The sequence below is a fragment of the Caloenas nicobarica genome, chromosome 1 (genome assembly GCF_036013445.1).
Source record: "Caloenas nicobarica isolate bCalNic1 chromosome 1, bCalNic1.hap1, whole genome shotgun sequence".
Lineage (NCBI taxonomy): Eukaryota > Metazoa > Chordata > Aves > Columbiformes > Columbidae > Caloenas > Caloenas nicobarica.
Genome location: NC_088245.1, coordinates 68,210,604 through 68,352,942, shown reverse-complemented (window position 1 = coordinate 68,352,942; position 142,339 = coordinate 68,210,604). Strand labels below are relative to the sequence as shown.

Below are 142,339 nucleotides of genomic sequence, written 5' to 3'. Positions count from 1 at the left end.
CAGAACTCAGCACTACACCTCCTGCTGTCTCCCGCTTCACGGGCCTTGTCCTTGGGGTCAGATACCCATCCCAAAACCAAAACAAAGAGTAGAGTCCCTGAGGAGCAGTGTGGTGGTAGCAAGGTTACCGCAAACCTGAAGCTGCCATGTCACCGTCCCTGATGGGGGACAGCAAGGGGGCAGTGCCTGCGATGTCACTGTTGTGTGCGCGATGTGATGGACCCCTTTCCGCCTCAACTGGGGGACTCTGGAAAGATTGTGTTGGTGCCTCGAGGGTGCCTGGGGCACAGCTGATCACAGAAATGGGCACTGTCCCCTACAGGTTCAGGTTTCCCGTCATCACCAGCTGCTGGGGCAGAGGTGTCCCTCTGCAAGACACTGCCCAGACCCTGAGTCTGGCAACCCAGAGTTGTGCACATAGTGCACCTAAGAAAGGTGGCTGGAAATAAGCAGGTGTCACAAGGATGAGGATGATGGGTGAGCAGGGCAGTGGGATTTAACCAGCTTAGGAGCTCTGTCACACCTGGCCAGTCTTGGAGCATCTTTTCTGCAGCTGATGAGTGCAACTGAGGTTAAAAGCCTGGCTGAGGAGCTGTGTTTTCTGCCTTGATCCGTACAATCCATGAGCTAGGATTGTTCTCAAGCACATAGCGTAGGATCTTATTTTATGCAACACCCATGCTCCTGCCTTGTGGTCTGATAGTGCGACACAGTCATTAGTGACTTCTTGAAAACGAGAGTCCTGTCTTCCTAAGCCTTCCTCCTCATGAAGAGTAGGGTCTCCCAAACAGCATCAAGTTCATTTTTTAAAAAAAAAGCAGGGAGTGGAAGGAGAGAGGGAATGATCTTCCTCCATAGGGCTGTAGGGTCCATGCTGTAGCACCAAAAGACACTGTAAGTGAAATGTGCCCATCCTGATATTCCATGTACACCTTCCTATTGCCTCCTGTTATGGAGGGCAAAAACATTTCAGTTATTCATCTCAGATGTGCAGAAGCCTCATGCTGAGTACTCATAGAACCATAGAATAGTTTGGGTTGGAAGGGACCTTCAAAGCTCATCTAGTCCAACCCCCTGCCATGAGCAGGGACATCTTCAACTAGATCAGGTTGCTCAGAGCCCCGTCCAGCCCGGCCTTGAATGTCTCCAGGGATGGGGCATCTACTACCTCTCTGGGCAACCTGGGCCAGCGTTTCACCACCCTCATTGTAAAAAATTTCTTCCACGTATCTAGCCTGAATCTCCCCTCCTTTAGTTTAAAACTATTACCCCTTGTCCTATCGCAACAGGCCTTGCTGAAAAATCTGTCCCCATCAAGACCTCATAGACTTGTTGATCAAATGGGTCTCACACAGTGCCAGCAACAGGAGCAACTGCCCTTCTCCTCCCCTCACCCAGCTGCACACTCAGGACTTCCCTGCGCTGTCAGCACCTCTTCGCTATCCTCATTAATTTCCCATTGCTAAATGAGAGAGAACAGGGCAGCCTACTCCCAGACACTGCTGCAAGCTGGTGTCTACCCACGGGGCACTAAAGCCATCCATGTCCTTCCATGGCCACCCCATGCCGTTTTCACAGCTGGCTGGGAAAGACCTGCGTCAGTCCAGAGTGATGTGTGCTGAAAGGCGACGGCTTTGCAGGGCTCTGCACCTGCAGCAGCCCGGGGAGCCCTGACGCTCCTCTGCATGATGTGCAGCCCCACGGTACGAGGATGCTCACTCCTACAGGGATGCTCACTCCTGTCATGGCCACCACTCGCTGCCAGTACCCTCCCCTGCCACAGCTGCCTCTGCACCCTCCTGCATCCCACCACCACCTGTGACAGGGGGAGCACTTCCCCCATCCTCCCTTTTTGAAAAGAGCTATTCATTGTATTTTGTAAAAAAACTTGGAGCGAAGTATTTGGGCGGCACAGGAGAAGGAGGACAAATTGTTCCCTGTAGGAAAACACAAATCCATATATTCTCAGTAGATATCTCTGTGCTAGCTCTGGATAAGCCTGAAACAGCTGAGCCCCATGCAGGCAGACCATGCCAACAAGAGGGTGTAGTGCAGGGGGCTGCCAGCCGGGCTCTGACAGCAGCTAGTTGGACGCCGGCCCTCCTGTGATGCTTCGAGCAGGGCTTTTCCACTGCCAGGACAAGCAACCCTGGCAGGAATAGGAGTGACCTGGGACAGCTGATGTTACAACTGTTGTAACTATCCAAGCAAAAGGCAAGAAAAGCCGCCAAAACCCTCTTCAGCTTCCTAGGCAGGGGGAAATAAAGATGTGGGAAAACAAAACAGCGAGCGGTGCTACAGCCCTGCCATGCAGGGAGCCCAGGCCCACACGAACCCTCTTGCTGAGGCAGGCATTGCCAAACAGATCAGTGCTAATGCTACCGAGTCCCCAGGACACTTGGCTTTGAAAACTCTTTAAGAATACCAAGTACAGAGAAAGCCTGCTAAAAACAGGGAAAATAGTCACTGAAGGGAGCCTGGCCATATCAGGTGCTTGGTGCTGGTGTCTCCACTGAGGCATTGCCATAAAGCAACTGGTGTCCAAAGCCTCCTTTCATTTCCCTGGTCTTTGCTATCATGCAAACAGAAGCTTTCTCCTTGCTTCTGGAGCAGGTCCAGAAGGGTTTGGATTCTTGTACATCCCCATCAGGGCCCAGGAGTCAGCAACAGTGTGGGGGAAATCCCAGACTGAGCTTTCTAAATCTGAGCTTTCCTCCCCACTTACTGGCTGGTCGATCCCTGCCACCTTAGTTCTCCCTCATCTTCCCAGTCACAGCCTGTGACCCTCCACCTGCAGAAGGAATTACCTCCTTTGCACCCAGTGGAACACAGCAAAGCTATGCAGCTGATGGCAACGCGAGCCAGAAAGTGGGCAGCATGCTGGTTTCAGCACTTAGATCGGCTTTCTGTGCACTTAGGATCCGCTCCGTAGGAGCCAGCATTGGACTCAGCCCTTCTCACCTCCTCGTGGGGACCAGTTCTCCGTCACGTCTTTTTGAAGGGAAGGAGAGCGTTGCTCAGTTAGGGACATATGAACCTGGGCAGAATTATTTTCCCTTTCTACGGGGAAAGAAAAATACCCATCCTCTGGGATGTGACCACGGCCTTCAGCCTCAGCTCACATCTTCTGGGATCTCCGGTGAAAAGGACAACCCATCCAGCAGCTCAGAACAAGCGGCCAGGAAAAAAATGTGCAAGGGAAAAACAGGAGCCTTTATTAAATAGCTTGTTCAAAGATAAAACCCAGCCATCTGTCGACTTGCCCTAGAAGAGGCACTGCTATAATAATTAGCAGAGGGAAAGGTGCCAGAGATGCCAGTGAAAAAAAAACCCAGCAGTTTGCTAACATTTCACACAGGTCTGCCATGAATGCAGTGGGAGGAAGGAGCAGGGGGAAAAGGTTCAAACTAAGAAACATCACGTTGCCTCACCAGGGCAGATGCTCCTGGCAGTGAGGGGCAGAAGCTTCCCAGGGGCTACAGGACACTTTGAGCTGGTGCAATTTGGCACTTGGCATCCCAGGAGCAGATGCTGCATGGGGGACCAGCAGCTGATGTCTCTCAGATCCCGGGGCTCTGCGGAGGAGTCCCCAGAGCTAGGGGGTTGTCCTGGGGGCTGTGGTGCTGCCAGGGATGGGGGCAGCCCCTGTGGGGCTGGATGCCTGTGATATCCCACCAGGCAGTGACTGGGACACTGCCGAGGGACCGTGCTGCTGCACACTTCTCGCTGTGGCTATGACACTCACCCAGCTCACTCCCATTTAAACAGTGACGGCTAATACAGACTCACCTTCCATTCCCAAAGAAAGAGACCCCCCTCTTCCTTCTCAAAGCACTCAGAAACCCAAAAAAATCCATCGGCTCAGCCCAACAGCGGCACCTGCCCAGCACTCAAGACACACACCGTGGTGCCAAGGCAGGTGTCCAGCCATGGGACATGACGCTGGGCTGCAGAGTCCCCCGCCACCTCCCACCCTCCTCCCTGCCAAAGTGTCACCTCACGCAACCGCTGCTGGAGCCCGGAGGGTATTGCTGAGCCTTGGCTGCTGCTGCCCGAGTGCCTACTGTGGTTGGGGCTGTGAGTGCCGCTCTGTCACTCAGCTCCCCTCGGAGCATCACGCTGAGGTTCCCCTCGCAGAGCTGAAAAGCTGCTTTAAAATAAGAATCTTAGATTATAATGCCTAATCCCTTGTCCTGCAGTAAGTGCAGAAAGGGGACAGATATGCCAGTGCTCTTAGTCTCCTTCCTGCAGGACCAAATTTGCTTCAGAAACAGATCAAGGCATTCATGCCATGGACTGGGCAGGCGGCGACCCAGAGCTGCTGCTGGCCGGGACATCAGGAGGGCAGGGAGAGGCGGAGAGGGATGTTGCCCCCTCCCTCCAAGATTGCTGGTCCCTCTCTGTGTCTTCTCTCCGTCCCCACCAAGGAGTTATTTTTAGAGGTGTGTCAGTCGGCTCTGGTGTGAGAGGGATGAGCAGACAAGGGGGTAGCAGGCAGCCGGGTTCAGCCCGCAGACAAGGGTGAGCTGTGGCCAAAAGGCACACGGGCTTTTTGGGGATGGGCAGGGAGCACGGCAGGGTCCAGCGCTGCCTGAGTGCTGAGACACAAGGCATGCGTGCTCCTGCGTCCTGCTGCTTGTCCCCCAGGGCCAGTCCAGGGGCTGACGTGCCTCCAAGACAGCACACACAGCCTTGGAGCTACTGAGCAGACGGGAGGCAGCACGCTCCAGGCTGATGGCAAGGGCTGAGTTTACACTGAAGAACCTCGTATCTGGACTTTTGAGGTTTTATCTGAAGCCAGGTCAGCAGCGCCAGCCCAAAACTCGCGGGTGCTTTTCTTTATGGGGTCATTGAGGGGTTATTTGTGTTTTCCTGGACAGCACAATTCAACACAAACCAGCCAAAAGCCTTCTCTGAGCCATGCAGCCTTCAAAGGGAGAAAAACATCCAGTGGGAGAAAAGGGAGAAAAACATCCATCTCTGCTGGCATTCCCTGGGCTCACAAGAGATGTGCTGTCTGGGCAGGAGTGCCCCCAGGCAGATTGCCTGCCCTGCGCTGTGGCTGCGGGACCCTCTGAGGCTGGTCCCCCCTCTGCTGTCATTATAGCAGTGACATGAACATAGCCCTTTTGCTCGGCTGAGTTTCCTCATCTGGAAGCAGAAACACCCAGACCCATGCCAGGGTCCCCTGGAAGAATCTCCTGTGGTGCATGAATGCGGCCAGCATGAACCTCTGCACATCTGCTCCACACAGGGCTGCAGCCGTGGGAGTGAGGGCTGCTGGTCCCCAGGGGCTGCAGTGGGGACAGGTGCCACGCTGCGAGGGGCCATGGCTTTGTCCCCGTGGCCAGGCTGCAGCGAGCTGAGGGGCCGCGGCTGGTCCCTGGGGCACTGATGAAGTTTGGCGCCGCTTTCTTGGCAGCGCAGCAGCATCATGCCAGGCTGTCAGGAGGCATCTCCATCAGCGTCACGGCCGTCAGGTATCAGCACTAACCCCTCTTGAGCGTCTCCAGACATGGACACTTCCTGGCTGACAGCACCCTGGGGATGATGGACGCATGCTTGGCAGGAGCCCCACATTGCCCTTGGCAGTGCTACCTCAACCAGCGCTGCTGTGGTGACACTAGGATGCCACCCCTGTTCCCTGCCGCCCCCTGGGCCTCTGTCCCAGTGGCCATCACCTGGGGTCCCCAGTGGGCACAGCCCTGGAACTCAAAAACTTTTATCCAGTGGTTAACAGCTGCACATGGGTCCCAGCCCCCTTGGGATGTGCCAGGGCAAGTACTAAAGCTGGGGGAAACTCTGCAATGCTCCCCCAGGCACGCCTCCAAATACTTGCCACTGGGGCACAGGAGGGGACACATGTGGACCTACACTGGACAGGGCACATGACATGCTGCAGAGGGGGACACCAAACCTGGGGAGTCCTCCTTATGGGGTGAACAAACCCTGAGGGCCAGAGTAGTAATGTCCCTGCAGCCATGCAGCTCTGAGCAGGTCCAACACCTGTCTGGACCTCTGACCACAAGCACCACTTTAACATACTATTAAAGATACAGAAAGTGGAGGAAAGCTATTAAAATGCATGAGGTGTACAGTGCTGTGACTTTTGCTTTCACAGTGCCCTTGTTCCCCTCCATCGAGGCAGTGGAGGACTGTCAGTGGGGGAGAGGAAAACATCTGACACCTCCCTTAGATGTCAATGATCAGAATGGTCTTTGCACTCATTTTTAAGAGCTAGCTCCCAGGTGTCATCAGTAGGTTTCAGAGTTTCTGGGATTTTTCTTCCAGCCCTTGTGTTGCTCAGGTGGACTCTGACCAATAGCTGGAGTTGTACAGAGAGAGGATCAGACATCAGGAGAGGAAAACCGTGCTGTATGGGCACACTGCGTGGCCTCCAATGCCACTATTGGCACCCAAAGCTGAGCACCATGCTTGACATGCTCAGCTCCTGAGGAAAGCTGGCAGTGTGCTCGGTGCCAGCCCCATCACCATGGTATCCCTCAAAACAAGCCAAACCACTGTGGACATGCCCTTTAGTGGCACAGGCCCCCTCCCCGTTTGGCCATCACCACCAAGTGCAACTAGGGCCCCTCGATCCAGAGAGAATCCACCTGGGATAGGAGAGAGATAAGGACAAGTTGCTCACCCAGAATCATGCTGACTTTAAGTCCACCCCCCAACACGCAGCACAAATGCACCCAACACATCATTTAATAGAGTTTTAGAGAGACTACAAGCGGCGGTGGGCTAGCTGAAGCCTTACAGTGCTGCACGGCATTGGAATTGTGTTGTGGACGTTGCACACGTGTTTGTATGACCAGCTGCCAGCTGTTGGAGCACATCTGGGAGAACAGCAGCAGAAAGAGCTCCTCTCTCCCACAGGAGAGGATTGCATCCGCATCTCCAGGGGAAGCAGCACTTGAGCAGCAGTGGCAATTCTGCCTTTCCCATTGCGTCCCTGCTGCAGCAGAGGGTGGGGGCAGTGGCATTTATTTTATTTTTCGCCCTCAGGAAAAAGAGGATTTCAGAGGGATTTGAGCACAGTTCCCTAAATAGCTCCTTAGAATTAAGAGGTTTCATGGAGGATTATTTCAAGCGGCTGCTTGTGGTGGGAGGGAGATGCTGGCCGGTACTGGGGAGGCAAGGGGACAGAAAAAAAGGCAGAAGCCCTGTAGGTGAGCACGGGGGAGTGGGATCTCCTTCTGAACTACAGCATGGGGGAGAGGGGACCATCCCAACCCCTGGCCATGCACGTATCCTCTCTGCTGGGGGAGCCAAAAGGGGTGGGGAAGCAGAGGGGTGGTCACCAGAAGCGACACACCACGGGAGAAGAACAAAAGCAGCTCTTACACAGGAGTCACTGGCACTGAGCACAGCACATGCCTTTCAGCTGGTGGCCAAGGCCCGAAGTCACAAGTCAACACGCAGATATGGCTGCATCACTGGACCTGCCCATTGTGGCATTGCTGAGATGTGGGATGAGCTCAAGGGGCCATCCCCATCCCTCCTTTCTCACTAGATGGGAATCCTGCATGCAATGGAGGTGGGAAAGTTCTTCTAGCACTACGGATAGAATGAGTTTTAAATGCTGGAGAAGGGGATCAGTCAAACAGACAAAGCTTGACTAAAGGCAAATTCTTCCCTGCAAGGCTATGAATGCCAGACTTTGCAGAACCAAACATTCACGGCAGAAATAAAACAGTACAAAACTAGGAAAGGCCATAAAACCTTTCAGAACAGGCACAGCTCTGCAGAGACTGGTAGAATACGGCTTGAAATGCCTCTTCTAGTAATACTAAGAGAGAGCATTGCTTGGCACAGTGCTTTCTGGTGCAAAGGAGAGAAGATAGCTGGAACATCATTATAATTTTGATATTGTGATAGAAATTAGTTTTTAGGGACCAGATCCTGCAAAAATCTGAGCTCCTCCACAGGATCCTGAGCTCCAGCTTTCAGCAGGCAGAGGGCTGAGGGTGCACCAAGCAAGCATCTGAGCTGTCGGCACGCAGGAATAAATAATAAGGCTGGAAGGGGAATGCATGAGAGAAGCAGGGAAGTGAGGCTGGTAATAATATAGAGAGGGAGAAATGAGGAAAGAATAGAAAGGAGAAAAGAAGGTGGGAAGAGCTGTAATTTGACAGTAGTGGAAGCAAAAAAAAGCAGGAAGAAGCAAGCTGAGGTAGATAATTTCCACTGGACAGACGATAACGGGGAAGCAGTGAGGTAAGAGAACAGAAAGAAGCAGGGCAGGAAGGAAAGCAAAGGAGAAGGTCACTGGCAGAAAACTGAGCAAATGGTTAAATCTTATCAAATATTATTATCATGAGCAGCCCATGTGTGAGTAGCCCCTGCTGCAACACCTGGAGTGATGTTCTGCACCTGCCACAGACAAGGCCAAAAGGCAGAGAGATGCTGGGACTAAAAACCCGGCAAAAAAGAATTGGAGATGTAGGGATTTCCTCAGCCACCAGGGAAGGGGCTTTGTTTTCTGGACCCTTCCTTCTACACTCCTCTGGAGGAACAACCTGGATGGCACAACCCTTTGAACAGCTCTCCCAGCAACTGAGCTCTTTGGCCAAGAGTTTAAAAAAATGATTTCTGACACCGATTTGCTCTAACCTGAGCTGCCCCAATAAAGCTGAAAAGATTGGAGTCTCCCATGGTTTTAAGGCCTCGCTCAAGAACTGACTCCTTTGCACATCACCCACGTGCACAACTCTCAGTCTGCGTTTGAGGGGAGAGAGGTTACATGACCTGGGTGCACAGGCAAAAGCAGGTTTTTAGTAAAGTCATTGCTGCAAAGCTCAGAAGTTAACATCTGCTTTCAACACAGATGTCACTCTCAAAGGACATACATGTATATAAGGAGTGGTTTCCTTTATCTCCTGGTTTATAAATATAGGTGAAAGTGGAATAGAAAATTTCAGCTATACTAGTGCTTGCAATTACAGGACAAGGAAAGATGACACGTCTGTGACTGGCTGAGATGAATTGTGATGAACTATGATTGCAGCTTTCAGTGTTTGGCTTTCGGCTTTACAAGATCAAGCCTGTAAATTCAGCGTTTCCTCATGTTGATTTAACAGCTGCGACTTTTTTGATGTAAACACCCTAACGAGTAGTAGTGGGACAGGGCGTGACCTCCGCTGGTGGTGTTGGAGACTGCAAAACATGCACTCGAGTCCTGGCAGGCAGAGCTGCTAAAAGCCAGTACACAGCACATGCCATGTGTACAAACACACATTGGTTACACATCTAAAGCAACGTTAACCAAGGTGCATCGGTGACCTGGTAGGAGACCCAACCCTCGAGGTGGCCAACTTGATCTTTAATCACTATGGAATCATAGAATCAGAGAATAGTTTGGGTTGGAAGGGAACTTCAAAGGTCATCCAGTCCAAGCCTCCTGCCATAAGCAGGGACATCTTCAACTAGATCAGGTTGCTCAGAGCCCCGTCCAGCCCGGCCTTGAATGTCTCCAGGGATGGGGTATCTACCACCCCTCTGGGTGACCTGGGCCAGCGTTTCACCACCCTCACTGTAAAAAATTTCTTCCTCATGTCTGGCCTGAATCTACTCTCCTTTAGTTTAAAACCATCACCCCTTGTCCTATCACAACAGGCCCTGCTAAAAAGTCTGTCCCCATCTTTCTTATAGGCCCTTTTTAAGTACTGAGAGGCTACAATAAGGTCTCCCTGGAGCCTTCTCTTCTCCAGGCTGAAGAGCCCCAACTCTCTCAGCCTGTCCTTCCAAGACAGGTGTTCCAGGTGATCATTTTCATGGCCCTAAGACTTCTTTCCTCTTTATATTACCGATCCTCAGGTTGGGAGACCAGCAGAAGAGCAGGTTGGCTCTGTGCACCGGCTGGTCCTGGGCATGGGCAGCACAGGACTGACCTGCATCATGTCACAGCTCCACAGCATGAGTGGGATGTACCTTTCCTCAGACATTCATTTATGAATTCGTGGACTCTGAGCTGAGCCGGGGAGTGCGAGCCGACGGGAAGACAGGCCAGCAGACCTGGCGATGCTGTCAGGTGCCAAGAGAGGGGACAGACTAATTTGCACTGAGCCATGCTGTGTGTGCACACGTACAATGGGTGCTCATCAAATGCTCTGAGTACATGGGTATCTCTGCGTGGGGTCATTGGGAGGCTGTCACAAACGGGAGCATCACTGTCACACCTACACATGGTGCTATGATGAGCTACCTCCTTTCTCAAGGCTTTATAAACCAGAAATACACCGCTGCTTTAGGACTGCTCTGAAATACTTCCCAGCCTTCTCCAAGGTGTTATACACTCCTCCAGCATCATCTACAACAGCTCATGGCCTCCATGCTGTGTGTGCTTGGAGCTGGGATGTGCCGGTGCCAGCGGCTAGCTGTACAGACACTTCCCAAGGGAAGTCAACACTGGTTCATGGAGGTGGGTTTAAGCATAGTGGCTATGTCCTACCAGCTGCCCCAGCAGCTGCTGCCTCCCACTGGCTGGGATTTAAGTGTTGCCACTTCCCAAAAAAGATAAAAGCTAAACCACCCATGGGCACTATGCTGCATCATATTGCCTCCCACCCAGGGATGCAGCCAGGGAGGGTATTTGTCAGGAACTGCCCTGTTCCAGCTGTGGGGAAGATTTCTACCGTGCTGGAAAGTCTCCCCATCACTTAGCACACCTCTGCACAAAGCTGATTGCAGCAGAACATGGTCAGTGTAGGAGACTGGGACAGCCTCTAGCAAAGAGCCCTCCACTTACTCTCTCAACTGCATTTTAGGGTCAGGGGAAGGCTACTGCACACAGCTGCAGAGGGCAGGATGCTCCAGAAGAAAAAGGCTGCCTGGTCTGCCAAGCTCTGGCTCACAGTGCCAGCCCCGATGGATGCGGTGAAGTTGGCTGGAGACTGCAGAGGGCTGAAACACGGCACCTGTGAGCAGCCCACACTGTCCTAATGCACTTCTCCAGTTTCAGGGTCATGTCCTACAGCTACCAGCACGCTGGAATCCTCACTGGATGCCCTCTTTCTGTCACATGCCCTCCAGTTATGCATTTGCTGGTTCTGGTTTATGGTAGATCAATCCACAACCATCTGGGATTTGAACCTGGTGACATCCGGCTCTCTGGGGTGACAGCACAGCTGTGTGCATCTCTGTGGAGGTGCATGTGAAAAGGCAAGAAGAACAGAGAAGTGGTCAGCAGTCTAAGCTCTCTAGAAACATCACCTCTTGTCAGGAGGAGGAAGACCTGGGCACTGTCCTCTCATCTCTGAGAGTTTGAACCAGGATGTTGCGTGCTGAAGATGGTCAGCACACAATGTCATGGTCGCAGCTCAGGCAGAGCCTTGGGAAGCTGTGCTGGGAGGAAGAGACATGAGAGGGTTCCTCCATCAGGTCCTCTCTTCAACAAGCAAAAGCCACTGCAGAGCTGGGGACAGTGAGCCGTGCTGGAGGAGCTCAAGGGACAATGTGGCATGAGCAGCTACGGGGCAGGGTGAGGAGGTCCAGGCTCTCCTCCTAGACGGCAGCATCTGAACCCCTCCCGTTCAAGGATGTCTTCGGCTGGAGGCCATTGTTCTGAGTGTGCACCTCTGGCTTGGGCTGTGTCATCTGCTGCAAACGCTGCCCAGGAAAGAAGGGAAAGAGGGAGTCAGCTGCGGGACCAGGGGCAACAGCAGTGGCACAGCTGGTGCACGGCAGTGGCTAAGGGTTGGGACCCCTTGTCCCAAGCCTCAGAGATGGCCCTAGTTATAGGGCAAGGGGATGGTGCATGCAGCAGGAGTTACTCCTCCGGCACCATTCAGCAATCTACTGCAAGCCCCTCCAAGTCACTTTTGCTTTGGTGCTGCACACAGCACAGCAGCTCCTCCTTTTATCTGAAATACAGGGATCACCCTTGAAACACGGGCAAACTGTTACCAGGCAATACCAGCTGCAAGTAGGAACGAGGGCTGCAATGTCACAGGCTTCAGAGCAGACCCATTTTCCCAGTTTCTGACATTTTTCAACTAGGATTTATTATGAAGCATTACTAACTAGCTACAGCATGTTGGCAAGGTTATGGTCTGTGCTGCTGATGCAGATCAGACCAGTTCACCTGCATAAACTTTTGCACTGGCAGTGATTCTTGTCACTCTGAGCAGATCAAATGAAAACTGCAGAGCCAAGTAAAATGAAGCAAGAACCCAGGAAGATATGGAGGGGCAAGTCGTTACTGGAGGCGTGTGTACTGAGCATCAGGAGTGATGAAGAAGAATGAATCACTTTTGCCTGTCAGGGAGGGACTGAGGCTGTAACTTGCAGAAGAGAAGGCAGAGGAGGATTGAGCCTGACCTGAATAGACATCACTAAGTCAGGAAAAAGCTCTTTCCAGCAAAGGGAAACCAGCTCCTACTCTCTCATACCACTGAAGTGGGCTGTTGCTAGGTGAAGTCCCTGAAATGTTCTCTGAGCTGCTTCTGCCATTCATGGTCTTTTTTTTTTTCCCCCCCTCACATTCATGCTCAGTAGGATCAAAATGACTTGTAATCTTTCCTGTCTGTCAAAACCATTTTATTCAGCATTGACATCTAATTTCCCTCCAGCTTCAGCTCTATTACAAACTAATCCAGGATCTGTGCACATAAGAGGCCAAAAATTCTCGCTGTCCATCTGATACCAATGCACACACGCACACGGGAGCCTGCTTTTTTCCTGCTGCCATCTCCTGCTCACTCCTGGGCCTGCGCACCATGGGGAGAAGGTCTGGGTCTCCTGATGTGTGTGGGTGCTGTCAGAGGGACAGCGGGACAAGGAGGGTGCACACCAGCCACTCACGCTACTGACTGGCATGGTGGCTGGCACGAGATGCTGAGGGGATGGGTGGAAACATGCTCGTGAGCTGCCCTCAGATGCCAGGATGTGCTTTCACCGTTCCTAGTGGAATCAGGGTTGAGACTAAGCAGGGGGTTGAACCATTGTCTGTATTTGCAGTTTTTCCTTTTCCCCCTTTTCCAGCTCATATTATGAGAGGATAAGGAGGCCTCGAAACATCTGAGGAAGGACATACTATTGGAATTGCCGCTGGCCTTCAACCCAAAATCACCAAAGTGATAAGAAGTGCCAGGTAACCATGCTCATAGCCAAGAACTGCCAGGAACTGGGATTTCTCTGGGTTAAGAAACCTCAAGGGTTTCTTCCCAATCTCTTCCAGGGCTCCAGTCTCCTGTATCAAAGAGATATCCAGTGGAAGAGGGCTCCTTTTTTGTGATGGTGACAACACAAAGTTCAATGAGGGACAGGGGACTGGCCTAAGGAGAGACTACCTGAAGGTCTCTCATGTGCTGCCTGACAGTACTCCCAGACATTTAGACATGTTGGTGCTCAGTTTTGCTGGTAACTCCTCTCCAGTGAGCCCTCCTGGAGGAGAGGGTGGGCAGAGGTTCCGCAGCACCAACCTGAAGCACTCCGATAGCTGTGTCAGAGCAGAGTCTGCTTGGTTGTCCTTAGACTTAGATCAGTGAGGGGCTCAGTCTAAGCAGGGGTCAGAATAAGAGTGGTGAAGCTGTTCATACCTGCCGGAGAGTCCCTGTTGAGGTGAAGAAACAGTACAGCATGTATCCTGGAATCAGAACCATGGAGGACAGAGCCATAAGCCAACCAATGCCTTGTCCCCATGCGGGATAGACATATTTTCCCAGTGTCAGAGGTGTCATTTCCACCACGCTGAAAAAGAACACGCCCTGGGAAAAGAGAACCAGCCATTGCAGGTGAAGCTGTGCAAAATCAGAGTTCATCCATTCTTTCCTTCACTATCCTCTTAGCTCCCAACACTCTTACAGCAAACCAACAGCCTTGCAGAAAACCAACAGCTCCTTAAAACTAGTTAAATGCTCTCAGCCCACCAACTGGTAATTTCATATAACTTCTTACTATCCTGTGTGAAAAGATGGAACTGGAATGCCCCTGATTGCCTTCTTCACTAGATTACTCAGAGAAGCCGTGCCCCCACACCAGCTCCTAAGCAAGCTGGCAGCATCCTCATAGCTGGCCTCAGGAGCCTTCATCATCCTACCATTGGCCTTCTCACACCATTCCCTGTACTACTCCTGCTGGAAGCACAAGAACCAGCAAAGTCAAAATCACTCTGCAGTCAGTAATACTGCATTTGCTGATAGCTTTTGCTCTGACAAGCCTATCAAGGGCCGAGGCTGGAGACGGAGCAGCTGAGAGCCTTCACCAGGATCAATAACAGCTTTTTAAAAGACTAAATTATTTGCTTATCTTCTGGCATCTCAGAAACAAGAATGAAGAACTGATGGCCTCATTTAGATTGAAAACAATCATCTAGAACTTTTCTTACAGGTGATTTGTAGCAGGCAGAGTGACAGAAGCTCCTGTATTGCTTTACCCATCTCAAGTCCACCTAGGACCACCTTGCACCACACCTCTACTGGATCAAGAACATAATGTTTCCCCTACAGCCCATCCAAACTAAGAGGCCCTTCTGTATCCACTCCTGCAGATAGGATGTCCCAGGTCTTACCAGGCAGACAAGAGGAGTGAAGAAAGCCCAGCAGATCTTCCACCAGATGCAAGGTTTGTAGCCAATCATTTCTTCGATGTTCCTGTAAAACCTATTCACACCTACAAGAAGAAAGGAGCGTTGAAAAAATATCCCACCTTGGCACCGTGGTCATCACCTCTTCTCATGACACAGCACAGACCAGCCACCATGAGGGGGTGACAATGCTGTGGCATGACAAGCACTATCTGGAGGGGATGGGCTATGGGGACACAAAAGCAAATTTGTGCTAGCGGCATCCATGTTCCCGGTGTCCTCTTGAAGGGCCAGAGGGCAGGACCCTAGGCATATGCCAGTTTGTGCAGACAACTTTGTGGTGGCCTGAAGAAGTGAGATGACAACCTTTTGCTCCTGATTTCCTGGAGTTATGAGCCCGAGCTATTTTCAGTTGCAAAGTTCTCATTCACTTCACTGTGGGAGGCTTCTGAAATAACTTTCTGTGCCCATGGAGAAAACAAAGGAACAAGGTATTTTGCGCTTACCATAACACCAAGAAATTGAGATGGTCTCAAAGAAGACAAGAAATAGAAGGCACATGCCACTGGCTGAGTAGTAATCAAACAGCTTGAAGACATAAATGCCACCCTGAGGAGACAAAACCAGAGTCAAAGAATTTAGTTATAGATTATGGTCAACAATATCAGTTGGCTGCTTGGATTGTTACTATCTGTATCTGCTGGTTTTAATGCTGATTTCCTCGGACATTGGAGCTGGTGATGCAACTTTTCCACTGGAATTTGGTTCCCAGCAGCAAAACTGATGTGCTCTTGCAGACAATTAGCCAGCCTGTTCAGGTATGGCCGAGAGTGAGGAGAAAAGCAGAGATCCACTAGGATTTCTTACTCTGTTTTAGATGGAGTCGCTTAATTTAGTCTGCTGTGCCCCTGCCAGGAGTTTTGCTGCTTTGCCTCCTCATCAACCTACACTGCTCCCCAAAAGCCTCCAGACCACTGAGACCTAATCTCCACACATGTGAACCTTAGCTTCAGCCCCAGAGATGCAGGTCCCCAACAGATTGGTCTTTATATTATCTCAACCCTTGCACCAAGTGTTTCTTCAGCCTGGGCTGTGTTGGCTTGAGCCCTTATTGCAAATAGCAAAAAAACCCCAAGCCAGACTGACAACAGGATGGTGTTAAAAATATGGAGGCACTCTAAATCACCTGAGACGTAGCAGTGATGAGCAAGACTATTTACCCAGCATTAGGATGGCTCCTAGGGATGCTGTCACTTCTCCAAAGCTCTCAGTGCTGCTGTTCTCTACCAAAGTGACTAGAAAGGTGCCATGAACGGAGGTACCAGCATGGCTATCTGTACCTGGGTGATGTTGGAGAATCCAATGAGATAAGAGATGAAGCAGACTACTGCGATGAAGACCTTCTTCCTGGCTCTCAGGAGATGAGGATACTCATCCATCAAGGCTGTAATAAACCCTTCCACGGTGCAGAACTATGGAAAAAGTTATACATCAAGGACATATATGTAAGTATTTTAGCCTGACATCACCCCCACCTACATTTAACTCCAATGTTGAGAACCTCATTGCTTTAAGTGGTCTGTGCAGACACTACAAAAGAAGGAGGCACCTCTGAACAAAGCTGGCCTGAACCATCTTCTGGAAATGCCTCTCTCCCTCCACTGAATATCGAGGGAGCTAAAAGCACCGGGGTTAAATACCTAAAATTAGCTGAGATAAAACTCTGCCTTTTGCGTCCCATGGAAAGCCTCCTCTTTCTTCCCCCGAACTCTCTAGGGCCACCCCGCCACTGCCCCACTCCCCGATGCTGTCAGGCGCTCTGTCACAGCCGTGTGTCTGTCTGCTGCGGGGACACGTGCAGGACCTTGCTTGCTCTTCCTTTCCCATGTGTGGTCCTCTCAGCCTATTGCAACAGCACTTGTGCTGTTCAGTGATCTAAAACACTCATTAAGGAGCTGCCTCGCCCACTGTCCCTGTCACATGCATGTGTGTAACAACAGCATCTCTGATTATGCAGTCTTCGACTTTATTTCAGTTTTTCAAGCACACTACATTATGTATACGTAGCACATTAGAAGCCCATCCTCACAGCACATGGTCTTTCTAGAGCTGAAAACACCCGCTGGCTTGTGCAGTGCTATACCAGGCACAGTGTATTAACGCCGTCTGCACCATAAAACATTAAGAAATCCCCATGGGTGTTACTTTCAGATCAGTTTTCCTACTAGTTCTGCCCTATGGCATGAGGACAGTTTGACTGTATATATGTGAAGTGCATCCCTTCCTCCTATTTCTTGTTAAATTGTGAAATTCGCTTTTATGTCTCACTCCCAGAAACCACTGGTAACATACAGCTCTCAGAGAGCACATCATGCCTCTAGCAAAAATACTGGGAAGTTTATGAGGGCAGCAAGCTCCTAGTTTCCCTGCTCACCCTCAGTAGATGTAAAAAGTCAGTACAATGAAAATGAAAGAGGTTTCATTGCTCTTGGTTGTCAGGGACCGCCCTGTCTTTGGGGAGCGCTCTACAAAGTGCTGGTGGTTTTAGATTCAGCATTGAATACGGAGACAGAAAAAAAAAATATATCATCGGTGGAGGTAGAGGTACACAGACTAAAATGAGCTATACAGCACTGGAAAGATGTATGGAAGAAAAGTGGGGAGTCTGGACCATGCCTATAGCTGAGCAGGGACAGCAGAAGAGCTGGCACACTGCAGGCTGCTGGGGCTGGCTTCCACCGGGGCATGGAGCAAGTCAACAGGATATGTTATAGGATAGGACAAGGAGTGACAGTTTTAAACTAAAGGAGGGGAGATTCAGGCTAGACATGAGGAAGAAATTCTTTACAGTGAGGGTGGTGATACACTGACACAGACGTGGTAGATGCTCCATCCCTGGAGACATTCAAGGCCAGGCTGGACGGGGCCCTGAGCAACCTGATCTAGTTGAAGATGTCCCTGCTCATGGCAGGGGGTTGGACTAGATGACCTTTGAAGGTCCTTTCCAACCCAAACTATTATATGATTCTGTTTCTGCCCAGGGTTTCACATCTGCATGGTACGGAAAGCCGGTATTCCCAGAGCGTCAAAGCTCAACAGCTTCAACTCCGATTTTTAATGAGCTAAGCCTTTTATGTTTGACACAAGAGCTATAAAAGCATCTTTTGCCACTCAGGCATGGGTTAAGCTGCCTCATTGACAAAGCTCATTGACAAAGAGCTCTTCACCCCATCCCACTTGGCTCATTGTTAAACAAACAAGGAACAAAAACCCAAACCTACACCGTTGAAAGTTATTCCTTTCATGTGGATGCATGGCCAGGCACTGCCAGAGCCATGGGCAGGGTTGAGCAGTCTGGCACAGGGCAAGGCAAAGAGGGATAAGAGTTTGGAGTGGTCCAGGGGTGACTGGGGGCAGAGGGTAGATGTGACAGGTGTCCAGCAGAGAAGAAGTGAAGAAAAAGACACCTCAGATAATGAAAGGGAGTAAAACCAACAGCCCTTTGGTGCAGGAAGAGGGACTGAAGTCAAGGAAAGCACAGAAGGAGAGACAGTGAGATGGGTGATGGGGAACAGGGCTACAAAATGAGCTGAAATCTCTTTGCCTCCTATCAAAATTAAGCTGGTGCATAATGGATGAAGTGGAGAATCAAATGGTGGTGCTCTGCTTTTTCTAGCCATAAAACAGGCAATGGCTTTCACACCATTTACTGAAAATTGCCTTATGTCAGCCTCAGGCTTAAGAGGTGATGCAGCCTGCAGGACGCTCACCTTTCCCACCCTGGGGACTGTGGCTCCTTGGCTGGCCTGGGGTCTGAATTTCCCAGCCCCTATACCCAACCTCAGACACTTGCAAAGGACGAGTAAGCAGCTGAGTGAAAGCATGCTGCTTGCAGGGGTGATGAGAATCTGGTCATTGTCATGTCTCCTGGTCTCGCCCTTGCCCTGTGTGAGCACTTGTGCATGAGGGTAGATACACACACACTCATACACCCTCCACAACACACCCCAACGCCATCGCCCCCCTCCCCCATGCATTCACACTTCAGTCTGCTCTCCAAAAAGTTCCAATTTTCTCACCAGCCATCTCCAGCCACAATTTTTAGCACATATTCTGTTCTTCCTCATGCCTCACCCCGTGATATTGTTTCTCTCCTAAAGATTTTATTTCCATTCGCATTTTCTCTTTTGCTCTTTTTCCCCTTCAGGGGCTTAATCATCACACAAGCTGCCGGGTCTGATAATCTGGGCTTGGTAGTCAACCTCAGTCTGAACGAAAGCCTGTCTGCCACCCTCTCCCAGTGTCAGGGGCTTGCTGTCCTTGACCATGCAGAGCACCCTGACCGGGGCCCATGGGGGGTTCAACCACAGCTGCCAGATGTGCAGCAGAGAGCCGCAAGAGTGGGTCTCACTGCTTGCAGCTGGAATTCCTCATGAATAACCTGTGAGAGGCAGCCTCACATGGGACAGACGCAGGCTTGCAGTCACAAGGCTTGCTAGCTTCCCTGGGGAGAAAACGCCTGACCTGGAAACGGGTAGGTTAAAAGAAAGCATTAGCATATTATGCAAGAGGGTCTAGACGCAAGAGAGCTAAAGCCCCAGTGGATCAGAGGCAGAGTGAACATTCAGGCACACGAGCAGCAAGTGGGGGCACAGGAGGGAGGCGTGTGTCTATCAATATAGGTCACTCATCCCGTTCAAGTAACTGCAGACAAGACGAGCACCCTGGCAGAAAGAGGCAGATGGAGCTGTGCTGCATCCACGCAAGGCTCGCTGCCGAAGCTGATGGACACGGGTGGACCCACTCCCACCATCCTGAAGGGATTTGGGATTGTTCACTACATTGCAGAGGCAGATCTCAGCCCTACCTTCCTTCGCCAGCTGAGCTTCCAAGCATCTCGGCTGTGCCTACAACTCTGTGCCCGGCTGGTGACAAGGGGCCAGTGACAAGTGGCAGCCCCAGCCCAACAGCCCTGAGGCTGTAGGGTGCAGGAAATACCCCTATGGCCCTGCCGTGGCTCCTGGACTGGGCTGCTGACCCAAAGGGAAAATGGCTGCTCCCTGTCTGCAAACACCACAAATAATATTTATCAGCACACAGCAAAACCACCTTTTTTAAAAACCTTACCTGGACACTTCAAAATGTATGTGCAATTGCAGCCATTATTGCAGCCTGTGCTATTTGTTTTATACACATAAGCTGCCATGCTGTTAATGGTGTGTTCGAATCAGAGCTCCAGCATGCAGACAGAAAGCTTCTTTGCATGTGTTTATCTGTGCTTTTTTAAAAGCTTGTTTTCCTGCTGATGCTTCGTTCCCTCTCCCTTCCTCCTCCTCCTCCAGGCAATGATAGCCCCCCACGGACTGCCCGCCCTCCGAGACTAGCTGTCAGAAGGGACTTGGAGAATTTCAAGAAGTGTTTTAGTAGCAAATGCAGGAAATAAATTCTACACAGTGCTTAAAGGGCTTATTGTCATGTCTTGAGCTATTTACCAGTGCTGAGTGAACAATCCATGGAGAGTAATTTTCTTTTCTGTAAATGTGGCCTCTTTTGGAACATTTAGTCAATATTTGAAATTATTTGCCAAACAATGTCTGTGGTAATGCAGACATGAGCTCTATGATGTGTTTATAGGAATGTGTCACAATTGAAAACCAGATTTGGTTGATTAGATTTTCCTGGAAACCATGTGTGACATTTCAAGAACAGGTCTGATTTTGATTATGAACTCGACCTGGGTTTATGAATGCTGCTTGTAATCCAAGAGAGCATCCATTTTGTACCGGTGGTTTGCACTGCAAGTAAAGAGCACACAGGCACAGGGGAGGATGTGACAGACCAAGCACAGGCTTTTGAAGGAACCTTTGATTTTGATGCACTCAAAAGGGAGGCACGCTGCAATTAACTGCTTCACCTGGTAGCAACTTTTATGCTGAACTATCAGAAAAAAAAGTAGCATCATTTGTAAAAATACAGAGAATGATTTTTTTTTTTTTTTTTTGTGGGGGCTCTGAGGGGGAAGGGTAGAGAACATTTGCTACATCCAGCTGCTTCCCCTCAAATATCTTATATGATTTATCTGATGGCAAAGCAGTCAGGGTACTCAGGCACCATCCTTTCCCAAGGCATGGGTCCTTCCTTCTGCCAGGAGCTACCCCTGCCCACCTATGAACCAGGCCAGTGTGCTTCAGCTCTGCTCAGGGCCACTTTTGTTATCAGCAACAGTGCTGAAACACTGCATCAAACCACCATCCCCACAACATGGCAGAGCCCAAATTCAAACACAGCTTCACTGCTTCCCCCGGTGCAACCTGTTGATACTGCGTCACAGCGCTGTGGTCTGGTTGGAGACTGGTACCTGGTGCAGAGATGCTCCTCCCAGCTCCTGAGAGTAGAGAAGATGGAGGCTTTCTACCCTAGCCTACAAAAGTAAACCCAAGGAATGACATTTTCTTGATAGTGCCTCGCAGTAAGGTTGGTTAAGGTGTTCTGTGACACAGTAAAAAAATTCAAAGCATCCAATCTGAGCTTCTTACAAAAAAACAAGAGAGCTGTGATGACCACAAACTATTATCATGCAGACACAAAATGAAACAGTTAATACTGATTTCCCAAATTTCAAGTACCTATTTTGGGAGTAAAAAAAAAAAAATCACATCTTACAAGAATAAAGCAGTTATTACTTGAAAGAAATATTTTTCCTTTCTCCCTTGTCCCAAAGTATTTTGACAGGGATAGCTTCCCACTAGGTCTACTTAGAGCCTGTGAGCTCAGCTACCAGGGTCACCTGGCGAGATGGGGACATGCTGTGCCCACGCAGCAGCACCAGCACTGCACTGGAGCCAGAAATTGATCTGGACAGAGAAAAGCCTTCCAGAGACCCTCTTACAGAGAAGTGGTAATCATCTTGTAAAGCTGACTGGTTCTGAAGGGCTGCTGGAAGTGGGCCATTACTCTTATTTTAACTGGCAGCAGGACTAGGATTGGTTTGCTGGGTAGTGATTAGATACCATCACACTTGCAGTGTATGACAAGGGAAAGGGTTGTCAGGCATTGGAACAGGCTGCCCAGGAAAGTGGTGGAGTCACCATCTCCGAAGGTGTTTAAAAGCTGTGTAGATGGGGTTCTTAGTGACATGGTTAAGTGCCAGTGTTAGGTTAATGGTTGGACTCAATGGTCTTGAAGGTCTCTTCCAACCAAAATGATTCTATGATTTTATATGCCCACCTTAGGGAAGAGCGCAGAGGCAATGGCCACACAAGGGACTTTGTTTCATGCAGCTGCATCTCACCGTTAAGAGTAAGACAAGACCCTGTTCAGCTCTGGCCCAAGGTGCAGAAGGGGACACCACCATTGTATCAGAAGATAACTTCATGTTTTACCCCACTTTGTCCCTGGGTCATCTCACCTGACTATCCAGACCCAACATCATCAGCATGGAGAAGAAGAGGATCGACCAGAGTGGGGACAAGGGCAGCTGTGTGACAACCTGCGGGTAGGCGAGGAAAGCCAGTCCGGGGCCTGCGGTAATGAAAAGAGGGATGCACCCATGTTTATAAAGTGTTTGATGGGAAGTCTGAGCTAAGGGCAACAGCTGAACAGAGAGACAATGATCACAGTCAAGAATTGCAGGTATTTAATATTGGAGCTAGAAAAACACGAGCCTTCACCCATGACGCACCAACCCAGTGGAGCGCATAGGGGTAGGATGAGGAGGCAGGAATGACTGGAAAAACTCTTTGCCTTTTCTCTTCCTGCAAGCAAGGAAGTCATCAAATTACTGCTACCGAATGGAGCTGGGGCACTTTGCTAGAAAAATAAACTTATATTCAGAGCTGGTTATAACTTTCCTGATATCTTTTTTTTTCCATCACAAAAATCTGTTTCTTGAGATAAAAGCATTCTCTGGGAGAACAGCAATTTCAAAATGTGTCTTTGTACAAAAAGACATGGTTCCATCTTAGTTAAAAAATTATTCTGAGATTACAATTTCAAAATTTTGCCTTGAAAAGGGACTCCAAATTTTGATGACATCTACTGAAAACATAGGCAGTATCTGTTCTCAGTAGGAAGGTTTCAGAAAGCAAATGGCTGGAATATTTCACTGCAGCAAAAGCACATAAAACTTCAGCACTAAAAGGTGAACATTAAAAGCAGGTGGAGATGCCACTTGCAGCCAAAGTGTGATGAACATCAGCCACAGGTACCTGAGTCCCATCTCGGTGGGAGAGTGTGCAAGAAGGGTTTCATACTTAGGTCATGGGTCAGGAAAGGCCTGGGAGCAACCCATCCCTGCTGTCAAATTGCCCTCAAAGGTTGCTGTTTCATTTGAACCTGGGTTTCTGCTTACCTGAGGAGGCCAGCTCCGAGATCGACTTCTTCGTGATGTGCGACATGAAGCCAACAATAGAGAAAATGACAAATCCGGCAAATATGCTTGTGGTGGAGTTTATACAGCAGACAATAATGGAGTCTCTGGAAGGGAGAAAGAAAGAGAGAAAAGAAACCACCTGCAGGTCCCTACCAAGAGGCTGGGAGTGAAGGGTGGAGTAAACAAAAGACCAACCCCTGCTGAGTACAACTCCTGCGCCTTGGAGAGGTAGCACAGGTGATGTGTTAAGCGTCCTGCAGGTGAGGGAGCCCCGCTACAATGATTGCAGTGTGCCCCTGGGCTGCATGTTGCCAGTGAGGGTACATTGGAGGCCAGACACCCCAGACTCACCATGACCCCCTCCCTCACCCGTGAGCACTCCCCGCCATGCAGGAGACTGGCAAAAGAACCAACAGACCTGTAGACGTTGTTGTGGAAAGTGTTGTAGCTCCCCAGAGCAATCAAGGACCCCAGCCCCAGGCCGTAAGAGAAGAAGATCTGTGTGGCTGCGTCCATCCAGACCTGCGGAGAAGGAGCCAGGAGAGCAGTGCAGTGGGAGGGACTCTGGGCTGCAGTCACACCAGCAGCACCTCAGTGCAGGGCTGGTGAGAGGGCTGGCTGCAGACCATGGGGCTATGGGCTTGGCCGTACAGCCCACTGGGGTGGTCAGGACCCAAGGGCATCCTGTCACTAGAGCCACAGGCACCTGCAATAGTGGCTGCTGACCCAAGATACAAGGAAATGTTTGGGCCGGCACCTGGAAATGCCGCAGGAGCCAACTCGAAACCTGTAGCTGTGTCATTGCCAACTGGGCTGAATATGTCTGAAGAACAGACCTCTTCCCATGCCTTTCTGGACACCTCTCTCCAGGGTGAGGTAGGGCTCAGAGATGTGGCGCAAGTGCAGCAGAGAAGCTCCACGTCCCACGCTCACCCGCTCCATTCCTCTTCCACTAGCGTGTCTTTGATTATCCAGCATGGATTTTCTTATGCAAACAACTGCAGAGGAGGGCTTGCAAAGCTGGTCCTAGTGCCTTAAGGGCTTAAAGCCTATAAGGCGTATTAAAGGGGGGTAGACTATTTGTTTCTTAATTATACAGTATTTAAACAACTCTTCTGGTCTTGAGAGACCTGTTTGCAGCCTTAGAGCCACTGCAGCTGGCAGTACAGTACTAGTTGCAGTGAGTGTCCTGAAAGAGGGATCATTGGGACCCCTCAGGAAATGTGGGTGTCCAGTTGTCTCCACCTACATGTGAATGGTAACTCTGGAGACACAGAAGCATCTCTGCTGCAAAAGTCAGAGCCTGCGATGCCTGAAAAACTTTGTGAGCCTCTTTGCTCCTCCTGGATCCCCTCTGTGTTTCCACAAAACAAAGCAACATTGCTTGACACTCCTCATTGTTTAAGCACTTCCAAAAATTGCTGCCATATGTACTGTTGTGGTTGTGCGGGTTCAGAGCTCTCCATGCTGGTGCTATCACATCATCCTTTCTTCGGGACCACCAGATCAAGGCCAGATGACCAGCCCTGGGATAGTCAGTGAAATGAGGTGTTCCCAACCTGGAGAGGAGGTTCCTTCACTGACGTAATTTCTGGTCCCCTCCTGCCTTATGGATAGCACTGCTTGAGTACAACAGAGCTGCTGCATGGATTTCCACCCAAGAAGGACCTGCCCTTCAGCTTTGTCTCAGCCTGTGAGGATCATGACTGCTTGGACGGGGAACTATTCCAGTTTATTTTTAACAATTAAAATACTCAAGGGAAGTGCACAAGGAAGAGTAATGTGGAAACAACTGGGAGATAAGAGCTTTCTTCACTAGGCTACGAACCTCAGAGTCTGAGAGCTTTCTGAAGTCAGGCGTGAGGTAGAAGAGGATCCCCTCCTTGGCTCCCGGCAGCGTGACTCCCCGGAAGAAGAGGATGAACAGCATGAAGTAGGGGTAGGTGGCCGAGAAATACACCACCTGAGAAAGACACCACAGGAGAGAAGCCAGCAGCCCACCAGTGCCCAGGAGGTTTCCTGCTCCCAGTGGTATTAGGTCTGGTGTGTGTCCCTGTCGGGGGGGTCAGGCTCCTCACGCACTGTCACTTCTGCCAGCATTTCCATTTTCTCTTTCCCGTTCCCATGCTAGTAATGTTTCTGGCTGTTTGAGGTTTCCCACTGGCAATGACATGCAAGGATGCACTAATCACAAAAGTAGCAGGCTGAAGTCTGGATGAATTGCCCAAAGACATGGGAATTGCACAGGGATAAATTTCGTCCACAGACATAATCCCTTTAAGTCATCACATCCTTATTTTGCAGAGCTAAAGCTGGTGTTTCTCTAGTCCAATGCATCAAGTAACATGAGTTGCCTTGGCTTCACCACTTTCTTTTCAGCATGCTTTCAGGGACTTACCTGTCATCCCTCATCATGGGGCCCATACCAGCAATCACTGGAGCTTTGCTGCAGCTACATAACTAAAACATGTTTGAGAACCACCAGGGAAGTTAACAGCTTAGGTGACCTGTGCCTGAAGTGCTTCTTTTCGATCTCTCCTCTAGATTATTCCTTTCATAATATTGTCCCACTACACCATGCTGTGCTCTAAATAACACATCTCAGTATCTCAGCATCGCTGTTTCACTAAACTAAGCAATTACCTTTCCGCTGTGCTAGCCTGAAATGCTACACAGTGAATAACAACGTGTTTCTGATCTGAAGGTCTCCCACCAATACCTAAAGGGCAGCAAGAAAATTTTCAAAGGAGGTGGTGATTTTTTTTTTCCACCAGCAGCATTTTAAGAGACTGTGATTATCAAAAGGGGGAGCCCAGAAGAGGCCTCTCTTCCCAGGTCCTTCAGAGAGACTGAGGGCTCAGATCCATGACTTTACAGGCAAGAGTTATTCTCTATGCTTAGAATGAAAATTACCATAAACACGGTAGAAATTTTTATAACCATGAAAGGTAAATGTCAGAAATTTAATAGCATCCACTGCAATTCTGCCTTGAAACATCGTAACCTTAGTTATAGGCACTTGAATAAAATTAAGCCTGGAGGACATTTCAACAGCCGAGACCTGAGCGTGGCAATGAGAGGCAGCACCGAAACACCCAGTCCTTGCACCATACCTTGCCTGTCCACTCCACACCCTTCCAGATGGAGAAGTAGACCAGTAACCAGGCCAGGGCCAGCATGCCAGCCAGGGGCCAGCGGACAGTGCCAGGCTCTCCCAGGCCCCCGGACATCTGGTGCATGTTCCTCCTAGGAGTGGGAGAGGTTGTGTTAAGGGGAAATCCGAGTCTTAGGGGCAGAGGGACTGGAAATCCCAGAGGCGGTTGGAGGGTGAAGGACCAGGTGCCAACAAGCACAAGAGCCTGCAAAACCCTAAAGGGACCTGAGGCTCACCATGATTTGATAAAGGAAGGAGAAGAGAGGTGGAGAGGCTGTTATGCCCTCCATCCATCTGACCTGCGGCTGCACAGGTCACCCCATGCCCCTGCCCATGCCATGTTCCTGCCCACCCCAGCTCTGATCCCCTCTTGCCAAGGCTGTCCAAGGAAAGGTGCCGGTGGGCATGGCCACAGCCCCAGCGAGCAGCCACGGTGAGGGGGAGAAACCTGGTGTAGGCAGGCTGTGGACATACTCCCAGAACTCGGTGACGGCGCTGGTGAGGTTGGTGGTGTCATCCAGGGAGTAGTTGGAGAAGCAGCGGTCGGTGTTCCAGGCGTTCCCGCAGCTCTGCCATGGCAGGTCCTGTGCCAGCACAAGGACAGCAGGGTTATCATTAATGTGCCCTCTCTGATGGGCAGTGGTGAGCAAAATTTATCTTCTTTTAAACTGAAACCCACCCCCCCTTTTTTTTTTTTTTTTTGCAAAGAGGATGGGTGGCTCCTCTGGATGGGCAGGAACCTTGCAGCCGAAAGCATGAAACAATTTTCCAACATAACGATAAACTGGGACACGTATTTTCCAGGAAACAATATCACTATGTGATTAGGGCAATACCGTAGCTGTAATAAAATGTTAGCAATTCCCCAGATAGAAAGCCATTTCCAATTAGCTGTTGGTAATTAATAGCTACTAATTAAAATAGCTACCGGGGGATATTGTGTTTATAATTGTTACAGCTTTTGGCTAGCTTCACTCAACAAGTGGTTGGAATTTACTCCATGAAGAATAAACTCTGATTTGTTTCTTATCTCTCATTAATACCAGGCTTCGATGCTTGAAAAGCAATGTGGCATTGAGAATGGGGGTTAGCGATTTGTTGTTATGAATAAACTATTGTAACATAATCGCAGGAGTAAATTTAAAGCATAGTAGTTATTTCATACTGTCCTCTGACCTCTAATATGCAGCACAAATGGATTCCTGGGATACGTTTACACCATGGGTCGCAATGCGGCGGGGGCACACCACTACAGATTTAACGCAATCAGCTCCATCTCTGCAAGTGATGAAACAGCAGCATCAGGGGCTGTGCAAGCATGCCCGGCAACTTGCCTGTGCCATTTAGTGCCATGGCCAAGGTGGCCCAGCGAGAGCAGCTCAGAGACACCTCCACGTGCAGCAGCTTCATTTCCCAAGTGCAGTGCACATAGAGGGATGCAGAACGGCTATTCCGGGTTATTTTCTTCTGCAGATAAGACCTCAGGCTCAAGCTCAACAAAGCTTTACGAAGATGTTTGCATCTATTCCTATTCATCCAGGAACACAGAGCCCTTTAGAAATATTATCTGTGTTTGGGTGCTTTGTGGCATCAGTGCATTTAAGTGCAGCCTTCACCCTCCATCTAAATCAGCTCACTCCAGTAGATGATCCTTCCTAAGGTGCACGCTGGCTTGGCAGAAGAAGAGCTATGGAGAGGCAGGTGAGGGCACCTCAGTGGCCACCCAGGCTGTTTGCACCCACACAGTGATTCCATTGTGGACTTGCTAATTGCACTGAAACAAATGCAATGGCTCAAGTGGCGCTGCACAGCAGCCCTTCAGCCGAGTGGTTTGCACATCATAGATGCTGCACAACTCTTATAAGGAGGGTCAGGCAGGAGCACAGTTTGTTGCTGCTCAATTTCCTCTGAATTTCAGAGGACAGAAACTCCAGAAGACAAGTTGAGTTCCTGTTCAGGTTCAAAATACTCCTAGTCAAATTTAGGGGGAACAGGCATCAGCCTAGCTTTTTGATTTGCACTTTGACTCCTTTGGGGAATCTGGAAGTCTCTCTGGTAAAAGAAAAGGCCTTAAGCCAAATACCTGGAGCTGCTGGTGTAGATACAAGCACTGTCACCAGTCAAGTCTATAACACCTGAATGTACCAAAGCCTCATCCTAAGACTCATCCTGCCCAGGCTGTAACTGGGATAAGATCCTTTGGAGCAGACTTTTGTTCATCTGGGAATCCCCTGGGAGTGCATCTAATCATCCACATCTAACAGTTTTGTTCTGGACCCAGGAACCTACAGCCGGTATTGGTGGTAGAAGCATAGCTGGGAATGCCAAACAGAATATTGTAGCAAAATTCTTGGTAGATACTTGGAATTTTTGATGAAGCAAAAAGTGAAACTGGATGTACAATGTTCATAACAGAATTTCAGGGTTAAATCTAAATAAAAAAAGATCTTATTTGAACCACAGAGTTGATGTCTTTAAGGCTGTGTGTTGCTCAGAGAGTTAAGGGAGCTCTTCACAGCTGCTAGGCTGAAATAAATCATTCAGCTACTAAGAAGTTAATGTGGGATGGGATTCTCACCTTGTATGGTAGAAGACCCTGCTATGGAAGAGAAATCCACTATAAACCACAAGGCCAAAATACATGCTAAGGCACAGTCACAAGCAGGTGACTAAGTGCTTTCTGAATCATTTTTCCAGCAGAAAAAAATCCCTGGGATTTCATTTATCAAGAGAAGCGTAAATGAGGACTAATGAAGGCCAGGACTAAGTCCTGGGTAATAAGAACAAGTTGTGACAAAACCAGCTGTGGAAACGTGCATCTCTTGGATTCACACAGCTCTAGAAATATGGCAGAGACACAAGGGTGGCTTTTAAAGACTGATGTAATTGGCAAGAGTTCACAGAGAGGGGATGGGACCATCCCCTCCAGAGAACCACCCTCTCCAGAGGACAAGCATCAGTGCCCATCAGCACTGCATGACTGCCGCCAGGGCTGATGAACCTCTTTGTGAAGGGTTCAGCAGGGTTATGGCAAAGGTTCTTTGCACCAGCTGTGGGCAATTACTGCATGTTTTGTGGCATAAACAACTCATCCCCATAAAGCAGGGAGTGAGCACCCAGAACACAGCTGATGCCATGCTGTAGACATGTCTGTGACTCACCGCGGTGAAGGAGTTGAAGAGATAGTAGAGAGCCCAGGCGATGATGACAATGTAGTAGATGTTCAACCAGAAGGAGAGAACCACAGCTGCCAGCCCCACTCCTGCGAATGAAGGCAGAGAGCAGCATCAATCCAACTGCACTCATGGACATCACAGCAGGTTTTGTGGCGGAGCCAGAAAAAGCAAACCAGCTCATCAACGCAGCAGCAGATACAGCTATGCTGAACTGGTCAGCAAGGGAGGCTTATTCCCTCACGTCTCTCAGCCATCCTTTTCCACTGGGTGAGCAGTGCTGCCTTTCAGTATGCTACAGGTACTTTAGGGACAGAGCTCCACAAAAACAGGATCTGGTCACTTCCCCAGCAGAATTGCTCTTTCCCACATCCAAGGCATTTCTAAACCACCACTGTTTTCCAGAATGCAGTTACTGCAGACACATTAACATGTTCACATCCTCTGTCTACAGCTTTCCCATGCAGTTAAAGTAAGCCTACGTAGGGAGGCTTGAGGCAGGTCTTCTGCAACCAGAGCCACTCCATCACAGTCCCTGCTGCTCATAAAGTGCCTTGTCACCACACAAGACTGCTTGAACACTGTTACTAGTGGTACTAGTGACTGCAGACATCAGGGTCAAGGACAACTTGATAGAAGGGGGAAAAAACTCCCCTCACCCACCACCTCATCCCTGTCCCCAGGGATTTGCTGATTTGCTTCCCAAAGAATTAAAAGGTGTTGTGGTGTTTGTTTTGGTTTGGTTTGGGTTTTTTTCTGTGCTTATGTGCCATCATCTTCACAAACTTAACAGTACAGTACCTTTAAACATGGGTGCTAATTTCCAGACTCCTAGTCCACCAACAGAGGTATACTGGCCCAGAGCAGTTTCCAGCAGGAAGAGAGGAATCCCAGCAAACACCAGTGTCAAGAAATAGGGGATGAGGAAGGCCCCTGAAAGAAGGAGGAATGTTATCAGATGGCTCCTCCTTTTACCAAGAAGCAAATGCCTCCAGATGCTGTTTCTTGCTTCACAGCACCTGGGTGATGAGGAGCAGACTTGCTCGGAGGCAACAGTTTGCAACTGGATTTGGTGTGTTCAGTAGGTCTCCCATTGAGATCGCCACTGACTTCCCCTTATCTGCTCCCGTCACTATGGATATATATGTATCATATATACATATCTACGGGCATCACTAGCTATGGGCTGCCAGTCTCAGTTCTTAAATATTTAGGCAATGCTAAGCCAAATCTGACAATGAACCCAAAAGCACAGACATGGATGTTTGTAACTTGTTCTTGTTGCTGTTTTCTGTCTTACCTGCAGCAGCTCCCAGTTATTCACTTCGAGGGAAAAGGGCACAGGAATATCTGGAATTGGCCACTACTTACTTTGTTTATAGCAATTTCAGTCTTTTAAGGAAACTCTGGCTAAGACTGTATTTGCTCTTGTAACAGCCCTGTACACCTCCCCACTCTTCCCCTAGGTTTCACCCTTAAAATTCTGAGTGAAAATATTATTCTTCTCCATGGACCATATGGAAATCATGTCATCACCAGAAATGAGGTAGTGCAGCTGTTCACTAGAGATGTTACTTGCACCTCGCTATTAGAAGAGCACATAGATTAGAAGAGTCTCGTCATGTGATTTGAAGGCTGTACATGTTCAGGTCATCCTGACTTCTAGGACTTGGGGCAAAGTTCCTTTTCCTGACTCCTCATGCACACTCCATCATTCCTGAGGAGAGCAAGCTCTTGCAGAAGATGATGGCTGGGTAGAGAGAGGTGACACTGAATTTGCTCAGAAGCCACTGGCCATGTCCAGGAGGGTGCTGGTTTCTGCGCCAGGCAGAGGTCTGAGCAGTCAGTCTGAGTCGTCTTCTCCAGATATTGGTGGAAAAGCAAGCACGGCGCCAGCAAGCAAAGCCACTCTGGAGACGTGCAGCCCAGCTTGCGCCTGGCAGAGCTGGGCTGCAGCAGCTGCTCTCCAAGGGCAGGGAAGCAGCAAGGCACAGCCAGGGATGCTGGCTCAGGGGCACCCAGCTGGGCACTCCGCCCTGCCAAGCAGGGAGCTGAGCCCAGCTGGGAGAGACAGGCGCCAGCACCCAGGGTGGGTGTCCATTGGAGGCAGCATGCAAGAAGAGCTGGCAGCAGGTGACAGGGAGAAAACATGCTGTGGGCCAGCAGCTTGATGACCATCAGCCTGAATCACAAGTTGGCATGGGAAAGCAGGCTCTTGGCTTCACCAGCAGCCTGGTGTGGAGGAGCCAACAGCTTTGAGCATTGCTGCAGGAGGAGCGCTGCCTGCTTGGTGTCCTCCTCTGTGCTCTTGCTGGCCACTGCAGCCTGCAAGGCTGGGAGAGGTCAAGCCCCACAAGGCTTGTTCAGCCTGGAGAAGAGAAGGCTCTAGGGAGACCTTATTGCAGCCTTTCAGTACTCAAAAGGGGCCTGTAAGAAAGATGGAGACAGACTTCTTAGCAGGACCTGTTGCAATGGAACAACGGGTAACGGTTTTAAACTAAAAGAGGGGAGATTCAGGCCAGACATGAGGAAGAAACTTTTTACAATGAGGGTGGTGAAACACTGGCCCAGGTTGCCCAGAGAGGTGGTAGATGCCCCATCCCTGGAGACATTCAAGGCCGAGCTGGACCGGGCTCTGATCTAGTTGAAGACGTCCCTGCTCATGGCTTGGGGTTGGACTGGATGACCTCTGAAGATCCCTTCCAACCCAAACTATTCTATCATTCTATGAGGAACCCTGCGGGAAGCCAGGGTATACTCCAGGGGTATGGATGCTGCCTCACTCCCATTGTGCCTCATTGTAGAGTTTGAAGACTGAGCTTACTAGCAGTCACAGTGCCTGGTTTGCTTCTGTGCAAGCAGCTAATGAAGTGTGGCCACAGCCCCCATGATCCTGCATTTTTCATTTACAGCAGGCCAGGAAGGTTTGTAGGTGAAAGACTTTATCAGATTATTGAGAAAAACAAAAACATAAAAACTTTTGGACCCAGGTCATTTATCCTGGCTTAACAAAAATCCTCTAAAATAGGGGGAAATCTTCAAACCAGACCACAGCCTTGAACTGAGGGCTGTTGTCAGTGACACTGTCACTCTGGAGGGTCAGTGCCGCGAGCAGGCACAGATAACATCCCCAGGTGCTGTACAGCCCGAGGGGAAATCAGTTCTGAAATCTGTACCTAGAATTTGCATGCCTGTGCCGAAATCCTTGGCACAGAGGGAAAAGGATGATCTTTAATCTCTGGCCCTGGATGGACTGCTGAAAAGTCTGGTTCTGTTCCTGACCTGCTACAAATGATTGTGTGTGACCTTGGGAGAGTCTAAACTTGTCTCCAAAGTCCATGGGTAAAAGGGGTGATGGTGTTGGTCCTGCCCTGCCTGCTCAGGGCACCAACTCTTAGAGGCAGGGAAGGATCACACCGTGTCTGGCACTCACTGTGCAGCCCCAAATCTGCCTGCAGTCTCCAGCTCCTAATGCCATACAGAAAGGAATAATAATTCATCCTTAAAATGGTGAACACTGCCCACGAATCAAAAGTTGAGCATTACAAGCTGTTACATGTCGTTGCTTGGATTCTCGATGTGTAAATGAGAAATGCATGATGCTTATTTACAGAAACGTTCTTCTCTCAAGTTATTCAAGCTCAGGATCTCACAGACAATTTTTAGCACCTACTGAGCTGTGTTTAGAGCCAATTTAGAGTCCGGTAGAATCCTGTCGACATCAGAAGGACTGCATGAGGTTAGAAATCGGTGTAGAGGCTGGAGTGTTAGTCATAGCCAGGCACATTCAGTTGTGTGCAGAGCCAGCGGGGAGCCCAAGCATCACTTTGGATAAAGCCCGCTACCCACAGCCAATGGGCTTTGCGCTGGGCTGCTGTACCCTGGCTGGATATCTCCTAATCATGTGCCCGATTACAATGCTGAGCAAATCAGCCGTGAGCTGATACGATGTGACAGCGGTAAGTGAGATGACAATATTTCCATTCAGTTCAATTTGCCTGTGCGTAATGGAAGCAGCCCACACGACCCTGCTCTGAGCAGCACACATGCGGGACGCTAAAATTAGAGTCCCTCCCACAGTCTGCTTTGCTCCAGAGGCACCTCCATCAGGCCAGAGCCAAGACGGTGCCCACTCGATTCGCGAATCAGATGCCGTGCGACCCTTCCTCGCCGCTCCGCATCGGCTCCCGGTGACGCTTTCGTGCGTCAGTTCTCCTGCCCGTCTCCAGCGGCAGCAGCCTCCACTTGCTGCTCATTATTGCCGGCTGCGGGAGCAGCCAGGCTGGGTAGGAGTGAGAGGGACGAGCGGTGCAGGCTGCCACGAGCGGCATGAACGGGCAGGAGAGGCAGCGGATCTGAGAGGGGGCAGGCACCTCTTCCTGCTTTTCGTCTGTCCGGTGTTTTTGCTCGCAGACAGCAGGTCCCCCTGCGTGCCTGCAGCTGCCGAGGCAGAGATTGCCCCGTGTGCCATTGCTCTTGCTAATAATAGCACTCCACACCTACACAGCACCCTCCGTCCGAGGATCTCAGCTGACTTTGTAAACAGGACTGACTTTAGCTTCAAAACACCCCTCATCTAATTATCAATGTCGTCATCCCCACCTTTATGTGTGAGGACACAGAGCCACAGGCAGCATGGATCTGGTGTTTTTGCAATGGTGCAGCAATCGCAGGGCAGAGATCGGGCTAAAAAACTGTGCTGGGATGTAGCCACAGGGCTAATGTTGTACGAGGAGGGCTATCGCAGTCAAGTGCCAGAGTGTGGCTAGATAAAAATGTCAGGTGCACACCATGGCTCTAGAGATGGTGGCACAGGCTCCCCTAGGTAGACCGGGCTGATTCCCCTAAACCTCACCCAGTGCAACTACGCGCTTGTGCCTCCGCACAAAACAACATACTGAACTAGAAATCCTTTTGTCAAAATCGATAACTGTCCAGTCTCCCCTGGGACTTGCTCCACATGCTTCAGAGAAAGGGCCAAGGTCCCCCTAAATGCCATGGAGCAAATGGACAGACAGCTGCAGGGAGCTGGACCCCTCTCCTCTTTCCCAGGGTGGGACGAGAAGAGCATCCTACACCATCTACGGCATGGACAGCAGAAGTAGGCTGATAATATGGGAAGTCATGAGAGCCAAAGACAAAGTGGGTTTTGAAAATGGAATTCAAAGTAAAAGGAAAAGAAAAAAGATGTGGAGGAGGAGCGCAAGAACAGACCCTCAGAGCAGCATGAATGAAAGTGGCACTGGGGACAGGGACTCTGGGCAGTGAAGAGCTAAGAGGGAAGCAAAGAGCAACATGGGAAGACTAGCGAGTGATACTAAAATTATATATACAGCCTTAAAGGTGAGGCAAAGTGGTTTGGACTTGTGTGGGAAGTCTGAGAAATGGTTCAAGGAGGTGAGCGTCTCTTCAAGGGGGGAGGGAAGGTTATTTTCATAACAAGTACAAACAATGGGGGAGCTGTGCATGAGGGGGGGAAAGAAAAAATGTCTGCTCTACTAATGCCAAAGCAGCCCATACTCCCCTCCACAAAAACATCTCCCTGCCAAGGCTGAAGAAATAGCACCATTAGAGGGGAGCTGAGGCACAAGGGTATATTTTCTGACTTGATCCAAGACATGCAGAAAGTCTGTAGATGAGCAGGGAGCTGATCTCCCAGATCAGCCCAGCACTGCCTGCCTTTCTCTAGCATTGCAATGGCTTCGCAAGGTCTCAGCCGAGGACTGGTGAGGAAACGATGTAGTGGCACAATAATAAAAAGAATTTAAAAAGCTGTCTGCAAAGGAGGGCACTACTACCAGCTGCATCACAGTTACTGTAAATTCTTCACCCGCTGCCACCTCCTCTCATGCCCTCTGTTTTCCAAACATTAGGATGGAGATGATAACTGTGACCCTTCTCACAGCACTGTAGTAAAGCTCATTTCCTTCCATAGGTGATGACACTTTTGCATGCCTATGTACATGGACATACATATGGATTCTTGTATATATGTCTACACAGCTCTGTTATGGTCCATGCAAAGCTTCTAATCAGAAGTCCTCAGACATGTGACTCAAACTCAGATTGTCCAGACCCAGACCAAACCAAAGCCAGCTCAGGGGACAAGGCTGTTCAGGGATGACCACAGGTGTTGTATGTTTCTCTCACCTCCTCCATTCTTGCCACAGAGATACGGGAAGCGCCAGACGTTGCCCAGCCCGATAGCATAGCCCACGCAGGACAGCAAGAAGTCAAATCTGCCTTTCCAGGAGCCTCTGTCTGGGATCTCCTTCTTCTTCTTCTTGGTGCTCACAGCCTCTGGGGCGATGGTCTCTGTCTCCTCCAAGGCTGCCTGCTTCACCTCAGAGGGGGAGCTCAGCTCCACGGAGGTGGTGTCCATTTTACCCATTGTGGCTCAGTTGTATGGCTGCTCTTGCTCAGAGGCTGGAGAAGTGAGAAGGGCAGCTTCCACACTGGCTGAGCTTGGATGAAATGGGAAGCGCTGGGCAAAGCTCCTGATGAGAAAGTAGAGAAAAGAAGGTATTCTGTGTTAGCGTAGTGAGCTGAGGGCAGGGTCTTGCTGGCTCTGAGGTGGACTCACTAGATAGACTGGTGCACCTCAGGGCAGCCTATCCATGCCTCTCTGCTTTCCCCAGGGAGAAAAAGGAGGATAATTTTGCCTTGCTCCACAGCTGCCCTTCTGAGGAGCTGTGGTCATATAGACTGCTAACAACAGGCTCAGACCTGGTTATTACCAGCACATAGCAAACCCATCAGCTCTCATCTCTTCTTCATCCCAACACCTGCTCTGCAAGAAAAATCTCCAGGACAAGGTTGCATGCAGGGAAGCCATGGCCTGTGGGTGACCCACCACAGAGCAGTCCAGGCAGAGAAATATATCTAGCATGTCTGAGCGATGGTGGAGGAGAGCATGATAGAGGTGCCACATGCTCCATGTCTGGGGCCCAAAACTGAGTGCACCAGCCACGGAGCTATCTGAGAGATTGTGTGGCCCAGCCAGCCATGCATGGCTATGACATGTCCACTGTGGACATGACCCACACTGCAATCCCATGCCCTAATCCCCCGTCACGGCAGTGACACAGCCGTGATCACATCTGTGCACCTGCAGTGCCTGGCAAGGAAATTGCTGATCTGCTCAGCATCTCCTTGAACACCGTGTCACATGTGACACTGTAATCATCAGGTGTATTCAGATGGTGTTTGCTAGTGACCACAGCCAGCCTGTGAACCACTGAAGTCACACTAAAGTCAGGACTCCAAAGTCCTGAGGATTAATTGGATAAGTCTCACTAAAAATTTAATGAATAAGCAGATTATTCATCTCTGCTGTGAAGGCTGGGTGGGTGGCCAAGAGCAGGGCTTTCCCCATGGGGACACCTGAACTGGATGCAGTAGTTGGGTGTCCCAGAGACAGGCCGTAGGGACAGCCATGGTATCAACCCCCCAGTAGGACCACTGTGAAAACCAGGCATCCATGTGCAGCACACAGTGCTTCATCCCGCTGAAGACCATGGGTCTCCATGTGGTGGCAGGAAGGTGGCATGAGGTGGTGGCTGTGCAGCATGGTGGGATGACAATAGAGTGAATTGAAATGAAGAGGAGACTGAGGGGAGACCTCATGGGGCTACAGCTTCCTCACAAGGGGAGGAGGAGGGGCAGGCACTGATGTCTTCTCTCTGGTGACCAATGACAGAACCTGAGGGAATGGCAGATAGATGTACCAGAGGAGGTTTAGGTTGGACATGAGGGTGGTGGAGCACTGGAACAGGCTCCCCAGGGAGGTGTCACGGCCCCAAGCCTGACAGTGTTCAAGAAGGGACTGCACAAGGCCCTCAGACACACGGTGTGAATTTTGGGGTGTCCTATGCAGGGACTGGAGTTAGACTCCTTGATCCTTGTGGGTCCCTTCCAGCTTGGGACATTCTATGATTTCCATTGATTTTAGGCCCTAAGAAGTGTGTAACCAGCACACCAAAACAATTCAGAAAGAAAGCGAGAACAGGATGCATTATTACACCAGTGTCTAAAACAATATTGCATTCATGTCTTGAAAACTCGGTGCAGTTCTCTCTTCCTGTAACAGAAGCTATTGCAAACTCAGAAAAAGGCATAGAGGAGAACCAAAAGGATGCTCAAAAGTGTGGAACATCTTCCATGTGAGGAAAAGCTAACTGAAGTACGAACCATCATCCTGTGGAAGCAGTGACTGACAGGGGTCTACAAATGTATCAGTGTCATAGAATACGAGTGTTCATCATTTCTGACACAAGAACTACGGGGGATTAAATCAAGACAGCAAGTGCTAGGTTCAAAAGGAGCAAAAGGTGATACTCCACAAGATGTGGAGATATGGAGTAAGACTGCCTACCCGAGAACATGCTGGATGGTAAGAGTTTACATGACTTCAAAAAGGAAATTAAGAGGAAAAATAATGGAAGGAAAATCCATCAGGAGCTACTGCTGCGGTTCAGGACATTCCCGAACTGCTTGTTGGAGGTTGAAGGACTCTTCCAATAAAGTAATGCTCCCTCCTTTTCCCGGTTTTATCCTCTCCCCTTAGCATCTTCCCTCAGCCAGTGCAGAAGACGGGTTCTGGGACTGGCGTAGCATCGGCACTCACCCGGTTCAGCTCATTTTACACAGAGCCGAATTTAAGCCTCCACCAGGGGCTGTAAGGGTGACCAGTGCTACAATCTCCCAGGGAAGTCCATTGATTGACAAAAACATTCCCAGACGCACGTATTAAGAAAAACAAACAAACAAACAAGTGGGTATATCAGAAAACAAAGCAGTGCTATGAAAAGTGGCATGTTCTAGCAGTTGAAGCTGGTCTTGCTTGAGCTGCTTTCTCTTGGCAGTCTTGTCTCCTAAGCAAACAGTACCCATTTGCCCCACGGGATGCTTAGGGGACTCATTAACTAGTGTTTCTAAAGCATCCCATTTCACATAACCCATGAGGCAAATGCCAGAAGAAAGCATTGCTGGACACCTGAAGCAAAGCCTTTGGTTAACAGGTCCCCTTTCTGTCCTACACCTTGTGATAGCACTGTCATACCAGCTCCTGAGTCCTCAGTAAGGCAGGGAGAGCAAAAAGATTATACAGAACACGTAGGAGGAAAGTAAAATAAAGACAATTTATAAATCAAACCAGAAGAAATAGCACCAAAACCCCTGGGAAGAATTCAGAGCTGGGCTAAGTCAGGATAATTAGCTATGCCCGGAGACATAATAACTTAGGCTCAGTAGAAGCCATTTTGACTTACTTTTTTTTTTTTTCTGAGACAGAAAACAGTAGGTAAGCTGCTATCTTTAAAAAGTATCTATATATCTTTCTCTCCCTGTGTTCTTTTCCCTCTTCTTGCTGCCACAGTTCTGGAGCGATACTGCAGCTAGATGATCACAGCTCGTATTTCTTATACTTGGTGTAGGATGATAGAAGAGCAGCAGACCATACTGGCAGGTTCTTCTTACCTGAGGAGTAAGGTCCTTCATCTCCAGCTCAGAAAGAATCACCTAGATTTATAGAGGTTTCTCCACAGTCAAGAAACAGAAAAACAGTCAAGAGGACCCACTGAAGGTTCATCCTGCCTACTGTCCTGTCTCCTACAGTGATGGATGATTAGAGCAGAAGGGCTCATGCATGTTCCGCAGCACAGCTGCACCATGTCCTTCCCCAGACACGCAGCTCTGACCAGGAAAAATACAGGCATCAGTTGCTCCAGGCTAGGTGTTTGACTTCTACATTTAGGCATCAGCTCAGACGCTGGACTAGTGGTCACACTGGGACAAAAACGCACCAACCCTTCCACTTCTACACATGGGTCTCCTTCAGTGTAAGCACAGGGCTCTGCCCTGTGCTGACAGCGTAGAGAGAGCAGAGCCGGTTCAGCAGCTCTCTGTCATGTCACATTATTTGTTCTGAAAAGCACACAGCGCTTTGGGCACAGCAAAACGCCTGAAGGACTCAAAATGATAATCGATAAGAGCAGAGCTACAAGCTGGAGGTGGGCGCTGCTTCGCAAGGACTTGAAAACAAGGTCAAAGAGTTTAAACATGACACTATAGCAGGTTTCTCATTCGGCTTCTTCTAAATACACCATATTCTGAAGCCAAGACTTTAAAAACAATCACTAAAAGCTCGGGTCATAAATCCCTAGCAGTAAAGTAGTGACCCAAGTTTCACTGAGCCATGTAGAAGGCCTGGTCTTCTGCTGCTCAAGTCAACAAAAACAATCGTGTGGTCCCCAGCAGGTGCAGAACCAAGCTGAAATGCATTCTGGAAAACAGTCTTTCCTTTTTTGTTTTTTTTTTTTTTTGAGGAACTTCACTCCAAATAGGAAAATAGTCCTGAAAAAATATTACCTCCACTTGAAACACTGCTGCCTGAAACTGCTAACAACAGTGACCTTTTCGCTTTCCCCTTCTTCAGTGTGAAATATTAACAGTCTCCTCAAATTTGACAGAAACCAAAAATTTCAAGGGCATAAAATTGCCTGAAATGAAACAGCAAAATTACCTGTGGCAACACATGTAAGAAATACTTTCACACCTCCCCACCTCTTATTTGTCAGTGCTTTCACAGCCACACAAATCACTTCTGACCCATGCAGGTAGAGCCACAATTAGTTTAATTACACGGCGCAGGCTGTTGTTCAGTCAATTAGACTTTTCCTTCCATCCACACCATTTTAATGACAGCCAAGTAGCCCCAAGGCTCTTGCATCTTGTTTAGAGCCGTGACCAGTTGATCAGGGCACAGCAGACTCTCAGCCAGTTTTCTGCTCACTGCAGCAGCATCTGCTGGAGCTTCCTGCAGCCATGAAAGCCAGAGGGTCTGGGGAAGAGCCCCCCATGGGAGCCTGAGGATGCTAGTGGGGTGCTGGCCCTACGTGAGGCCTGCTCAGGTCTGGAGCATCGCTGTCCTGCCCAGCTGGGTCAGGCAGACAGGGTTTGTGTTTCACAGCCCTCTCCCCCTGCTGCCACTGCAGCCACCCAACCTTTCATCTCCCTTCCCCTGAAGAGAGGTGATTGCTTGGTTACAGGAGAAATCAGTGCTCATAGAGGACATGAGCAGAAAATAAATCAAGCGTTCCTGGGTGATGGAGCTGACGGGTGTCCTCCACCCCCCCCTTTTCCACCTTTCTGCATGAGATTTGGACTGTTGATGTCCAGGTCTGACCTGTGGCTCTTGGCCAATCTCCCTCCTCAACCAGGAGCCCCTGGCAAGATGGATTGCTCCCAGTAACATGGCAGGCAGTGTTGGCACCACCTCACAACCCTATCCAGATGAGCAAAGGGGAGAAGGCAGGCATGGGACATGTTTTGTGAACCATTAAATGAACAGGACTTCCACATGAGGCCAGAACACATCTCACAGCCACCAGACACGATCCTGGGAGGGCTGTGGCAGTCCCTCATGGCCTTGAAAAAAACAGGGAAAGAACTACAGCACCTTGATTTTTTGCATTATGAAAGCAGGAGGAATCAGGTCAGGCATTACAACACTCTCCTTGCCTCTGGTTGCGCACTTGAATCTCCTCTGGCTCCTCATTCCACAGGGGGAAGTGGGGTCAGATCCCACTCCCGGCTGCAGACCGTGCTTCACCCACCACCACTGCTCTCACCTCCGTGCCTGGGGCTGCCTCACTTTGCCTCGAAGGAAAGCGAGGGTTTCGTGCCTTTTTTTGAATGATGCAAAAGATGCAGCCTTTGAGCCGCTTTTGCACTCTCATTTAAAGCTCATCCTGGCACGTGGGGAGCTTCTCCAGGGAGCAGAGAGCCAACAGGGCTATTCCTCAGCTCCTGCAGACCACCCAGACCCAGCCCGAGCGACTGCAGCAGCGTGAGGACGGGAGCCGAGCCACGCTGCGCTCCCGTCGCAGCAGCCTCCCAGCAGCCCGCAGGCAGCTCCCTGAGCCCCCGCCAGCTTCCAGATCAGAGAAGGCAGACAAGTGGCTTGAAGGCATCCCCGTCTCCATCCTCCGCAGCAAAACTGCCACATTAAAAAGATTAAAGACCTATTTCTGCCCATTTTAAATATGCTGATAAATTAGGAAGTGTTTTCCTTTTCTTATATAGTGCGAGCTGGCACACTGGGATGCCGGTTTCACAATACTAGTAGTATATGTAGTTTTGCTACATCATTCTTTTGTCCTGCCTGAAGCAACGTGGACATTTTTAGTCCAGCTTTCTCATACAAAGATAAATCAGTGCTCACTGAGGACATGAGAAGAAAATAAATCAAGCGTTCCTGGATGGAGCTGCGGGGTGTCCTCCACTCCCCCCTTTTCCACCTCTCTGCATGAGATTTGGGTTGTTGACGTCCAGGTCTGTACCCAACCTCAGTTACTTTTTGAGCTCACTGGCGAGTTTTACCCATACTTGAAAAAGGAGCACAGCCCTCAAAGACGTCCAGTTCCTTGAGAAGAATGGAATAGAGAGAGAAGAGACTCCGGCTAGTGCTTCTTCCAAGGAAGGGCTGTGGGGTGACCCTGGCAGTGCCCCGTTGGGCATCATACACCAGTCAGTGTGGATGGGGCCAAGGAGGAGGGGGGCAGCTCCCAGGAGGGCAGCCTGGAGACATGGGAGACAGGCAGGAGCACTGAGGATGGGGTGCTGTGGGGGACTAGGGAGTCAGCAAACACTGCCATAAGGGATCTGTCATGAGAGGTGGAGGGACAAAGGACATTATGAAGAGAAGAGCAGGTATCATTAGTTCTGCTGAGCAAAAACAAAAACAAACCTCCAACTCACTATTCCTCCCCTAGGACAGAAACTGCACATTCTCCACTTTTTTTTTTTGTATGCACAACCCAGGAACAAAATTCATTGGCCTCCCCTGCCTGCCTTTTTCCTTGCTAAGGGACAATCCCACTCCAGGGAGGCTAATGGAAGAAACCTTCCCCTGACTTCATCGAGAACATCATTGGGGCAGAAGTGCCTAAAAATGAACACAGAAGACAATTTCGGCTGGAATTTCTCACTTGCCTTGTAGATCTTGTTCCCTTTCATGACAGCCCAGCATGGTCTCCAGACGCTGCACCACAGTCTGTGCAGGCATTCGTGCTGGCCCCGTCACTCTTTCCCCTGGAGAGGCTCCAGTGTCACAGCTCAGCCAATTCAGAGTGAGTTACTGCTCCCTCCAGCCACTACCTTACCCAAACTGCCCCTCTGAGCTAAGATTTTAGCTCAAACCCTGAGCTGCAGCAGCATCCTCAGTGAGACCATGGCCTTCACAGAGGTAAATTTCCCAGTCTCTCTGGGAGTCACAAGTACTGTGCAAAAGGCATAGCTGTGCTGTGTGTGAAGGGGAGGAAATAATGACTCTATACACGTAGAGCTCGATTTGATGCACCTCCAGAGACATTGCAAGTAATGTCACTGGTTATTTGCTGTGTTGGGCTTGATGTGTTTTGGGTTCTTTTTTAGGTGTTTTTGTTGTTGGTGGTTTGGTTTTTTATGAAGTCATAGAGTAGATCAGATTGGGCGAAATTGGTCTTGCAATGGGAAGCGATAACCTCCACCTGAGAAAGTCCCTTTGGACTTTGTTGCCACAATTTAATAAAGTAAAAAAAAAGAAAAAAAAAAAAAAAAGGAAGAGGATGATCCAGAGACTGCCCTGAGGTGTCCAGCATAGCAGGGGGAGTGATCTCTCATCACCTGCATAGCAGAGGAGCAAAGAACTGGCCACTGTGTGTGCCCCCTGTGGCTGGAAAGCTCACAGCCAGGGACACAGCGCATCTGCAGGGCATCAACGAGTCCAGCTTGCTCCATGCCAGCCAGCACCTGCTGTTCTTGGAGTCAGACAGGCAGGTAAAAACCCTGCACTGCCTCAAAAACCTCTGCTACTGCATTCATCTGAAAGCACAAAGGGAAACATAGGTGGGAGATGGAGGAGGCCAAACACAGTCCTTCCCCCAAACGCAGACCGTCAGCTTAATGGCAGCAACCAAACACTGCCTCGGGTCACTGAGAACTTACTCAAAACATGTGAAACTGCCCGGCACCACTCCAACACACACATTCAGCTCTGAGAAAGACCAGAGCCTCACCACGCAGAGGACAACATAGTTTTCCTGCTGCAGCACAGCCAAGCTGGAGAGAAAAATCTGTGTCCCACTTTCAGATGCCAAACTCTTTGTTCTCCTTCTCCATGAAAATGGAGAGATAATCATGCCCCAGAGCCCTCAGGCTGCTGCAAGGCTCCAAATTGTTCATACGATTTTTCGGGGTGGAAAGCAGAGAAAAGCAGATGCAGCTCCCTCTAACGGGAACCACACATGAGCATCGTTAGCCGGCAATCCCTCGGCGGAGGTTTTCCTTGAAATAGCCCAGAAAATGTGCTCATTACCCAGTAAGGCCATCAGCTCCTGCCCCCTAGGATCAGCCTGCAACTATCTGGGCATTATTATCTCTACTACTTTAACTTGGAGCTTCCTTCTCCTCTCCCTACTTCTTATGCTAAGCGCTATACAGCGGTGTAGAATGAGCAGCTCTTGCCCCCCGGGGCTTGTGATATCAGGAGATAAGGCAGGTGAAGGAAAGGCTGTTGTCCCTGTGTCACAGCTCACGTGGCCAGCCTGTACCAGGGTGCGGACCCTGAGCCACCAGGGCCAGGCACGGCCTTTACTGCAACGAGCATCTCCACAGGGGCCAGACACGGCTTTCACTTGCTGCTTCCCCAGCAAACAGGACCCAGCTTCATGGGATGGTCCCCTTCCAGTATAAGGACACTAGTTGTTTGTTCCGTGTGCCCATTAAGTTTCTCCAGAAGAAAACATATTTGCAGCTGCATGTCTTCAGCCTGATTTTTATTCTCCTCAGCACAAAAACCCAAACTGTGTTAAAGCTTCTCTTGGAAGGAGGAGAGCCAAAATTAAATGTGCTGGAGGTCTCCACCACATGCTGGAAGAACCATAGTAAGGTCACCAGCAAACTGGGGAGCCTTTGGTAGCCAGGCTGAGGCTGTCTCTTCCTCCAAGCAGTACTCGTGGGAGCTGAGGAGCAGGGAGAAGGTAGAAAGGGAGGAAGCAGAGGAGTTTGGCTAGTTCTCCAGTACCGTGGAGACAGAGGAGGGATGGGGAGGGACCTTCTTCAGGGTCAGAGTCTCTTGGGGGTAGACAGGAACGAAAGGCACAGACATGCCCCCCTGAAGCACTGCAGCAGCTTTACAGGCAGGGAAGCTCAACTCCACTGTCAGAGACTGCCGGAGTTTGCAGGACCTCTGCAAAGGGATGCCAAGAGCCTGAAATGCTGCTGTTTTGGCTGATCCTTGGGACTGCAGCACACAAGGCTGAGAAGGGCAGTCACAGCTCCAGGCGGAGGCAGCTGTACTGATTCCTCTCCTATGGATGTCACCTACCCTGTCCCCAGAGTCTTCCTCACTGGATACCCCTGCCCAAGGAAACCTGCCCAGGTTTTCACTTAAGTGTTGTTACAGTGTCTTTATGGAGCCACCCTTTAAGCTCACTACATCTTCCTCCAGCCCAAAGGCACTGTGAAAAGCTTTCCACTTTTCAGGCCCCCAATACCATTTCTGAGTGCTGCTCTTGGACCACCATCCTCCTGCTCACCCTGCCCGGCGGCGCCGGTTCCCTGGATGGAAACAGGGGACTCGTGCCCTGCTTCTCCACTGCAGCAGAAACACTCTGCCCAGTCCAGGCTTTTGCTCGGGGTGAGGGAGTTTTGAAGTGGAGACTGGTTGCTGCAGCTGCCCATTAACAAGAGATGGAATCCACTTGGCTCTATGTTTTGGTGGCAGCTGGGAAGGACACTACTTTCCCAGCAACCGGCATCTTTCTTGACCAAGGGGACATTGCAATGGCCGTGGCAAATGGCAAAAAGAAATTTAGGCATAGCAGTGGTGCGGCTGAGGGTAAAGCATAAACAAAATCTTCTCCCGCTTTGGGCAGCATGTCCACTTCACACTGCTCCAACTGAGCATCAGGCAGGTGCGTCTGCCCCCATTTTCTCACCACTCCAGCACCTTTTGGGAGGCAGAAAGTATTTTTCATCCTGTCATGTCCTTGTACTGCTGAGCCTCTCAGCCCCACATCCAAGCCAGTGTGGATGGAGGAGAGCTCAGCACCTGCAGCGCCTCTTCCCCAGGGATGCTTGTGTAGGCAGGCAGCTCTTGCCCACCACCGCTGCAATGCTCCCTTCTCCAACCCCCAATACCAAACACCACTGTCCCAGTAGACGCACCTACCTCACGATGCTGGCCGGTTGTGGGTCCTTGGGTTGCACAGAGCCACTCACGGAGACACCAGCCTGGGAAGGCACATAGTAACCTGCTCCCATACACAGACGGGAGCTATGAGCCCCTCCTGCCACGGGGCCCCTCTCCCCCGTCTCACCCCGCGCAGCTCCTCATTGCCCTTATTGATGAGTCTTTAATGAGCTTTGAGCTCACGTCCAGTCAAATCAACACCCTGCATGTCGTGGAGGGGTGGGGGGTGGGTACCCAGAGCCACTGGAAAAACACACATTGCTGGGAGAGAAGAGGCTCCAAGGGCATGGGCAGTAGAGAGGGCATGAGAATGGGCAAAGGGCCTGGAGCTGAAACATGAGGGAGGCAGCAGGTGAGTGGGTTGCATGGGGTTGGTTGCACCCATGTTGCCACAGCAGTTCCTGCAAGGATGGCTGCAGCAGTACATCAGAGGCTATAGAATCACAGAATGTCCCATTTTGGAAGGGACCCACAAGGATCATCGAGTCCAACTCCTGTCCCTGCATATGACAACCCCACAGTTCACACCATGTGTCTGAGGGCGTTGTCCAGTAGCTTCTTGAACACTGTCAGGCTTGGGGCCATGACACCTCCCTGGGGAGACTGTTCCAGTGTCCACCACCCTCTGGGGGAAGAACCTTTGCCTCATGACCAGCCTAAACCTCCCCTGGCACATCCTCCTGCCATTCCCTTGGGTTCTGTCATTGGTCACTAAAGAGAAGAGCTCAGCGCTGTGCCCACCGTGTTTGCAGTTGGAGTGGTCTCCAACTTTGCGAGCAGGACTGGCTGCAGCCATGCAGACGATGCAGAAATCTGGCACGGTGGGGAGATTGGTTCTCTGTCTGTGAGCCTCTCCTGCTTTCACAGAGCCCTGCCTGATGCAGCCCTTGCACAGGGCCAGGCCTGCAACAGCACAAACGTGCGAAGGGGGAACAGGGCAGGCAGGGCTCAGGAGGAATCATTCCAAAGAATACCACAGTGTCACGGGTCAGGTGCACTACTGGCTGTGGGTCAGGCTTTTAGAGAGGAGGGGGAAAGCAGCGGAAGAGGGATACTTCTGGTTTGAAGTGTCAGGTACCAGCCAAGCACAGGAGTTACATGCGAACGACCAGTTGCTTAGCATGTAAATCCTGTCATTGGCTCTGAAAGGGGTTTCCCTTTTCTTTATCTTTCTGGGTCCCAAGACAATTTGCATCCACTGGGAACACGGAGAAGTCTCTCTCAAAGGCAGTGTGAGGGAGCTGCCAGCTCTGTGAGCACCACCTAATTAGTGGCAGCATTTTCAGAAGCGCAGGGGCAGCAGCCCAAGTGAATTAAAGTATGATTCTGCCCAGAGATGGCCAGCAAAAATGACACCTTCTCACTTGCCAACTCCTCTCTTTATGTGAAAACAGAGCTAGTTATGCTTAAATTAGTGACAAAAGTACACTTAGCAGCTTTCAGTGCTGTGGAGACAATGCAGCCCGTGGCCCGGATTCCCTCCGTACCCCAGCCCGTACACAAGGGCTTGCTTCACCCCAGTCATGACCCCGCACCAGTTCCAAGTGCTCAGGTGGGCTGAAGGGATACTGGTAATCCCACTTGTTTTATTCCTTGTTAGCAAAACTCACCTTCTTTAAAGGTCCCCCATGTCTCCTTAGAGCAGGTAATTGCGCCAATAACCCATCACAGCTAAACCTAATGCAGCTCACCTGACAAAGCCCTTAGCCCACACTGAGCCTTACATCTTTGCTGAGGTTGCTGCTTGTGGTTCCTTCTGTGCCTGTGCTAATACCCTTCCTGTTTAAAGATCGTGTTTCAGGCTAAGTGGGCAGTAGAACAACACAAAGGAAACAGTAAGACTGCTATTTTGGTTACTTTGGGTTATTTTGGCCTTCAGGTAAAGGAGAAAGATGGTGGTGCCAGGAAGGCTGGTGAGAGGAAGAGTGGAGAGAGAAAATTATTTTTCCTGGGTAAACCCAGGAAGGTTTGAGGGCTGAGTGGGACGGTTGCACACAGGCTGAAGATATCCTGACGAAAAGGCTTCCTCTCTGAGCTGGAGCAAATTCTGTGAGCTGGAATCCCTTCTGAAAATGAGCTCTGGGGTCTGACAGAGCACCCTGATACCTCTCTGCCAGTGAACCTGTGTCGCCCACGCCACCCTGTGAGCTTCAGTACCTCTTATTTAGCAGCTAGTAAAGCTGAAAGAGAAGTAAGCTTTATCTGCCTCAGAAATCTTTCCCTCAGACTCTTGTCTGGGATTAAAAAAAACATTGAAAATGTTGTGCTGCCCTCAATCCCTTGCACACGCACCCTGCATTTATGCAAGTGCAGCCTGCACTGTCCAGACCTGCAAGGACAGGGAGCATGTAGTATAGAACAGGGAAATATTATTGCCCATCAGAACATGGAGGCGAGATTCTCCTGTCTCCTGGGGAATGTGCAGACACAGGCCTGGATGTGCTGGACTGTGTAGGAGGCACAGCTCTCCCTTGTCTGACAGACTTGCTTTGCAGCCACCACAGCTCCCAAGCCAGCAAAGGGCTTTTGAATGTAATGCCATGTTACCGGGTCAGATTTGCTTTGGACAAACAAACCAAATTAGAGCAGATACCTGCAGATGGTAGTTTCAGAGGGGAAGCAGCAGCAAAGCCTCTGGCCTCCTTTTGTCAAAAGGAATGAAAATCCAGCTACAGAGATATCATAACTCACCCCTTCCTGAGCATGCTGTGCCTGGCATTAGCCTGTCTATCACTGTTCCCTCTTGGCCTTCAATCTCCCCTCAAGCCCCATTGCTGATGTGACACTTCCTAAAATAAAAAGACAAGGAAAGACAGCAGGGGTTTGCATGCAGGACAGGTGCAGATCTCAGGCCTGAGGGAACCAGCCTGCTATATGCATTTTCACAGCTCCCCATGCAGTCCTGACTGAGGAACACCTGAGAAGCACAGTGGGTTGGCTGGAAACACCAGGTGCCATAGGCAAAGACATTCACTCCTCTCACTGGAAGCACAGCAAACAATCTCCTTGCTTCATGCACTGCTGGCCTGGACAGAACACTGGCCAGAAAACAGCAATTTCCACTGAAGGGATAAAACCGAATTTGAAAGCAACAAGTCTTTTCTGTACAGCATTTGTTGGGTGAGTTAGAGGCAGAAGCAGGCGGTGCATATCAAAGGTACTGAGAAGCAAGAATTTATCTCAGTACTAGTCTGAGCAACCCCTTCCTTTTCCAGAAAAAAAGGAAAGTAGAACCAAGAAATGAAGAGACGATATGGATATTTCATCCTGGGCTAGGACTAGACATGAACTGGTAAGCACAAATGAATTTGGGACTATGCCTTCGAAGAGAAGCAGAATTTCTTTGGAAGGGTGGGATTTGGAGCTGTTTTCTTGGTTGTTGTCCATAAACATTCATAAGACTAAATTTTTATTCACCAGTGTGTTCCCAGAAAATGAGAGCTTGGCAGATACTCAGACAAATACTCTCTGGCTTGAGTATTTGCATTTGAAGCGTTTGGGCTGCCACCTCCAAAGCTCTTGGTGGCTTGGAAAGTATCCAGCAAAAGAGCCCAACCCCACCATATAATCTGGGTGAGTAAACACAAGTGCAAAGAGTGTTTTCTGAATAACAGCTATTGGATGCGATGATAGCAGTAAAAGCTGCCAAGTAATCAGGCTAGCCATCTCTCAGTTTAAAATTCATTTGCAAAAATCATTAGCACAATCATTGTAAAATAAGCAGAAATATAATCACTTGAGGATAATTTGAAGAGAGGAAGAGGGCTGCACTTACTGAAAAGAGCTAGCAGTAGCTGTGAGGCTGCCTGGCTCTGACTAAGCCCACCAAGTCCACCACATCCAAAGTGAAGCGAAGCTGGCCAGCACGGCAGGTCTGGCAGGCATTGCTTTTTTGAGCCCAGTCTAAGGCTTGACCTTTTCCTCCACAACCTCAGCGATCCTGCCAGCCTGGGGTGGGGTCCAAGCTGGCTTGCCTCCTTCCACCCTGAGCAGGCTCAGACCTCTGCTCCAGTCCACCTCCTGCCACCCAAACCATCCTCCATAACACAGTGTAGGGAAACTTTCCCTAGGTAGGGAAAATGTGTAAGACTAGGGTGGGTAAAGCACAAAAATTCCCATGCTCAATCCTCCCAGCTTCCAACCACAGGTGCTGGATGGGACTCCCAGCCCAGAAGGCCCATTGAAAACTGCCTTGGTGGGGTCCAGGGTTGCTTCATCAGCAGTGCCTGAGCTGTTAATACCCAGTAACATCATCACCTCCCAGCTTCGCTGGCCTCTTCTCTCCAGGGAAGCTACCAGAACCTGGGGTCCTCCTGCTCTTTGGCACCTTGTGTGGTCCCTCCCAGCCAAGGTGGGATGAGCCAGCACAATGGCACGAAGTGAGGCCTTTCCCCGCACATTTCTATTTCTTCACAGGCTGCCGGCCACACACCTGGGGCACACCGCGTATTTGAAATATCCTTCCCCCAGAAACCTGCCCAGTAGTTTCCACAGCTAGCACTTTTATTTACAGTTGCCTTCACCCACTGGTCTTAAATTTACATTTATGCCACTTGCCCCTGCAGCTGCTAGGAGCCCTTGGGAGCAATTTCGTCTTGAGATCACTTGTTTCACAGACTGGGAATTTTTAAATTACTTCCACTGCCAGCAGCACAAACAAAGCAGAACATGGTAGAGGAACAAAAAAATGTAAAAGAAACATAGTAAGAACAAAACTGAAAATAACTACGAGAAAAGGAATTTCCAACCTGGTGGAGATTAAAAGTGACCTGCAAAAGAAGAACAGATCAGGTTGTAGGACTCTTGTTCAGGACTTGCCTATTCATTTTTTTATCCCTGGAATACTCTGGAGACAGAGACAACTGGTGAGATAATGTCACTGGCGATACCAGCAGTAAGACTTTATCAGCTGTGAAACAGCCAAGTTCTGTTAAGCTCAGTGGTTTTTCCATTGTTTGTCCTGTGCACTTCACCCGAACTCATGTGGCTGAGAAACACCTGGGAGAAAAGCTTCTTTTGCTAAAGATTTATCAGCACTGATCTTGCGGTCAGCAGGTGAGACCTGAAGGACCAAGAGTCCTCCAGCACAAAATGAAGAAGATCAATCTGACAAGTCCTGAGATGTTTTATAGGAGGAGGGGGAATATTAGGTAGAAGAGAAAGAAAAGGCCACTAAAAGAAAATCCATGAAATTCACAAAAGTCTCAACGGCACTTTTCCTACTCTTTGTTTGAATGAAGAGCGTTTGCCTCCTGTTTCCTTCAGTAGGGTATTTCTAGGTGTATGAACAATTTTTCCATTTCATTTAAATAAATAGAACAGTATATATGGAAGTTTCTGAGAGGAGAGGAACACACAGGGTAGCACACCTATGCTTTTGTTAACAGCTAAAGCACAGTGAAAGCTCAGACCTCTGCACTGTCATAACATCTCCTTCTCCAGCCACATCAAAGCTTGTGGTGGCACTTGAAGATGTCCCGTACCCATGGGTAGCCCAGCCTATTCTGGGCAACGGCACCTCACTGCGACACAGATGCAGTTTACTGCTGGGCAAAGCCAGACCTGCTTTGCCCTTCCAAAAAGCGTGAGGTTTAATTACTAGTACCTGCCTCCCAGGAGCTGCCCGAAAGCTCTCGAGCTGATTGCTGGTTAGTCTTGAAGCACTGGCAAGGGTTTGGCACCTGACTATGAGCTTTTGGCATTCTCCAAAGATGCTCCAAATGCAGGAGTCCCGACATTGCAAGCATGCCTGGGGTCTAAGTGACACAGGGACAGTGGTGTTCCCAGGGTTCCCAAGAAGGCCCAGGAGGCCATGCACCAGCAGTGTCCATGGTGGGATTTGGGAGTGGACTCTTAGCACAGCCGAGTCTCCTCTTTTCCCCACCTTTCCAGCCATCTCCCCTGCCATATGGGTATCTGAGTGAAACTGGAGAGACCTGGGTGTCCAATGTTCCTGTGATGTGCACCTCCTGGCCAGCCCACCAAACAAGGGGCCTGAGGCCCCAGGAACCAGGAGCAAGAGCTGTCATGAACACCAGCTATGGAATTTCTGTATGGAGAAGGACTTCTGGTAGGACTGGCAGCGTTGCAGTACCTACCCACTGCAGGGAGCTCTCTTAGGTCTTGTCTGCCCATAAGCAACCAGTGTTGCCCATCTGAATCAAAACCAGTTAGGCTAAATAAAACCAGAGCAGCCCACTTTGCAAACATAGTTATTGCAGTTTAAAGACCTTTTGGGTGATAGATGGACATAGTCATGTTTATTAAACTGTGCCTGTGTCTGCAGGCTGTTTTGATAAAGGCAGTTAAAAAAACTGAGCATCTTTCTATCAGTGAAACTGCTCTCACAGGGGACTGTGATGATTTAACTCTGTTGCTTCTAATCCATCCAAAGCAGTGCGAAAAGTAAAGCCGTGTTCAAGTTAGCTCAAACTTGAACCTGATGGACTTAATATAAATTTAAATTAGTGTGAATGGAACATAAATAGAAGTGTCCTCACATACTTTGGAAGATTTAACTGAAATCACATACTGTGTTAAACCACCCTAACTTTAAAGTAAATGTGCCCTTAGGTCTAGTTACGTCATTAATATAACACTGCCAGGAAAACGGATGATTTTTCCCTTTTTATTGAGGCTTATGCTGATAAAAGCTTGAGGTAGATGCTTTAAATCAGCATAAGTACAGTTATACTGATGGAGCTTATGCCACTTCCAAGTACCACTGTATGGCAATACTCTCCTACAGGGAGAAGCAGCCTTATTGCACTGCTGTGTTTGACCTCAAAAGCACAGGGGTGTGAAGAAAAAAGTGATAGGTGTGGAAGAAAAAGAGGACAGATGTTGATACAAGGTGCAAGCCAGGCAGAATTAACAAGAGAGGCAGAATAACCGCTGCCTAGTACAGGTACCTCATCATGGAAATATGGAAGAGGAGGAAGAGCAAAGACTCGGCCCCTCTGTGAAGTGCCAGGCAGGTGCAATCTCATTTATACCCCGTGGAAGGGGATGGTGCCTGCCCCATGTGCAGGGCTATGCCCACGCGAGTGCAAGCAGCAGGGATGGGCCAGAGCCAGCCTGGGTGAGAGAAAATGTTTCCAGCCTGCAGCCTTGCTGCTGCTTGCCCACGTGATAATGCACACAACCAAAACGAGCCCTTGTTTGCAGCAAGCGCATTTCGCCCCCCAGGGGATTTGCTTCTATTGATAGAATTGGATGGTGGGAAATTGCTTTGCCGTCGTTCGATGGGCCGTATGTCAGACCATCTGGGGGACTTTGGCCAGAAGAACCCGAAGGTGCTGCTGACACCACTGCCCAGGGTCAGTACAACACCCTTCCCTCCCTTCCAGAGCATGAAGAAATTTTGGAAAGCTTTACCAAGATTACAAATTACCCCTACTTATAGTCAAGGACCAGAGACTCACAAACTGGAAATACCGGCACAACATGGACATTGGTGGTGTGATTAAGCTACAAAAAATACTAAAGCGTAATTGTCCCTCAGATGACCTGGCACACATGCGCCCACACGGAGATGCACAACATCTCAGATCAGCATGTCCAACTTTCCGAAAGGAACTGACTCCCTTTTGTCCTTCTCTTCACATGAAGATCCATGGGAGCCCAAGAGCCAAAGAGCAAAGGTTTTGCTGCCACCCCCCCTGGCCATGGGCTGTGACAGCTGCTTGGAGACACCCTCCCAGAAGTACCCACACAGGTCAGTGCCCCCCTACCCTTCTTTAATAAAGCCCAACTCCAGCTGCCTGGAGACCAGGGAAGCAGGAAAGTCGGACTGAGCTTGACCACCCCCAAATACAGCAGAAATGCCACCCTTGTCTTGAACTGCAAAAGAGGCTGCGGTGGGGTTCATATTGAAAACTACATTATGTAAAATTTTAGGCAATTCTAGACACCAAATAACTTTTAAAAGCTCTATCTTTTAGCTGCTGGCTAGGGCAGGTAACTCATTGGAAAAAAAAAAAAAAAAAGAAGGAAATTAATTCCTGGAATTTTCCAATCTTGTCACTGTAAAATCGGTATGTTCCTAAAGTGCTCAACTATCTTCCACATACAGGCTATGAAAAACTACTTGTGCCTGTCCAGCACTGCTTGCCCATGTGGAGACATGCCCTCACACTTGGGCTCCTGGACAAGGAGGTTATGGGACGGGACAACTGGTGCTTGCCCCAGGCTCTGGTTCTACTTGGCCAGTACTTTACTCTTTACCTAAGCATTAGGTTTAAAGCTGAGCCTTACAAAAGCAGCTGGGATTGGGAGAGCTCGGTGCTGGCGACAGGACAGACATCCATGGGACAGGATGGCATGGGTTGTGGAAGAGAGGACTCCACTGCCATCTCCCTGTACCTTGACTGACGTACACATCACACCAGTGCCAATGGAAGCCAGTCTCCTGGCCTGTCTGGGGAATTCATACCTCATCCAAAAGCGTGACACAGAAAGCTGATACTGCCTAGGCACACTTTCCCCAAAGTTATGAGATTAAACCCCAGGACTGGGTCAGTTCCCATTGCCAGGATGCCCCCCACCACCCTGAAGAGGCTAACCCAGGGTTTCTGGTTTACACCTCTGTGCCTTGCCACTAGTGGGATCTTTGTTCAAAGCTCCCTGCTCCCAGAGAGCCTGGTTGAGAAACACCAGGCTCCAGCTCTCAGGCCACCCCTACTTCAGAGCTAGAGATGAGGGAGACTCATGTTGCACGATGCAGCTATGGCCCTTCTCCAGTATGTGGGAAAGCGACAGTTTGCTTTTTTATTTGGGTGTGGGTTTATTCCTCCATGAGAAAAATAAGTTCGTTACATCTCCTGTTGAAATACAAGGTCAAGAAAGGCACCAGACTGTCTATGATCACTTATCCTTCTTCAGAGACTGCTGTCTCCACCATGGCACAACAAAAGCCTCGCACTTGATAGAGCATAGTTTGGAAAAGTCTGGTGGCCACTGGCAAATAACAAACCAGAGTGAGCATGATTTTGGTCCAGAGCAGCCAGCCTAGACAGCTAGTGAGGTAAAGCTCCCCATCCTGGCTGTAACCCAGGCTGGGCAAGAAACTATGCTACAGTCTGGGAAAAATAAAATAAATAAATCAAGAGGTTGCATTTCACAACATGGTCTTGGCGTTTCACCAAAAGCAAGACAGGACCAGGTCGCCCACGATTGGCTTTGCACAGCCATTGCAAACATTTCTCTCTGGGAATCCCTTTCCTTTCCACATAGCTTTCCAAGCACAGGCTTGACAAACCAGAACAGACAGCTCTGAAAATAAATGTCCTCCTTTGCAGAGACAGTCATGGATTCAAAACAGAGCCAGGATTGTGCTCCAAGAGCAGTCAAGGGGGCGGAACTTATTTTGGGTTTCAAAAGCAAACAAAGCAAAACAAACTCCCCACTGCCCCCACAAGTGCTGTTAGACACCTTTTTTCTCTTCTCTTGGCCCCAGCAAGAGATTCAGGAATAAAATCTTTGACTTCGATGCCTCAGCCCCTCCCTGCAGCTCTGCAGAGAGAACTGGTTGGCAGCATATACACATCTCCTCAGCCCCTCTGGTCTCAAATTTTATTCCTGACTTTTTGAAAGCTTATATTATCTTCTCCTTTGATGAACATTACTGCCCTCTTACCCTGTTCAAGCTCTGATTAGCTAATTAGCAAGGGGTGACCATACAAAAGAGTGAGTAGCCTAATAAAGGAAAGAACAGCAAGATAACCTGATACTCATGACTGCAGACTGCCCTCTTTCCTGGCCCTTGTTTTCTGGGCACCCAAGTCACTTGCCTGCCATCTCTTATTTCTACGTGGGCAAGGCCCACCTCCATTCAAGACCAAGAAAGCACCTCACCAAGCTCCTCCTGCCACACACAAGGGAAGACAAAGCTCTGGAAAGCCCCCAAATGCACGCACAAACCACACAACCCCTGCAGGTCGCCCATGACTCACACAAGGCAAATGTGACCCAAGATCTGAGAAACCAGCCTCCTCTCCTCTTCTGAAGGTTTTCACAAACAAAAACACCCCATTTCCTCCAGCTCAGTCTATAATGTCCTTTGTTGTCTCCTGACCCTTGGCATGGTGCAATAAATGCATGGGACCAAGGGAAAATCAAGAGCTTTGCTCGGGACAGAGCTGTGGCCCCAATCCTTGGTAGCTAACCCCTGTGCTAGGGCTATCATGGGCATAGCTTCTCTCCACTCAAAAAAGCTAAGGTGAGGGCTGGAGGGAGGGCACAGCAGCATCTCCAGCTCATTGGAAGCTACAACAGGTCACTGTCCTTTGCCTGAGTGCTACCATGGTCACTGGGGGCAGGGGCAGGTTTGAGAGCCAAGCTCCTCTCGACATGAAATGCCACTGCAATTCTCCTCCCCTCAAAAAAACTATGGAGTCGTGAAAACTGAAGACATCCTGATAATGAAAAGAAATACATATTGCTTCATGCTCAACAAAGGTAGATGTGCAAGAACTTCTATAGTCTTCCAGAGCCTGGATGCACCCTCCAGGGCCAGGATGGAAAGAGCTCCCCAGCCAGCTGCAAGCCCAGGGCTGTGCCACAGACACTGCAGTGTCCCCCTACCTAACCAACACAGGGCGAAGCAGCCCAGCCAGACCAGGGATCACCTTCATTCAGATGAGGATCTAAGGGAAGAAGCTCAAGAATGACCCGTTTCTTTTAGGGAAAAATAAACTTGCCAAAGGGCTTGTTTGGTGCATACAGGGATGGATACAACCTCTCTGGCTGTGAGGGTGGATGAGCAGTGGGGGGAGCATAGCAAGCAAATAACTTAATAACTTGTTTGACTTGTTTGCCATTTGTTTTATCTTTCTTTCTTCAAATTTTGTCTAGTACAAGTTTTAAGCCATTGTTTCCTTCTCCTTTTCTTTTTTTTTTCATTTGCCACTGTTGAAGGAAGAAGGGAGGGAAGGCTGAAGGGGAGGGAACAGGAGAAATGGGAAGGAAAGAAACAGAGAATGAAGAAAGGAGAAGGAAAATACAAGACCTTTCGACTTGATTTATTTTGTAACTATTTTCCTGGCTTTCCTTTCTGGAGAGGAGGATGAAAATGGCCTTTTTAATGAAAAAAACCCTGAAAACCCAGAAGTGGTAATTAGATGCTTGACAGGTGTCTGTTCTTACTTCTATATATAGTGTTTTTCCTCCAACCAGGAAGAGCAGCACAGTATGGCCACCTTGTAACCTCTCTTGGACTTCAGCTTCAAATACGTTATGTCTTGGCCTCTTATCAACAATTGCAAGGAGAAAAATATCACTCCCTCATTTCCATACCATCCCTTCGGTAGTGTATTTACACGCCGGTGGCGCGTAGAAAGGGAACAGTTTCCCATCAGATAGACTCACAAGTTTCCCAAAGTGCCTGCTTCCAGGGGCTGATGGAAACCTGTAATATCTGTTGTACGCATGCAGCAGCACTTGAGACGTTTCTATCAGGTCAGCAAACCATGACCTGGTCTTTCACCACGCCTGCATGCTGGGGGTCTCATAGCAAAAGACTTGGTGGCATTTTCCCCTGTTTAACCCAGCTGGATGTACCTGAGTCACTGAGCCTCCCCTTAAACTTCCTGAGACATTGCTAATCCCAGCCAAAGTGTCTGGATGAAATTTCCTGATCCTGGGAATTTTCTAAGTGCTTTCAATGGGGACGGCAATACCTCTTCTGACTTTAAATATGCAGCTTCCTGGCAGAGGTGGGATGCTACTATTAGATTATACGTAAGTAACAGAGGAATCAGTTTGTGCAGTATTTATTTTCAGTAACACAGCCTCATATTTGTGTTCAAAAAGTGGTTTATTTCTACCTAGGGTTTTTGCAGTGTTCTCGGAGTAGGAGTAAACACACCTCCACGACTTCTCTGGCAGTACAACACCACCTTACATCCTAAAGGCGTGGCAGCGGGAGCAAAGGGCTTAAATGTCCTACCAAGGGCCGTACAAGAAACCCGTGCTAATGGCTGAGACTGAATCTGGATGGCAAGTCTCGCTCCTTCAACTTTCCTTTCTTTTGCTTGAAGAAGAGAAGGCAGCTTTTCTTCTCAAAACCAATACCACCATTTTGACCACAGGTACTGTCAAGGCAACTGCAGCCCACGCCTGAAATCAAACCTCTTGTGCCCAGAGGCAGCTGCAGAGCAAGCACCCGGGGGGACACCCAGCACCCCCCAGGGATGGTGATTTCTCCAGCTGATCAGGCTGTGCCACCCCAGAACAGCTGCTCCTTGGTGGCAGCCACTGGCTTTGGCTCCAGCTGCGTGTAGAGACCTGCTGCAGGGAGCTGCTCCCCCCACCAAATCGTGAGCAATGCCGCTGGCGGGGGGAGAGGAAAAGACACCAAACTACTTACCATGAGGCCTGAGTGCAAGCCTCTGCATGTTAAGCTCTGCACATGACTATTGCTGCAATGTGACATTTAGCTCTTTAAAGAAATAAAAATAAAATAAATGGCATCTTGTGTGGTGCTGCAGTCCTTTACAGGGAACAAGACTGAGGTTTGCCAGCTATCTCTACCTTTTACAGTAAATAATCTCCAATCAAACAATAACGTCCCAGAGAGGTACAAATTTTGATACTTGACTTTCAGTGTTCATTTCACCAACAGTTTTTAGTTTTTAAAGGAAAAGGAAATTAAATGGGGAAAAGATTGCCCTATGCTAATTCACCAGTTAAACTCACAGGAAACTGCAACAGATAAGGTTCCCATAGCAATTGGAATAGGTACTGCATTGCACAGATGAGGCCTGATTTCCCCGCTTACTTTCGGTGCTGGCGGTTTATCTCCACAAAGCACAGGGAAAAGCAATTACTTGGAACAAGGGAAAGGAGCCTGTGGCATCTCTGATTCTTTTTAATGGCCATTCTCTGGTGTGGTTTGATGCACCACTATTGCAACACAGCCGTGCACCAGAACGTGTACCCTCGACCACAGCAAAGCTCCCAGAGAGGATCCTGCCACTGGCTTTTCCTGTGATCTTAAATGTGAAATTCTGATAGGCACTCAAGCAGGTTTTGGCAGAGAATTTTACAGCCCCAGCCTCCAAAGGACAGAGTTGTGTGTGGCATCTCACCAAACGCCACATCCGAGCACAATCCCTCCCAGACATTGCCTCACGTTCATGACTACCCTGGCAAAAAGAGATCTTTAAATCGACATAATCTGCTTCCAGTGAACCCATCTTACCTATTAATTATTGCTTTATCTTGCCTGAGCTTATGATTATTGTGCCCGATTATGTCTTCCTTATCCCCTGAGCAGTCGTCTGCAGCAAAGCTGAGGGAGCACAAGCCTTCTCCCACCCTCAGCCCAAAGCTACTCTCCAGCACAGAATCAGGACCATCAACTCCTTCATTAATTCCTCTACAAAATGCCCCAGCAGTGCAGTCAAATTTGTGGGCGTGCAGTCTCCAGGGTCTCATGTCTTCCTGTTGTGCTGCAGCTCATTTTTTTACCAGCTGTTCTGGGACTTTTCCTGCGCTCCGTGAATTTTCTGAAAGAATTTTCAAATATTCAGTTGTTTCACTCTTGGATGCATTTTCACCGGGCTCTGTAGTTTTGACCAAGAGCGAGTCCACTAGATAGTTATTCCTCACCCCCTTTCCATCCTGAGACTGCCTCGAGATCCATCATCAAAAACCACGATTGCATTGAGCAGCCTGTCACTCTCTTCCTTTTCAGTGACAACTGAAGCTGTAAGTACTGACACTGCAGCCTTCTTTTATCATTGCCTGTGATATGTTCCTGGCTCCCTCTCCCTCGTACGTAGGTGACCTAGCAATGCACTTGCCTTTGTCATCCTCCAGCTTCTTATGTACTTCTGAACCACCTTACTTATTCCCTGTGCTAACACCCCATCATTTTGTGCCTTTGCTTCCCTAACTTTGCTGCTGTACAGACCTTTATTCTCTGCTCTCTCTCACCACTGTGGTTTCCTTTCCTCCTCCTGACACGACCACTTTTTTTTCCTTTCTTTTCTTTTTTTTGTTAATACATTGTTTGTCTCTTCCCCACCAGTGTCAGTACTGGAGGACACTTCTGACAAAAGTGTCTTGCTCTCTCCTCAGCTGCTAACAGGGAATGTTATCCCCAGGGTATTGACAGAAACGCTGTCCCTGGTGTGTGCAACCAGCTGGCTGGAAGGAGAGGGTATCCCAGAAGCTTCTGTCTCAGATGCGAAGGAGAGAAGGGAAGAACCCAGGAGAGAAAAGAAATCACTTCAGGAAGGAGAGAGCAAATCAGTCTGGGGTATGAAGGAGACATCTCTGGTGCTTTAGAAGTGGGTTTCTCTCTCTGTGATGCTGAGCACCTCCTGGATCGGAGGGGACCATCCCTTGCGCTTCGGTTCGGACAGCCCCACCACGTGCTTCTTTGGCTGTGGTAGATCCTCCGCTGGGGAAATCAGCTGTGTCAGCCGCTGCAGAGAGGAAGTCTCCATTAATTAGGCTGAGAAACAAACTGACACCCGATAGTGAGCCACAACCATTGCTGAGGGCAAAGGCATCTTAGAGAGCTGGTGCTCCCAGCCCCCTGTCCCTCTCCTGCCAAAGGGCTGTGAAAGGGAGAGGAAAGAGAGCAGGCTTGCTTGAACTGCTCTCGGTGACAACTAGTCCACCTCTGGGCTCAAATCCAGGCCATGGACTGACAACCCGACATACAGGGCTCCTCACAGACATGTTTCTAGGAGGAAGAATGCTAGGGATTGGCCTCACAGACATTTTCTGTAACTATGGAAAAGCATCATAAAGCCCTTTTTTCTCCTTATGCCAAGTAGCCGTGCTTCTGGCTGACTTTGGCGGGAGCTGTGGAGCTTTCCAAATGGTCTGATCATCAGAAAGTGCTGGGCATCTCCTGCTATGGTCCAAAGCAGGATGGCAGGTGACGCGTACCTCAGTGGCACTTCCCTGGTAAAGCCATCCCCCATCAGACTGGTTCCTGCCCCCCAAGCCATCCCAGCTCCCCTCTTCCAGCCAGATAAACTGTGACAGCGCAGGCAGGGGTCGTGGGGTAGCTGCCTGCCCTTAGCTCCCCCCATCCTCTACAATGCAGGGGTGTTGCAGGCTGTTCCACACAGACATATGTTGTGTTATGTGTCAGCTTTGGGAAGCTTGTTCTTGAAAAAGGCAAAGAACTTGGAGCTCTTTGGGCAAATTCCTGGTCTTTCTCATCCCATTTTTGAAGCCCCTCTAATGCCACACACCTTCCTGAGGGCCTGGTCTCCTCCCAAAGCCAAGTAACACACGATATCCTATGAGGACAGGCTGAGAGAGTTGCAATAGTTCAGCCTGGAGAAGAGAAGTGTCTGGGGAGACCTTATTGTGGCCTTTCAGTACTTAAAAGAGACCTATAAGAAAGATGGAGACAGACATTTTAGCAGGCCCTGTTGTGATAGGACAAGGGGTAATGGTTTTAAACTAAAAGAGGGGAGATTTGGGCTAGACGTGAGGAAGAATTTTTTTACAACGAGGGTGGTGAAACCCTGGCCCAGGTTGCCCAGAGAGGTGGTAGATGCCCCATCCCTGGAGACATTCAAGGCCGGGCTGGACGGGGCTCTGAGCAACCTGATCTAGTTGAAGATGTCCCTGCTCATGGCAGAGAGGTTGGACTAGATGGCCTTGGAAGGTCCCTTCCAACCCAAACTCTTCTATGATGTCCTGCAGCCACCTGCCCAGCTCTGTAGGCCAGCGTATAATTTCCCTGCTGAAAACTGACTTTCACAGTTACTAACTTTTTCCATTACAAGCTGTTTGGGCCAGTGCACACTCCTCCCTTGCAGAGCACACCCTGCGCAGCACAAGCAGAGCAGGCAATTCATCCATGACTCGTTGGATTAATTTCAGTGTTTCCACTCCTTGTGAAGTGCCTGCCAGAATTTTGGATTTTGCTCATTTATTCGAAACTATTTGCCCCACGATTTCTGAAATTTGCCTTAGCTTGCAGCTGCTCTGTGAGCAGTTCATTGCGAGTTTTCAGTCTTTGGAGCCTGAGCTGTCTTAATCAAACACATTAGGAAACAACATTTGTGTTTCTTGGTCAGTCAAGTGTAATGAGAGGAAACAGTTTGTTGCAGTGACTGCTCATAATTACCAATTAGAAGCTTGCTTTCAGTGAATGGTTTGCAATATTCAGCTGAAAGGCACTGTTCCTGGAAAAAACTGTGTCAGGAAATTAATCCACTACATTTCTGGGTGTGACTGGAAAATAGGAACAGGTATATTTTGAGAAAACCTGTTTTCAAAACAGGAGCAAATATTACAGGAGGTATCGTGGTTGACTTTGACTGTCTCCTGAATCAGTCCAGGCTTAGCAGTGATTCCTTTCTACATGACTAAACCACAACCTTGAAAGTTTCTTCATACTGATATAAATGAGAAGTCCCTGGAAATTACAATGAATATCAAATAGTAAAACCCTCAGTCTTAAATTGGCATTAACACTACTCACAGCAGCATTTCAGTCCAAGGGCTCAAAGCGCTTTGCAACAAGTGAGCAATATTTCTTGTTTAGCAGGCAGGACATTCGGGAAATTACTTCACTGACAGCTCCAGGTGCTCATTTAGACATATGAAACCTCTGAGCTGTGGGCAGTCAGACACATTGTCAGTCACCCAGTTAAAGTCTTCAAACTGCCCATGGGAAAGGACAGATGCATTACCACTACATGGCCTGGAGGACAGGAGAGGACTGTAAGAGTCAGGACTCAAGATCTGAACTTGTAGCAAACCATATCACAGCACCTTGGCGCAAGATTCACCTGGAGTTCCTCATATTGGGAGGTGTACAGCTCCCAGCTCCCTCCCAACCTTGTCATCTCTTTATGGTCACCAATGATAGCCAGCAGGCCCAAAGGCCGAAGGCAGCTAAATGGCAATTATTTCGTAGCATCGTACTTCTCCAGCTACCTGCCTGCATGGCTTATGCCCCTCTCACTGTGTCACTGAAGGCTTTCATCGCTGCCATTCCTGTCTGGGCATTGCACTTGTCTTCTCCTGAGCCTGAGATGGGTATTAGCCAGCTCTGCCACAACTCCCTACTAAGTCACATCTGCCAGCCAGCAAATAAGAGCCCCCATAGGCACAGATTCACCTTCCCTGAGGCAATGGAGCCAACAAGAACATCCCACACCCAGCCAATCCCTGGCTGTGTTGGCCATGCAAGGTCCTTCTCCCCATGACCCTACAACATGATGGTCATACCTACACCACAGCCACAGGGATGCTCTTGTTCACCTGCTCCCCTTGCCGCAACCAGCCACAGATGAGCCTCCAGTCAGCAAGGATGGGGAAGGACCAGAAGGGAAAATATGCAGAAATTTATATGCACTGTATATCAGTCAGTTCTTTCTCCATGGGTCAGGTGGGGTGTCATCTCCATGACACCATCTTCCTAGACTCAGTTATTCCTAGGACAAGGTGTGTATGGGTGAAAGAGGACAGGCTTGGGCATGGCACTGGGTAGACCTTTACAGCTCTGTGAGCATGTCCTCTTTAATAACCATGGGTAATTTCTTCAAAGAAAATAGCATGGTCCTGATCCAGAACTACAAGGGGAACAGGGACAAGAAGGCAAAACAGATCCTGTTTTTGCACCTGATTTGCACTGGCTTCAGTCAGTAACAGAAGAGGAGGCAAAGGTGGTGGCATGCCATCTTTACTTACATTACAAGTGAGATGACCTGAACCATAAACCAAATCAATCAGCCTGTGGCCTCAGGTAGCCCGCACTGAGGTGGTCCTCTGCCATCCAGTGGAGCCAGCATTAGAGATGCTCTTGCATATGTCCACGTGTTGCACTGGGCATAGTGGTGCAACATCTCATGGAAGACTCTGGACATTCGATGATCACCCTGTGAGCCATACTGAGACTCTCCAAGTCCTCCAAATTGCCAAGAAGACCTACAGGGAATTCTGGGGAAGGGCCACTGTCACCCTCCCTTGCCTTAGAGAAGAAATGTGGCATGTACGTCTTCCCTGGGGGCCCTTCCCATGAGCCATCTGGGGGCAGCAGCAGCAACTTGCCCGGTGACCACAATCCCCATACCTGCTTCAGGGGTCCCTTGGTTTTCAGGAGGATGAAGATGGCGTAGAGAGGAATGCAGACCATGGAGGAGAGTGCCATCAGCCAGCCCACCACGTAGCCCCAGGGTGGGTACACGTAGGTATTGTTGTATTTCAAGGGTGTGTACTTGATCAGGGAAAACAGGAAGACGGCCTGAGGAGCAGGAAAAAAGACACAGCCAGAGCAAAGGGAGCAGCCAAGCTGGGCCACCTGGCCACTCTGCAGGCACCAGCTGGGTGGCAATGAGTGTGCTGTCTCACATGAGCTAGTGTGGACCTTGCTTGCTGCAGCGAGGCAGAGCTTGGTACATGCCAACTGGACAAGGAGTTATCTCAGAGACAGGGCCAGGCTTCTCCACAGTGTAAAGCCTTTGGGTTTCCTAAGGGTTCAACCTAAGCAAAGCCAGCAGCAGCTTTGAGGGTCTAGCAACACTGAGACTGCAATTTATCTATATCAAAGGCAGGAATTAGTGCTGTCCCTAGCGGAAGCTGTCCAGAAGTACCACACAGGCACAGCTTTACCCCTGTTGGGGCTCTTTAGCCACAGAGCTCTCAGATGATTTGGGCTTCATCAAGGTTGGCTTGAAAATTTCACTGATATTCAACTCCTGCTGGAGCCTGAAGACAAAGGACTAGAAATCTTTTGTAAGCTGAAGCTATAGATCCCATCTGTGTTTCAGCTGAAATCAAAGAAAACAACTCTAAACATCAAATGAAGGAGCAGAATTTGGCTCAGAAATCATGTAAAAGTCAGTGGAGCAAGACTGGACATAAATTCAAAACAGGCAAGAACTTGCCTGACTTAGGGTGCATTTTCTTTAAACACAGTTATCACAGAAGTTTTAAAAGATATTTAATAACATAGCAAATGGCCACGGGAAGATATTTCTGAACCACGGGAGATCACAGGAACACAGGCTGAAGCAAGCCTTTCAGAACAGTGTAATTCTCACTGGTCTTCTATTCAAAAGTAATTTGATCAAACCTCTCCAGACTTTGAGGATACATTTCCCTTTGCCTTCATGGTAAACAAGTGGCTTTTCAGGCTCGATTAATTTTTTAGACAAAAGATAAGGTTTTACAAAGGAAATAAATTGCCACCTCAGCTATGGAGAAGCTTCTGTTTTTCCATAGCAGTTTGCAAAACTTACAGCAGCACCTTGAAGACAAATCAGCCTTTTCTACTGAGAACCCAAGGACCCAGAATAATACGGCATATTATCATAATTGCACTTACCAAGCACATACCCGGGGTTATCACCTGCCAGCATATCTTGATCAAGGGCCATGGCCGAAAACCAATCATGTCCTCAACGTTGTCGTAGAAGCGGTTGGCACCTTGGCCACCAGCCAGTACAGAGACAAAGTCAGACGTCAGATCATCATTGTTTCCTTCAACCACTACTCACATAAGATCCCCACTTTCTTTATCCTCAGTATTTACTCCTGGCAGAAACACCGTTATTTGAATAATATAGCAGCAGGTAACAGGCTTTTCTGGCATTGAAAAGGCTGATCTGTGGCTAAATACAGATGGAAGTTTTTAACTTCAGCCCTAAGTTATCAGAAAGGTTGACACAGAAGAAATGCCCCGTCCTTCAGAGAGCAGCCACTAAGAGCTGGCGAGGACTGGCACAAGGCAAGGAGGGGTGCCTGGTTTACAGGTCAGCAAGGGAAAGCTCTTGTAGGTCGAGCACATGGGACTGTGTGAACCCAGAGTGCTAACAGGAAGAAAGAGAGTGGAGGACACCAAACAAACCCCTCTCTTTGTAACCAGATTGGCACAGCAGAGAAATCGCGTCAAGAATCCCCACTGAATTAGCCATTTCCCCTGTCATCAAGAGCCTGCTTTCCACAGAATATGTTCTTTTTGGCCTACACCCAGAAGACCTGTTAACCCACACTCTGCTGGAAACAAAATCTTTCATCTGCAAGCATTGCTGTACTGCCCAATGGGAGCTGTCCTGTGGGTGCCTGATCTCTGTCTCCTCTCATTCATTTCACTTAATAGATTATGTTGTTCACAGTAAGTGGTGCCCACCTGAATCTCATGGTGCACCAGGGCAGGATATACCTCTGAAGAGCATCTAAAAGTCCTGCCACTGGCCAGAACCTATCCATTGACTCTTCCCAACCACAAAGAGGAAATGTATGCAATGTAATGTAGAGGAGATGGCATAATGCAGATGGACTTCAGCAGACCTTGCAGTAACCTCTAGGATGTCTTAAAGGTGCAAGAGCTTAATGTTGGACAAAAAGAGATGTTAAATGAGAATAATCAAAAAGTCATTCATAAGTTGCCCTAACTTCTTTCTAACTAGAGCCAGCCAGAGGTACTATATCAGACTGCCTCAGGTGAAATTGAGTTACTATATGAAACAAAAAATGTAGCTAGCTTGTCCGTAGAAAGGGTTACCAGTTAAGCACCTCTGGGATTAAATAATGCCAAGTTTATCTTACTGATGTTTAATCACAGTGCTTAGCTGATAAAGAAGGGTTCTGTCTTTAGGGGTGTTCATCCCACTGTGAACTCAAGGTCATGCCATAGGTCCCACCTGTGAGCCCGATGAGACTGCTTTTTGCATCTTAACACCAGAAGGCTGGGCTAGGCAAAATATAAGCCTAGAGGACTGGCCACCCTTACAAGTGTTTGAGATTTGGTGACTTTTATTTTGGTTTATGTTTTTTATGTCTTAGAATTAATTTCCCATATTATGTTTCCTTTAAATATATGAATTCTACAAAAGCATTTTACGTATACTTTTCTTTTTTGTAGCTCTTTGCAATATTTTATATAGCCCATGACTAACGTTTGCAGGAAAGCTCTTTTAAACCCAGCTTTTTGAAGTATTTAGTTGGGGGACACAGTTTCTTTGAACACCTCATGATTCCCATCTTGAGTTGTGAAGTTAACAAGTAGCCTCAAGCAGAGACAACAAGCTATGGCATATCAAGGGACACGCAGCTTTGTGTGGGAGCCCAACCTACACCAGAGAAGACAGTCCTAAAACTTCCAAGATGTAAATATCATGAGGCTTCTGATAGCATTTCTGAAAATATACAGGGAATAAAAGAGAGATGGTATAAAAAAATTCTTTTGCCAAAATGCCAAAATCTCCTGCTGGGTGAAAAAAAGCAGAGAGATGTGACTCGGTGTTTAGAATATGAATGTAGCACAGTCTTTTATACCATACAGTGTTTCCACAGATACACCCCATGATGTCAGACATATGACAGATAGATTCATTCATAATGCAACTTTGTGGAAGCCAAAATTTCACCACAAATTTGGGTCTAGCATCTAGGGGAAGAGACATAGCAATTAAAGAAATACAAAGATGCTAAACGAAAAGAAAGACACAGCAGACATCCACCCTTCACTGAGAAAACAACCCAAAACTTATGTTGTTAGTTACGGTGTGCCTCCACCTGTTCTTATTCCTGCTCTCTGTAGTGCAAATATCAGGTCCTGTATTTCCATGGCCACTGTAGCAGTCAGTAGGTGAAGTGATGAAACACAATGGGACCTGACATGAATGTCCTTAGAGAGAATATGAACAGGAGGTTTTACATGTTCTGCGTTTCACAAGCAGATGAAAAAGTAATCAAGCTTAAGAAGTCATCCGTTCAATCACTCAGCATAGGCTTTTTGAGCAAATTAGAAGCTGGAGGATGTGTGCAGTCCCACTTCCTTCTCAGCACATTAGAAGGATTAGATAAAGCTCCTGCAGAGAAAGCCATAAAGATTTCCCCAAAGAGATTTTTGTTGGAATGAACAAAGATGTTTGCTGTTATCCCCTGTATCCCAAGACATATCCCAAGACAAGGAAGATGGTATGCAGGCACAGGGCAGTTATCCATGCACGCTGGTACCACTTCTCTGGTGCCGACTCATCTCATATACCATCAAAGTTCTTGCATGCTTTTCTGACAAATTGTTTTATTTTGCTACATAAATTCTTGGGAATAAATTTCACATGAACTCAACTAGATATTTCCTTACATCTTTATGTCTTGTCCTTGTGGACACCTTTCTATCTTACATAGCTTATAACAACTGCAAGTGATACTCAAACTGAAAGGGACAAAGTTGTTGGGTTTTTTTTTTAATGACAGCCAGAAACAGTGAGTTTCACAGATCTTCTCATTTGGAAGCTGTGAAAAAGCCCTCCCTTTTCAATATTTTCACCCAAGCCGCATTTATTTCCATTCACCTATTTCAAATTTCACCCACAGGGTTTCAACAGGTGATGACCCTGGCTCTGTGCCATAGTGCTAAGCTTGTATCTGCTCCCTCTCTGTCTCAGACCTGCAGCATCAACACCTGCACCAAATCCATGAAAAATGCCAGCAGCAGAGGCATTGTGGCACTGTGACAACTGGCATCCTTTGGGTACCAGGTGCACAGAGCAGGACCATTATGGTCCATAAATAAGACTGTAAGATTGCTGGTGCATCCAAGAGGATAAAGCAGACGCAGCCACCACAAGCCCAACGGGCAGGATCCAGGCAGAAAGAGGCTGCTGCTTCTGGTAGCCATGCTGCATGACAGCAAGAGAGAGATTTATACCAGCACAAAACAGATTCACCCTAGGGCCACCCACAGGTACCCGCTGGCATCAGCTTGCTTTAGCTTTGTAAACAGTACTAATGATTTCAAGCCCTGGCTCTCCTGCAGCGATGGATGCTTTTGCTTTCTCCTGGAACAGCTAATCCTAATGTGCATGCTGTGACTGCCTGGAAAATATCCTCCCTGCAGCACGTTTTGGTGGCATCATGTTGTAAATCCCAGTGTTCAAAACCCATGTCCACTTATATGAAGGCTGCCTGTCCCAAAGTGGGAGAGAGGAAAAAGGGGAGGAAAAAAACCCCAAAACAACAACAACAAAATCCTCCAGTGCTCCCCTCCAGGGAACATGATTGGCAGGTCTGATGCTGGGCAATCCTTTCACAGGCAGAGAGCAGTACGGGAGGAAATCCTCAGATCTTTGCGAGAGCAGCTGCCTGGCAGCAGAGAGGAGCTGCCAAGTGGTGGGTGGTTGGTGTATGTGCTAGGAGAGGGGGAGCTCGGAACGCATATTTGTGTTAGCAAAAATGCTGTAATTCTTCACAGTGTAAGCAAGAGGCTCAGCCCTGCCAGTTCTGAGGCTGCAGGGGAAAAAAAGGCATTAATTGGCACCACTCACTTTTTTTTTTTCCACCAAGATGCCCCACCTTGGCCCTCTGACTACATTTTGGACCAGAGTCAGTCCAATGAATGCAAAGCAGAACATAGAGAGGGTAAAATCCAGCTGTGTGGAGTGGGACAAATGAACCCATGGTGGTGAGGGAAAGGGCCATTTCTCAGTCCCCATCTGCTCTGTTCCCCTTCCAGGTTGCATCACCTCTCCTGCTGCTCATTGTCTGCCATTGCTCCTCTCCCTGAGTCATGTGAAAAGGCATGTGGCTTGTGTGACCCTAAAAATGGCAGGGAGGTTCTATACATTAAAGAATAATTCAGTTTAATGTAACTGAGCATGGTGATGATGCCCTGTCACAGATGGATGAGCATAGCGATCCCCCTGGAAATCCCACAGGGACTGGGTAGAAGGCAGTCTAAATTTAAATCTGGCCGGATCTGGTATTGCAAGCTCTCAGGTGAGCTTCCTTTGCAGGACATCTCTCTAGGTAAATCTGTCTTACAGATCTGCATCTCTTGCATTTCCTGGAGGTCAAGCCCAAACAGCTGGAGCTGCTCCCATTTCAGTAAGAGAGGAGTCCATCCAGACTAGAAACTGACTCCTGCTGTACGTGTACAGCATTTGGAGAAACTGATAACCCCTTCATCAGCAACTTCACTACAGCCAACACAGCTTCTGTAAAACAGTAAGCACCAAAGAGAGTACACAGGGACCAGCTGCTCACTGTCTTTTCCGAAACAGGATATAGGCGGCACCAAATGAAATTAGCAGGTGGCAGATTTAAAACACGGAAAAGAGAGCGACTCCTCACACAACACCTGACCAAGCCATGGACCTCCTTGCTGCAGGACTTTGTGGATGATAAATGCTTACCTGAGTCAACTGGAAAAATTAACAAAAGAGAAATAGATTTTACATCTGTCTCTGGAAACCCCTGGGCAACAAGCTGAGTATTGCATCTGGCTCCAGGACACCCAACACAAGACAGACACGGACCTGTTACAGAGTGTCCAGGGAAGGGCCATGAAAACGATCAGAGAGTTGGAACACTTCTCATATGACGAAAAGCTGAGAGAGTTGGGGTTGTTCAGCCTGGAGAAGAGGAGGCTCTGGGGAGACCTTGTTGAGGCCTTTCAATATGTAAAGGGGGCTTGTAAGAAAGATAGACACTTTTTACCAGGGCTTGTAGGGACAGGAGAAGGGGTAACAGTTTTAAACTGAGAGTAGATTTATTATAGATTGGATATAAGGAAGATATTCTTTACTATGAGGATGGTGAGAGACTGGAACAGGTTGCCCAGAGAAGTTATGGATGCACTATCACTAGAAGTGTTCAAGGTCAGGTTGAACGGGGCTTTGAGCAACCTGATCTAATGAAAGATGCCCCTGCCCATGGTGGGGGCGGCAGACTAGATGATCTTTCAAGGTTTCTTCCCGCCCAAACCATTCTATGATTTTATAATAAGTTGTTAGAAGCTGGAAGAATATTCACAGAAAGTATCATTGCTAACTTTTCTGCTACTATACTCTTCCCTGAGCATCCACTCCTGCTCTTGAAAGAGACACAACGTGATGTTCATGCTTGCAATCTTTTCCTTAGGTTAGGACAGGCACACCGCTCAGCATAGCTAGGAGCCAGAAGGTGCTCATTTGTGAGACATTGAAGACCTGGTCTAAGCTGGCATCTACCAGAGCTTTGCACAATCCTTCCAGGTACTGAGCTCTTGTACCTCTGAGAAGGTAAAGAGAGAGAGTGGCTGCTCTGCATCATACACAGCTAGAGCCTTTCCCTAAAAACCACTAACCTCGATGTGAGCTTCAGGTAGATGAACTGCAACCTGTGTGCTCAGGCACTGTTCGGCAGGGAGGAGATCTCCTGTAGGATATCATGGAATACTCTTCTTACTGCACGAGCTATCAAACAGTCAGTTTCCTTCTGATAGTTCACAAAGCTCAGTTTAATCCTGCTCCTGAGTAGTTTAGCTACAGACTTCACTGAGAGCCAAAGCAGTCCCTTCTGTTTATTTTAGGAGTGCCATCGCAGCCCATACCAACAGGAAGTGTGTATCATCACAGAAGAAACACAGAGTGAGTCTGCATCCCAGCATTTTGTGTTAAATTACCTGACAGGACTAAACTAAAGGCACAATGTAAGCAGACTACAACAGAGACCAGAGAGCAGCAGCCACTCCTCTATAGCTGATTTTCTAATTCAAAGCACAGATGGGAAGAGCAGCAAGGTAGTTCAACATGAGAAACTTTCAGAGAGGGAAAAAACGTACTTACTTTAAATGTGGAGCAATTAAGAAACATTGTGAGGAAACATAATGGAAACCAGAGACAAAAGAGAGAGTAACTATAGCATTTTTTTGCCCCTAAGGATCTTTTTTATCCACTACCACTTCTCAACCCCCCCATTCTTGCCTTGAGAAAGAGCAATACAGTTTTTTGTCCGCCACTTACCATACACCCATCCTATGCAGATAACTTCAAAAATGGCCAGGAAGAGCAGGCATGTGCCACTGGCAGCATAGTAGTCAAAGAGCTGGAAGATGTACATCCCACCCTGTTGAAGAGGTAGAGAGAGTCATGGCAGGACTATTCCATGTGAGGGAAGAATGACTGAGGCAAGCAGAATAGCAGCAGAAACACTGCACCTAGAACAGGTGGGAGTAGGAGAAGAGTCTTCTCTTGGGGCTTCCCCCAATGTGCCCCAAAGAGATAGTCAGGCCTCGTGCCAGAAAAGTATTTCATGCCCATTTTCTGACACTGCTGGACTAGGCCGATTTCTGTGTCCACAGGAGCAGAAGCCAGCTTGTTTGCTTGTTTTAAATCAGTCAGCATGTGTCCAGCATCATTTCAAAATACCATGTAGCAATGCAGAACTTTGCACCCAAGAAACTGGGATCCTGAGGATCTGGACATTCAGATACCTCATTTTAGCTGCATCCATCTTTACATATTGCTCAAGGTCCAAGCCCTGTGATGACAGAGGCATGTGGCTACTCTGTGGCCTCTACTTTTGAGCTCAGCCCTGCATAGTTGCCATCATCTACCTGTACAGGTCAGTGGATGACTCCTCTCTCATACTTTCATGCATTTTCTCAAAGAGAAAGCCCCTCCAATACAAGTCAAGTAGATGCTTTCTAATAGTGCTGAAGGGCTCTAGACACTGCCAGAGTAGCAGAACTGTTACACTTTCACCCCACCACGCATGAGGTGACATCCTGCAAGGATGGGAGTATATATGTCCATGCAAGGAAGCATGAAAAACCCATGGGAACTCTTAACACAGTTTCGCTCAAAGCTCTCTTGATCACAGTAGGAGATACCTTCACCAAATCCTTAGCCAGGATCCTGTTGGAGGATCATTCTGCAGTGCCTAAGAAGTTTAGCAGGAGTTAGCTTTCACTACACAGCACATGGAGGCAACAGAGAGGATTTCTCAGACCCCCACCCAAGCCTTCAGTATGCACACACAGCGCAGCACATCACCATGCAGGCAGAGGTGCTTGGCTATCAGCTGCAGAGCAGGGCAAACACCATGTACACAGCCTTGCACCAACCCAGCTCTGCTGCTTCTGGTCTTGGGGATCACAGGCTCCCCACTGGCTCAGGCAGGGTTACGGTGCTGCTATTACCCCCAGCCTCCCCTCCTTCTGCTCTGCTGCTTGTGGAAAGCAGACAGCAAACAATCATTGCCCTTAAAAGAGCTTCTACTCATACAGATCAGCTTGTTCTAACCACTAGGCCTGGTATTTGCACAAAGCTGTATGTCAGGCAGCCTCTCTGGGCTGTGGGACCGTCTCTTTGGAAGGCTCAGTTATGCAGCAAGTACACTAGCAACATGTAGGGTAAAAGCAGCACCAGCTGTGAGAGGCACCAGCTAATGCATTAGAAATGAAGGATAATTAACAGCATCAAAGATGAGCTTGCTGTATATATCCACTCTTCCAGAGCAGTCTAGTGCGTTTTCAGCTGTATACCCCAGCTGCTCCTTTCTTACCTCAGTGACCAGCAATAAGCCTAGCAGGTAGCATATGACTGCGATGGCCAGGATCAGAAGCTCCCGACGCCCCTTCTTCCGAAACACTTCCGGGAACATGTCAATAATAGCTGTCACCATGCTTTCCACACAGACGAACTGCAGAAGAAGACAGGTCAGAAGAAACAGTGTCTCCACTTCCCCAAGCACACATCCTCTCTCACTGTCCTTTCTTCCTCCAGCCACCCAAATTCTTTTTTTTGTTTGTTTTCTCTTTTAGTCTGTCTTGCTTCCACTGGGGGCCAGCTGCAATTGCTAGGGACACAAACATAGCTCCTCCAGAGCTGCAGACCAAAGGGGTTAAAAACACAGCCCATGTCAGGAGGTTGAACTGTGAGATGTGTGATGAATTGCCTCAAACTCAACAGGGCACGTCACTGCATAGCAGGAACAACCAAGGGATGGGGAGGCAGGGGGTAGACTGCACCCCTCGAGCGGGGTGAGGAAGCACCCGAGATGGCGCAAGGAGCCTTTATGGACAGAGGGGAGCTCCCCCTGCCGCTGTGAAACTAAGGGAGGCCAAATATCTGTGAGGGCACAGCTCAGCCCTAGCATCTCGTACAGCAGGACTGGCTGCAAAATACACCACGACTGCCTGGGACAACCCAGTAGAGTATGCAGCCAGGGGGTCCCACGGGTCAATTTCTGGGTTTTGGGGCTGACCATGGGACAGGACACCTGTCCATTGCCACATGGCTCTTGGTCCTGCAGTGTACATCACTCATGGAATATGTAAGAGAACATCAGCCACTGCTGGGACAGCATGAAGCAGAGCTGTGAGATCAGGCAGGAGGGGACCTCGACCCAGAGAAACAGAGGAAACAGACCTCATTCTCCAGGTGCAGGGACTGAAATGCTGCAAAGAAGAGCCTGAGCAGAGCAACCTGCCTGGCAGGCATTCTGGGACATCCCCTGCTTCCCTCGTGCTGGCTTGCCAAGGATGCACACTGTGCTCCACAGGGTGCTCTGCTGGGGTTTGCTCCTGGCATAATGGGTATGGGAGAGTAGGAGACGGGCATACCAGCAGGAAGAGTACACAGGGATTGCTCTGGTGAGATGCGGTTGGGAAAAAATGGCCCTATTCCCCTTGCCAGACTGCCCTGCTCTGTGCCAGGCCTCACTCCACAGTGTGCGAGGTTTCGGTGCTGGCACAGAGGTGTGAGGGGATGTAGCTGGGATGAGATGTAGCTGGGACACCCTCACATACACACAGGGAGAAGGATGCCAAACAGAGACGCCAGCATGCATAATCACTGGCCTTCCATCAGCCCTGGCTCTGAGCTCCCACACTGTGAAAGTGCTGCAGACAATGTGGAGAATGTATTTGAGATACCAGCAAAGCACATAACCACCTTACCCTTTCCCATGGCCTTGGGGAGTGCTCAAGGTGGGGACAAGCACCAGAGCATTAGACGAGGAGGAGGGTGTGTTTGCTGTACCTGGCTGTCCAGTCCCAAGAAGATCAGCATGAGGAAGAAGAGACAAGACCAGAGCTGAGACACAGGCATCATCGTTACCGCTGTTGGATACGCTATGAAAGCCAGGCCAGGACCTGCCAACAGACCACAGGATGAGCAGGAATGCTCCCCACACCGCAGCCTGCCACCACCCCCCTGCAGCACAGAGTGAGCTCAGGTACTGCTTCAGTGCTTGCTCCACCACGGCTCCACACAAAACTGAAAGCCGCATCAGGAAGCATAGTCCTGCAAACATCACTGCAGACACCTACAGTGATGTAGAATGTAGGTAACATCCCAGGCTTCATTTCAGAAAAGTCTCCTTGCTCTTCAGCCTTTCTGTTTTGCCTTGGCTCTGAAGTCTCCTGGGGAAAAAAACCCAAAAAAAACCTAAAAAACCAAAAAAAACCCCAAAACAGCCTACCTGATTCAGCCACTTCTGCAATGGGTACGCCCTGCTCTTGAGACATGAAGCCCAGCACTGAGAAAATGGCAAAGCCAGCAACGAAGCTGGTGGCACTGTTCAGGAAGCAGAGCATGATGCAGTCCCTGCAGGGGGGAGTTCAGAAAGAAATCAGTGTTTCCCACTGCAGAATGAGTCCACTTGGGATCACATCTGTACTCAGCTTCCCAAGTCAGACAGTATGGACCAAGGAACAGCAATGCTGCTCTTGAACTTCCTTAGAAGTAAAAAGCTCAGAACAAAGCAAAAAATCAGCCTACTTACCTTGTTCACTGTTCAAGAGTTATAGGACTACACCTGGCACAAAGAGAGATATAGGACACCACTAGTGGCTTTTGAATAGGATGGCACAATGATATAGGTAGGGACATGGCACCAGAAAAAGTCAGTAGAAGTCAAAAGAATAAGAAAAACAACAGAGAAAATGAAGAAGATAAATTAGAAAGGGAAGAGGTTGCAAAAGTTAACATGGCCAAGAAAAAGGAGCATCTGGAAGCATGAACACATACAGGTTCAGCAGGTCTGGTAAAACAAGGACTAATGGGTTAACAAAAATCCTCACCTGACAAGGGTTGTGTCTACAGTGTCTTAATTAACTATGGTCAAGTGGAAAGTGCTATGCCACTTGTCCTGAAATGTTTGTGCACTTGCTCCCTGTGAGTACAGGGAACCAGTCTGAGCTGGCTGGGCTGGAAACCCCACAGCCTGGGATCCTGCCTTGGGCATCCACCAGAGCTGACCCACAGCATCAGCTGCTATGGGGCAGTGTGGACACCCAGCACATTTGGGCTGGAGAGACACCCAGAACTACGCTGTCAGTCCAAGGCACATAAGGCACTAGACAAAGGTGCCAGTGCACCACTTTATTGGTGACAGATACATTTCAGGAGAGTTAGGAGAGCCAGGAGAAAGTATTAATTGCCTGACCAATAGCCATAGAAGCACCTACTGGAGAACAAAAGAGGAGAGATGATTGATGTCTCCAGAGTACCATTACATTTTCCCATCCATGCCAGAGCAATACACAAAGGAATAACAAAGCCCCTTCTCCTCAGGGCTCTGTGGAAGGTGTCAGAAATGGTCCTGATGGCTTCACTGAGCTCTGTGTCAGGCCATGGATAAAACAGATCTGTAATCCGAGGGCAAGGAAGAGGTCAGACAGACTCGATTAATCTTCTTGATAGGATCAAAATGCCACTAGCAGTACATTACCCTGACGGTATTAAAGGACTGGAGACAGGGGGCCCAGCCATCATCTTTGTACCATCTCCCCTGCCTACCAAGTGTCAGCAGAGCTGACTGTGCCACCCCTGCTCACTCACCCTTGTCAAAATAGCCCATGGTGTCTCCACAGTGGCTGGAGACACTCTCCTGTTTCATTCCTCCCCCTTCTCTAATCTCTACCATTTACAAGCTGACTGGTGAGAGGGCACTACTAAAGCTGTTTTCTGGAGCTCCTGTGTTCCCCCAGCCACTCTCCATTCCTATGCTGAGCCCTTTGCAGCTTCCACACCCTGAGCATCTCATTAGTCAAAGCAGCATGATCCAAGGTCTCCCCTGGGGACAGTGCCTGCCTCAGATGCAGCTCTGTGCTGTTTTAGCAACTTTCCAGAAGGAAACGAGGAGCCCAGGCTCCTCTTACCTGTAACAGTTGTTGGTGTATTTGTTGTAGCTGCCCAGAGCTGTCAGGCACCCCTGGCAGATGGCATAAGAGAAGAGGATCTGAGTGCCTGCATCCATCCAGACCTGGAACAAAGAAGGTCAGTGGTCTCCAGACCTGGCAACAAAATCAACAAATTGCTGCGCCCTGTCTAGCAACAACCCCTTCACCCACGCAGAACAAACCCCATGAGACAGAGAGAGACTCAGTGGAGGTAGAAACAAGGAGACCTCTCTGAAAAACGGAGCTAGGGGACTGAAAGTCCTCTAGGAAAAGTCTCCTGAGGGGACTGTATTTTCACACCCCACTCAAGGTGACACCACTTCATTTCATGCCTTTGCATGCTGGGCAGAGATGGCACCCCTGATAGCATGGCTCCAGCTGAAGTTAACACTGCAGATGTCCGTGGTCTCTACGTGGCTTAGTGGTCGCAGAACCACTGGTGAGTCACCCCAAATGAAGGCCAGCAAGTCCTTTGCATGATCAATGTGCTCCCCTACCTGCTCCCCAGTCTGATTTCTCACATGTCTGAGGCCACGGTGCAGGGTGAAGGGCAGAAAATTGCCAAGCTGAGAGACTTCAGGCCGGTGGAGTGCTGTGTACCAAGGTACTCCTTTGCTCTGGGCATTTCATGGGAAAAACTGAGTGGGCTTGTTCGCCTGTGCTCCGGCCCTCTCCCCTGTGGAGGACTCACTTCACTCCATGTATTGTGGGCTGAACTGCAGCTTCACTCTTACCCCCTCCCAGGGAAAGCCCTGAGCTGCAGGCCGGAAAACAGCCCACATTTATGTTGTCTGTGCGTTCCCCCTCACTCTCTTTTTCCTCTAGGCAGCCCCTAGCTGCAAATATCCAGGCAGCTGCAATTTGGCAGCCTTCAAAAAATCCCAGTCCAGGCATTGCTGCTTAAATTCATATCGATCTCTCACAGATAGGCACCTACATGGGAGCCCTACAGACATGGGCACACAGCATGCTTCACACCAAAGCCCCACATTCTGCTTAAACTCAGTAGCAGGATCTCTCACTCCTGCTATGCTGGGTTCCAGCAGCCTGCAAAGACCATGTCAGTTTTAGTTAGGCTGTGAAAGACAGGAAGGTTTTCAGAGAATAAGCTCTGACCCTGAATAAAACACACTCAGCCCCAGTCACCCCCTTGTTATTTATTTTGATATTAGAATGCCATTTACGTTCAGCTGGCTCTTTGCTTTCAGTGCACCGCAGATTTTTTATTGACAACACATAATTGCATCTGAAAGCCGTTTGGGGGAAGACAGCGTGTTTGGCAGCTGGTTTGGGAGCAGTTGGGGCTTTGGCCATCTGGGAAGATGCGGGAGGTAATCTGAGACTGTGGGCTAAGCATATTGCTTGACTGCCTCCAGGAAAAGATTCAGCCATGGAATAATTAGCAGCAGTGTCATTTAAATGCTCTGCTGGAGGGGTGTCTGCATTAGCCCCTCCCCGGGACAGGGAAGGCAGCCTGCACAGTGTTGCTGAGCCCACGTGGGGAAGGGATGCAACCTGCTGCTACCCAAAGGTGTCTGAGCAGACACCCCGGGAGGATCCTCCAAAGAGGGGTCCAGCCCCCTGCTCTGCACAGACCCTGAAGGTGCTGCCAACCTCCTGCCAACTCGAGCTGCCCTGTGGGTCCTGGGTTTGACTGCACCTCCTGCCCTAATCTGGACTTGCCCTCACTGAGTACACAGCATCTCCCCTGCCGGGAGCAGTTTCCATGAGCTCCAGCGAGTGTTGGCAGAGGCTGATGTGCTCATTTTGGCCAGACTCTGACCCAGGCAAGTGGGACCAGCCCCCAGGATGGGGGAAGTGAATCTGCTACGGAGCCCATGTTACCTGCATGCATTTGGTCTCTGCAAGCACAGGGGCCCCCCAGCACCCTGTGAGGGCCTTGTTGGAGCCAAAGTGCTAACCAGACCAGAAAAAATGAAAAGTGATAGATTATTCCACCCCACCTTCCTTAATTCTTTGCATTTAAGACCCAGCAAAACCGTCTGTTACATGCTGAATATTTCATATACTATTCTGTTGTTGCTGAGCCCATGAGTGGAAATGACCTAATATGCCAATATGCTGCAGACGCATGAGGAAAAAGGCTGTGCTGCGCAGGACTAGACCCCTTCACAGCTCTCTTAAGAAGGTCTCACTTGTTCGCCAGTCTCCCTTCAGAGAAGACAGCTAGATCCTCAGCTAGCAGCAGATCCAAGGGCCAGGGTGCTGGAAACCTTCCCATGGCCAGCACCTGCCTGATCTCCACCTACCTGTGGGTCTGAGAGCCTGGAGATATCCGGTTTCAGGTAGAAGATGATCCCTTCGGCAGCACCCGGCAGCGTGACTCCTCGCACCAGCAAGATGATCAGCATCACGTAGGGGAAGGTGGCAGTGAAGTAAACGACCTGGGGGAGCAGGGCAGTGAGAGGAGAGAGGGTCAGCGGGGAGGGGGCTGCAGGCATCATCCCATCTCATCTGCAGGCCCCCACCCCAGAAAACGTCCCTGGACTCTGCTGTTAGCTATAGCTGCTAGTGCTAGAGTAGAAGAGGGGTGGGAAATAAATTAATCAAGGTTACATCTCACCAGTGATTTTGTTAATCTACATTTTGCTCCTCACCCAAGATTCTGCCACTGGTTGCTTTGATTTGTTTTCTCTTTCCAGTCAGTGTAATTTCCCTGCTCTCAAGCTGTTCTCTTCATCTTTCTAGAGCTGCAGAAGAAACCCAGGTCTCATCCTGCCACTGAGTTTTAATGAGGAGTTATTAAAATGGTCTTATTCCGAGCAAGAGTTTTTCAAATTAAATAGCAATTTTTGCTGCCCAATTTGAGACATCTCTGAGGGGTCTCGTTTCCAGGGGTGCTCATGCAGTTTCAGTGCCTTTGAGCTCACAGGTAAAAAACAGGGGCATCTCAAAGCCTTTAAAGAAAATGTAGACCATTATTTATGTTAAACCTTATTTTCACTTATCCTTGCGTGTGATGAAAATAAAAACTACAGTAGAATTAATTATCTCTAATCCATTGCCTAATGTAACATATTTTTTTCTGCTTGCAAAATATCCGTGAGCAAGTTGTAACTTCCTAACATTTATTCATTATTAAAATTCATGCAAGTAATGTGAAAGCTTGTTTACTCTATGGATTCATAGTGAGGGGCCTAAAATGATGTTTTTTCTGCTTTCTGATAATTGGTCAAATAAGTCACAGAACGTGGCACTTTTATGTTGCCCAATTGAATGAGAACACGAGCACTTTTGGCACAAGTACTAAAATCTACCTTCAGAAATCACTTCTGGGAAACATTTATACACATCAGCTGAATGCATTAGGAAAGGAAACATGAAAAGAACACAAGAGCAGGCAAAATTAAGAAAAGAAAAAGGCTTTTAAAGAAAACAAGTATTTACGGAGTTATTTGAAATTATTTTCCTGAGGTCACTATTGTTTCTTTAAGTTCGGACTCCTTAAATCACAGAAGTGTAAACACAGGGGTCTGGCAGCGTTATCCGATCAGAGCAGCCTTTCAGTCAAGCACAACATCCTGTTTACTCCATTAAATGAAATTATGCACCTACTCAGAATTCCTGGGACCTCTCTACTGCTTATCCTAATACATAGTCAGCAAGGAGAAGGAAGGAGCTGACTGTTTTGATAGTGCTCCTGTAAAACTCAAAATGGCTACCTGCAGAGAAGACAACTGGCCTGCCTGACCTGTGGTATGTCTCAGGACAGAAAAACCCACCCTGCGTTGCTCCACCATGTCCATAACATCTGGCTGGTAAAAAGTAAGCCCTGTATCCTAAAACTTGTAATGGAAATATCTTCTGTGGTGCCAGGAAAACTGTTCCAGCTACTGCCTGTAATCACTGTCTCCTCTCACTTTGTGGTCTGACTTTGTCAAACCCAATCAGCTCAATCATCCTGACTGAGTTTCTTTAGCTTTCTCCTTGTGCAGGCAAGCTCTGCACACTGGGTCAGCACCAAGCAAATGGGAAACTTGGTGGAGAGGGCTGAGAGCTGAAGGGAACCTGGAATGACTTGACTACACTTCCATGCAGATCAAACAGCCTCTCAGACCCAGTCTCCCAGGATCAGAATGATACCTTTCATGAGGATGGCACTGTGGTATTCAAACCAGGAAGCATCAGAGATTTAAGATTTAAAATGTGGAGCATCCCCTCTCCCTATAGATGTGGAGTCTGGTTCTTCCTCCTTGAGAAATGGTGGGCAACAGGTCAGCACCAGCAAGAGCCAGAGTCATCAGCAAAAACTGGGAGAAACTTAGTAAGCAGGGCAGGGTATTCTGTCTTGCTCTGTTAAAATGGGTGCCCAGGTGGAAGAGGGGATTTGACACTGAAATATGCATGTCTACTACGACAGGGAACATCTGCCAATACTAGAAACAGTGATTTTAAGAAAGTCTGTTGCAGAAATTGATTCCCCTGCCTTTGTTATTGGGACATCCCCTGGATACCCACAGGACCCAACCATCTTTAATGACCCACCCATCTCATTACAGACCCAGGAGGGGAGGAGGTCCTGAACAATTCAAGGCCATAGCAGTGTCCCTAACACCCACCTCAAGGCATCATACACCCGTTCACTCCAGAAGGATAACCAGTCCCCCTGATCTATGGGATCAATATCAGCAGGGAGCATTGGCTCCAGCCTCACTAGCAGAATGCAGAAAGTGACCCACCGAGCCAAAAACCACAGGGCCAGGGAGAGTAAAAAGGAGAGAGCAAAGACACCTCTCCCAGCCCAAGAGTTTTGCAGGATAAAGAAGCAGGGGAGATTCATTATCTATTCACTGATCTGGTTACAGGCAGCAGCTTGTCTGTTTCGCTCAAGTGTTCAATTATTGCCAGGGATAGGAAGTTGGCCACTGCAGGGGATCTTGTTAAAAACACCAGCAAGTCAGGCCAGGACAACACCTTAGTGAGTGGATGGTTCCCAAGGGCACTTGGAAAATATCCATCAGCCACTGTGAGTAACTGCAAGGGAAAAGGTGACCCAAGACTGCCCTCAGTTCCCAGCTCTTTCCCTGTCCTCTCCTCCTTGTTTGACCTACTCTTTTTTCTTCCTCCTACAGGTCAAACACAACTGGTGTAAATCAGTATGGCCCCACCAGGTTTTAGGTTTGACTTGGGTGCTGTGTGTCTCCTGCCTCAACTTCATGAAGAGGGAAAAGAGATGGGGAAAGAAATGTTACAAGGATACAAGGAGGCTTATGGACCAGGAGGACAATCTCCATTCCTACTTTGCCGGTGGACTTGACCCCTTTCCAGATGCAGAAGTAGCAGACGATCCACGCCAGCAGGAGACACAGAGCCAGCTCCCAGCGCACAGTGCCCAGTTTGTGAATACCATCTGTGAGCCCCAGGACTCGCTTCCTGCCAGTGTCCAGGGACAGGGAGAGAAGTATTAACACCCCGAACCCCACATATCCCTACAGACCTTCCCCATGTTACCCCATCCCAAGATTTAACAGACTATACACCACACATCTGCCCAGGGCTCTCAGCCATGAGAATCACCCCAGCTCTGCCTCGGGTTCCCCTCTCCGTCTCTCCTGCTGATGCTGCTTCAACATGCCCTGTAGCTGGCCCAAGCCCTCCCACTCTCCAAGCCCTCCCACTCTCCAAGCCCACAGTGCCAGCCCATCAGACCCACGCAACACCAGCCCCACATTGCTCCTCCACTCTGGCAGCTGCCCAGCAGACACTACCCAATCCAAAGAAGGCCACCACTGCCATCGTTGTCACCCCATGGCCACCATTCTTCCTCTGGCATCCTCATATACTATGGACAACCTATATATAAGCAAAAATGGCCTTTATGATTTCCATGCCCTTCCTTCAGCCTCATTCCTTGAAGATTCGCCATCATGAAGGTGGGCCACACAAGAGCTCAGCACTGCAACTCGTGCAGTCCCCAGAAGCCCAACCCCACACTTATGATTCCTCTATGCACCCTTCTCCAAAGCAGTCCCCTCAGGGTGCCCTTGCAATTTCTGCAGAAAACCTGAGCAATCATTTCAGAGGAGTGACAGCTCTCACTAAACAGTATGTGCAAAGAATAGGGCAGGAAAGGCTGTCCAGCCCTGTGCAGACTCTTTCTGCACCCATGGGCGCATATTATCTTCTATGTGGCCTGTGGTGGCTGCAAGGGATAAAGGACACTCAACCCTCTTAGACGCACTTTAGGAGCCATAAATGGGAAGAAAAAAATAATGTTGAAGCTGAGCCCCTGGCACCCCTCTTCTTTATGAGACCTTCCTCAGATGAGTGTGGAGGTGTAGTGTGGCCCTGGAAGATATTTCAACCTGTCCAAGCTGCAGCAATGACCCTCTCTGGGACACTGTCTGGCCTGCTGCAAGACCCTTCCCTCAGAGGTGTTTTATCACCTCCAGCCCCATGACCAAACCTTCTCAAGCCCCCCACTGGCATCTCACACATGCGCCTCAGAACCCTGCTCTCCAGGGATGAGCCTGAGCAGCCTGATGGACCACTTCCCTTAGGCACCAAGCAAGACATGGTCAGAGGAAGGGAAAAGGCAGTTTTGTCCCTTTCTGTTTCACTGTAGAGGACTGCTCAATCTGCCTTGGCCTCCTGTGCTTGCCTGCCAAGCCAACAGTAGCCTGCAACACACAACACAAGTACTTCCTGCTTGCAGCAAGTCCTCATCTTCTTTTGATGCCTCTTTCTGTGGTGACACTCACCCAAGGAACCTCAGTGACAGAAAGGGGACCTGCCTGTGCCCAGCACCCCCTGACAGGCACCCTGCCAGCAGCCTCTGGGGTGTACCTAGTCCTCATGCCCCTGGGCTCTGTGCCCATCTCTTCGGCAGCTTGGTGCACTGTGCTCCCCACGTTCGGGTCTGACGTGGCACCTCACTTGGTCCTACAGGGATGCACAGCCCTCTGCCTGGATACTCCTACAGCTGCAGCCTTTGGATGAGAGAGGAGCCTGAACAGAGGGAAAGCGGTCACATACTCCCAAAACTCAAGCATTGGGGAGGTGGCGTTCGCAGGCATGGTCCTGTTGTCCAAGCTGGAGCTATTCAGAATGTCCACACAGAGATCTACCAAAAGAAAAGGAAGCTTATGAGCCAGAGAAATTCTCCAAGGCCTCTCCATGAGGGATGCTCCTTCCCCTTTCTACCCTAACCCTCACTCTGGCAGCACACAGACCCTTCACCCCCAATATAGAGCATCTCATTAAACTCTTGCATCTCATTAAGCATCTTATTAAACTCTGGCTCTCCCCAGCTATGTATCCCAATCCAGCAGTAGCCAGAGGGCTTTGGGAAGGGGAGAGGGGAGGAAGAGAGCAATTCCCTGCCAAATGGAAAACAGATGGCTGCAAAATATGGATTATTGAGGGACAGCCACTGTGAGCAGTCAGGGTAGAAAATCCCATTCTCCTCCCATACTACACACCATCCCTGTCCATACATGTACACATACATTCACACATGCCATAGGTGCCTTCATGTTCTACTCCACCGTCCCTGACCCTGTCATATAGCATGAAATTACTAAAAACAGAGGAGATGCTGTGTATCCAAGAAACGCACCTCATCTTGCATTTGGCAAGCAAAAGACAATCCACTGGAAAAATGAGGAATCCCAGTTTGGGCTGGGAAACTTCTGCCTGTTCAGAGAATTAACATATGTGACTTGCCTCACAAACAAACCCATGCCGGGGGAGCTGAAGGAATCAGATCCATTCTTTAAAAGCCTGGTTACCTCTGCTGGGGTGAAGGGGCAGAGGAAGCTGTGAGTAAATGGCCTATAGGGTGGAGAAATTTAGCATATCACAGAAATGAATCATCTGTCCCAAAAGAAAAAGGGAGGGAACCAAGCTGCTGCCAAAGGTCTTTGCAGCCTGGCTTTCCACTGAAAGCAAAACAACCTGTTCAACATGGTAAAAAAGGCCTGTCAAGGACATAAGATCCATGAGGATTATTTCACGTCTACTCCATCTTCTGGGCACAGACCAAGTGCCTTGAATGAAACCAAAGCCAGGTATTCTCTGCTGGGCACAGTTATGTGAATTGCAGGCATGAGGAGATGAGACCCCTGGCCAATGTAATGGCTTGTATGAATGCGATTAGACCAGAAAAACGGTGCTTTTAGAGTTTTGTGTTACTGTTTCCTACACTGGGAGACCTGTACTGGCAAAAATCCTCCAGTGCAGGTTTGGCCTGATCTAGCCAAAAGCTGAGGGGGCAAAGGAAACTGTTCAGTATGTGGCAGCAACTGTCTCACTAATTCCTAAGGACCAGGGTAGAGTATGGGAACTACAAGATAAATTGTTGTACCAGAGCTAATGAAAAGCTCCTGCTACGTGAGGGTGCCTCTAGATTGGCTTGAAAACTCTTTCAACCCACCTACCATTCCCACTTGCCAGAAAATGCAGATTTTTCAGTGAAACCTCAAAGCCCAAAAATATCTCCATGTGGTAACAGTTTTACTGTCCCCTGCTGCTAGGCCATACCGCTCACCCTTCCTGGCACTTGCCCATGGTCAATGAAGATAGTTGTCTTTGGAGGAATCTCTTGCCACTTTGCAGCTCATGAGAGCTTTTTATCTGAATAAAAAAATATTTCCTACAAAACCCAAATAATTTCGGGCAGTTGGGAAGGAGGTAGGAGCCAACCAAGTGAAAGTGTACCTGAGTTCCAAGCGTTATTGCAGCTGGCCCATGGTAACACTGCAGTGAAGGAGCTGAACAGGTAGAAGAGCGCCCAGGACAAGATGATGATGTAGTAGATATTCAAATAGCCCTCAATAACTTGTGAGGCATATCCAATTCCTGTGAAGGAAAGCAAAGGGAGTGAGGATGGGAATGCCAACCAACTCCCAACATGTTGAGCTTAACATCAAAGACATAGACCATGCCATGGTAAGAAGGGTGCAACACCAACCACATGTCTCAGTAGAGAGTAGGTCAAGGCTTACCTCAGGGAAAGAGAAAGGATTTTGTGACTGTGCATGCAGACAGGAAACATTGTTGATATCTCTAGACAGGCACGTGGTGGAACAGAGAGAGAAAACCTGCCTCTCCTGCAGAAAAGCCAGCTCTAGCCTAGAAAGAAATGCCACTGCTGTCCTCCTCCAGGGCCCATGCTAGAGAGCAGGGGTCTCTAACACAGGAGGTTCTGGGCTCCCCAGGGAGTTTCAAATAGCACGCCTGTGCTTGAGCAAACTAACCAGACCTTTAATCTGCCTGAGCACAGGTTTCCCCATCTGCAAAACAGGGGCAATAAGCTCTCCTCTGCACAGGAGAACTGTGGACATTAGACTCATTAACCTATTAATGCCATTAAACATTGTTCCCCAGGGCCTCAGGAGTTCAGGTTCTCATAGCTGTGCCTGAACCACTGCCCCAGCCCATCTCCAGGCTGTCAGACCAGTGCATGCAGTGTGGTTCCCCCAGTTTGCAGGACACCAGCCTGCAAATGCTGCCACAGCAGGCCTGGGCAGAGTGGCGGGCAGGGAAAGCATCACAAGGGAGCCAGCCTTCCTCATCCTCTTCTCCCTTCAGTATTTGTCGGGGCTACGTGCAGACATTAGTGCAGCGACACTTCCATCCTCCTCTTCCTGCTGCTTGCTGGCCATCCTGCTTCTCCTCTCTCCTGGGCTCTGAGCATCTCAAAGCAGAGATTATGGCTTTGCTGGACCAGCACAGCCCCCAGCCAGCACCACATGCCCCCAGTCAGGACACTGTCCCTGCACAGACAGCAGTCACCAGGAGAGATAGCAAGGCTGGGAGAGAGTAGAAGGGAGGGAGAATAAAGGAGAAAGAAAGGAAAAAAAAAAAAAAAAGAAAGAAAGAAAAAGAAAAAAAAAAGGCTCTGAGTCACTAACTGTCAGAAAGTGCTGCCAGCAGTTCCCCATAACTTGACTCACCTTCAAAGATGGGACAGATCTTCCTCCAGGCAGTGACCCCTCCTTGGCTGGTGTACTGCCCTAGTGCCGTCTCCAGGAAGAACAGGGGGATCCCACAGGTGAAGAGGAAGATGAGGTAAGGGATGAGGAAGGCTCCTGCACAGAAGGGCAAGATGCTGCCTCAGGAACCTCTTTAAAACCTTGTCCCTATCAGCTCTTGCCAGATACCTGGGGCCACAACCGGACTTGGCTAAATAAATACAAATATTTCTCTGAATTAATTGTGCAACCTCTGCTAAAAAAACCAAGGTCTCCAATGCCATCATTTTGTCTAAAAAAATAAATGTGTGGTCTGTCTTGTGCTACTGCAGTACTTCTGAGCTTGGTCTTGGCCAAAACCTAGAAGTAAGGATTAGCAAAGTGAGGCGAAAAAGAAAAAGGACAGCACTGGAGAAGTTCTTCCTTCTTCACTCTCCTGCTTTCAGCAGGAGTCAGGCAAAGCAAAAGGAGTCCTTGTTTCACATAACCACATTTGTTCTGCCTATCTCAGGAGTCACAGCAAAACTCCATTTGCCCAGAGGATACAAACCTGGAGGCTGGTGGCATTTCTCGATAAGTAATAAATTTGCCAGGATATAAATTTTCTTGAGATATATTTCACGTCAAATTCGAAAAGCAATTTGCACAAAAAGAATGGAACTAGGGGAAGGGCAAAAGTGTCTTTCCAGCATTTTCAAAATGAAGAAGTTTAACTTCTCTCTTCAAATTCAATTTTTTATTAAAATATAGAGAAATATCTTAAGAGAAATCAGCCTGAAATAGCTCTCAGATTAACCCTTGATGAAATGGAAGAGGAAGGGGAGAGAGAGCAGGTTTTTTTCCCAGAAACACTGACCAACAAAAACAATGCATCAGGAAAGACACACAAACAAACCAGGGATTACACCCTGTTCAGCTGTCTGCACTTATTTCCCCCTTCTTTTCAGTTCTGCTGCCAAACCAAAACACCCAATACTTTTGTTATTCTGCTCAAAACTGCTCCTGAGACCTCTGCTTCACTGCTGACCACCTCCCTTCTATCACCTCACGGTCTTTCTCCCCATCATTACTGTAGGTTTTCACAATTTCCCTCCCCTCCAAAGAGCCCAAGGTGACTGCCTTCCCATCTGGAACAACTGTCAAGGTCTTGTCATCCCATATAGTAACCTTTGGCCATGAGTACCTCCCACTGCCAGTGCCTGGAGAGCATCTCAGCTGCTTGCAACCAAGATGAAGGCCCCTTTCTCAGCCGAGCAAGACCTTGTCCCCCAGGACCTCTCCTCCCCTACCAGCACAGGCATTTTTGATGAAATTCCTTCCCAGGACAATTAGCAACTGGGAACACTTCCCCTTGTTTTCAAGCCAACAATTTTACAATAACAAGCAAGATCCAAATTTCCCCTAAACACAGCTGTGCCGTAGCTGCGGGGGACCAGGGGCCGGAGGGCAGAAGGCTGGTTCACAGCATAGGTCCAGGTTTGCAGAGCAAGGGATGGGAACTGCATGTGCTAAACTAGAGGCAGCTGCTGCTTTCAGATTTGCAAGGCATATATCTGCATGTCCAACCTGCAAGACAGTTTTATTATCCTGCACACAGATGAGCTTTTCAGGAGGTCCCAGACCGCCTCCTCTGATATTCTTTATCTCAGAGGTTGATCCGTTTTGGTCTCTGAGTAATGAGGTTTTCTTACCCCTCTATTGTCTTGTCTCTCTTAACTTTCCCAGAGCAGTTACAAGCTGAAACTCCAGTTGTGATCTCCTTTCCAGTTTGCTGCTCCACTGGAGGAGACTCAGCCCTGAGAAAGACTTCCAGAAATAGACCATCTTTCCTTATGAGTCAAGAACAGGTTCAGGATGCTGAGCAATTCAAATTTGGAAGTGCAACCATAGGTAAGTTTACACTTGGTTGCTTTACAGCAAGTGAGCACAGTAGTTCTTATAGAATCTGTCTTTACAGCTTTATAACCATCTCAGTACCTCCAAAGGTGGAGAAAGGTGACAGGATAGAAATCTCCAAATTGGGTTGGGGGGAACTGGACACGGCATTTATAGGTGGAAAAAGTCTTTTTTTCCAATTTAAAAGACTGTTCCAATAGTGCGAATACATCTGAATGTCATGGGAAAGACAGTGCCTTGTCCATACTGGTTTATTGGCCCTCTGGTTCCCTAGATCACTAGAGAGAGAAATGTGCCCTCTATAGTAGTAGCATACTTCCTGCAAAGGCAGTGTGTGAGCCATGAGGGAAGGACTCCGCCATTCTAATCTTTCCCAAACCTAGCCTTGTTGGACTCTGAATCAAAGCCTTAGATATTCCAGAATAATTTAATTTAAAAAAAAAAAAAGGTATTCAATCAATATATAAAAAGAACAAAAGTAGCCTTTTCACTTATACTAATTAGCATACAAATTGCAAGGATTACTAAACCGGCTACCACAGACATAAACAATGCAAAGATATCATCTGAGCTCAGGAAGGAATTTTCCATGCAAAACCCATGACTTCTCTCTCAAAGCATCACTGCAGAATGGGCTGTTCAGTCAGATGCACCACTAGTGTTCACTAACCCTTGCAGGTCTGACTTGCTTTTTGTGCCTCCAATGCCTGCCATCAAAACCACAGAGAAGGAGACTGGAGAATCTGCTAAAAGCCATCCCACGTTCAAGAAAAACTCAATTCCATTTTCTTTAGCCATTCTCTTATCCAATGCCCATTTGGTTCAGAGGAGACATTGTACTGACTCCTGTTCGATTTGGATAAATTCCAGTAACGGCACAGGGGACATGAATTTGGTAGTCCTGGGTTGAACTGCAGCTGAATCATTGATCCATTGGTGAAAGCCCACAGCACGTTGGGTAAGAAAGGCTTTTGTGGCATGGCCTGCAGAGAAAGGAAGTTTAAAGTGTGGGGGAACATGCAAGTCCCAGAACATTCCTTCAATGTAACTCTAAAGAACAAGAACAAGAGAGAAGTTATGCTGTATTTGACATGTAATTTATTATTCCTCCTTTTCTTTTATAAAGTTAGATTTTGATTCACCAAGAAAAGTTAGTGACAGTAAATTATTCCTTTCCTCTTTCCCAGTTTCATTTTATTGTTATGAGAAAGTTTATCTTTTAACCATGTAATGATCTTATTGCAGTGTTATTGGAAGAGGCAGAGTCACGCAGGAAACAAAGGCAAGGGCAACAGACTCGTTCTGGGGACGGATTTCTCTAGCAATGGGTTGGCTACTGGCAGAAGTGTTACTGTGGAAGAGGCAGCAATGTCCTTCTATGGGTACCAGGCGTTGGATACCAACACCATCAAAGCCTTTCCTCCTCTGTAACAAGTGCCTGAGAGAGGTGGCGGGGGGAGTCACACAGAGGGTGGGAAAAGGGAATTATGTAGGAGGAAGTTGCTGGTGGCTTTCTGGCCACTCACAGCTTTCTGATGGTTTTGGAAGACCACCCGTCTCTCTAGACACCCAACAGCCTTAAAGAGTTACTAAAGTTCAATTCAGCAGCCAAACTTGGGAGAGCTGCTTTGAGAAACAGTACCCACTGGGGAGCCCGATTCACACCCCACTGCTATTCTTGCTAGTTTTGCCAGGGTCTGACTTGCTGGAGGAAAAAATAAGAGAGTATATGTGGGAGCACCTGAGGTGTAGGAGAAATGGATCCAGGCATGTGTGTATCTCTCCTCATGCCTACAGACCTAGGACAACTTATGCATACTATGAACTTACCACCACCGTTCTTGTAGCAAAGGTATGGGAACCTCCACACGTTACCCAGACCAATGATCTCCCCAGCCACAGACAGCACAAACTCCATTTTGCTGCTCCACTGGCCTCTCTCTTCCATCTCCTCGTTTTTTATCTCTTTGGGAGCTGCCATGACCCCATTGGACTCTCCTTCCTTAGCCGCAGCTCTTGTCATGGCTCTGTGGGACAGAGGAGAAAGAGAGCAATGGGACATAGGGAGCTGCTGTCGGACATGCTGGTGGGAAGAGTGGGGAGGGGCGCAGTCACCACAACAGATGTGTTCCTAGTATCACCATGAGGTTCCTCTCTTCCCCTGGAAAACGGCTTATTTAGCATCAGCACGAAGCATTTTCCCCAAGTCATGTCTGTGGGGCAGAAAGGCTGTGCTGTAGGGACAGAAGTAAGGTCACTGGTCAGGTGAGATTGGCCCACCTGCATCACCACTTCACTTAACTCACCTCTGAATTTACCTTTCCCACACCACAGTGCACTTCATCCTTCCCAGACCACCAGCCTTGGTGTACCTCCATCTGCCCCTCTGAACCCTGCCTTGATGCTCTGCATCTCCTTTGTTTCTGGAAACATGGCCAGGACTTTGGAAACAGCAGTGCAGAGGAAGAGACAAGGAGCTGGAGCAGGACACGGGAGCAGAAGGAGTTTTGCTTCCCTGTGTGCTTTATACAGTAACTGTCTCCTTCTGGAGTAGTTTCAGAGGGCAGGATAGAAATGTTATGAACTAATAGTCTGAACAAGAACAGATGACCGACCATCTTACTTCAAGGCGTTGCCAGGAGTGCTCTCTGGGACCCCCTGGACACCATGTTACACTACCATACAACCTGCCACCCAAGGAAAATGCACACATGCTGATTTGGCCTCGGATCCCTTTAATAGCAAACAAGCATGAGTACCAAACCTCCACCTCCATGCCCAACCCTGCAAAGAATACGGAGCAAGGAAACGAAGCCCTTCACATGAGCAAAAGCACCTCATACTTGTGAGCTGTTTCAAGTCTGGGCAAGGGACTACTGAGATTAGACAAGCTCTGTTATCGCAGTGAAAATGTTAGTTGGAAAAAGCCCAGCCATGGAAATATGGAGCAAAGTCACTGTTGGAAGAGGCACATTGAATGTGACTGAGCCTGCAGGGTGGTACGAGGAAGACATTCTCTGGTCTATACTATATCCTGAATTATGTTTAGCATCATCTTAATTAAGCAAAGTGAGTGGTTTCTTGTTACAAGATACAATTTTCTATCATACACAAAGTCCTTTAATTGGTAGTTAATTTAAATCTCGCCAAAATTAACACAGACCAGACTGAGTCTTCTTGTTGACAGCATTCTTGTATTGTTTACAGGCATTTGATTATGAAAAGAAACTAAAGTGTGAAGTGAGAAACCTCCCTTTGACTTAGCTAAAAAACATTGTCCTCAAAAGATTACTCCAATGAGCTAGCTGAGGTAGGGATGCATATGAGTCCAGCCAGAAAGCACAGACCTAACACGAGCAGAGTGGCTGATGAACTATGCTGGAGAAGTCCTAACTGTAGCTACATCTCACTGGTGGCATTACTGAGCAGAAGTTGGCCTTTGAAGGGGTGATTTGCATCAGCAAGGGATACACATTCCCATGGTGGGATTAGTAAACTACACTGGAAACAAGCCTGTCCAAAGCAGCAGCATCTCTGCAAAAGGCTTCCATTCCCACCAGCTGCAAGTGCTAAGAAATCAGGGCTTTGTCCCTTCACATTAATTTACAGATTTGTTTTGCTGGTGGTTTGAGAGGTTTTTATCATTCCCTCCGTGCCTCCTGAGGGGACATCTACATCTCCAGGGAGCAACAGGGGCAGCAGTTTGCATCATCCATACTACTTAACTCTTCCTCTGCCCCCGGAGCTGCCCTGGACCACATCAGCTTGCTCTCTCCCAGGCAAAGTCCAAGGATGGCTCTGGAGGTGGTTCAGTCCAGTGATCTCTCCCAGTCAGCAGAATGAGCAAGACCTCACCGTTCTTGATGCCCTCTACCTGATAGGACCACAAAAATCTATCCATCAACTTTTTGCACCAGGATGGTGCACCAGGAGCAGGATGTTAAGCCATTCCTTCCCTCCTTGTGCCTAGTCCCTCTCCAGTCATGTCCCTCTGGGCTAGCATCAGAGTACGAGCCATCTCATGGGGAGTAGGGACTATCAGAGAGTCTGAGCTTACTGGGAATAAGAGGAAATGTGGTTCTACCGTCAGACTGGCCCAGTAGCCTAGAAACACCGTGGCACCTGTTTTGATGTGGTTTCCAATGAGATGAGGGGGAAGCAGGAGCAGGATCTGGTTTGCCATGCTTGCACTTGCTCCATACAAGATATCATCGTTACAACTGTGTCTCATTTGATTCTGTCAGTTGCCCAGTGCAAATGAAATTATTTCCTAAATGCTAACCCTCTGGATATATCGGGTCCTGAGGCAAAGAAAGATGGCTGCATATGAAAAAACAACTTTTACTGAATGTTCATAGAAAAGCAAGCAGTTTTTGGCACAAGGCATGTTTCCTCCCTCTGTCATTCAAGTGAAGAAAGGAAACCAGATCTCCCAGTGTAATACACCAGTTATTCTCTAAATTCCCAAGGCAACAATACTCTTTGTTCCCCCATCTACCTTTGCACTGAAGGGCTCATCCTATTCCCTTTGAAATCAGCAGTGCATTTCCACTGACTCTGAATGCAGAATGGCTGAATCCCATGCAAAGCATTAACACTGCCTCTAGTAACAGGGGCTGCAGCAAGACCAGGGAAGCATAAACCACAGAGGAGGACAGTCAGGAGTCAGCAAAAACTATTCTCCAGGCTATATAGCTGCCTCTTCAAAAATATTGGAGAAAGATTCTGGTCCCCTACTAAATTTGAGAGGTATTTTTAGATTTATTTCCAATAAGCAATTACACATGGGCAGTACTGCTGTGGGCACAAGCAGTTTCAGTGTCAAATGCAGGTGCACCAGGGCACTAAGGAAACAACCTCCCGTTTTTCCCCAGCCCTTGCCCTTTGTGGTCCATAAGCCTGAAAGCACCTATTTACTGGTATGGCTTGCGTTGCCTCAAACCCACCGAGTACTACAGCACCTGTTGATCTACACTTGAGCGTGAAGCTAAATCAGTCTTCTAACAGGCTCAAACAAACCTCTGGTGCAACCTAGAAATCATGGCAGGCACCCTAAGTGCTGGCTGGTCACCAACAGCTCATCAGCACAGAGGTCCTCCCAGTCCAAACTTTGCCCCCTTCGCTTAGTTTGCCCGCTGGGTTGGATGGGGATGTGGAAACATCAGGTCGTCCCGCCAGTCTTTTCTCAGTTTCCGAAGCCCAGGCAAGCCCCTTTCCCCACTGCCTGCCTGCGGCAAGGCCTGCCAGCTGGCTAATCAGTTCATTCAGATGCGGCAGCACAGCCTCCTCATCTTTGAGAGGAGCAGAGCTCCGCGCACTGTCAAATGCGAGAGAAAAAAATAACACATACTTAATGAAATGTGTTTGATCTGCCACAGTCCTTGGCACATTCCAATTTGCTGCAGTCCAGGGCACATTATCAAGTACAATGATACTTAAGTTTGGTCTTATTGAGGATGTCACAAGAAGGTGACAGGAGAGGACTTAGCTAATTCTTTGCTTTTATTCTTTTAATGCAAGGTGGATCCAAGCACCAACCTATTTCTACTAACATTTGTGTTTTACCTGTTTTTGTGCCAGACCTGTTTTGCATGGGGTTGGTGTAAGACCACAATCCTGGAGTCAACTTGTCTCATCCAACCCCAGGAAGGGAACACCCTCAGCACCAGCCCACAGCCTCAGCCCTCTCACCAAATCCACCGCAGGGATATCTGCACCAGGGCTTTGACTCTGCAACTGTTCTCTGACTCTTGAACAAGCCAACGTGAAGGACAGAAGCTGGGACACTGCACTGGGAAACTGGGCTGGGACAAACACAGACCAGCAGGGGAGATGCGGTGCTTGGTGCTTCATTTTCCTGTTTTTAAAAGGGGGAACACATCCTGGTTTAGGAATCAAACCTTTTCAGCTGGGAACAGCTGGTATATTAAACCAGTTCCCAAAGTTTCGGCCCTTCATGCTATGAGCTTCAGCTTCTCCCTTCCCAGACAAAGTGACACACAGCATTACACATCCCTGCTCCTTCCCTCTCTGCTTTGCCTGCTGTTTCTATGAGAAAGCCTATTCACACAACTCCTGGCTCTTTTCCTGAACATCTAATCCTACTGTGCCCCTGCCCTATACATTCTCAGGCCAGATGGGGACTCAAATACCTTCTTGTTTCCAGCTAGGAACAATTTGGCTCTCCCACAGCAGCCGCAGCCACCCGCTGTGTTACATCCTCCCCAACAGGCAAAAACTATTTCTTCTCCCTTTGGATGTCGCTCTCCTTAATCCATGAGTTTGGAGAGAAGACTTTGCCCCTCGTTGCCTGCCTGCACTTTTTCTGCTGTTCCTTCACTGAAGTGTGGAGAAAAATCCTCCGACTCCTTCATTCTCAGCCACTTCTTTTACCTCTGCTGTAAAGTTCTTCCCACTGTTAAGATGCCACCTGACACAGTCCACAGTCTGCCCCTTCTCCTGGACCCACTCAGGCACCACCACCACCACCACCACCTTCCCTCCTCAGCTCCCTGAGACCTCGCCAGTCTCTTTCAGAGGTGCCCTGCTGTATTTCCAGCCCTCAGGGCTTTGAGGAGGTGCATTTTTCCGGGGATGAATTACCCTTTGCAGACATGACTCCCAGCCTGTCATCTTCCCATGGAGAATAGGCAGCTTCCCCTGTGCCTGGTGCAACAGACGGCTCTGTATGAAATCTTTGGCTTGGTACTGGGCTTGCTGCATGAAGGCAGCCATGTTTTTCCCCACAAGATTTATTGCTGAGAAAAATCAGAATACATCTGGATTCTCCCAGGCACTGAAAAGAGAGCAGGCAGCATAGAGGCAGCCATAAACACAGACCACATCAACAAATTCCCTTCTTCAATATTTGAATGAGATAGCACAGCCTCCCCTCGGTCACAAATTTTGGGCTGTGTTTGTCCCACTCCTATCACCATGAGATCCTTCAAGTATGGCCACAAAAGACAAGGATAAGCCCAGGACACCTCTGAAGTGCTGTGAACACTCACCAGTTGGGTCCGATGTGCTGAATGCACGATGCAGAGATAAAGGAGAACAGCATTTATTGCCTTTATTTGGGTACAAACTGCGACTAAAGGAGGGAGGCAGGAATCAGAAAAATAGGAGAACTAAAGTGTCCTTTGAAAGCAAAACATGGTGGTATCCTCAGCTCCTACCAGGGCAAAAAGGGCTTATTCAGTGCTGCTCAGGTGAGACAAGGAACAACAGAGAAACAAGAAAGAAGCCGCCTGAGGTTTTGGCACCAGAGGAAGAAGCTGTTAGAGATTGTCCTAAAGCTTTTCCTCTCACAAACTTATTGCCTGTTCCCAACTGCCATCACACAGGAGCTCCTGCTGCTGGGCAGTCAACATCCTCTGTTTTACCTCTTCTCCTGTTTTATCTTAAGGCAAATGAGAGAAGGACAATCTCAAGAGTAAACAGTGAAAGAGAGCGAACAGAGATGTCGTTAAAAAAGAGACTATGCTACTGAGAGGAAGCACCATTTAAAGCACTTTTGGACACTCATAGGTGCTGCCTGCTTTGCAGGAGGCAGAATCGGAGGTGATGCTGCAGACAGCTGCACTGCATTTATATTTCTTGGTTTCATTTTGAAACAAGCAGCAACCAAGGATGTAAACTGCAATTTAAGGCAGGGAGGGAGGACTCAGAAAGCAAGCAGGTTGGGCTGTGTTACAAAAGAAGGAGCAGGAAGACACAGAAAATTATCTGGTCACACAATATGAGCCAGCAGTTGGTCAGCAGCTGAAATCCTGCATTGCATTTTGATGGCAGGAGGCGGGGGTGGCTGTGGGAGCAGAGGCAGAAAATCAGGGCTCAGTGAGGAACAGCAGTGCCAAAGTAAAGCTTAAGGAACAAACCCAGTTAATTAGTGTGTGGGTGCTGCTACTGGAATAGGTCATATCTGAAAGATGGACAGGAAAATATGAGCAGCAGAAGTCCTTTCCAGAGATCTATGAGCAGCTACATGAGCGGGGATGGCTGCTTCAACCACAGCTGCTTCCAAACACGAATGCTTCTGGAGAACAGCTCACTCCAGCTGCAAAAAGGAGAAAGGCAAGGAAAGATGTAGCAAGAGAAAAACAGATCAACTCCAGGACAGCAGCTGAAATTAAAATGCCTCTCCTTTCAAGCTGTTGAAAGCTGGCTGGCTTCTTTACACCTTCTAAATAACTTCCAGGTTCTGTGGGCTGCAGGGTATTCTTGAAGCATCTATTCCGCAAGGCTCATGGGGCACAGGAGATTGGTATAAAGATCAGATCCTTCTTACGTTTACTCCAACATTAAATAAGAGCAATGCTTCTGCAGTCAGTAAGTTTGCTGCTTACTGACAGCAACAAGAGTGAGATAGGAAGCAACTATGAGTTTACTAATGACACGTACATCTGTGATACAAGCTGCAAGGATTATAGAGCATCATCCTTCAGAGCACATTCCCCCATCTCAGGAGGGGACCAACTGGCTGCTGCCAGGACAGGAGAGCCTCTCAAGTACCTAATGGTGGCTGGACTTTACTGAGGGCCAGTAGCAATTCCCTTGCTAAAAGCGGTATAGGTGGTTGTTCTCAGTGCCAGTTCAGTCTCTGCTGGTATCTGTGGCTCAGCATCCCTGCTCTGGGCTACAGAGACACAGAGGTGGTTTCTTACTGTCAGCCTAGAAAAAAAGTCAAGCCTAACTGATGAGGTCTGTAAATAGTGTGTATATATGATCAGAAACCAGCCTCTGCCTTTGCATCAAACCAGATATGCTCAAGATCTTCACTCAGCCCATAGCTTGGTTGCATTTGCTGCCACATCACAGGAGGCCCAGCAGCATGCAACCATGGCAGGATCCATCTTTCTTACAGAACACCACAGTGACAAGTCTTCTACAGACACAGAGACAGCCTGGTCCCAGCCTGGCCCTACTGTACCCCTCACAGCCACCTGCCTGGTGGCCAGAGGTGTCTGGCCGAAGCCCCGCAGGCTGGCTCAGAAGAAGTTCTTGGCATCACACTGTTCTCGGCACTTCTAGCTAAATGCCCCCAGGCAGGCACACCCTGCATATCCTCCCAAAAGCACAGCCTGGGGACACCCGCTGTCAGAGCGATAAGAGACCAGGAGCACAAGAGAAAAGTACTCAAGCAACACTCTTCTGAAAGGCAGGTGAGGCTGTGGCATGACATGTTACCTTATGCCTCCCAGCACAGAGGATGAGGGGAGCCCTCAGCTTCTCTGGCAGAGCAGGGTGCCTCAGCACAGATGGGTGTGCAGCCACCACAGAGCAGCGGGGCCATGCCACCATGGGCTCCCTGCTGCCATCACCCCCGCACTCCACACAGCTCCCTGTTCAGCCCTGCGCAGGGACCCCAAACCCTGTATCCCACTCAGGAGCTGGCTCGGGATCAACCTGGCTGGCCGCGGGGAGGCTCAGCCACCTCCAGCTGGTGCACAGGACAAGGCACATTGGGACAGGCAGAGGCAGGTGTGGACGATGACTCCAAGAGTGCCGTAACCCCTTCCTAGCAGTACCAGCTGCAATGCACACGCAGTCTTCTTCACCTGGCATAACAGGGACTGCGTCCTACCTGCAAGTACCACATCTGCAGCTGTGAATCCAGCAAAGTTGAGAAGTTGCAGAGCTGCAAAGGTCAGGTCCAAGGTTCAGCCTCTCGTATCAGCGGCTGTCAAAGAGGAAAAACTGGGGCAATGGCATTTCCAATGGCATTGGATGAAAGCCCTGATTAGCAGTGGTAACTTTTAAAGCACTATTGATTTAAGGAGGCATGGATCAGGTGTTATGAAACCCCTCTGTGTTCTGCCTGGATTTGTTCACAAATATACCCGCAAATCTCCAGAGTTTAGAACATGCAAAAACTGTGCTGTCTCCTTCCTCACCCCTACATGGGAACAAATTTGATGAAGCCTCTGAGACAAGAAAAACAAGAACCACACTCCTGGGTACATCTTTTAGAGCTGCAGCCCCCAAGTCAATGCACCAGGGCCAGCACCTCTGCAGGGCAGCACGGGAGGAGAGGGAGTCACTGCCTTGTGTTTGCAGGAGCCAAAATGCCTACAGCCTACCTCAATCTTAGCACCTTTCCTCCTGAACCTATTATCACCTAGCCATCGCTGTCCTTCATTCCTGTCCCTGTCTGGCCCCCTCTCATCTATCTTCTCAATCTTTCTGCTGAGTCTTTTTCTTTCTCTCTCTCTGCTGCCAAAACCTTCAGTACCAATTACCCATCCTTCAGCCATCCCTTTGCTCTGCAGCTTCCTGGCAGGCCTCCAGCAACATCGCTGCCTGTCCCTTCCTACAGGAACCATTGCAAGAAAAACCTCTTCCCTGAGTTGATCCAAACTGATCATTTGCTCCCCATCCTCCAGCTCTTGTTTTCCCTGACATTGGGAAGCTTTTCCCCTAGCGGGATTGCTGGCCCACTCCCTGGAGTACAGCAGGCAGCTGGCACACGGCAGCTGGCAGTGGGAGGATGGGAGACACCGGCACTCCCGGCATGACAAGCACATCCAGACAATCTTCTCAACAAGCAAACAGCCAGCTCACCTGAACCCAGTGCTAGTCTCACCCAGGCAACCCTGTCCTGTCCTCTCCCGTCCCACCAGAGTCCAGGCAGGGAATCCACTAAGTGCCAAAGATATACAGTAAGAGTTAAGGCAAAGACTCCTTTCTCTCCTCCTCCTGTCCCTCCCCTTTCCACCAGCCCTCCCCACCAGATTATCACTCAGCTCTCCTGTGGATGGTGGGATGGCAGAGAGGGAGGTGTAGTGGGGCGGGAGAACTTTCTCCCAGCTCCCTTACAACATACACCTCTCCAAGACCTTGAACTGTGGCCCTGACCAGAAAATGAGAAACGAAAGCGGCCATGGTCAAGCAAGGTAAAGGCTCAAAGTTTTCAAGGATCAACTGCAGCAATCAGTGGAGCAACTCCAGGTCCTCTCGACCTCAGCAGGAGGGAGGTATCCCCTTGCAGATCCTGCAGTATGTCCCAGGCTGGCTGCCACATGTCCCTGCTGCTCTGGGCTCCAGCACTTTAATGGGATAGTGGCGTCCCTTAAAATCGTTCCGCAACCCTACAGAGCAAACCATCTCCAGGAGCTGCTACACTAAACCTGGTTCAGCAGCCAAGCTCAAGGCTCACCAACACCACCAGGCAGATGGAGCAAAAGGTAGAGAGTGGGTGGAAGGGGGACGTTTGTCCTGGGATCACACAAACCCCTCCATGTCTATGCAAACATGCCGCAAGTTCAAACACAACTCATAGGAGAGAGCTCTGTCAGCAGGGCAAGATACTGCCAGAGTCTTTATTTTTATAGTGTCTGTGCTTGCTAGAACTGAGAAATCCCTCTGTGCCTTTCCTTTGGCAGCTTTTTTTGTATCCATCTCAGCCCTGATGCACTTTTCCAGGGCTTCTCAGGATCGACATCAGCAGCAGGCATTCCAGTTATGCAATTTTTCTCAAGATAATTCAGCTTAGACTTTTTTTTAAATGTTATGTTTAATTCTATTACTGTTTTGTCTTTTGCTTTGTCTCTTAATGTGCCTGCTAAATTCCTGTTGACCTTTTCATTTACCCATGTGGTCAAATCACAGCAGCACGTGGGCTGGAAGCTAGGACACATCCAACACATGCTCTGATCTGCCCACCTGTGTCAGAGCTCATGAGATGAGCATCCCCTGACCCCCTTAGTGCGAAACCTGGGAGCTGACAAAAGCCCTCACCACCGCAGAAGGTGTAGTGGTAGGTTTACTTGCCTGCAGGCTGTGTAGAGGGTCTTTTGTAATGTCATCTCAAAAAAATCCTCCACGGGTGCCAGCAGCCAGGCAATCAGATTGCATTAGAGAGTGCCAGATTGCCCTGGGGACAAGCGATGCCAGAGATGTGCGTGCGTGAAGGGAGTCACCCTCGTGCCTGGTGGGATCCTCAGGGCAAAGCACGGAAGACAGGAGGGAAAAATGTCTCACTCTGCTTGGGGGGTGTTTATTTACTACCTTAGCTAACAATGGGGGCAGCCGGTCTGAGCCCACGCTGCTGGGCAGTGCAAAGAGGGGTCAGGACAGATTGCAGCAGTTGCTAGGGGATGTCCCCAGGGATGGGGAGCTCTGAGTGAACCCAGCCCCATCCCAGGGTCCCAATAGGGCCACGAGGGCAGAGGGATAGGGTGGCAGCTGGATGAGGCGATGCCTCGTCATAGGCAGTCAAATACAACGTGCAGTACTCTGTTCCCAGAATTAAACTTTGCAAGCGCATTACTTTTCAAAGGCCTGGCTTTCACCTGCCATTTGGGTTGGTTGAGTGGATTGGTCCTACACCCAAAGAAATTCAGGCTGATTCTTCCCTTGCACAGGCTGGGGTCAATGTCAGAAGGACTGGGCTCCATCTTCTGCCTTTTGGGGCTGTATCTGAAGTCCTGAAAGACCGCGAGGTGATCACGTACTGCCTCTGTCCCTACTGATGAAGGACAGTGCCACTGCCTGTCCTGCCATGGAGGACTGGTGTGACGCAGCACAGCTGGGGAAAAGGTGCAATAGAGGTTATCCAGACATGAAAAGGGGATTGAGATAAGCCTAGGTAAGCAGAGTTGACCTAAAAACTTGATTTATCCACACTGGAGTGTTTCACAGGAACGTCACAGGTTTTTTGCAAAGCTGTAGATGGGAAATGACCTGTGACCTTAAGGTAAAACAAGAAAAAAGTCAATCTAAATGAAAAATTTATCCAGCAATGTGTGAAAATCATTCTCCAGCAGGAAAAAAGGCTGCTATTTCTGCTTTCCAGCCCAGAAGGTACCAGAAGTAACACTCAGGCTTCAGAGTTTCCCACTAGGCAAAAGTCACTGTGGGTTTAAATCCTGCTACGTAAACAGGGCACATTTATCACACCGCAGCAGCCTCCACATGAGGGAATGCACTAGTGCCCTGGCCCAGACCAAAAACTAGAAAACGCCTTCTGACCAGCTCAGCTGTGGGGGTATGGACTGTGCTCATCCCTGGTCCCAGGAGAAGGCAAAGGAAGGGGTGACACACTAATTGCCACATTTGCTGGCACAGACAGCCCTTGGGCAGGTACCCTGGGCTGTGTAGCTGCACAGGTAGGACAGGGCTGCTAAAGGACACTGTAATCTGACTGAGGGCCTCCCCGCAGCACAGGTTCCTGCTGTGCCACTGCCAAGAGCAGAGGTAGCTTCACACAGGGGCTAGCAGAGGGATTACACAGGTAAACACAAATTCACAGCAAGCCCAAAGGAGAGGAACCACAGCCAAGGCTGACACAGGGGTCAGGCACCATCAGGAATCATAGAATAGTTAGGGTTGGAAGGGACCTTCAAAGGCCATCTAGTCCAACCCCCTGCCATGAGCAGGGACATCTTCAACTAGATCAGGTTGCTCAGAGCCCCGTCCAGCCCGGCCTTGAATGTCTCCAGGGATGGGGCATCTACCACCTCTCTGGGCAACCTGGGCCAGTGTTTCACCACCCTCATTGTAAAAAAATTCTTCCTCATGTCTAGCCTGAATCTCCCCTCCTTTTGTTTAAAACCATTACCCTTGTCCTATTGTAACAGACCCTGCTAAAAAGTCTGTCTGCATCTTTCTTATAGGCCCCTTTTAAGCACTGAAAGGCCGCAATAAAGTCTCCCCAGACACTTCTCTTCTCCAAGCTGAACAACCCCAACTCTCTCAGCCTGTCCTCACAGCAGAGCTGTTCCAGCCCTCTCATCATTTTTGTGGCTGTATGAGCCTGCAGAGAGTCTGAGAGGGGGATAAATGCCAACCCCAGGAAGGGCCTGCCATGCGCAGCTTGACACTGGCAGAGCCCAGCCCTCTGGAGCCCTCCTCCCCATGGTGCATCCCAAGGCGCTTTGCAAAGGGAGGGATGTCAGCATCTAACTTTGCGGGCAAGAAAACCAAGGCAAGAGGAAGCTCCGTTGCTGTGCCAGAGGGGCAGGAGCCTTCTCACCGGTAGGTCCTGCATGCAGCCCTGAGCTGTAGTATACTCACATGCCTTGGAGTCAATGCACTCACCACACAGAATCATAGAATCATTTTGGTTGGAAGAGACTATTAAGATCATCAGGTCCAACCATAACCTAAATCTGGCACTAAACTATGTCCTTAAGAGCCTCTTCTCTACGTCTTATTAAACACCTCCAGGGATGGTGACCCCACCACTTCCCTGGGCAGCCTGTTCCAGTGCTTCCCAACCCTTCCCGGTGCAACTTGAGGCCATTTCCTCTCTTCCTATCACTTGCTACTTGGGAGAAGACACCAACACCCTCCATGCTACAACCTCCTTTCAGGTAGTTGCAGACAGCGACAAGGTCTCCCCTCAGCCTCCTTTTCTCCAGGCTGAACAGCCCCAGCTCCCTCAACTGCTCCCCATCACACTTGTGCTCCAGAACCCTCACCAGCCTCGTTGCCCTTCTCTGAACTCTCTCCAGCATCTCAATGTCTTTTCCGTGGTGAGGGGCCCAAAACTGAACACAGGATTTGAGGTGAGGTCTCACATGGGAACACACGGCTGGTCCCACCCTGCCCGATATCTGAGATTTGTCTGCCTGCATCATTTTCAGCCATTTTGAACCCACTGCCTTGAGGACTGATGGGGACAGGCTTCCCTGTGCCACTGTCCTCACTGGGAGCCACCTCAGGCCAGCAGGACTGAGTGGCCCTCATAGGAGGGGGCTGCCCAAGTGCACACAGGGTGCATGGGAGGAGTGGGAGAACACTGCTGTCCCATTGTGCAGAGGGACCTGTTCACTCTGTAACTGCCAGCCCAGGGCCTGCTGCGTGGGTTTCTATCCCCTCCCCTCAGCAAAGGGGGAAAACTCTCTTTGAAACCATTCAATTCCCTCAGCCTGCCCAGCCTGGTGGCACTGAACCCAGGGTGGCTGGAAACTGGGACTCAGCCTGCTGCACCAGTCTTTGCCCTGACAGATGGTTAACCCTGACCTCACAGATGTCCTGCACATCCACAAAGGTCTCCTCCTCCCCACCCCACCCACTGCTTGCCAGCTGGCAGCACACCCTTGCCTCTTTTTTTACCTTCACTTTTCTTTTCTCAGAGAGGGTGTTGGCTTTTCCCATTATTTGGGTCTCCCCACATTTTCCTCCCTTCCAGCCGGCTCTGACATGCCTGCCAAAGAGCCAGCCCAGGGCGGCAGGCTGTCAACATCAGGCCCTGCCAGGTCCATGCTCCCCAACCACAGCCAGCCCCGGGTCTCAGGATGCTTTCCTCCTCCAAAAGCCAGCAAGACACAGAGCTTTGAGCCCAAACAAGCCTGTTTCCCCCCTCACTGGGCCACCTACAGGAGAAGTCACCACTGTCTTCTCTTGTCCAGTCTAATTCCACCTCTTGACACCTTTGCTAATGCAATGGGAGAAATGGTGGTACCCCCATGGGCACAATACAGCTGCTTCTTTAGTCATAGAATCATAGAATCGTTTTGGTTGGAAAAGACCTTTAAGATCAAGTCCAACCGTTAACCTAGCACTGTCAAATCCACTTCTAAACCATTTCCCCAAGAACCTCATCTATGCATCTTTTAAACACCTCCAGGGATGGTGACTCCACCACTTCCCTGGGCAGCCTGTTCCAATGCCTGACAACCCTTTCTGTGAAGGAATTTTCCCTAATATCTAATCTAAACCTCCCCTGACACAACTTGAGGCCATTTCCTCTCATTCTGTCACTTGTTACTTGGGAGAAGAGATCAGCACCCTCTTCACTACAATCTTCTTTCAGGTAGTTCTAGACAAGAACTTGCCTAACTGACTGAATGCTATGTTTGCAGAGGAGTTTCCTCTAGGCATTGGTATAATTTATTTTTTATGCTTGTGGCTAATCTCTGCTTAAGTAAACCTGTGACTTCCTACACCATATCTAATCACAAGTGAGCATAACCAAAGTGACAAGCACTTACAAGGACTCACAGAACCATAATGGGCTCCAGCAGCTGCTGCACCACTCCTGCGCTGGCCTCCCAGAGAAGAAGAGGCTGTCAGGAACCTCCGCCTTTGGAAATAAGGGCAGGGTGAGACATCCCCTGTTTCACAGCATCCCCAGAGTAGGAGAGGATGAGGGAAGGGCAAATGGCTTAGGAGCACAGTGTCAGCAATAAAAGTGGTCAGGAGGGAGGATTAGCGATGCTGAGGAGATATCCATTGTTGAACTGCCTCTCTAACTGTAATGCTTGCTGTTGATCAGAGACCAAGGAGACCACAGAAAAAAGGCAGGCAGAAGACACATGGGTACGTGGTTTTTTGCTCCTGCTTCCCCTCCCTGCTTCCTCAGGGTAGCTCAGCCTGTTGCTGTGGGATGTGTATTATGACAGCAAACGCCTCCAATGCACAAGTATATAAAAGACATGGTCAGTCTGCAGGGACAGTGAAGCGCATGTTGCTGCCAAAAGTGATTTGACTCTGGACTGGTCAAATGGAAAAGGGGGTAACCAAGTCACTTGTAACGTCTCGGAAGCAATGACTTCCCAAATCCGTCTTTGCGCTCCCCCACGCTCGCTTCCCTTATCTGCGCCACGCAGATCCCCATCCTGTAGGCTGCTAACCACATTAGCAGACAAGGGCTCAGCCAAACACCCTACTCTGAGGGATATGCTCATTCGCACCGGCCTGTAGGGCACACTTAACAGATTATTTGGGGATCTCTGCTTCACAGGATTATGTTAAGATGTCAATCTTATTCTGTTCTCTCGATTTATGCACCGTGGCCTGTCTTCTCCCGACACATGCACCTTCCTTGTCACCGAAACAAGCAACACAACTCACGCTACATGATTCTCCAACCACAATGGGAAACTGTCTTGTATATCACTAGTGGCAAAAGGAGAAGGACATCTCAAGGCATCTGTTTGAACATGCTGGGAGCCCCAGGGTCTGGGATGCTCTCCACAGGAGCAGAGGCATCCTCCCCCACAGGTCCATGGGTCTGTCCCCAAGATCTGAAGTCTCTCCCCTGCCCTACATGGGCATCTCCATCAGTGGAGGAGGACAGCAGCATCAATAGCATCTCCTGATCAGGGGGCTGAGACTCCTCCCCAGGCACCACTGACACAAGCATTGCAGTACGGGAAAAGCATAACCTGGTTTTCACAGACAGTTGGATGGAAACATCAGTCATCTTTTCCAAGCACTAACAACCTGGGGCAGAATCTCAGGGACTTATTTATTCTTATGAGAACTTCTCATTTAGGAAAAAAAAAGTCTTTAATCTCATCCCCATTTTCCTGAAACTCTGAAACTCATGGGTTGAATTTTCAGGCTAAGTTGTAGATTTTGGATTCTGAAGGTGGGAGATTTCCAACAACACATCTCCTGTCTAGAGGGACATCAGCATGTCCCCAGCTGGAGAAGGTATAACTAGGGGCAAATTCCACAGATTGCAAGGAGAGGAGTTCTTGAATTGCATTGAATTCTTGAATGCAATGAAAATCCCTTTCACTGTATTCCAAACCATGAACAATCATCATATGCCAGAATGACCATATTCCGAATTTCACCAAAATTGCCTCTAATCACGGGGTTTTAAATGTGCTGTGAAAAATGTCATGTCTGGAAGTTTCAAACATATTAATTTGAGATTTAGTCCATCAGCCTTCTCAATGAGCAATACAGAATGTACTTGATTCATATTTCAAGCCAGGCGTCATAGGTTCTTAACTGCTATCAGAAATAAGACATTTATTTAAGAATGTCCAACAAAACCTTTGGTTTTCTTGCTCATCTGACTTGCTTAGCTCATCCAAAGCTTTACAGCAATTGGGTCATGTAGGAACACAGGCTTGGGAGGTTTCCTGGCTTATACATAACCAAATCAATAAACCACATGCCCAATTTACTGGACACCAGACTATTTTGAACCAAAGCCAGTCACAAGCCTTTCAGCAGATTCCCACTTTGCCTACATGCAGCTGAGCAGACTTGCTACATCAACCATACTTTGGAGATAACTGTGGACAATTACTATTTTCTATTAGGTTTAAAATATCTACCCAGTGGACCAAACCTCCTACAGATATTACTGGAAAATGAAAGCATAATTTTGTTTAAGATTAAAATGACATTAATGAAAATATCTGTTGCTGGAGCTTCTAATATGATGCACACAAAAAGGCCAACAGAAAAAAAAATCTGTATTGAACTCTGTTCACTTATTTCTGTAAGCAATTTCTACCAACCAGTACCACGTCCAAGTGGCAGAGCAGCTGGGTGGCTCTATCCTCCATCACAGTGTGAATCTCTTCCAAAAGGGGCTTTCCCCTGGTTTCTACACTCTTTCCTGCCCTCAGCTCAGACAAGAGCACCATAAAGTGCTGTGGCAGCTGGGGAATCTGGAGCTCTGAGACTTCAAGGCTGCCCAGGAAAACAGTGACGGCTAGTTCAGCCCTGACCTGCTCCTTGGTCCTACAATTTCAGCATCCCCAGAAGCAGGGAGGGAGGCATGCAGAAACCCAGTGGCTGAGATTTCAACATGGGAGGCGCAGGGCTGATGATGGGGTAGGGGTTCACCCACGGTTGCACATGCAGCCTAGCAGAAGAACCCGCACATTCAGAGTTCCTGTGGGAAATAGGCTCGGAAAAGGGAAAACGGGCTGGAAATGAGATGAGGTTTGCACAGCCACTCTGAAACTGAGCCAATGAAGCCTCAGAGGACCACAAATCAGTGGGCTCTCCCTGCTGGAGGTTAAATCTGTACTGCCAGAAACCCTCTCAGCAGCAATCCCCCCAGTATTTGGTGCTCACCAGTTTCACAGCCTCTGTGAGTGAAAGCTCATGACCCCTTTCCAGCATCGACCCGTCTCCCATCTCAGGTCACCAGGCTCCAACAACACTAAACTGGGGAAAACCAAGCCCAAGAGAAGCTGAATAACTTGCCGTTGCCTACAGGTCCTCGGGGACCTAAACCAGTGCTTGCCACAACTGAGGTCACTGTTCCCTATGAGAGGCAGCTGTCTGCGGAGAAAACCTCAACAGGAACCGGGGAGGAAAAATGCCCAGGTCATCGTGACACCGGAGAAAATCCCTGCCCAGCCCTACGGCCGGTGAACAGGCAGCCACCGACCCTAGGAGAAAACAACCACCCAGGCCAGAGGCTCTTCCCAAGCAGGGAGAGGGGGGACCCCGCCGCCCCCAGCCCGCCCCGCGTTGCAGCCGTCGGTGAGGTCCTGGGGCCACCTCGTGGCTAGCGGCGCGGATTGCTTTCATGTGCCTCTTCCACCGCGCAAGCCTTGGCCGTAGCGTGCTGCCCACCCGTGTCCGTGTGTGCGTCGGGAAGCCGAGCGCCTCCAGCCGCTCGCTCAGCTCTGCCCGGGCTGCGTTTTCCTTCAGGGTTTTTCTGGGAGCCGTCCAGCTTCCCGGGGTTACGTGTCCTTTGGCTGCCCTCTTCAGATGCTGGGGCTACAGCACTTAAAACACAAGCCCTTTGATTTTTTTTTTTCTTTTTTCTTTTTTTTTTACCCAAACAGCCTGGAAACGAGGGGCCCTGTTTGTTGACATAACATGCAGATCCCACTTCACACAGCCCTTCTTCCATAGGCAGAAAACCAAAATGACTGGCTCTAGAACACCTGGAAGGCAGTCAGCACAAAAAAGACATAGACCTGCAGAGACAAGGGAGAGTTACCCATGATCCTTCCCTTGGACAGAGAAAGCACAAACCCATGCGCTTCTCTCAGGCCCAAGGAATAGCCCAGTGACTCATCAGCCAGATGACTATTTTGGCTGGGAGCTGGCAATGGCTCCAGCAGAAGGTGGCATTGCACTCTCTGCTTCACCCAGGTACCACAGTCCTACCCTTTATGGAGGGCCCCAAAATGGTGTTCCCTTTTTTTCCTTCCTACCCCAGCCAAGGTTCCTCTCCTCTGGCCACCCTCCCACATGGATGTGTCCATGCAAAGAGATCCAGACCTGGATGCCCAGCACATATCCTGCCTAACCTGCTGAGAGCAAGGGGTCCTGGTGAGACAAAACTGAGACAGAGCAGATCTAGTGGGCAAAACCAAAGATTTAATGGAATGGAGAAGCTCCCAAAGTCCACACTAGAGCCACACCTCTGAGACTCTCTGACACTCTCCACTCCAGGACCAGTCCTTCCTTTCTGCCCAGCAGAAGGCTGGGGATGCTCAGGAACATGGGTGCTTGATCTGCCCCTTCAGAGCCCTCTCCAGGGAGAGGATTAAGGTGCATCGTTAACTCCATGCAGACCATCTCCATGGCAGCCTCTTCCTCAGCCCCTCAAATCTTCCAGAGAAGGGAGCTCACCCCAGAAATCCCTCTCTCCTTGGCAAACGAAGAATCCTTGCATTATCCAACAGGTGGTCAAGGCTGTATAGAAACCATCCTGGGGGGAGGGAGGGAGAGCCACACTGGTCCTAGCAATGAGATTCGAGCTCTGTCATCATCAAGAGGCCAGCTCTGGTGGAGGGAAGGGGCTGTCCTGTGCCTGGCCTGGAAGGCAAGTCCTCGAGTGGGCAGGTGAGTTGGCGGAGCCTCTGGAAGACAAAGGCAGGCATTGAACACAGCCACAAGGACAAAAGGTGACCTGGGCCCTCCCCTTCCACTCATGGGTATCATTCAGCCAGCAAGGGGTGCAGGTCTGGTCCCTAAATGCCAGGCATGTTGTCAGATAAGGGCAGTCGGCACTGGAGAAACTGAGGGGACAAACTCATATTTGAACCACTTGTCCCAAGACAAGCACTGAGCACATGAGAAACCTGAGACACAGTAGGAAAACTCTGTCCTCCATTTGCTCCAGGCCATGGCTAGAAAGCAGTCCAAAGAAAGGACGGTTCCCAAGTACCTCTAGGTGATCCCCTCCATGGGTTTGGCTTTAACTGGGACAGCAGGTGTGTAAGGGTCTACCTTCTGTGTCATGCATTATGGCCCTTGCCACGCTCCTGCAGCTGTGCCTGCTCCTCTCTGCCTGTGCTGGACACAGGGGTCGAGGCCCATTGCTGCCACAACCCATTATCGAGCACTTGCAGGAGGCAGAGAACGGATGGGATCCTGGGGTATCAGGACACCTGTGAAACGTCCAGTGAGCCATGGCAGGGACAGGATGTCTGTCTGGACCAAGGTCTTCTTTGTCAGCTCCCTGGCTGTCCCAAGGCACATTCAGGGCAGCAAGCAATGGGTCACAGCAGCTCCAGGAGCTGGACAGACCCAGGGCACTGACACACAACTGTCCACAACACTTATGGGATATGGAGCTTTCTTGGAGCAAGTACCCAAGCCTCAGACAAGGGCAGTCTTCAAACTGACTTGAGGCACTGGAGATCATCTTTGTCCTCTCCATCTAATGAACTTATTCCTAATGGTGCTTGCAAAGAGACAGAAGCAACAAGCAAAGGGCAACAAGAGGCCACAGCCAGCTTGAAGCAGCCCTTCAACCAGGCAGAACTTAAAAAAAAACAAGCCTGTTATAGCGATGAACTCATTAAATTGATTTATTCTAGGCTCCCTGCTAATTAACCTGCAACACACAAATGATCTCCCTGCAAGGCTGGACTTCAACATGACAGCACAGCCCATGCCCAGTCCCAGAGCACCAGCCTCACCTCTCTGAGGGAACCTTTGATGCTGGAGAGTTTGTAGACAATCCAGAGAGGGATGCACACCATGGAGGAGAGGGCCAGCAGCCAGCCCAGCGTGTCTCCCCACCACGGGTACACATACTTCTTGTTGTAGGTCAGTGGGGTGTATTTGATCAGAGAAAACAGGAAGGTTGCCTGGAAAGGTAGAAGAGACCAAGAGAGAAAGAGCAAGAAAACCAACACCGTTAGTCAAAATAGTTGTTCCTGGTGAGTCCACACCCGCACAGAGTCTCATGGTAACAAAGAGCTCTCAGAACAGCAACTGAGGAGACACCAGTCAAGCCAGCTTTGTTGGGACAGCCCCCATGTGCAGCACTGGGCAAGGCAGCAAGGAGCTTGCCCCACCAGCAGGTGCCTCTGTCACTGCTGAGCAGGGTCCCTCTCCCCATTGTTTATCCCCACGCCTGGCCTCCAAAGCCACAAACACACAGAACGACAGGCTCCCATAGTACAGGCCACAAAACCCCCCATACGAATGCACATCCCTCTGCATATAATGCAGGTATCTATATCTCAGAGGTGCCCAGCTCCACTCATCTTCCTCCTCACAGCACCCCCGTCCTGGGAGCCCTCACCAAGCAAACCGCTGGGGTGATGAAAAGCCAGCAGTATTTGATGATGGACCACGGCCGATAGCCAATCATATCTTCAATGTTATCGTAGAAACGCTCAGCACCTGGGGAAGAGAGGAAGGATGCCTTGCTGCTACCAGGGAAGGAGGGCAGCAGTGTCGGCATGTCCAGATTCCTGCATCACCACTGTTTGGGTGGTCCCCAGAAGGTGAGGCAGTAACCTCAGCATAGCTGACAGCCCTGTTGGGGAGCTTACCAGGGGTGTGACCAGCTTTATTCTTTGTCCTGGACTAACATCCTCTCCACTCCAGAACAGCCCAGTGGGTCAAGCAGGGCCAGGCCCTCAGCATCTCCCAGGCTGGGACCTGAACACAGGTTTTACCTGTCCCTTGTGAATGTCAAGGTTGAGAGGTGGCTCTCAAAAGTGCTTGAAGATCTCAGACTCCTCTATACACAGGTTGGGCAAAGATTTCCCAGCCGGCTCCAAGTCCCCAAGGAAGGAGGGACTCAAAAGCAGGGGCACATAGGAACATACTGGGGATGTCTGCCAAGTAGATCTCCCAGGGAGTTGCTGTGAGGAAGCCCCCATTAGCTGTGTCCAAAGGCACCAAAGCAAGGGTTTAGAGGTCTGCCTTGCAGTGTGAAGCAATTGCCAAGATGAGCCACAGACCAGCATTTTGAGGATGGACCAAGCGAGAGTCTGAGAGACCAGAGCTGGGGACCCCCTCCCAGTTTATACTCACCATAGACCCAGGCGATGCAGAGGGTCTCGAAGATGGCCACAAAGAGCAGGCACATGCCACTGGCAGCATAGTAATCAAAGAGCTGGAAGACATACATCCCACCCTGGGAATGGCCAAGCAGGCAGCAGGGCGAGATGGGGAGGGAGAGAGAGGAGAGGAATCAGGCACAGGCAAAGAGCTCCAGCCACAGCAGGAAACAAACTCCACATCTACCTCAGAGCTGCAGGCATCTCTCTCTCTCTCTCTGGGGCAAGGATTTAGCCAACAGCAAAGGCCATGTCCCTTGTGCTCAAGGCCCGATGGAGACATGCAGCCACCCTGCTCTCAGGAGTCTCTACAACCTTTCATTCCAGGGCAGGGCAGTGACTGCCAGGGATCATGGAGATGTTTTAGAAGAAAAACAAAACCAAAGCAACTCTTGTAGCTGGAAGCGAGGGTGGAAACCCCTTTAAGAGACACAATGCATCTGATTTACGTCAGCCCCCTAATTTGCAGAGGGAAGAAGCTGTGTATGCAGTTTTGCAAGCACCTGTCACTGTGGGCCCCAAGGCAGGCAGCCTGGGTGTTTCACTGCCAAAATATGGGCTGTCCAGAGCTCAAATTATCAGTCTTGGCAGGAGAAGCATCAGGACTGTGACTGGCACAGAGGGTGAGGGCTGGAAGGGAAAATACAAACGCCATGGGGAGGGAAGGGCAGCCTCCCCCAGGCACCCAGCATGGACCCCACCACCCACCAGACCCCCGCCCTCTGCCAGGGGAGCACTCAGACCTAGCAAGCACCACGCAGGGAGTCTGAGCCCAAAATACCTCCGTGAGCATCACCAACCCAACCAGAAAGGAGAGGATGGAGACCAGCAGGATGAGGGTTTCCCGGCGATTCTTCTTGCGGAAAATGGTGGGGTACATGTCCACAATAGCTGTGACGAGGCTCTCCACACAGACAAACTGCAAAGAGCAGAGATCCCATATCTGTCAGCCCACCCTGACAGATAGTTCCGTAGCCCCACTGCCTGCCCCGACCCAAGTTCAAGCCTCTCGCGAAGAGATGGTGGCTTTTGTCTGGCAGGGGATCACCCTGCACCTCTGCCCTTACCTGGCTGTCCAGTCCCAGCAAAACCACCATCAGGAAGAAGAAGCACGCCCAGAGCGGGGAGAAAGGCAGCATGACCACTGCCCGAGGGTAGGCGATGAATGCCAGGCCAGGCCCTGTGGGGAGAGGGGCTTTCAGAGTGGGCAACAGCATAGAATCATAGAATAGTTTGGGTTGGAAGGGACCTTCTAAGGTCATCTAGTCCAACCCCCCTACCATGAGAATGTACATCTTCAACTAGATCAGGTTGCTCAGAGCCCCGTCCAGCCTGGCCTTGGATGTTTGCAGGGATGCATGGCAGTGGCACAGCTGGTGCAGAGCTGCCTGGGGCAGCCACCCAGACAAAGCACAGCCTGCAGCCATGCAGCCTCTTGCTCCAGTTATACCAGTGCTGTGCCTGAAACCCAGGCTCCTGGAGGGGTGGAGAAGCCCAACAGGGAGAGAAAGGGGACACAGAAAGCTCTGGCCGGATTGCTGTCATGAGGGCTGGGAGCTGGGGAAAGCCTCTGAACCCCAAGGAGCATGGCACAAGCCTGGGTGTACGTCATGCAGGCACCTCATCCCCCGCTACTGACAGCAACTGCCTAACCCTTGCCCTCCGAGGCAGCTTAGAGTGACCTCAAGACATGGCCATTACATCTTAATATTTAGTGTGTGTGCATTCATCTCTCCCTGGTTTTTGAAGGCAGAGAGCAGAGCTGCCCGCCAGGATGGAAACTTGCAGCTGCAACACTACTTGGCACAAGGTGAGTACCCTCCAGGCATGCCCCCGTTGCTGGGAGGGGTTAAGCAGCAGCTCCCCTACAGCCCCATCCCACCGTGGTCCCCACTCACCCGACTCGGCCACCTCAGCGATGGGCACACCCTGCTCCTCTGCCATGAAGCCCAGGATGGAGAAAATGGCAAAGCCGGCCACGAAGCTGGTGCCGCTGTTGAGGAAGCAGAGGGCCACGCAGTCCCTGGGAGGAGGGGGCACAGCATCAGCCAGGTGGGGGTCCAGGTATGACCCACACCTCAGGGCAGACCCTGCCAAGGCAACATCCACTCTTCCACCCCAGCTACTCTGCCCACAGCAGGGCCTCTCTCCCAGCACCCCACAGCTCAGCTCAGCACCAGGAGCTGCAGGAGGATGCCCCAGGGTGGGCAACACAGCAGGAGCCCACCCAGGGAAAGCCTTCTCCAAAGACAGCATAAAGATGCATTCCTCACCTAAGCTCCTCGTTCATGAGGTAGTCTTCCTAAACATCTAAATGCCTGATTTTTGTCTTGTTTCCTCTCTCTCTCCCCTGGTCCCTCCTGTAGCAGAGAGTACCGGAGATTATTTTTGGCTGAGAAGGGGGCATGGTTTGTTTTTTTTTTTTTTCCTTAATAGATTTCTCAGACCAGTGACAATCTCCTTGGTTCCCAGATATCTCCTGGTCCTCACATTATGAGAAACAGATGAACAGCACCATCCAATTTATTTTCTCTGATCTACTCCCTTTTGTCTTTGTTTCATCTCATTCTCACCCATCTATGCTTTAAACTAAGCATCTCTTATCTATCCAATTCCTTTTCACGCTCCAGTCTCCCCAGTTCTCTTGTGAATGCAGCCCTGGGGACAACAATAACATTTGCAGCATCTTTCCAGGATATTCTGAACCAAACTGAATACAGCCCTTCTGGCATTTCATTGCCCATTCTGACTTTATTAAATCCTACTCTGCAAATCCAGTGTGATTTTCTGTATCAGTCTTTAGGTATCTAGCATTTTAGGGGCTTCATGCTCCTCCCTGCACATTAACTAGGTCTATTCATGGCCTGCAACCTTTCGTAGAGAGAGAGAGAACAGTTCAGGCAGAGGCCCTGTGCCATACAAATTCAGATTATTCCTTCCAAAGCACAGCTCTTCTCATTGTCAAGGACTGCACAGCACCTAACACCACTATCCTGCCCTTGCACCTGGTTTCTAAGGCAGTAGAGACTGAAAGAGGCCGATGGGGTGAGTCCCCATGAATCTCCTGGCTAGTAAGGAGGGTCACACTCTACCACGTTCAGGTAACCCAGTGGGAAGCCCAAGCCAGAACCTAATTTTTCTGATTGCTATAAACTACCTGTTCTCCATTCAAATTATGTTCACAGCCATTTTATACAAATTCTCATTTATTTCAAATGGCTCCTCTTCCTTCCTGGTGTTTCTCCATCTTTCCCTTGGATGTATGCACGACAGGTCAAATCCTCCTTGGAAAGGCTTGGGCTGGGAGGTGCTCCCCAGTCCTACCTGGTGGGTGGGAAGGTGTGTCATGGTGGATGGTAACATCTGCAGAATGGCCAGAGCGAAGAGGTCTCTCCATATTTTCGCATGAAAAGGAGCCCCGGTGATATCCCTTACTCTCCCAGAAAACAACAAATGGTCTGGTCTGTGCCATTTGGTGCCATCTTGGGCCACTGCCATATGAACAATGGTCCCTCCTGCCTGCATCCTTTCCTCTTCCAGGTCACCAAAGGTTACACCTGGCCTGGGATAACTGAGTGGGGCACCATGCTTGTGGCCATCTGGCCTATTAAAGCCTGGTCCTGTCTTCCTAACAAAACCAAGGCTGCAGAGCACAGGACCAACTCTTTAATTATAGAATCCTTGAATGGTTTGGGTTGGAACCTACATTCAAAGGTCATCTAGTCCAACCCTCTACCATGAGCAGGGACGTCTTCAACTAGATCAGGTTGCTCAGAGCCCTGTCCAGCCTGGCCTTGAATGTCTCCAGGGAAGGGGCATCTACCACCTCTCTGGGCAACCTGGGCCAGTATTTGACCACCCCTTAAAAATGGGTCCATGCCTGGGAACAAGCTAGTCAGAGGTTTGACACCAAATCTAAGAAAAATTTCCCTAGCAAATCCAAATAACACAAAGGGTCTGTGTACAAACAGACACCTCTCCACTTTCTGTAGCACTCTCAGGGGCAGCTACAGAAGCTCTTTATAACCTTTCTGCTAAGCAGCCTGTCATCATCTCCATGCTACATGTCTAGAGTGGAGATGCAAAGGGCTAGTGTTCAAGGACATGCAGCAGGCCAGAGACCAATCCATCATCTCTTCTTTTCTGCAGCTTTTTATCTCAAAACTGCATCTAGGAGAATGGACATGAAAAGGAAGAGGAGTCCCAATGCAGTTGCTGTTGGAGAGGCATCCCTACAGGAGGAGTGAACTTCTCCTAAGGTGAAGAGAGAGAAAGATTCCAAGCAAGGAACATGAAGCCCATGGTCTGCCTGGACCTTCCATGCCAACAACCACAGTTTTGAATTTAAAAGAAGGGAGGTGAACCCAGTGCCAGGAGCAACACAGTCAGTAGAGAAAGAGTGGGAAGGGAAGTGGGTAGTTTTAGCTAGACGTGGTCTCTTCCACTCACACTAGCCTTTTACCCCTGGGGATGCAGCTCCAGATCCTGGACACATCTACAGCACAATGAGATTATTTTCACCTGACCACTTCAACTTGACAGCCTCATTCTGTTTGGCAACTTGGCTCATTTCTGTTCAAAGGCAGTCCAGGATAGGGACAGCATGCAAGAAACAGCAGTCCTATCCGCAGACTTATGTGTAGATCATAGATAGCACATAGGAACCCAGAGCACTGGCAACTGTGCAAGACACTAGGTCCAAATGAACCTAGGAAGGATAAATCACAAGGTGAAAGGACTCTAGTCTAGAGCCATTAGATCTCACAGCTCTGCTTCCCCTATGGCTACTCATGCACCCGTGTAGTAGGGGAGGTTGTGGTGTGGCTGGGGACACAAAGCTAGTGAAGAAGATCAGTCTTTTCTGGGTCTCAGCTGATGGGGAAGAGGGGATTTGTCATCCATGGCATGGAGAGAAAGTTCCTTTGGGTAGAAAGCACAGAGAGCTGGATTTGGACAGAAAACACCTCAAAGAATTTTCTTATGCCTTGAGTAGAAACAGAAAACATGACACTTCAAAAGGCCAATAGCCTCCAGGAGTTCACCAGCTTATGTGCACTGATGTCCAGGGAGGGGAACGCTCTAGGCAGCAGCCTGGTGTTCCAGTTACCTGTAGCAGTTGTTATGGTATTTGTTATAGCTGCCCAGAGCTGTCAGGCATCCCAGACAAATTGCATACGAAAAGAAGATTTGAGTGCCTGCATCCATCCAGACCTGCAAGGGAGATGCAAACACAGGTGAGAAGACAAGGCCAGCACAGACACTGCACAGATGCAAAGAGGCAGAAATCCCAAGGGCTGCTGTAACCAGCAGAAAGGCCAGGGATCAGGAGGTCAGCAATACCCAGGACTTAGACAAGCCTTTTCTAGGGGCAGGTTATACAACACCAGGAATTACAGTGCTCAGTGAGGCACCCAGAGGGGAAGGGATGCACCAGGACCCTTGCAAACCCACAGCATGTATAGCTCATCATCATCATCTCTTTCTTCCCTGGACAAATCTGCAGATCCCTGTGACTCTCCAGAGCCTCCTGGCCACAAGAGATCAGATGAACACTTTCCACAAGAGCTGAAGGAGCCCTCTGCCAGCAGAGAAGGGGGACTTGATTTGGGCAAGACTGGTCTCCCACTGGGTGGCATGGGCACACACAGCTTCTGGTGGTGGCCCTTCTCTCCAAGACCTAGTTTAGAGGCTCCAAAGCTTAAAATAATATTAACTGAGGAGGAGAGGAGTACTAGAAATAAACAGAGTTGTTTCCAAAAGACAGCTCTTAAAAGAAAATACAAGAAGGCTGTTAGTCCCATGAGACGCCTTTGAACTCCGCTTTCCTCTCACTGTCAATAACATGAACCAGTGCTCCGAGGCTGATATTTGTCAATGCCAAATTTTATCTGAAAGCCTAGCTGTGTTCAGTCACCAATGTGACCACTGCCACTGCCTTTTGCAGAGAACAGCAAAAGCAGGAACCAACAGTAAGGAATGAAGCAATGACAAAGATTATTAATTAAATCCTCTGTATTCTAAGATCTTTCTTCCTGAGGGGTTTATAAAATAGAGATAAGACAGTCATTCAACCAATGCTGAAGGGCAGCCACATTCTAGAGACAAAAGAGAAGCTAGTTAGGAAAGAAAAGCAGCAGAAAAGCATTACTGGGAAAACGTTAATGAGAGAAGTCTTCATTTGGCTATACGCTCCTTCCCCAGAGTAGTAGTGCTGGTAAGCCCCCAGACAAACACCAGCCTTGCCCCAGGATCCCCTTTGAGAAGAACAGAAGTCAATGGAAAGTACCACAGCACTTCTGATGACTCCGAATCACACCTGTACCTGTCAGCCAAGACCTCATGTCCTGAGGCAATGGTCAGCTGGGCAGCACCTGCCCAACTACCCCTGTTCCTCAGGCCATCCTCACCAATGCACGTTTCTGCCTTTCCTCTTCCATAATGGCCAAAAAGTAACTGTGTGGCGAAAGGTTTTCTTTAGTCTTTACCTCTTCTCCTTCCCAGGCTGATGTGACTTATGAAGGGATGTTACGAACCCATTAGCTCTGATTTTCTGGAAAACACTCTGGTTTAGCTCAAGGGACAGCTGCACAGAACAAAACCTCTCCCTGCCCGCTGCTGCAAGACCCAGCAGCATGGGCCACGGGGAGAGAAAGCAAAGCCCTGCTAGAGCTAGATTGGGTGAAACTGCTCTCCCTGACTGTCTTGCCAGGGAGTCAGATCAAAGCTCTGATTTGTAGAATGGGAAAGCACAAACGATGAGGTAGGACCAGGGTAGCTAGGTCTGGGCACTGGGAAATTGAAAAAGTAATTAACCTGGGTTTATTTTACTCTTTTTGGAGGAGTGGAGTGGGTAGGCAGGTTTAGAAAGCAAGAGTTCAGTTCTGCATTTCAAAAAGACTGGAAGAAATCAAAGCCATTTTTATAATTGATTCTTAAAGCCTCACTGTGCTCGTGGGCAGTCAGGGCACAGCCTTCACTTTTCAGCTGTTTTTTTGGCACAGCAAGGCACCAAGGTGAGCTGGACCAGCCAACACCTCTGCATCCATAATTAAAGCATCTTTGCACAGATCAAGGTGGAAACTTTTGTAGGCTTGCTTTTTGTTTTGCTGTTCATTGCTAGAACTCTGGTTTTGCATAAAATTCAAGCTCAAATCCCACTCTCTGATGTTTTTTGGACCCCTTGTATTTCAGTTTGTCAAAATCACAAAACTTCTGCCATCAAACTGCCTACCCCACACTTGCCATAACTTTGGATCCAGCTGACAAGTTTCAACAAGATTTAACAGTTCGTAGAAACTTCAAAGATATCAACTACCTATGAACCTCACATCAGCCAGGGAACAGGAAAAAGACAGGAACTCAGCATCTCCACTGAGCAGAAAGCTACAGGGAGGAGGAGCCAACCAGTGTTAAATATCAGATCAATCACAGGAGGCATGGGAGGAGGCAGGAGGCATGGGAAATATCCCAAGGGTAGGAAAAGAACTGATGCTTTACCAGCCGTGGTAGAAGCCAAGTATCAAGACACCAAGCTTCATTAGCTCTGTGGTTCATCAGCTGGCTCATTTCTAAAATTCAGCGATACCCTTGACTGTGCAGCAGAGATAAGCATGGGGGCCACAGGCTCCCCCTCTGCTGAACACAACACCCATGGGGTGCACACTGTGGGAGCCCAGCCCCAAAGAGATGTCTTTAGGGACTATAGGACTGGCCTTTGCATACGCTTCCGTTTGAAGCAAGGCAGACCGTGGCTGAAGCAGTGTAAATAAAGCTAAACCTGGCCTGCAGAGTTTATGATCCTGCTTAGTCAGCATGATTGTGAGCACCAGCTCAGGCTGCATGCACTTTATTTCCCACTTTAAAAGGTTACTGCTGCTCTTAGGGCAAAGACCAAACCACCTTTGTGTCCTTCCCAGCCCTCTGGCAGTTCCCAAATGAGGATGGACTGCAACAAGACTGATGCCATGGGCAGTCCTGACCCACTAGTGATGAAGCCGAGCAGCAGCAGCAAGTCCCAGGGCTGCAGGATCACTGGGGTCAGAAGGGACCTCAGCCCACCCCTGTCCCAGCCTCCTCCTCAAACCCCTCATGAGAAGCACCACTGCCCACACAGCGCCATGGGCTCACGGGGGCTGCACAGACCATTCTCTTCAGAAAACAGCAACCCACATCTTCTCTTCCCAACCTGCTGCCTGTGCTCATTTCTCTCACTGCAGTGACTCACAGAAGTGGGTTTTTTTCACCTCTTCCAGGATCCCTCTTTCCCTCCTGTGCTGCTGATCAACAGCCCCTCGTTATTTTAATATTTCCACTTTGACTACAGGTGCTTGCTGGGCTCAGGCAGGGCTCTCTTTCCCCTGCAGGTAAGAGCACATTGCTGTTCTCTGGCCCCTGCTCCCAAAGAGGGTGGTAAAGTTGATCCTGTTCAGATTTTGCTGGCTCATTGGCAGCATGGGTATTCTGATTCAATTGTTGTCTGCAGTTTGAATTATGAATTAAATAAACCATATGGTTTATTTAATTTCCTTGAACATGTTGTTTACTCCAGTTTGTAATAAACTCCTACTCTCTGTTTTCAGCCAAAGTCTTCACACCTGAGCTGCTGTTATCCAAGATGGTTATAACCTACAAGAGGAGGTATTCCTTCGCCCCTTAATTTTCTCAGCAATATTCGCTTTATTACATGTACTGGAATTTAATAGCTCCCTGTACTAAAACTGATCCTTCCTTAGGAAGATCTCAAAGCACTTACAAGTAACAGTAAAGGCTGGTTTTGAACAAAATGTTATTGAACCCCAGTGCATCTCATGCATCAAATACAGGTGCCATGCTGAGAAGTGCTGAACGGTTCCCATCAGCAAGCAGAGATGATATAGCAAGGAGTGGGTACATACGGCGTGGAGGGTCACTCTTGGCATAATGCAGAGCAGAGAGCAAAAACCACCCAAGTCTTCAGCTGCAGTTCAACCAGCATTTCTTTCACACTTGGCATCACAGCTCAGCCCATGACACTGGCACTACCCACCAGCCACCCGCTGCACCATGCAAACACATCGCTTCAGCCCAGCCTTAAAAGCAAAGATCCTGATTCCTAAGACTTCACCTCAAGATGCCCAGGGCACCATTTCCAGATTATTGCCTTCCCCCTTCATTCAGGACCAGCCCACAGGCCCCAGCCCAAAGACCCAGTCCATGTCCCTCAGCACTGCAAGAGCACAGGGCTGTGCAGCCCTGGGGCCCAGCTACACAGAGCCCACCACCATGCTGCACAGCCCAGGCCAATGCTTTCCTTCATCCCCATTCACCCCAGGAGGGTGGGAACGAGCCACTGATGTTTCCATAAAGCATTCCTGGCTCCTTCTGCCTGCCCTACGCTCAGCCAAACATCATGCTCCCAGCTCCAAGCCCTAGCAGCTTGGAAAATACATCCTTGGTGTATTAGGAAAAGCGTGACCAGCAGGTTGAGGGAGATTGTCCTCCCCTTCTACTCCACCCTGGTGAGGCTGCATCTGGAGTACTGCTCCCCAGTTTAAGAAGGACAAGGAATTACTGGAGGGACTCCAGCAGCAGGCTATGAAGATGATTAGGGGTCTGGAGCATCTTTCTTATGAGGAGAGACTGAGAGAGCTGGGTCTGTTCAGCCTGGAGAAGAGAAGGCTGAGAGGGGATCTCATCAATGCTTATAAATATCTCACAGGTGAGTGTCAAGAGGATGGGACCAGACTCTTCTCAGTGGTGCTCAACAATAGGATGAGGGGCAATGGGCACAGACTGAAGCATGGGAGGTTCCATCTGAATATAAGGAGAAATTTCTTTACTTTGAGGGTGCCAGAGCCCTGGAACAGGCTGCCCAGAGAGGTTGTGGAGTCTCTTTCTCTGCAGACATTCAAAACGCACCTGGATGCATTCCTGTGTGATCTGCTCTGGGTGAACCTGCTTTAGCAGGTGGGTTGAACTAGATGATCCACAGAGGTCCCTTCCAACCCAAACCATTCTGTGATTCTGTGATTGAGTTCTTTAGGAATCAAAGATTGGGTCTTTGTTCCACAGTTATCCTCCTTGTGACTGCACTGAAGGCCCCTGCGATGCCCCACCAGTGAACACTGACCTCAGGTAACCCACACATCTCACTGCACCCGCAAACCTACAGGGATGTTTCACACCCAGGAGGGCCTGCCCCTTGCTGAGGTTTCTTTAAACACCACAAGAAAGCAAACAAGTTTCTGGTTCATCCCAAAGAGCACAGCTGCCCACCCCAGGGTGGTGCAGAGGGGTGAGGGATGCTCTGAGGGATAGTCCTTGCTGCCTGGGAAGCTGGGCTTTATGGTCCTCCTCGCCCAGCTGCTTGCAAGTGGACAGAAAGACAGTTTTTTTTCCTTCCTGCTATGTCAGCACTGAGATCACACTCAGCAGGGCTGTGTGGCTGTAGCTGGCCAGCCGCCTGCATCCCACACCAGCAGGGCTGGCGAGAGTCAAGAGAGGAGGAGGAGGAGGAGGAGGAAGCCCCGCAAGTTAAATACAGCTGTGGTTCACCCCATGCAGATGCAACTGCTCCGGCAAGGTGGAGGAGAGGACACCAGCCCTGAGATCCTCCAACATGTTGCGGGAGCTGCCAGCACTCCCTCCATCCTGCCCAGTACCTGCCCTCTGCCCCCCAGGCAAGGCCAGCAGTGGTGCCTGGGCTTGCAGACTCTCCACAGACCCTCTGGCAGTGCTGGGGGGCACGGAGTCCTGGGCCAGGGTGCAAGGCTGCGATGGGGGAGCGAGCACAGGGTGATGGCCGCAGCCCCACCGGCACGCACAGCCACGCACAGACCCAGCGGGTCACCCTCCGCCATGAAAACAAACACGCTCGTTCTTCAGAAAGGGAAAGTGGGGGGCCAGCAACAGCACAAACTGAGCGCACAGGGTTGAGTTAAAGGCTTGCTGGGAAAAAAAATAAATAAGGGGAACAAATAATATTTAGCAGGCCCACAGTTGCCCTCCCCTCTTGCTGGGAAGCAGCAACTCTCGCTGGCCATGGAGGAGCAACAGGAGGAGCATGAATTTGGAGAGAATCCAGGGGCTGTGACCCCTTCCCCAGCATCGCTATTGGGGCCCATGGTTAACCCAACAGGTCACAGCCCTGCAAGATGCACACATCTCCCATCCTCCCTGAGGTGGCCCGAAGGGCTTATCCTCAGCACAGCCTTGGCAGTAGGAGTTGCGCTGGCACAAACCATGAGCTGGACCCCAGCAGCCTCCATCTCTGGCCACAGCCACGACAGGCAGCCCCACAAAGAGCTGGGGACATCTGTATCTCTTGCCTCCCCTTCCTGCCACATCCATCCATCGGTAAGCAGGAGCCTGTGCAGGCTCTGCAGGGACAAATGCTGCTCCAAAAAGCAACCACCAGGGAAATGGGTGAAAGAAAATGAGAGGGATATAGGCAAAGTTATTTGAAAAGCCATGCAGATGAGAGAGGGAGACAACAAGAAGCAGAGGTGGGATGAAGGTAAATGCTCTGAATTTAGCTGTGCGGAGCAAGTCAGGGCACCATGGCATGGTGCTGTGCAGGGTTGGGTGTCTGGGACACTGACGGTGCTTCCCTGCCCCAAGACGAGGGGCACAGAACCCACCAGGGCCTTCAGCAGGGCTGGGCCCATCAAAGAAAGTTCTGCCTTTACGTAAAGACGTACAGCAAGGTGGTGGGTTTTCTGGAAGTTTCAAGAGGAAAACAAGGGAAAGAGGTTTTGAGAAACATTTGCTGCTTTTCCAGAGGGGAATATGCGCAGAGGCTGCTGCATTTAACTCCTTCTCCACTCTCACTCATTAAATCTACCAAAATTTAGCTAACATTGCTTGAGACTTGATACCAGAGTGGAAGGAGATCATTACATTTCTTCTTTTTAAAGCAAACCCAAACACACAGCCGGCACTTTCTGCATCAAGCTCATCAGACCTGTCTTTGAATTTGTCTGTTAAAATGGTCCCAGTCATAGTATGAAAGCATCAAGCAATGAAGAGCCTGCCAGGGCCTGAGAAAAGTTCTTCTAATGACAGGTTCCCCACACTTAAACCTTATTTCTGATCTGAATTTCTCTCATTTCAGCTTCCTGCTCCCAGTCACAGCGTGCATCCCTCTCCTAATCATATCCATAAATCCCCAGCATTATCTAGTGGAATAAACAATTGATAAAATTGCCACAAAAGTAATTGTAAAGGTCGGAGTGATCAAAAGTGGAAATGGTGAACAACCCCGAGACCCCCTTTAGGGTAAAACACAACCTGCACTATGAAATAAGTAGGAACCTCCTGAAGCACAGAAAATGTAGTCAAGGGGAAGGGGGAAAAAAATTTGGCCTAAAAATGCTAATATTATAATACTAAATATTATCCAAATAAAAAACAAACTATGGGATTGCTTTTTGGATTTTTTAGTTTGAGGGCATACAGTTTAAAATGGATTATCTCTTGGGCGGTTTTGCTGTTATCTGCTTGTATGTGAGCAGAATCAGACTTCATTACTCTAAACTTTTTTTTGGCAGTTTCTCTGTATAGTCTGACTTACCTATCAAATACATTTTATTTAACATTTTAATTATAAACATTTCATAGATTTAGAAAATGAAGGTGCAGGAAGATTTATGGCATTGCAGACATCATGGCCAGAAGAGACCACCATCAATCAGCTAGCCCGAGCTCTCGTAGGCAGGATTTCCCAGTTCTGTCCAAGGTCATCTAGCAGGTGAAAAGCAATGATTTCCACACACCAGTCTGATATTCTGACACCTAATCACATCTCAGCTGCTGCTGCTCCCCTGGTAGAATCTGCTAAATAATTCATCCCCTCTTTTCACCTAGATTTTCATATACTTCAAATGAGTTTTGATTTTGTCCCCTTGTATATTGTTTGCCCTTTGCTTAAACCTCCCTTTGAGATGTCTTATCATAAGGCTCAGATTGCAGCAGGTATTTTTAATTCTTTTTTTTTTTTTTAATTTCCAGAATCCCTTCCCAGGCACTAAAGTATCTTCCATTTTTCCGGGTAGTGCAGGATTGCAGGTAAACAATCATAGCTCACCATCCTCTGAGTGCAAATCAGTTGTAATCGACTTGGCCTCGATGGGCTGGCAGGACTCACACCGTCCCTGCACAGAGAGAGGGGGTCACAGCTGGCAAGTGTTGGGTCTTGGGGCACTAACCCTTTCCTTCCCCCTCTGATGGGAAAGTGCAACAAAAACCTGGATCCCTGCGCTTGGTTTGGTAGGATGGCTAAAGTATGCTGGAGGAAGGCAGCTGCTGCTACCAGCTCCTGCTTTTCATCAGGGAATGATGAAGCCGGGAAGGTAGGAGCGAGTTTTCCTCCCATCATGGAGGATAAGCCATCCCCTTGCTCTGAAGGGTTACTCTGCCTTTCCACCAGCGCATTAGCATTTTCCAGGCTGGGAGGAAACTGTGCTTCTAAAGCTCAGGCAGTAATTGGAAAAGTTTGCCAGGACAGACCTAATGAGGACACAGCTAGTACCAGCAAAACCATGCTACGCCTGAAGTGGTTTAATTCAGTCCCCTGAGCGACACAGCCACAGTAGCAACAGGACTTTTTGTAAGTGAATGAGCACCCTTTGAACATGTTATTTCATTTCAGAGGTCTCTTGCAGATCACTGGCACAAATGGAGCCACAAACACTGCAAACACAGGCCTGTCCTCACCCCCTTCCAAGCCTTGCTGCACTTCCACACCAAGGAGCAGCTGTCCTATCCACCTCGGGTCCACAGGCAAACCAAGAGTGCAGGAAAGCAGCCAGCACTGTAAATGGGGCTTTTCACTCCTTGCCCAGGCAAAGCCTTGACCAGAGAGTAGGTCTGAGAAAGCTGAGCAGGAACTTCGAGTCCTTCCCGTAATGAAAACCAGACTGTCTGAAGCTGGAAACCGAACGTCCGTGTTTAGCTCTCTGGCTCAGAAGCCGTAAGTCAAACTGACTTGCACGGAGCCACACAGCACCGGTGGCATAGGTGGGACCTGGAGATGCCACCCAGCAGCCCTGGACACACTGCTACCCCCCTCCCATAGGGTCCTCTCTCTTCCATCAGGGAGAACAGGATCAGCTGGAGCCATTCCTCCCCCAGCAATTATGCCCCCATTTGCAAAATTAGTAACCAAGGCAGCACTGGGCCTAGAGCAGAAAGAGTTAATGGGGTTATGAAGGGTTTTGCTGGCCTATTTTCCAGGCAGGGACCCTTTAATCTACTTTGGAAACACCTTCACACAAAGGCTGGTACAGCAGCTCAGCTGGAGCCAGGATTTAACGTGGAAGAACTTGTCCCAAAGAGATTAAAAGTAGCAGTTGGGCGCTGACCCTCCCGTCAGACGGGCAGGAATTTCTGACTGGGGACGGGGAGGCGAGGAGAGCAGCTGGGTCCCAGGGAAGTGCTGCAGCGTGCCGTGGCTCCCACCATCCACGCACCTAACACGCTTCCCAGAGAAGCTGGAGCAAGCGTGCCAGGAGACTGGCTTGTCCCCGCGAGCTGCGGACACGGCGCGGAGCAGCACCCCACGCACTGGCTGCCTCCGCAGCAGAGGAGTCTGCCCGAAAAACGGGAGGGTCCAGCTGGCGCCATTCGTGATGAAGGGTTAAATCCCACTGCCCATACCCCTGGGCAATTCAGACCCAACTCAGACTAGAAAATACGGTAACAGGACAGGTGAAAGCTGAGGACAAGACAGTGCAGGGACCGTCGGAGTATACATCAATATGACAGCCCTGACTTATGCCCACGAAGGAAAAAAGAGGAGAGAGAAAGAAGAAATTGGAAGAAAGAGAGTGAGAAAAGGAAAAGGAGGGAGAGAGGACAGCCATAGGCATCCATGCAAGCACAGCTCAGCCATTCAGTCCCCCCTCCACCTTACCTGGGGGTCCCCAAGGCGACTGAGGTCTGGATAAAGGTAGAACAGGATTCCCTGGGATGCTCCAGGCAGGGAGACTCCCCTGATCAGCAGAACGACCAGCATGAGGTATGGGAACGTGGCTGTGAAATACACCACCTGTGAGGAGGATGAAGTTCAAGCATGAGCGAGCAGCAGGGGCCAGAGCGTGCAGCACCGACCCCCGGGGTGAGAGACAGGGGCAGCAGCAGCAGATGGGTCAGGCTGCCTCCCCAAGCACCTTGCTGTCACCTGCAGCACAAAGAAATGAATTTTAATGTGCGCTCAGGAAACTTGTGACATGCCACGGCATGTCTGGAGCCAGACAAACCTTTCTGTTCCTAGGAGTGAGCAAGACCCCAAGCCAGGCTGTCACCAGGTTGGAGTCAGAGTAGCCCCACTGAAGCCAGCAGTGCAATACCCATGCGCAACAGTGAAGGAGCTGCCCCCAGTACCCATCTGAACAACCCTATCTATCCCCAGCGGAGGCTTGAGTTGCACACAGAAAGTCTGTTCTCTTCAACATTTAGCGGCAAGGGTGAAGAGGTGCGCAGATAAGAGATAGATACACCCTGAAATGTGATTGCTGCCAAAGGTCCAGCAGGGACAACACTGGGGCTCCCCCATTCAGGGCAGACACTGGCAATGGGCTTGTGCCCACCACTCCCCACTGCAGCAACTCGCAGCCGCTGCCTCTGGCTGACCCTTGTCCAAATACCCAACATGGATGGGACTTCAGGCAGAGCAGGGCAGTATGTCTCAGATTGCCACCAAGAACTCATACCCAAACGGGACCTTTAAACTCTTGCTTTTTATACCCCTAGTCCCATGAGCAACACAGAGGTACTCAGGTAGGGTTGAAATCCCTTCTCCTAGCAAAGGAATCATGTCCCTTGAGAGAACACTGCAAGTCAGTATCTGCAAATCCTTCCAGGGACTCCATGTCTGGTAAACATAACATTCAACTTGGGGTTTACTGGGATACTTTCAGCACTGTTCAGGCTAATTGCTGTAGCATGCTGCAACAATAACACGCTGTGGTCTGTGCTTCCCACACAAGCAACCCAATATCAAGGGCTGATGCAGCCTCCCCAGCAATCCCAAGCAGTGTCATTAATCCCTCCGTATTGCTGCAACACCTTCAAGACTTACTGACCACCTTGAAAAAAGTTGTTCAGTCTGTTCTATCATGCTAGGCCAAAAAAGAAATGTTGCTCCTTCGGGTTTTTCCTGTGTGGATGTCCTGAGTGAGGATTCACATCGGCACACTTCACCTGAGTGCTACCCTACGGCTCTCTTCTCAGCTTGGGCAGTTACACACCAGAGAACTAAAGCTCCTCTCTGGAGGAACCGCAATATGTAATGATGTGAAATGATCTACTTCTCATGCCTGCCCATCCATGCAAAATGAATTGATACAAAATCCACCTGAAGCCCACCATCCCTGAGCAGGGGTCACAGGCTCTGCCACAGCTATAGCAATTTCTGCATTAGAGGAGATCCTACTAAGAACAAGCATACGATTTCCCTTTACAGTATGACCACTTTCTGCCCCTGGATAATCCTTATGATCTGAGTAGTGATTCAAAAAGATTTCCTCTGGATCCACCTTGATATACTCCACATGAATAAAGCAACATCCAAAGCACCTGACACTGCAAGTTCTCTTTTGAATCGAGATAGGTACTCTTTGGTGATTTAGTTTTGTAATGCAGAAGAAGAGAAGTCTTTGAGTAATATCCCATCTGTGAAAAACTGCACTACTAGGTGATCATCTCTGCCCACAGCTCCAGGTTTTCTATGCATCTCATGTGCCCTGCTCTATATATCACAGCAGTCTTGGGGTAATGCCACAGAGGCTGGTGAAAAACACCTCCTTGCTGAGGCTCATGATTGACTGAGATGTCTGTACGAGCAGATCCATACCTGTCCCTCTGAATCTGCATCCTGAACACTGAAGGAACTCAGTGACAGCATCCTTTAGGACAGGCAAACACCAACATTCGTTTAATTCTCAAATTTTCAAGGAGTCTCTGATTTAGAGCATTTCAGTGACAGTTAATCAAATCTGCAGGTCCTATGAGTTCAACAATCATCCCTGTATTTACCACACAACTAAATTCTTTTTTCATAAAATGACAGGAAGGAAGTTTAATATTTCTCAGCTCACAAAAGCAAGATTAAAAACAAAAATCATGGAAACAACCCATTGCCTCTGAACCTTACTGCATGTTCTTCCAGGATGCCAAGTTGCACATTCTTGGCTGGATCTCTAAACAACATCAGTTTTAGGAGCTGAAAACATGAACTGGTGCTGGTTGCCTGGCATATTGTTTGGATTCACATTTTGTTAATATTCTACGTGCTTTACAGTGTGCATGAACTAACACATTAAGCTTTTCACTCAACAGACACTCACATCTGCACTGAGAGCAGAGGCCTGAATTTGGAGAATGTTTTGCTGGATTAAGTGTGCCAAACTTCTATCTAACAACAGGAACATCTGGATCCAATGAGATATTACTCAATGCTTGGCTCAGACCCAATCTTTTTATTTCTTGGGCATTGTTAGCACTAACTACATCGCTAGGAACCTTGCCGGGATCAGTGTGATCATTCTGTCACATGCTGGTCAACAACATCCAGGGTTTTATTTGAATCTGATCCACATGCCTCGGCAAAGTGGTTCCATCTGTGACAACCTCCTGCATCTGTGAGCGATCCTCAGGGATGAGCAGTCCTCATGTCACAGGATGCGAACTGTTCTTGCTATTCTGAGCAGGGTGATTTCAGCTCATGGTGTTTGTCTCTCCACAGGCAAATCCCCAGGACTAAGGCATATCTCTTCGCCAATGGGACTGTATTGCCACAGCCATCAATTTAGTTGGATTATTCAACATGTGGAGGCTTGATAAACCTATGGACACTGTTGCTTTACTGAAAGAAGGTTTCTGTTTTCAGGAAGATCTCATCATCACTAGTCCTTTTTGCTGAAAAGCACTTGCATTTAACCTAGAACTTGTATCTAAAATAGACTGGATTTGTTCTCAGCACTTCCCACACTATGTTTGCTGTATCTTAGTATCATACTCACTGTTATTATGCTGCCTCTGCTTTCTTTTACCAGACCACCACAGCAAGCAGTTGCTCTTTTCTTCTAATTTTACTCCATAGAAACCAGAAAACATCTCTTCAAGCTGCTTGATTTCCCCATCATGTTTCATAATCCCAGACCATTCTGAAAGCAGGAGAAACTGCTAACATCCATACCGTCAACTTGATGGAAATGGATGCAGCTAAAGTTTACACCACATCACACATGATGTCTTGTTCAAAGCATGCTGAGAAGACATCATTTCGATACAAAACCTTTTTGTTTCCATCTGTTCTTGCTGGCTCCAGACAAAGCTGGCTGGGAATGGGTCAGGAGGCAGTAGCAGAAACTAAGTTAAGGGGTCAGTGCAAATGACAGGGGCACACTCTGCAAAGAGGGAGCATGAGATGTAGCTGGACGGTCACAGCAACCTTTCCCAGAAGCATTCAAAGAAATACCTCTGTGGTGACCAGTGTGAGGAAAACAAACACACACCTTTACTGCTGGGGAATAAGCGCAACTGTAGGAAGAGTTGGGATGAACAAAAAGAAAAAAACCTAGATCCCCATGGCAATGAGGCAGAGAACGTTGAGGCCATCACAGTTATCTTCCTTGCTATCTAATGAATTTGAAGATTTTCTAGCTGCACTTGCCAGCAGAGGCAAAAACATGCTGCTTGCTCACACCATGGTGGGAGGGAAGGGAGCACGCAACCGTCCCATAAATAGGAAGACTGCAGGGTCTCCTGGGCCTGTGGATGCAGAGGGACCGGATGGGGATATACATCTTGGAAGTTAATGCTCTGAGACATCTCAGTGCTCCCATCCTTGCCTACCCAAAACGCAGAGCCTGGCTCACACTCCTGCTGCAAGTTGAGCCCCACAGGCTCCTGCCAGCTTATTCAGGGAGTGGTTCCCAGGGTATCCCTAGTACCTCTCTGAACATACAAAAGGTGAGTAGATCAAGCACTCCAGCTGTGATCAAGGGAAGAGGCTTGATCTGAACCAAGGACTCACCTTGCCTGTAGACTTGACCCCTTTCCAAATGCAGAAGTAACAGATGATCCAGGCCAGCAAGAGACACAGAGCCAGCTCCCAGCGCAGGCTGCCCAGGTGCTGGATGCCATCGGAAATCTTTAGCACTCTCCTCCTGCGTTGGGGGGAAGCAAAGGAACATCCAGGCGTCACTGCTGTTGGCCACTAACGTTCCAAACACCACACTGGATCTCCCCACATCTCCATGGCACTTTATAGCTCTGGAGAAAAGAGCTCAAGAGCAACCAAGCCTCAGAGGAATCAAGCAGTGCTCCCCTTTTAAAAGTACTACCAGTCTGGCAGATCCACACATGTTGGACCAAGACATTTCTTCTGTCCTCCTCCCACCCTTCATCTGTCTTGTCATCTAGGGTAAGGGATCTGTCTCTGCAAGAACATGCAGCATTTTGTACACACAAGCTCTGCCTAGGCCTTTTTCACGTGCACTACAAAGTTCACCTACATTTCTGACATGCTTCAAACCTCAAAGTAAACAATACCTTGCACTTACCATGCAGAATCCATGAGGATCACCCAAGAAGCAAGGCTGTCCAGACCCTTCTCCATAGCACACTACTTCTGTCTTTAGGAGCAGCTACAAATTTCACCTCAGGACTCAGAACAGCACAGCATCCCATATCATGACTAAGACCAAACGAAGACCACAATAATTCCCATTGCACAGTCAGAAGAGGCCACTTTGGGCATCCTCTTTCAGTCAATGTGGAGAATAGGATCCTGGGATAGATGGACTTTGGTTCAGCTAAGGTCTTATGGTCTTGCCTTGGCCATATAGCAGTTTTCCCTGTTGTGGGTATGTCAAATCTTCCTCATCCCTTACAGAAGTATGGACTCACCCTCCTCCATCTCCTACACCACACAGATGGATCTGAGTGTGAAACACCACGGTGCAGTCGCAAAATCCCAAGCCTGAGACAGGCAGAGATGGACATGCACTATACTGGAGCCCAACAGCAATGCCTGCCCTGCTGCAAAAGACAGCAGTTATCCCCAAATAAATGTTATTCTCCTGGAGAACAGCAGTCTAAGACACACTGCCTCCTTTCCTGCCCCACAGCCTTGCGCCAGATGATGAGAGATGAGAGAGGGGTCGGAAAAATGACTCTGCTCCACCAGGTAGGTTTCATCATGTTGTTCTTTCCGTGCTTCTAAGGACGTGGACTCTGTAACCAGTGGGGACAGGGTGCCAGCAGAGCACAACTGCCTGGGTGATGTACTGCAGCCAGAAGAGGCCTCAGAAGGGTGCCACCAGCCGTCTGGCACGTCAGTGCTTCTTGAGGAAATAGTGGCCTCCTACCTCCCCGCTCAGGGAGGGCAGGAACAAATGCTTTATTGGAAGCAATGGACAGTGGAAATTTCCGGTCCCAGGTGCCGACTCCCCCGTAACACTAGGGACGGTCACAGCAGTGGTGGGAACATCAGCATTTCCAGCAGTCAGCCTCATGAAAGGCAGCCTAAGACCAGCAGGCCACCATCTAATCACACGTGAGCAGCAGGCAGAGGGAGAATGCAGGCTCAGGGAGCACACAGAAGACAGAGAAAGCATGAAAATCTTTGAAATTTAAAACCAGCATCCCTGTGCTGAGCCAGGGATGGCCCAGAGGTGCTGTGTGCTCCACGCGCTGACAGCACCTGGCAGCGAGGGCAGAGCCCTCCATCCATCCACACGCACAAGGGGAATTCAGAGTGTCAGCAGAGGGGTCATTTGCACAGCCTGTTGGCCAGGGCTCAGCGCTTTGCTGTGCCTGTTCTCCCAGGAGATGCTCAAGATCATCAGAGATCCCAAGCCAACAGGCCTATGCCTTCAAGTCAGAAATAAAGCTGTTCTGTTCCTCAGGGTAACTCACACAAGGGGAGAAAACGATGAAAATGAGGAAGCTAATTCCACTCTGAAGTAATCTGATCCCAGCACTTCATTTCAATTTTGGTGAACTTCTCCCCTCAAGATAGCTTACATATTAGCCACTTTAAAGTAAAAACATCACTTATTTTCCTACTTTTAAGTCGAAGACTAGCGCACATACAGAAGTCCTCATCCACCATGCCAGAGCCTCCCCAGAACATGCTGGTATCACACAGTAGCATGGATTCAAAGGAAAGATCACCTACTGCATCACCAACATGAACTCTTACAGTACACCACGGGGCTTCAAGGCCTCCTCTCCAACAGCTGAACACACACAGCTCACAAAACACACAGACGAAAACCCATCGTAGAGCTGTGGCTTTGTGGATCATCACAGATTTTACCCCAATCCCACTTATAGTCTTGGCGCCTGTGTCCTGGGCACGATTACACGGGATGCAGTCAATGACTGCATGGGTCAGACTTCTCCAAACAGAACAAGAGCAATGGATAATCCAGCAGATATATAAACTGTAATCCAAACCATTGGGTGATGGACACTATACCCTGAGGGAGCGGTAGTAATTTTATTGAGATTTGAACCCTGGGTAAGTCTGAACCAGAGCTTCAGGATGGGGAACATGCAGCCAATTCACCTGCATTGCAGGAGGAAACAATCGTGTGAGGAAGTTCACAGCTGGCAATGAAGAGCAAGGGAGGAGGCAGGGAGAGGAGCAGCACAAATGGAGAAAAGGAGAGTTCAACAGAAGAATGGAATAAGGGAGAAAATGACAATAAATGAAACACCAAGGACCAGAGAAGACAAAGCATCGGTGAGGTAAGGTCTTGCACAGCCAGCTAGCCACCACTGAGGTCAGTGAGACTGAGACACCCAGAAGTTCCAGAGGAACAGGAATGCAACATCAGAGAAGGACAAAGTCAGATGTCTCCATGGCATGCCAGCACAGCTCCAGACAAACACCACAAGCCCAGCGAAATTACCCTGGCTGACAGTGCCATCCCTGAGAGTCTTCACCCTGACCTGCCCAGCTTCCTCTCATGTTTTTTTCTGGCAAGGGTGGGTTAATAGGAAGTGCTGCTGCAGGGTTTGTTCCTTGCCCAGGGAAGTTATGTCCCAGAGGAAAGTAGAGTATAGGCCTGTCCTTTACTTACTCCCAGAACTCGATGACAGGGGAGGTGGCATTTTCATTGGTCACATTGAGCGTCGAGTTTGCCTTCTGGAGCTCCATGCAGTTCCCTGTGGGAGAAGCCCAGGGAGAGAGGGAGCATAAGTTGCAGTGGATGGAGTACTGGAGGATCCAAAAAATCCCTCCCTTTCTATCCACAATGTCAACTCTCCTTGACATTGACTCTGAGACAAATTTTGTATAGACCCAAAAATGCACAAAGGCAGTCCCCTCTAGGGTAAAATTGGCAAGAAACCTGGGACAATTAGGATGATGGCATTTAATTTTTTCCTTCCAGTGGGCATGGTGAGCAGTCCTGACCAGCACTGGGTCTATGGCTGACACTCAGCCCAGGATGACTGGAAGATGCCAAGAAGAAAAGTGCCCATGGTGGCTGAAGCCCAGAGCAGGAGCCACCAGGGAGGCCACCACTGCACGGTCCTAGCCGCGTGCTGCAAGTAGTTGGGCAGCGCCAGCACAGATGCTTTCTAGCAAAGACCCAGATCAACCAAGCTGCTTCTCCAAAAGCACCAGGATCACTGCAGTGACCCAACACTCCCAACACCTACGACCAGCAGCCCCACCCAAGCAGGGGCAAGCCACGTTCCGCCCTGCCAGCAGCAGGTTTCCCTCAGCTAGGAGCTGGTGGAGGATTGAGAGAGGGCTCTTCACCCACCTGTGTTCCACTCGTGGTCACAGCTGCCCCAAGGGAGGTCAATGGTGAACGAACTGAAGAGATAAAACAAGGCCCAGGCCAGGACAATGATGTAGTAGAAGTTCAGAAGTACAACGATGACCTGCGAGGCGTAGCCAATTCCTGCAGAGAGTGAGCCCCGAAGGCAGGTCACCCACGTGCTGGTAGACAGGAAGAGAACTCCCCTTTGGGAGGTGCTCACCCAAAGTTTTCGTCTGCTGCTCCACATTTTGACCATGCTGCTGGATGAATGCCAGTGGGGTGGCCACCAGAGCCACCATCCACTCTCTGAAGCCCAACCTGCCGTATCAGCAGGGGCCTGAGCAGAGACCTCAGGGACCCCCTCTTCCTACCACCCCACCACAGGCTTCCTTGGGGATTGACAAATTATGGTTGGAAAGCCACCCAAAAGGACAGAAAAATATGACAGTGTTCTATCTGCTGAAAAAAACCCTTCTTCAGACGCATCAAAGAAAGTAGCTTGAGGCTGGATGTCTGTGCTGAGACAGTGCTAGAAGTAGATCTGGCAGCTAACAACTTATTAAGACAGCTGACACCTTTTACCACTAAGGTTTTAAGCGATCTACAAATCCAGGAAAATGGAATAGCATTGACTTTAAAAATTGCTACCACATTTTAGGTTCCTCATAACCTCTAGACGCATTTTCATCATTTAACTCTTGGAGGACAACCTCGACTGGGTACAAAGCTCCTGGCCCAAGCTGCGGCCACGCAGAAGGAAGTCAGCATGCAATGTAATGATGGGAACTGTGTGGTAAGAAAGGCCATCAATTTTTCCAGTGTGATTTTGGAAAGGGGGCAGCCGGTGACCCTCCCTGGTTTGGGATCCCCTGATGTAGGCAGAAGATGTGCGGAGGTACATGATGAGCTTAACTGTGGGGAGATGCATTGCAACTCATCCCCACTGGGGTCCCACAGTCGCCCCACCTTGCCATGCCCTCCCAGGTTCACCCCACTCACCTTCAAAGAGGGGGCAGATCCTGCGCCAGGCTGTCACCCCTCCCTGGCTGGTGTACTGCCCCAGTGCCGTCTCCAGGAAGAAGACGGGGATCCCACAGGTGAAGAGGAAGATGAGGTAGGGGATGAAGAAGGCACCTGGCAGATTCAAGCAGCAGATAGGAGAAATAAGCCCCGTTGGGGTGACTGGGGTCAGGTTATCTCCAACCTGACACTGAGCAGGTCCCTCCCTGCGGGTGACAGCCTTGGAGGGGATGGGGGCTGTGGGGTGGGAAGTCGATGGGCACGGGTGCCAGGAAAATGGGATTTTTCTCATGTTTCATCTCCTAGAGTGATGCAATTGCATGACAAACTCAAAATTTAGAAAAGATAAAAAGGAAAGGAAAAACAAAAGAAAAAAGGGAAGGGAAAGGAAGGGGAAAAGAGTAAAGGTGGGAGGGGAGGGAAAGGAAAGGGAAAGGGAAAGGGAAAGGGGCGAAAGCGAAGGGGAAGGCGAAGGGGAAGGCCTGATTTTTGTGCAGAAGAGTGAAACAAGTTCTCAATAGCTGTACAGAAATACAGAGGAACACCCTGCTTTAAAACCATTGTGACTTTTAATCAAGTTGGTGACTCCTTTTATGTTAATTATTCTGAGAGAATAAGCTGACAGGCCTACAGATGACAACACCAAGGCACTGAGGCGCATGTAGAGACTGACACCTTCACCTAGTCTGTGGGTTTACTCAGTCATTTGCTCACCAAAAAAGCAGCAGATACGCAAGCAAAAAGCAAGTGGTACAGGAAAGTATGTACCTCGCACCAGCAGCCAGGGCTGCCCTCCTGGTGAAGCCCTGTCACGAAACCAGGCAGGGAGAGATAAAATGCATCACATTTTTTATTACCCCAGGCTAATGCTAAATGCTTTAATGGCCTTTATCCTGCAGAGGACAGAAGCAGCCCTGCAAGATGGTCCGTGCTCCCTGCTGCACTCGTGTGCCGCCAGAGCTGCTCAAGCCCTGCTGCAAAGGCAGGGACATGGGACAGGATGGAGAGCTGCTGTGGAAAGGGGCAGCACCAAGCAGAGAGTGGCAGCTGGGCTGCGGCGGGCTCAGAGGAATACGTAGGGTCAGAGGTGACAATCCCACCAGCCACTAACCATGTTTTCCTTGCATGGGCCTTTTCTGTGCCAGCGAGATGCTGACTGGCTCTGCGATCTGGTCATTGGGTTGTATGGGAAATAAAAAACAACCCCAGTACACAAGTAAACTCAAAACCCAAGAGATTTCATTAAGAAGCTTAGCTAGCCTACAGGGGCAGGGAGAGAGAATGGAGGGCTCTGGGGACCGGCCAGAAGTCCCACCTCGCACTCATCGCAGCAGGGTACAGAGCCACAGCCCTCCCTTTCTTGCAAAAAAAAAAAAAAAAAAAAAAAAAAAAAGCAATCAACATAATAGATAGGGATAGCATCTCAGCAGCTCCCTGTGGGCAAACAGCAGCTGAAGGGATGCTGGTACCTGGCAGCCCCATGGGAACAACAAGCATCTGCCCACGTGCTCTCCCTCCACCAGCAAATAGAAGCTGGTGAGGGCAAAGGGCAGGGTATCAACACCATCCCCTCAACTCCCAACTTGTGTAATCATATGATCATAAAAACGGAACCTATTTCCAAGAGAGATTATTCTCATATAAAAGCTTGTATTTAACCAAACTGTAGTCAGGGGATCCTCAGGGAGGTCTCTCAGATGGCAGGTCAAGCTTTCCAGCCTGGATTTCCCCTACTTGCAGATTGGGTCTGGCCTGTCACCTCCCTCAGCACCTCTGGTTATCTCAGGTTTCAGGCAGGTTTCATGCTTTGGAGGTCTAACTGGAGGGTCCTGGCATGCAAACTGTTAAATAATACAAAATTATGGTGGGGTGAAGGAGGGATTTGCAGAGACATGTTTGGGCCAGGGGCTGTGATCTGCCCTGCTCCCCTCGCCCCCCAGGTTGGGGGGACAGGCAGAGTGGGACGACCCTGACGCCAGCGCCGCCACCGCTCCCCATCTCTTTTCAGCTGGCAGAGGGCTGCTGCTTGCCCGCACAGCCAGGCAAGGGCAGCGGGCAGGATGGCCTTCAGGCAGGGGCTGCGAGGAGGAAAAGCCCAGGAGAGGGGCCCAGCAGAGCCACACGTGTCCCCTCCACTGCAGCACCTTCCCCTCCGCACGTGCAGGGGTGGCAGTCGGCCCTTGGGACCGGCCAGTTTGGGGAGTGCTGCGGCACTGGCAGCCACACCACCAGACAGGCTTCCCCAGTATTTCCCAATCGGTGGGGCCAGCCTGCCCAGGTAGGGCCTGACCCCACCATGGGAGGTGAAAGCAAGAGCGAGCAAGAGAAAAAAAAGAACATTTTTTGCTCTTCTTGTTTCTTTTTTTCCCCTTACTATATAGAACCTTGGTATCAAACACCAAGTACTGAATATGTAAGGGACTACTCTTTCTTTGTTATGTGGAAATATCCCTAAAGAAAGGAGAAGTGACTGGCCGCCCCTCTTTGCATAGCTCAGATTTTGCAGATACCTTTTTTGTGAAAAGTCTGACTTATTTAGAGCAGCAAAGGAAGATCTGAGAGCAGCTGTCACTGCTACCTACACACAATTCATCATGGGGAGAAAAAGTCAGCTGGTGGGACAGGGCCATTTCAACTGGACAGTAATGCTGGTACGAAAGCAAATGGTTGTAGGCTGGCCATAATTGACCAGAAGCTAGAAATTAAATGTCTCTCACCTTTATTGAATTACCAGAGAAGCAAGTCTCTGGACCAGCCTTCCCAAAGGAGTACAGGACAAAACCTCTGGTAGCTTTTAAAGTTTATCTCGAGGCGTTACAAGGGATGTGATAGAGCACCAGCCAGGGCAGGCTGGGTTCCACGAGGCAGGAGGGAGGCCCAAGTCCTGCACGGCCTCGTCGCACTGCCTTGCCCCAGGAAAAGCCATACAGGAACCACTTTCCTCTCTGCATGGGAGTCTCATGCCCCATCCTTGCTCTAACCTCATGGGAAAGGGGCTGGAGATCAGAAATTTGCCTGAGATTTCCAACTCCTCACAGCCTCTGCTGCTTCTCGAGGTTTTGCTTCAAGCCCTCTTCTCAGGGGAAAAATGGCTGAGAATTTCCTTTGTGTCTTGCTTCTGCTGTCCAGCCACACACAACACCTCCCCTTTCCCCAGAGCCTTCCTTGACATCTCCCCTGGCACCCAAGCCAAGGGGTGCCAGGTCAGGGTCCATGGTTCTGCTCCCCATGATGGGGTGGCACCTGGGAGGGTGCAGCAGTGGGAGCAGACACAGTTCAGCGAGCAGCCAAGAAACATTCCCCGTGGAAAAAGAAAACACGAAAAATCCTCCTTTTTCAACAGGGAAAGAAAATGCCCAGCCATCTAGTGAAAAGAAACAAACGCTAAGCAAAGCATGGTGTGAAAGTAGCTGAACAGCGGTTAATCCTCTTTTATGCCACTGGGATGAAAGCAGTTTAGTGAGGCCCATGAGACTACGCCAAGCTCGAGCCAGGGGATTTCAGCCCTGGGTCCCCAGCACTCGCTCCCTGCCAGCTCCCAGCCAAGCACTGTTTCCCCTCTCCCCTGCCCTTCCGGAGAGCCCAATTAGCAATTAATCAGCAGACTGGGAGAGCAACTCCTTCTTCTCCATGTGCCACCAAGCCAAATTTGAGAAGGCCTTCAGGTTTCTGGGTTTTAAATAGTTCTCTCCTTTAAAAGGCAACCACAAAATAAAAGCAGACACAAACACCTGTACAAGCCCGTGGCAACCCTCTGCCTGCAAAAGCAAGCCCAGCTCTGCTGCCAAGCCACAGTGCAGCCCGGACTCAAGGGGGACCAGCCACCGGTCACTGCCGAGCAGAGCCGGAGCAGCACCAACGTGGTGGCACCTCAGGGGTGACAGCAACATCCCGTTCTCTCTCCCTCAAACACGTCCGTCTGTCTGCACACCTCACATCGCCACTGCATAGCTCAGAGGTGTGTGTTCCCTCTCGCCTGCACTCGCAGCTCCGGCAGATGCTGTGAGGGCACTGCAGGGTGCGGGAGGGCAGCTGTGCCCTCTGCCTGGTTGCTGCCTCCTGGCTTCGGCACCAGTCCCTGAGGGACACCCCTCCATGACCAGACACCAGACTAGGACCCGTGGCAAAGAGCCCCTTGGAGGCTTCCTGAGCTTCCAGGAAATGCTACAGCTCCTGGCAGCACCTTTGAGGACTACAGTGCCATGCAGCCTCCTGCACTGCTCCCTGCTGCATCACCAGGACATGCCACCTTGTTTGCACAGGGCTCCTGGTGCTCCTCAAGGATATGGTGCCTGGGATGAATCATGCTGCTCTGTGAGCCAAGCCCCTCACCCGGGTCCTCCTGCCTCCCCCTGCGGATGGCTGCCCACCTCACCAGCAGGACCAGGGTTCCACACGCCGCGGGGAAACAGAGCGACCAGAAACCCTGGGACATCACCGCTTGGTCACCCACATCCCAGCAGGACAAAATAGCCGCTGCACGTGGCCCGGATGGCGGCACCACGCTGGCAGGTTGGCATCAGACTCATGGTTCAGGCATTACTGAGAGGCTGCTGCCAGGGGCGAGCAGGGACAGACGTGGATGTGGCAGAGGCAGGAGGAACCACAGAGGGACACGGGTGAGCAGGCATCCCTGGGGGTGGCCAGGGCCAGGGTTGCACTTACCTCCGCCGTTCTTGTAGCAGAGGTAGGGGAAGCGCCAGACATTTCCCAGGCCAATAATCTCCCCAGCCACAGACAGGACATACTCCAGCTTGTTGTTCCACTGCCCTCGCTCCAGGGTCTGGTCCTTCTCCTCCGTCTCTTTTTCCATGACGGGGTGCGCAGACACTGTTTCACCATTGCTGACAGCACCAGGGACTCTGTAGTCCATCCCACCTTCAGAAGGAGTTTCCTTTGTTATGTTCAGCACAAGCCATGCAACAAGCAGAAATTTGGGATACAGGAGGCAAGAGATTGGAGAGGACGTTTGCACACACGCATGCTGAACCATTCCTCTCTTGCCTCTTATACTGATTCCTGTACCGATTCCCACTGACAAGAAGGTGCTAAGACCATGTGTGTGCTTTCTCTGCTTAGTCCAAAAACAGTCCTTGAAAGCCTCTATCAGTTTCATTATTTTTAACTGACTCATTTCAACACACTCTTCCTTCTCGAAGCCCATCCTCTAAGCACAGTGTTACACAGAAGACCCAGCAGCTCAGCCAGGCTGGAGCTCCCACCACGACAGGTACAGAGAACAGACTTAGTGGTGAGAGCAGGATCAAATAATTGACAAGCTACTTTATAAGGGTTTCTCTTCTCTCCTCTTGCTGCTTACTGAAGTCTGGTTTTACAGACCATGCAATGAAAGCCACAAAACACACATAAGCCTTAGATGTGGGAAGAGGACAAACTGAAATAAAAGGGGAAACACATTTCTGCTTTCAGTGGTGGCAACTGCTGGTGGCAATCTACCAGTCCCCCAGAAACCTCTGAGATGACTCCTCTCCTCCCAGGAAAGCCAGGACACAGCGTGACTGCTGGTGCACAGCTGGTGCCCCAAGGCACAGCAAGGAGACAGGCACAGGTGGCACCAGCTCTGCTGCAGACATTTGGGAGATTCAAGGGGTGTTTCAGCCTGTTCCTCATGGGCAGGATGCCCTCCTGGCTGCAAAGTCCCATGGGGCAAAGGGTGAAGACTGCAGTCCCCACCAATGCCTGGTGCCAAAGTCAGGATTGCTGAGGACTGTGTGCCAAGGAGGGCACTTTCCTCCGCACGGTGCCAGCCCTCAAGCCCGCTCTTTCCCCGCCGAAGCAGCTGCCCCAGCCCCAGCCTAACTCTGCCATTCATTCCCACCTGTGATTCCATTGCCAGGGGAGCAGGAAAACGTACTGGCAGCAAATGACACTGTCCCTGATTCAGGGAGGGGAAAAAAAAAAAAAAAGGCAAAGTAGTACTTTGAGCCTCTCCCCTCCCCCTACATAGTCCCCTATAAAATACTCCGGAACTTGAAGAGGAGCAAGAAACACTGGCAGGCATTTGACAGCGGCTGCATGAAGGAATGGGAGGACCCCTCCACGCTAGAAAATGATTAAACAGGCAGAAAACGCAGCATGACCTCTCATCCACAGCAGACCCGAGAGGGTGTGGGGCACGGGGGGAGCAGGGCAGAAGAAAACAGGGGCAGAGGTGTTACCTTGCGGATGGCACTGTCGGGGCGCGAGCCGACGGGAGACGCGAAGGCAGGACCGAAAGGTGCTGGCTATTTAAAGCGTGGAAAGAAAAATTCAGCCCATGGTGTAATCCTAGACTTCGCCCAACCCACATTCCTTCCCCCACCCCCCAGGGCTGGACAAAAACCTACACATGACTGATTTCATGGTCAGTGCAAAGGGGCTCGTTCCCCCCGCCTGCGAGATGGGCTCACACTGCCTCCACCAGTGGTCTCCCTCCTGGGTCAGGGACTGCTTGGATCCCACTCTCCATCATCCCTCTGCCCCAGGAGAAAGGGGAGAAAACCACACACAGGTGCCCCCGCAGCCCTGCCCCAGGGACCCAAAGCCTCAAGATCTGCTGGGAAAGAGGTAAGAGCCGAAGCACAAATTCATGGTGAGTTCCCATCCTGGGATCTCTCTTTGGCAGGGAGGACACAGGCACAGGGCACAATCCTGCCCCACGGTGCCCAGGGGGCAGCCAGGCTGTGGCACAGCCGGGAGCAGCGGCGGGCAGCAGAGCTCTGAGCTGGAAATAAACTCTGCTAAACTCTCTGCTGCTTCTTACTAAGGGCTCAAAACAGCCTCATTCAGAAATTCAACAGGTGGCAAACTCTCTTCCCTCCCACACAGGGAACTTTGCCTCTGGTCTTTCCCAGAAGCAGCACTGCCCCATCCCAGGGACATCACTCCAGAAGCCACAACGGGAGCGGGCAATCGAGCAGCAGATGGAAAATCACGCAGCAGGAATTAAGAGAGACCCGGTTCTGCATACTCAACACCATGGTGCAGAATTAGCTGTGGCTGCTTGGGAAGCAGGTCTTGGGATGACTGCAGGTAGTTACCTGGCACTAGCTCTGTGCTTTGAGGCCATAAAAAAGGCAAACAGAACAGGATATTGTTCATGGTAGATGTGTTACAGCTGTGATGGTCCAAGGATGTGAGGCAAGGTTTTAAAGTATTTTTATTACATCTGTTAATGAATATCTGGGGCAAGAGAGAAGAAAAAAAACAAACAAAAAAAAATCATGCTTTTAGGTTCAGTGTCCTTGTGCAAGGCGGCAGCAAAACCTGAACTGTGTACAGGCAGTTTGAGAAGGTATTAGGAGAACAGCAGGAACAAAGCAGCAAACACTGTGGTATCACCACATTAATCCGTGGTGTAATCACACAGGACCGGGCTTGCTACAGGAGAAACAGGGAAAGGGAAAAGGGTGGGTA

At 49.4% G+C, this 142,339-nt stretch overlaps 3 protein-coding genes across 4 annotated transcripts; all 3 read right to left on the bottom strand.

The window, feature by feature from the left end:
• Positions 1-11,511: 11,511 nt before the first annotated feature.
• Positions 11,512-35,622, bottom strand: LOC135985460 (sodium- and chloride-dependent GABA transporter 1-like). Its single transcript, XM_065628810.1, has 14 exons — positions 35,382-35,622; positions 30,033-30,164; positions 29,220-29,320; positions 26,533-26,642; positions 26,018-26,150; positions 24,733-24,867; positions 23,323-23,426; positions 22,884-23,008; positions 21,942-22,054; positions 15,874-16,005; positions 15,040-15,142; positions 14,519-14,619; positions 13,548-13,715; positions 11,512-11,616 (listed from the first exon to the last, which is right to left on the bottom strand). Exons 1-14 carry the CDS (start codon positions 35,620-35,622, stop codon positions 11,512-11,514), a joined length of 1,803 nt encoding a protein of 600 aa, XP_065484882.1.
• Positions 35,623-59,753: 24,131 nt separating this feature from the next.
• On the bottom strand, positions 59,754-90,199 carry LOC135985451 (sodium- and chloride-dependent betaine transporter-like). Its single transcript, XM_065628799.1, has 14 exons — positions 90,007-90,199; positions 86,263-86,397; positions 85,025-85,165; positions 83,342-83,429; positions 81,607-81,739; positions 78,616-78,750; positions 76,325-76,428; positions 74,644-74,768; positions 74,202-74,314; positions 72,724-72,861; positions 71,181-71,283; positions 64,775-64,875; positions 63,521-63,691; positions 59,754-59,897 (listed from the first exon to the last, which is right to left on the bottom strand). Exons 1-14 carry the CDS (start codon positions 90,197-90,199, stop codon positions 59,754-59,756), a joined length of 1,824 nt encoding a protein of 607 aa, XP_065484871.1.
• An 18,081-nt stretch (positions 90,200-108,280) lies between these two features.
• LOC136000013 (sodium- and chloride-dependent GABA transporter 2) lies at positions 108,281-139,801 on the bottom strand. Of its 2 annotated transcripts, XM_065654845.1 has the most exons (14): positions 139,589-139,801; positions 134,903-135,037; positions 133,904-134,044; positions 133,214-133,298; positions 130,156-130,288; positions 126,031-126,165; positions 116,248-116,351; positions 113,039-113,163; positions 112,208-112,320; positions 111,922-112,059; positions 111,115-111,217; positions 110,375-110,475; positions 109,764-109,934; positions 108,281-108,698 (listed from the first exon to the last, which is right to left on the bottom strand). In XM_065654845.1, the coding sequence occupies exons 1-14, from the start codon at positions 139,794-139,796 to the stop codon at positions 108,579-108,581; spliced, it is 1,812 nt and encodes a 603-aa protein (XP_065510917.1). In that variant the 5' UTR covers positions 139,797-139,801; the 3' UTR covers positions 108,281-108,578. The 2 variants fall into 2 exon arrangements, with proteins under 2 accessions (XP_065510917.1, XP_065510142.1); XM_065654070.1 differs by lacking the exons at positions 133,904-134,044; positions 134,903-135,037 and having other exon boundaries at positions 139,589-139,796.
• Between the last annotated feature and the right edge of the window lie 2,538 nt (positions 139,802-142,339).

Bases quoted from the DNA above. Each gene is read 5' to 3' on its own strand.
- LOC135985460 (XM_065628810.1), bottom strand. From the start codon at position 35,622: ATGGGTAAAATGGACACCACCTCCGTGGAGCTGAGCTCCCCCTCTGAG. The intron at 23,427-24,732 runs GTTCGTAGCCTA...CCTTCTCCGCAG, and splicing joins GAAAGCTCTCAGACTCTGAG to GTCTGGATGGACGCAGCCAC. The intron at 22,055-22,883 runs GTAAGCAGAAAC...TCATTACCGCAG, and splicing joins CTCGGAGCTGGCCTCCTCAG to GCCCCGGACTGGCTTTCCTC.
- LOC136000013 (XM_065654845.1), bottom strand. From the start codon at position 139,796: ATGGACTACAGAGTCCCTGGTGCTGTCAGCAATGGTGAAACAGTGTCT. The intron at 112,060-112,207 runs GTAAGGGCAGAG...TGCTCTTTGCAG, and splicing joins TGCTGGGACTGGACAGCCAG to TTTGTCTGTGTGGAGAGCCT. The intron at 110,476-111,114 runs GTGAGTATAAAC...TCTCTTCCCCAG, and splicing joins CTGCATCGCCTGGGTCTATG to GTGCTGAGCGTTTCTACGAT.
- LOC135985451 (XM_065628799.1), bottom strand. From the start codon at position 90,199: ATGACAAGAGCTGCGGCTAAGGAAGGAGAGTCCAATGGGGTCATGGCA. The intron at 74,769-76,324 runs GTAAGAGGAGCC...TCCCCCCTGCAG, and splicing joins TACACCAACAACTGTTACAG to GGACTGCATCATGCTCTGCT. The intron at 63,692-64,774 runs GTAAGTGCAATT...CCTGCTCCTCAG, and splicing joins TAACCCCGGGTATGTGCTTG to GCCGTCTTCCTGTTTTCCCT.